A 121,896-nucleotide genomic window follows, 5' to 3' on the forward strand; every position below is an offset into this window, starting at 1 on the left:
AAGTGGAGAGAAGAAAAAAAAAAAATTCTGATGCGTTTTTTGTGTGCAGAAAAGAAGCAGATAAAATAAAGTATAAATAAATTAAAAAATCCAATGTGGACACATACCCTTTTTCTACTTTTTTGGATGTTTTTTTTTTTTTTTTTTTTACACCATTGAAGGCAATGGGGAGGGGGGGGGAATTAAAATGTGCTTTTTTTTGCTACAGCATTTTTCCTACTAGAAGATTCAGAAATTTCTGCAACTATATCTGCAACGTGTGCACATAGCCTAAGCAGCTGGTAGCCACATTAGATGTCAAAAGGACATGCGAGATACATCCAGACAGGGGTATATTTACACATTTTATAAATATACAATATATAAATATATTTATATATTGTAAGTTTTTTAGTTGCTTGAAATATAAACATAGTTAAAGCAGCTTTTTTTTCCCCCTTTGCAATATTTGCACAACCTCTTCTAAACCCCAAGAAAATAAAAAAAAAAAAAAAAAAAAAAAAAAAATGGGACAGGCAGAAAATTCTGCAAAAAATAAATAAATAAATAAAAAAAAAAAATAATAAAATGCAAATGCACCCAAACACTGCTCTCATGGCAAGAATTTAAAGAAGTATTGATTAACACTTCCATGTTTATCTCCTATCTGGACGTAAAATACAGAACAAGGGGTAAAGTGGCGTGTTTAATAATTAAAGCTCCGTAACGGGCACCTCTGGCACGGATGGGAAAGTGGCTCCGGATGGGAGAAACACAAGACGACAGCGACAAGTCATTCCAAGATCAAGTTCATTTCTCAGAAGCCCTGCGCTGGCGGCAGACATCTCCCCGCAGTTGTCACCTGCTGATCACATGTGCGGGGGACACAATCCTCATCTTAATGTCTCAAAGTCATCCAAAGTGCAATTTATCATCAAGAGTCTTATAGAAAGAAAATAAATAAATAAATAAAATAACCCACATGAAAGCCTCCTGCTCTGCATTGGAGCCGGGTATAAGCCTTGCAGGATAAAGGATTTCCTCTGTGACGCCTCATGAGCAGATTAATGCGTCAGTCATCTCTGCTGCGCGGTGGATCCTAAATCAGAGAAATCAGCCATAAAACACAACATATTTCAGCTCCCAGGCTCCATCACATGAGATTATGTAATGTCTGCAATCCCTGCCCCCAATGTTCCAACGTAAGGAGGGCAGAGGCTTCTATGAATCCGCATGAAATGCATTTAGGCAGCAGAATGTATAGAAGGCAAGAGCATGCTAAAGAAAAAGACAAAGACAAAAAAAAAAAAAATAAAGAATCCTACACAAATAAAGCAAGGTGCAGCGTCCCCGGTATAAGTGACCACGGACGGCCTGGGAGGCTTCATCCCCGCACAATAGCCGTCTGTTCCGACATCACGTAGGATGGGCACAAGTTTCCCATACCACGGCTGCCAAGTCTACCCACACAGTGAGCGGCGGCCATGTAACACGCATCATCTTCACACCCAACAGGCACTGGAGCCTCAGGTATAAGGCAGCAATAAACCCAATAATGCTGACACTATGGAACAAAAGACCACAGACAGACACCTGCCTACCAGTATCTCTCTGGAGTATGGGATGAAACCAACACAAACACCAGGGAAACACACACACACACACACACACACACACACACACACACAGTGGGATTCGAGCCCAGCGCTGCAAAAGCAACACAGCAATCCACCGAGCCGCCGGACAGGGCCAACCACCGAGCCGCCGGACAGGGCCAACCACCGAGCCGCCGGACAGGGCCAACCACCGAGCCGCCGGACAGGGCCAACCACCGAGCCGCCGGACAGGGCCAACCACCGAGCCGCCGGACAGGGCCAACCACCGAGCCGCCGGACAGGGCCAACCACCGAGCCGCCGGACATTTGGGTACTCAAGTCACACTGTCCGAGGGTCTGATCTACTTGTTACAAATTCCGAGCATGGTAGTGCTCGCTCATAACTAGTTATGATTACAGAGCACCCAAGCATGGTAGTGCCTGCTCATCACTAGTTACAAGTACCGAGCACCTGAGCAAGGTAGTGCCCGCTCATCACTAGTTACGAGTACTGAGCACCCGAGCATTTTTTTTTTCCTTTCCATGACACATTGTATTTTAGATTAATGGTAAATTTAGGTTATTTTTTGCGTTTGTGAAAATATCAGAAGTTTGAACACTTTCAAACTTTCAATTTGTATATCCATAAAGCAGTTAGCAGCGCTCTATAAAACATTTCCCAAACGTTTACTTTACATCTGCCTCATTTTATGGTTGTTGAGAATCAGATGTTAGAAGGGTTAAAAGTTTAGCAGCAATTTCATTTTTTTCAACAAAACCTGTTTCTTGAGGGGCTTCTATACTGGTCTCTTTCCAAAACTCATACCATTTTAAAAACCGCACCCCTCAAATACTTCAAAACTGCGGTCAGGAAAAAAAAAAAAAAAAAAAAAAAAGTTTAACCCATTAGGTGCTATACAAAAAAGTGTAAATGCAAAGTGGAATGGAAAAAAAAAATAAAATAAAAAAAGAATTTTTACTCTTAAAAACTTTGCTTTAGCCCCAATTTTTTTTTTTTTTTTACTTTCACATGGAATAGCAGGACAAAATTAACCCCAAGGTTTGTTACCCACTTTCTTTAGAGCACAGATAACCCACGTGGTCAGAAACCTCCGTTTGGACACAGGGTCGGGCTCAGAACGGAAGGAGCAATAATTTGAGTTTTGACTTATTCCTTCCAAAGAAAATACTAAGGACCAGGGGGCACTCACTGCGAGTGGAAGAAAAGTGATTCCGGCAGCTAAATAGGAAAGGGTTCTTTACAGTTAGAGCAGTCAGACTGTGGAATGCCGACCACAAGAGGTAGTAATGGCAGATACTAGAACAGCTTTCAAAAAAGGGCTGGATGATTTCCTCAGTACACACATTGTTTGTTATAAATGACTTAATGCCAAAATATAGAATTGGTGGAGGAAGGTTGAACTGGATGGACCGAGGTCTTTCAACCTATGTAACTATGAAACACAAATTTGGCTGAAATAGATGAACCATGTTACATTTGAAGGGCCCCTAAGGTACCTAAAAAGCAGAAAGCCCCCACAAGTGACCCCCATTTTGGAAACTAGACACCAAGTTATTTATTTAGGGATGGGTTGAGCATTTTAAACCCATAGATGCTTCACAGAACTTTTTAAAATGTTAATGTGAAAATTATTACTACTTTTTTTTTCTGCTAAAATGTTATTTTAGCCCCAAATTAGTAATTCTGACGATAGATAATTGGAGAAAACGGACCCAATAGTTTGTTACACAATTTCTCGCTAACACATGGATACCCCATATTTGGTCAAAAACTAATGTTTGGGCACACGGCAGGGCTCAAAGTGACCAGCCCCATACAATTTTTAGAAAAAAAAAATTTGGATAATGAGTTGCATTTGCAGAGCCCCCGAGTTGTCAAAAATGCAGAAATACTCACGTGAAGTGACCCCATTTGGCAAACGGAACCCTATAAATGAATTCATCTATTCGTGTGGTGAGCATTGTAACCCACAAACTAAAACCAAAACAAAAAAGTAACTTTAGCCTCAAAATTTTAATCCACACAAAAAAAAAGGTAACAGAAGCAAGTGGACAGGACAATTTGTTATGCAATTTTTACCGAAAATGGCAGTACCTCTTATGTGGATGAACACTACTACTTGCGCACACGGGGAGGGTCAGATGGGAAGGAGCGCGACTAGACATTTAGAACACAGATTCTGTTTGAATTGACTATGGCCTCCATTAGCAGAGCCCCACAGGTGCTAGATCAGCAGAAACCCCCACAAATGACCCCAAAATAGAAAAGTCACTGCATAGGGAATTCATCTAGGGGTGTAGTGAGTATTTTGAACCCACAGAATTCTATAACATTGGGGCGTGGAAATATAACATTTTCAGTGATACCGGTTTTGTGTGATTCGAGCCTTAGTCCAATTTTTGGGAGGTAGAACGAGCAGCAGTACAAGTGTAGAATAGTTCATCATGCGGTGTTAATGATAGGACAGATCTTTTGCTACTTTTAGACACTAAAAATATTCTGAGAGTTGCAACTTAATTTTTTTTTTTTCGGAATGAGCCATATTAGGGCTTGTTAAATGCGGGAAGGTTTGGCGTTTTCGTTTCTACCATTTTTTTTATTCTATTCACTTTTAATGTCTATCAGTATAGTGAAAAAACAAATTTATGGCTTTTTTTTCTTTATAGTTTTATAAACAGTGTCGGTCTGGATGCAGCAATACCAATGTCTACTTTTCTTTATTTTTATTTTAAACACAAAAAAAGTTTATTGGCGAAACTGGTTTTCACCCCCCCCCATATTTATTTCCACTGTAGGAAATTAATAATAATTTTATTCATTTATATAGCGCTATTAATTCCTCAGCGCTATACATACATCGGCAACACTGTCCCCATTGGGGCTCACAATCTAGATTCCCCATCTGTATGTCTTTGGAGTGTGGGAGGAAACCGGAGAACCTGGAGGAAACCCACGCAAACACGGGGAGAACATACAAACTCCTTGCAGATATTGTCCTTGGTGGGATTTGAAACTGCAGTGCTAACCACTGAGCCACCGTGCTGCCCATGAATATTTTTTGTATTGATCGGTGATCTCCTGCATTGTGTACTCATGTACAGCAGTGCAGGACAAATGTCAATGGCTTAGGGGTACTTCTCACATAGCGAGATCGCTGCTGAGTCACGGTTTTTGTGACGCACCAGTGACCTCATTAGCGATCTCGCTGTGTGTGACACTGAGCAGCGATCGGCCCCTGCTGTGAGATCGCTGCTCGTTACACACAGTGCTGGTTCATTTTTTGGACGTTGCTCTCCCGCTGTGATGCACACATCGCTGTGTTTGACAGCGAGAGAGCCAGGAGCAGGGAGCTGGCTTCTGGCAGCCTGCGGTAAGCTGTAACCAAGGTAAATATCGGGTAACCAAGCGAAGCCCTTTGCTTGGTTACCCGATATTTACCTTGGTTACTAGCGTACGCCACTCACGCTGCCAGTGCCAGCTCCCTGCTCACGTAGCCAGAGTACACATCGGGTAAATAAGCAAAGCGGTTTACTTATTAACCCGATGTGTACGCTGGCTAGGAGTGCAGGGAGCCAGCGCTAAGCGGTGTGCGCTGGTAACCAAGGTAAATATCGGGTAACCAAGCACTTGGTAACCCGATATTTACCTTAGTTACCAAGCGCAGCATCGCTTCCACGCATCGCTGCTGGCTGGGGGCTGGTCACTGGTGAGATCTGCCTGTGTGACAGCTCACCAGCGACCATGTAGCGACGCTCCAGCGATCCTGACCAGGTCAGATCGCTGGTGGGATCGCTGGAGCGTTGCTAAAGTGTGACGGTACCTTTACTAACTGTGCATGTTAGACCTACTATGAGCAGAGTCTAAGGCCCTGTGCCCAAGCTGCGTATTTTGCGCAGATTTTCAGACATCTGCAGCAAAATCCGCATGTCCCTTGTGAAGCCAGCAAAGTCTGAGAATTCAGAAGTGCTGGGCCCACGTTGAGTATTTTTCCCTTGCGTATTTGGTGCAGATTTATTTCTGCACCAAATGTGCAACGGAAAAATAAGCAACGTGGGCCCAGCACTTTTGAATTCTCAAAGACTTTGCTGGCTTCACAATGGACATGCAGAATTTGCTGCAGATTTCTGAAAATATGCATCAAAACTACACAGCGTGGGCACTGGGCCCAACAGGGGTCATCAGAGGACCTCAGGGTACCATGGCAACGATCAGTTCATGCAATTTTGATAGGGTGCGGAGGGGTGTAATCCTACCACAGGGGGTCTTTTAACCCCCATTTAACCTCTTAGATAGCACACAGTGGCATTTAGGGGGTTAACCATCCTCCATCAGCATCTAAGAGGAAAAAATACTGTGCCCAGAACGACAGGAAGCCAGATTGTGGCCAGGTACCCTAAAGATACTGTCAAAAACTAACATCGATGGCTTATTTTTAGCAGAGCTCGTCAATGTCTGATCGGTGGGGGTGCGCTATGGCCAAAACGACTCGATTGGGGATCCCCTAACCACCCCATTTTAAATATAATAAGGGACGAATGAGTAATACTCAGCAGCTATTCCACTGATTGACTTTGCAGCTCTGCAAGTGAGTAGTTTTGGCTGCTGCCAGTATGGGGAACACATAGCGCACCCCCACTGATGAAATATTGATGACCTCTCCTTAAAATTAAAAAAAAAAAAAAAAAAAAAAATTGTGCTGTGAATTTAAAGGGGTTTTCCAGGACTTTACTAGTGCTGGCATACATACATACACATAGATTTAAATCTATCTGTATAAAACCCCCTTTAAAGCCACAGCACAATTAGGCATCCTGCAGACACCCCCCCTCCCCCCCTCCCTTTCCAGTGCTGCTCAGTATTTTGCTTGTCCACCTCCAGGATGCCTAAATGATTGGCAGGTATTGCGCACAAATCCAATAGAGGTAGAAAAAGGACTAGCACCTCCATAGCAATGCACAAAATATCTGCAGCTTACTGCACGCCATGCTTGGGGAGATCTATGGACATTGCAGGACAGACCTCAGGATACAAAATAATGCGCTCCAATCAGGTCTCAAATGTCACCATGCCCTTAGCATTTGTAAATCTTTCCATTTTTCCTATGACTTTACCCTAATTTGTTTCCCCTCTATAAATCACTTGTAAGGCCACATCTGGAATATGGGAACCAGTTTTGGGCTCCACATTCTAAAAAGGACATTCAGAAGTTAGAGTCAGTTCAAAGGTGGCAACTAGACTATTACAAGGAATGGAGGCCGCCCATATGAGGAGTAATGGAGGCCGCCCGTATGAGGAGTAATGGAGGCCGCCCGTATGAGGAGTAATGGAGGCCGCCCGTATGAGGAGTAATGGAGGCCGCCCGTATGAGGAGTAATGGAGGCCGCCCGTATGAGGAGTAATGGAGGCCGCCCGTATGAGGAGTAATGGAGGCCGCCCGTATGAGGAGTAATGGAGGCCGCCCGTATGAGGAGTAATGGAGGCCGCCCGTATGAGGAGTAATGGAGGCCGCCCGTATGAGGAGTAATGGAGGCCGCCCGTATGATGAGTAATGGAGGCCGCCCGTATGATGAGTAATGGAGGCCGCCCGTATGAGGAGTAATGGAGGCCGCCCATATGATGAGAGGTTGAAAAAGTTAGATATGTTTAGCTTAGAAAAAAGACGTCTCAGAGGAGATCTCATTTATATGTATAAATACATGTGTGGTCAATATAAAAGGACTGGCACATGACTTATTTCTTCCAAAGACAATACTAAGGACCAGGGGGCATACACTGCGAGTGGAAGAAAAGCGATTCCGACAGCTAAATAGGAAAGGGTTCTTTACAGTTAGAGCAGTCAGACTGTGGAATGCCGACCACAAGAGGTAGTAATGGCAGATACTAGAACAGCTTTTATATCAGGGCTGGATGATTTCCTCACTACACAACATTGTTGGTTATAAGTGACTTAGGGACAAAATGTAGAATTGGTGGAGGAAAGGGGAACTAGATGCACGTAGGTCTTTTTTCAACCTAAGTAACTATGTAAATACTGAGCATGGTACTGCCCTGTAGCGTGGCCCAGAGTGTGCGCTCCGACACTAGCCTAAACGTGGCCCGGTGTGTGCGCTCCGACACTAGCCTAAACGTGGCCCGGTGTGTGCGCGCCGACACTAGCCTAAACGTGGCCCGGTGTGTGCGCGCCGACACTAGCCTAAACGTGGCCCGGTGTGTGCGCTCCGACACTAGCCTAAACGTGGCCCGGTGTGTGCGCTCCGACACTAGCCTAAACGTGGCCCGGTGTGTGCGCTCCGACACTAGCCTAAACGTGGCCCGGTGTGTGCGCGCCGACACTAGCCTAAACGTGGCCCGGTGTGTGCGCGCCGACACTAGCCTAAACGTGGCCCGGTGTGTGCGCGCCGACACTAGCCTAAACGTGGCCCGGTGTGTGCGCGCCGACACTAGCCAATTACACACAGCCCCTTGTTTATTTACAAATATACAGATTACGCCCAAACCTGGAAAGAAAACACACAGCCGTTTGGCAGCAGCAGATCCAGCGGAGCGCACTTCCTCCCAGAACACAAGAATGTGGCCAGGACTGAAGGACGTCCAGGGAGGAATCTGCGATCACGCTGCAATGTAGAAGCAGCAGAAGACATTCCACAGACAGCAATAGAAGTGTGAAGGGCCGGCCATTACCATGTTACAGGGCAGTGCCAATCCACACCACACCAGGGGAGACAGAAATGGGCTCACTCATTAACCCTTACTGGAGATGTCATCCAACACGCCTGACCTTTGCAGCCAAGAATAGTCATGTAAACAGCAACTCTACTGAATGGAGGCACCGAGCGCAGTGGATGATCCCTGAGCGAGGAACAACATGCACCCTCCCATTTTACATATGTGCATTATGTCCATTATCAGCTCTGTGCTTCAGGTGCTCAGTAACAGCCATCTTTCCCCACAGCGTCACACTGCAGGCGTTGTGTACCGCCATAGGGTGCTCCTGTGAGGTTTAGGATATGAACACAGAATCAGTGGGACAATCCACTGGTTTAGTAAAGTAAAGCATGGGCATCTCTACGGGAAGGTGGGGTGGCGAATGGCAGTGGGTTTCCACTGTCTACAATGTGTAGGTGGGGGTGTAAAAGGTCCCAACTCTCCAACAGACATCGTCCGGGAAAGAAGGACTGGGCATACTGAAGTGAGATGCCTGATCATTTAGTTTTCATAGAAAAGGAGCCTCCTCCTGAGGATCCACGTGTAATAAGAGAGATGACGACTCAACATTGAGCCAACACCTATCCAATGTGAGCCGCCATCGCCATTCCCCTTTACATCCCCATATACATACATGCAAATAGAAAGGGGAATAAGCAGATTCCAGACACCTCTCCTGTGAAAACCAAGGATAGGGCATGCTACAAATCAAACATGTCCGATCCTTCTCTCCATTGATACATACACACACTACTTGTTTTTGCTCCCTTGCGAAATGCAAGGATCTAAGACTTTTCCTAAGTGCACAAATGGCCTCTCTCAAATATGGTTCACAAATTGTCAAAATCTCTATTAGTCAGCGCTTCTCCTTTGCAGAGATAATCCACGCTCCTCACAGGTGCAGCATATCAAGATGCCGATTAAGCTGCTTTCATACATCCGGGTTTTCCTGTGCGGCACAATCCGGCGCTTTGCAGAAAAACCGAAACAGTTTTTTATTGCCACCGGTTGCTTTTTTTTTTTGCATAGACTTTCATTAGTGCCGGATTGTGCCGCATGGGCTTGCGTTCGGTCCGTTTTTTTGCGGGATGCGGCAGATTTAGCCGATGCGGCGGCCGGATGGAAAGTTGCCTGGCACGTTTTTTGTTTGGCAAAAAAAAAAATGCATCGCGCCGCATCCGGCAGATGCGGCGTGATTTGCAATGCATGCCTATGGACGCCGCACCAATGCGTTTTTTTCCACTGCGCATGCTCCGTATCGTGCCGCAAGCGGCAAAAAACGGACGTGCCGAATGGCAAAAATGTATGCAAAGTTTTGTCGCCGCATCAGTTGCATAGGTTTTAGAGCCGGATTGGCCGGCTCTGCTAAAACCGGAGGTGTGAAAGCAGCTTTAGACAGCATGATTATTGCACAGGTGCGCCTTAGGCTGGCCACAATAAAAGTGACACTCTAAAATGTGCAGTTTTACAGTATTGGGGAGGATCAGAATACCAGTCAGTATGTGGTGTGACCGCCATTTGCCTCCCATCTCCTTGGCACAGAGTTGATGATGTTGTTGATTGTGGCCTGTGTAATGTTGGTCCTCTCCTCTTCAATGGCTGAGAAGTTGCTGGATATTGGCAGGAACCTGTAACGCTGTCGTATACTCCGATCCAGAGCCCCAAACATGTGCAATGGGTGACATGTCCGGTGAGTACGCTGCCATGCAAGAACTGGGATGTTTCCAGCTTACAGGAATTGTAACACGAGGCCGTGCCTTATGCTGCAACATGAGGAAATGGTGGTGGATGAACGGCACAACAATGGCCTCAGGATCTCCTCACTATATCTATTGAAAATGGCATGAGTAAAAAGCACCCGTATTAGTTGTGCATAACGTGCGTCTGCTCATACCATAACCCCATCGCCACCACAGGTCACCTGATTCACAATGTTAACACACGACACCATACAATCAGCCTGCGGTCTGCACTGCACAGGGAAGCCCGGGATTCAACTCCCCATCGTGCCAGACACCATCAAACGTGAGCCAAAGCCCACTCAAGTTGGTTACGAGGATGAACTGGAGTCAGATGGGGACCCCCAATGAGGATGACGAGCAGCAGATGACCTTCCCCGAGTCGGTTTCTGACAGATTACGAATCACTTCTTTGGTTTTGCAGTGATTGTTGCTGCCGCTGTCCGGGTGGCCGGTCTCAGACAATCTTGGAGGTGAAGATGCTGGATGTGGAGGTCCTGGGCTGGTGCGGTCACACGCGGTCTGTGGTTGTGCGGCCGGTATCAGACAATCTTGGAGGTGAAGATGCTGGATGTGGAGGTCCTGGGCTGGTGCGGTCACACGCAATCTGTGGTTGTGCGGCCGGTATCAGACAATCTTGGAGGTGAAGATGCTGGATGTGGAGGTCCTGGGCTGGTGCGGTCACACGCAATCTGTGGTTGTGCGGCCGGTATCAGACAATCTTGGAGGTGAAGATGCTGGATGTGGAGGTCCTGGGCTGGTGTGGTTACACACGGTCTGTGGTTGTGCGGCCGGTATCAGTCTTGGAGGTGAAGATGCTGAATGTGGAGGTCCTGGGCTGGTGTGGTTACACACGGTCTGTGGTTGTGCGGCCGGTATCAGTCTTGGAGGTGAAGATGCTGAATGTGGAGGTCCTGGGCTGGTGTGGTTACACACGGTCTGTGGTTGTGCGGCCGGTATCAGACAATCTTGGAGGTGAAGATGCTGAATGTGGAGGTCCTGGGCTGGTGTGGTTACACACGGTCTGTGGTTGTGTGGCCGGTATCAGACAGTCTTGGAGGTGAAGATGCTGGATGTGGAGGTCCTGGGCTGGTGTGGTTAAACACGGTCTGTGGTTGTGAGGCCGGTATCAGTCTTGGAGGTGAAGATGCTGGATGTGGAGGTCCTGGGCTGGTGTGGTTAAACACGGTCTGTGGTTGTGAGGCCGGTATCAGTCTTGGAGGTGAAGATGCTGGATGTGGAGGTCCTGGGCTGGTGTGGTTACACACGGTCTGGGGTTGTGAGGCCGGTATCAGTCTTGGAGGTGAAGATGCTGGATGTGGAGGTCCTGGGCTGGTGTGGTTACACACGGTCTGTGGTTGAGGCCAGTTGGATGTTTTGCCAAATTCTCTGAAACGCCTTTCAAGACGACTTATGATAGAGAAATGAATATTCAATTCACAGTCAACAGCTCCGGTGGCCATTCCTGCAGTCAGCATGACAACTATACACTGCCTCAAAACGTGTGACATCGGTGGCATTGTGCGGTGATAAAACTGCACAGTTTTAGGCCTCCTTCACACATCCGTGTCTCTGGTATATGTGACGTCCATTTTCACACGTACTGGAGACACTGAAACACATGGACCTGTTGAAATCAATGGGCCTGCACACACGTGTATGTATTCACATGGACCGTGCGTCCGTGTGCAGCATGTGTGTGTCCGTGTGCTCCCCACAGCGACATGTCAGTTTTTCTCCAGCAGCACGGGCATCACACGGACCCCGCACAGATGTGCTCCCTGTGACACATACCGGAGAAAACCACGTTTCTGTGAAATAAAATGAATTTCTATACTCTCCTTCTCCAGCCCTGCTGTCTCTGCCGCTGCTGTCACTTGCTGCCGACCCCCGCTCATTGCATATTCACTGCACCAAGGACCGGAAGCAGCAGCAGCAAGTTAGCAGGGCCGGGAACCACAGAGCGGAATACATCAGCACCACGGACAGGTGAACAGAAAGTTCCTGTTCTCTGTGTATTATCACGGATAGCACACGGAGAACACTCGTGCCAAAATCACAGCACACGTAGGGCAATACACACCTTTTACACGTGTGTGGTTTTTCACAGACGAGTGAAAGCCTTAGGCCAGTGTCACGCTTGCGAGTGCCCCTGTATCTCACGCGAGTCTCACGGTGCATCACCCGTCACGGCCACACACTCCTCACAGGAGCGTCTCAGCTGCATAGAGATAGATGCATGCAACCGACCCGCCCACTCCTGTGAGGAGAGTGTGTGGCCGTGATAGGAGATGCAGCGCGAGATACAGAGGCACTCGCAAGTGGGACACTGGCCTTAGCGTGTCCTTTTATTGTGGCCAGGCTAAGGCACACCTGTGCAATAATCATGCTGTCTAATCAGCATTTTATGCCACACCTGTGAGCTGGATAAATTATTGGCACAAAGGAGAAGTGCTCACTAACACAGAATTAGACAAATGTGTGAACAATATTTGAGAGAAAAAGGCCTTGTGTCCATAGAAAAAGCCTTAGCTCTTAGAGTTCAGCTCTAAATGGGAGCAAAAACATAAGTGCTGCGGTTCTATATTTCTTCAGTGTACATTAGAGGGACGAGTCTTCTCCCCAGAAGTCCTCCACTTCCCTCCAACTCCCCCGACCTCGTGGGGAGCAGGTGACCAATTATACAGAAACCTTTGCACTTCTATAAGATGATATTTATGCCACGTCCTGGAATTTGACCTTTTATCTTCACAGGCTAGTAGTTAACAAGAGCCATTTCCATTTACTATCAGAGTATATTACACTTCTTTTTACTACATCTGTAAGTCTTTATAGTATTGATGGTAGCCATAGTAACACAGTAGCACAACTAGCTCAGCAATTAAAGGGCATTTATCATCTCAAATGTTTATGACAAATCCACAATAGGATAATCCATGCACGAAAGATGTACGTGGGCAGCAGCGGTGGAACCTGCACCTACGTAGAGACTGGAACCCGTCCACGATCAGAGGTAGAGAGGGGCTGGTCATCCGCGGCTCTGTATGCCATGTGCCCACAAGACAACGTACCCGCGGATTTTGCAGCGGAAAACCTGCGGATTTATCTGGATTTTCCAGATAAATCCGCAGGTTTGCATAAGTACAGACACTCCTCATGTTATCCTATGGGACATGGGGAGTGCTGTGTCCATGGTGCGGTATGTGCAGCTGCGGAACATGCTGCGGATGTCCCACAGGCGCATGTAACTGCATGTCAATTATTCCTGCGGAAATATCTGCCGAATTCCCGCTCCTCCACTATGGGGATACAGGACGGGAATTCCGCAGGTATTTCCGCTCTTGTCCCGCAGGTTTACCGCAACAAAGATGCTCGGAACCTGCAGCAATGGATAGCTACGGATTCCGGGCAGCAGCTGCGGGAAACCTGTGGAAATATCCATGGGTACATTGTCCCGTGGGCACATAGCCTTAGGGCTCTTTCAGATATGAGTGCACAGACCAGAGTGCACAGACCAGAGTGCACAGACCAGAGTGCACAGCCACGGATCTCCCAATCGTATATTTCTAAGGTTATCACATTCGGCACAGGGGACCCCCCCCACCCCCCGGCCAGTCTGAGCATAGACCGTACTACAACAGACTGGCCAGGGATCTCCTGACCAGAGCTGGACAGCCTCAAACATATGGAGAGCAGCAGAAAGTCCGTGCACAGACCATAATGTAACAGACTGGCCACGGATTCTGGTCTGGGCAAGAACGTCTCAAAGAGCCCTGTAATTTTTGGAACCATATACTTCAATTAGTGAACATACAACTTTGCACTGAGTTTTTTTTCCAATGGTGAAGCCAGATGCGGCCACAGTCCGGATCCGCGTGTTTTTGGATTTTTTTTTGAGCTTCAGATGGAAGCTATGATGAAGTCATAATCAGAAGTGGAGACGCAGTGTGAAGCGATCCCGACTCTGTGAGGACATGTAGAGACATCACGACGCTGTAGGTTTCCTGATACAGCCAGGTGTCTGTACCTGCGGCTCTCCGGAGAGAAGAACAAGCGGCTTACACAACGACATTACCTTCTGTAGCATGGATGTCACCGATGTTTCCAAGAAGTCACTTTAAAAAACAAAGAATCCCAGGAGGCATGAAGTGTCACGCCAAGAGTCATATACACAAGCATTGCTGATGACACCTACTATGATATATTCAGACAGGCATCAGCCGCCACATCCCCGCATTGTAATGTGTCACCTCCAATAACGTGTGCTCCAGGATGAGATCACGGCACACTGTAAATATCCGACTGCAGCAACGGTTGAGTCACAAGACAGTCCCCGTACAATCACAACACAGACGCCGCAGCAAAGAAAGTGGGCGACCAGAAACTTCCGCAGCACCGCAGCCCGGGGATAACAGTAATCACAGACCTCGGCGGTTTACTGGCCACTATCAACTGTCATAACAGAGGTCACACAATATGCGGCTAATTCTCTTATACAATGGTCAGGCTGCAGAAAACACTGTCGACAGCGAGCCCATCCCCCCCATGTACGAGAACTGTCAACACGGGACAGCCGAGCACCAGCTCCTATGTCACAGCAGCGTGCTCACCGGTTTACATTTCATTCCTCTGTATTTAACAATATAAAAGTTTTATTTTTAAATAGGAGTCACTAATCCACAGATCTGTGCCAGGAGGAACGTCTGCTTTACCCTCCCCCCCACCTGTATTTTCAGGTTATACATTTCTCCTTGGTTGGATCATACACAGATGATGGACGAGCGCTCGGCTCCTGCTTCTTGCTCTTATTTACTCCACGCATAAGAACCTCGCTCGTCAGCAAACCCGAGTCATTAAAGTAACACCCTCATAAAGGGGCGCACAGGCGGCCACGAGCGTCACGTGTACGGTAATAAACAGCCGACCGGGGGACCGGAGCGGCACGATGAACACTCATCGACATGGTTACAGATTCTAGATCCTGTTATAGTAAAATTATAGAGAAGCACATCTGCACCCCCTCCATTCCTGGGGTCTGATATCGGGCCCCGCTCTGGGGAAAGCTCAGGTATTTATACGATAGTTCAAAAAGCCAAAAAGTTACATTAAAGACGTTTGAACCCTCCCATTTCATCAGGATCAGCCGACAATCTGAGGAGTATGGGGCCCCCCTGGATTACACCAGGGAAGGGGGAGGCTGGAATCCCATCCTCATCTGTTCAGCGCAGAAATAAATCTTACCTCCAATAGCTCTCTCTTCCGAGAGAAGCGCTGGACCTGGGGAGGGTGAGGAAAGCACAGTTTGTTTTTAAACAACAAAGTGCAGTCACGATAGGGGGTTTTCCAAAATCATAAACCCAAAACATTTTTGTAATGTAAAATGATGGAACTATCGGATTCTGCAGTCTACAAAATAACTGCTTATCTCATGAAACCGCCACTACTTCAGCGCTGTCACTCTGGGCTCCAACCCAAACAAACAAACATACATACATACATACTCGCCCTGGATATATAGCGCGGTCTCTATATCTCTGACACAAAGCCCCCCCCCCAACGCTTATCTGAACCATCATGTAATCCCCTCACACCACTATACAGCGCCTGGCATCCGACTGAAAGGGACTCTAGGAAACACAAAAGGAGGGGCCATTACCTGTCACTCAATAGTTCTAAGCCAATCAGCATCACCATGTCACTATCCTCCATTCCCATTGGCTGTGGCTCTTCGCTTATGTCCTTTTCAGTTGGAGGCCTGGAGTTGATGGGCCCCAGATTAACCCTTTTGTAGCCCACCTTGTTTAAAGCAGCAGTACCAGGTATAAGGCTGCGCGTCTGGGGGAGGAGGGGTAATGGCAGCTATAGTTGGGGGGTCACCACATCACAGACAGGGCTGAATACAATCCTCCCAGGACGGGAGAGGACAAGTCAAGGACTTCTATCTGCCACCATTGTGATGACTGCTGTAGGGGGTGATGATCTGTCATACTCTGGCCATATTGCCTCACAGCTGCCAGGAGGAGCTACCTGACCACAGGTGCTAAACACAAGAGCTCACGCTCTAATTCCTGACATGCGCAGTGCGTCTGTGGCCTTTACAGCCGCCGCTGGAGGACACAGGACAGAGACGATTCCGTGAGCAGTAAAGTGCGGGCAGCAGATTGAGCGGACACAGATAGGGGCTCACCTGGCTTTATCCTGTTGCCGGCTTCCCTCCCCCGTTCATCTCCCCCGGGACCGGACTCCCCCTCGTTTCCGCTTGTCCGGTCCCCCCAGCTCTGTCCCGCTCCGGAGTTCTCCAGCTCGACTCGGTCCGGTTCTTTTCTTCCTGTAATGGCGGCTCCGGAGACCGAAGAAGCAAAATAAAGCAGACGGGAACTGCGTGACGTCACCCTGCACCCGGGGCCGGCGAGCCATGGGATTGGGTGAGCAGCGCGCTGCGGGCAGCCAATAGGAAGCCGCGTCTTAAGCGGCTGAAAGGTGACGTCATGACAGCGGCATTAGAGCAAAATAATAACAATAACAACAATTAGATGTGCGGCGGCGGGGAGGAGCCGGCGGGAGCGAGGAGGAGCCGGCGGGAGCGAGGAGGAGCCGGCAGGGAGCGGGGAGGAGCCGGCCGGGAGCGAGGAGGAGCCGGCCGGGAGCGAGGAGGAGCCGGCCGGGAGCGAGGAGGAGCCGGCCGGGAGCGAGGAGGAGCCGGCCGGGAGCGAGGAGGAGCCGGCAGGGAGCGAGGAGGAGCCGGCCGGGAGCGAGGAGGAGCCGGCAGGGAGCGGGGAGGAGCCGGCCGGGAGCGAGGAGGAGCCGGCCGGGAGCGAGGAGGAGCCGGCCGGGAGCGAGGAGGAGCCGGCCGGGAGCGAGGAGGAGCCGGCCGGGAGCGAGGAGGAGCCGGCAGGGAGCGAGGAGGAGCCGGCCGGGAGCGAGGAGGAGCCGGCAGGGAGCGGGGAGGAGCCGGCCGGGAGCGAGGAGGAGCCGGCCGGGAGCGAGGAGGAGCCGGCAGGGAGCGGAGAGGAGCCGGCCGGGAGCGAGGAGGAGCCGGCCGGGAGCGAGGAGGAGCCGGCAGGGAGCGGAGAGGAGCCGGCCGGGAGCGAGGAGGAGCCGGCCGGGAGCGAGGAGGAGCCGGCAGGGAGCGGAGAGGAGCCGGCCGGGAGCGAGGAGGAGCCGGCCGGGAGCGAGGAGGAGCCGGCAGGGAGGAGCCGGCCGGGAGCGAGGAGGAGCCGGCCGGGAGCGAGGAGGAGCCGGCAGGGAGGAGCCGGCGGGGAGCGAGGAGGAGCCGGCCGGGAGCGAGGAGGAGCCGGCCGGGAGCGAGGAGGAGCCGGCAGGGAGGAGCCGGCGGGGAGCGAGGAGGAGCCGGCAGGGAGCGGGTAGGAGCCGGCCGGGAGCGAGAAGGAGCCGGCAGGGAGCGGGGAGGAGCCGGCCGGGAGCGGGGAGGAGCCATACAGGGAGCTAGGAGGAACCGGCAGGGAGCGGGGAGGAGCAGGGAGTGAGGAGGAGCCGGCAGGGAACAACGAGGAGCCATGCAGGGAGCGAGGAGGAGCCATGCAGGGAGCTAGGAGGAGCCATGCAGGGAGCAGGGGGGAGCGGGGTGGAGTCGGCAGGGAGTGAGGAGGAGCCGGCAGTGAGCGGGGAGGAGCCGGCCGGGAGAAGAGAGGAGGCGGCCAGGAGAAGGGAGGAGCCGGCGGGGAGCGAGGAGGAGCCGGCAGGGAGGAGCCGGCCGGGAGAAGAGAGGAGGCGGCCGGGAGAAGGGAGGAGCCAGCGGGGAGCGAGGAGGAGCCGGCAGGGAGCGAGGTGGAGCCGGCAGGGAGCGAGGTGGAGCCGGCAGGGAGCGAGGTGGAGCCGTCAGGGAGCGGGGAGGAGCCGGCTGGGAGAAAGGAGGAGGAGTCGGCAGGGAGTGAGGAGGAGCCGTCAGGGAGCAGGGAGGAGCCGGCCGGGAGAAGAGAGGAGGCAGCCGGGAGAAGGGAGGAGCCGGCGGGGAGTGAGGAGGAGCCGGCAGGGAGCGAGGTGGAGCCGGCAGGGAGCGAGGTGGAGCCGGCTGGGAGAAAGGAGGAGGAGTCGGCAGGGAGCTGGGAGGAGCTGGCCGGGAGCTAGGAGGAGCCGGCCCGGAGAAGAGAGGAGCCGGTCGGGAGAAGGGAGGAGCCGGCGGGGAGGAGCCGGCAGGGAGAAGAGAGGAGACGGCCGGGAAAATGAAGGAGTAGGCCAGGAGCGGGGAGGAGCCTTCAGGGAGCTAGGAGGAGCCAGCAGGGAGCGAGGAGGAGAAGGGAGGAGCCGGCAGGGAGGAGCCGACCGGGAAAAGGTGCAGGTAGGGAGCGGGGAGGAGCAGGGAGCAAGGAGGAGCAGGCAGGGAGCGGTTAGGAGCAGACAGGGAGTGAGGGGGAGCTGGACGGGAGTGGGGAGCTGGGAAGAGACAGCGAGGAGGAGTCAGCCAGGAGCTGGGAGGAGGCGTCTTGGAGTGGGGAGGAGACGTCTTGGAGGCAACGGCCGGGGTGCTGGGAAGAGCGGGCCGGGAGTGGGGAGGAGCCGGCCTAGAGCACAGAGAGTCGGCCTGGAGTGAGGAGGAGAGGGGAGGAGCAGGCAGAGTGGAGAGGAGCCTACTGGAGCGGGGAGGAGACGGCGGGGAGGAGATGGCAGGAGACTGGAAAGAGACAACGGGGAGGAGCCAACCAGGAGCTGAGAGGAGACGCCTGGGAGTGGTGAGGGGATGCTTGGGAGTGGGAAGGAGAGGGCCAGTATCGGGATGGAGGACAGGAGACTACAGGGAGCGGGGAAGAGCAGGCGGGGAGAAGCCAGCCTGTAGCAAGGAAAAGACGGCCAAGAGTGGGAAGGAGCCGGCCGGGAGCTGGGAAGAGACAGCCCAGAGTAGGGAGAAGACAGCCGGGAGTGGGGAGTAGCCAGCCCGGGAGCCAGGAGGAGCCAGTAGGCAGCGGGGAAGATCAAGCAAGGAGCAGGGCTGGAGTGGGGAGGAGATGGCCGGGACTGGAGAGGAGCCAGTCTGGAGTAGGGAGAAGCCGGCTGGGAGCGGGAAAGAGACAGCGGGAAGGAGCTGGCAGGAGACACCTGGGAGTGGGGGGAGGCGACAGCCACGGTCGGGGAGAAGACTACAGGGAGCAGGGAAGAGCTGGCCGGAAGTAGGGAGGAGCAGACAGGAAGTTGGGAGGAGCCGGCCTGGAGCAAGGACAAGCCGGCCAGGAGCGCGGGAAGAGACTGCTGGGAGTAGGGAGGAGGCAGCCGGGCGTGGGGAGAAGGCAGCTGGGCATGGGGAGGAGCCGGCCTGGGAGGGGGGAAGAGTCGTCCAGGAACAGAACTGGAGCGGGACGGAGGTAGCTGGAAAGAAACGGCAGGGAGCAGGAAGGAGCCGGCCTGGAGCTGTGAAGAGACGGCCGGGAGCAGGGAAGAGACGGTGGGGAGGAGACGGCCAGGAGCTACACTTGGGTGCTCGGATGGGAGAAACTCGAGCACCCAACTGTAATGTATCACCTGGCCTTTCTTAACGATGATGGGGAACAAACCATAACCCTAACAGGATAGTTAAGGTCTGAAGCCTTGGTCAAAGTTATCTGAGCACACAAATCTCCAAGCGTGCCCAAACTTTTGCATCTGCCCATTTTACATGTTGTAAATTTTAAAATGCAAAAATGTGAAAATATGGAAGTGGGAGTTGATAGTTCCAGATATACAAGAGGAGGATTGGGAGGAAATTCTGGAGTCGCCAACTAAGGTCTCACCCTCAATTAATAATAGAATGATACAACTTTATATTGTAAATCAGGAATATTTAACCCCTTTGAAACAGTTTAGAATGGGTCCTAGGGCAACACTGAATTGTTTGCGGTGTCAAGGAGAGGACGTTGACTTCACATGATCTGGGGGTGCCCAAAGCTTGCTTCCTTTTGGAGACAGGTCATCTCAGTCCTATCCTCCTTAGCCCTTTTCCCTATACCCCTTGACCCACTTCTCTGTTTGGAGTCATAGCTGAAGGGACGTGGTTACATCACCACAAGATTTTTTTTTATGTGAATCCCTGTTCATAGCCAGAATAACCAGCGCTACGGTGGATGGGCAGTTTTCCCCCTACGGTGTGAGTGTGGCTAGAGTTAGTGAACACAATGCTTCCCTATGAGTGGACTGTGTACCAGAATAGAGGATGCCCTCAAAAGTTCACCAAAGGTATGGGAAATGTGGAACTCCTCCCCCTTAACATTGACTAATTTGGTGTAGAGGTCCTTGTGTCCCCTAACTGAGCTAAGCGTGGGAATGATCATGGATCAAGGTCGACTTAGAAGACTTGGGCTGGTGTAGGGTGCTACACCAGCCCAAGTCTTCTAGGCTTGTCCTTGCTCCAGGCCGGCTCCTCCCAACTTCCTGTCTGCTCCTCCCTACTTCCGGCCAGCTCTTCCCTGCTCCCTGTAGTCTTCTCCCCGACCGTGGCTGTCGCCTCCCCCCACTCCCAGGTATCTCCTGCCAGCTCCTTCCCGCTGTCTCTTTCCCGCTCCCGGCCGGCTTCTCCCTACTCCAGACTGGCTCCTCTCCAGTCCCGGCCATCTCCTCCCCACTCCAGCCCTGCTCCTTGCTTGATCTTCTTGTGTCCCCTAACTGAGCTAAGCGTGGGAATGATCATGGATCAAGGTCGACTTAGAAGACTTGGGCTGGTGTAGCACCCCTGAATACATCATGGTTCTACAGGGAACTGCATCCTGTTCCCTCAGGATGCAGGACCCACCCCCCATGGTTCCAAGTTCCCATAAACCGGTGTCACCTCCATCAGCACCACAAATCCCAATCAACACATCACATCATGACCTGTCAGACACACCAGTGGGTTGGTCCAGCTGGAAAAGGCCCACCCACATAGGGGTCAAGCAGACTGGTGGGAGGGAAGTGAAGGAGTCGAGTAAGAGCCCTCAAAGAGTGAGGAGCTGGGGAGTGTTAGCTTCCGGGGAACTAGAACGACCGTGGTTGGGTCTCAGACAGTAGTACGGGAGCTGAGGAGTCGGGGACCGGTGGCCGTGACTTTGGAAAAGTGTGCGACAGTCAGTCTAGGAGGACTGTCGGCACCCAAAAGCCCAAAAGAACTGGCCAGTACCGAGCACGACAGGGTACAGGACCCTAGATCAGGAGCCGATTCAACATCCTGGAAATTAACCTGCAGAGGAAGGGGACCTTCAGGGACCTTCCCAGAGAGCTCAGAGACTGAGGACATCAGCACACCGCGGGGGACAGGGTTTTCCAGAGAAAGCAACCCATTAAAGTCCCAAGTGCCAGCCATTGGGAGCAAATCTTCACCTAAACACTGAAGAGTATGACCTTATAGTTTCAGGTTAGAGGGACCCACACAGACACGAAACTGTGCATGAAGGCAGGCTCTGGATTACTATGTGACACTGGTGGGACCGGATACTTAGACGGGCTTCCCACAGCGGCAGCGGCACACAGAGAATTTGGTTTACTTGCAGCGTGTGTGTCTCCTTTATAATCCTCATCCAGCACCATGACTACCCACAGTGAGTACCATGGTCCCCTGCACCCTGCACTCCCAAATAACCAACACCCCTGAGCCCGGGGCCATCCCTACCTGTGGAGGGACCAACATCAGGCTGCTTAACTCCATCTGTCCCGGTACTCCTTACAGCAGCGGCAGTACTCCCATTACCACAACCCACAGGTGGCGTCACGAACTTATCCCCTGTAAATACCCCCTTTCACGAATTAGAGTGTCCGCCAAGCCAGGTCCGGGCCCCTCGAGCCACCACGATCCCGGATCCGAGCAGCCTGACTAACACCGGGGCGGTACACTGGCACTCGTCGGTAGAACTGTTTAATAGAGTTGAGCACGGTTCGTGGTTCTCCAGTTCGCGGTTCGAGTGATTTTGGGGGCTGTTCTAGATCGAACTAGAACTCGAGCTTTTTGCTAAAGCTCGATAGTTCTAGGTACGTTAGAGAACGGTTCTAGCAGCAAAAAGCCAAGCTAATTCCTAGCTGGCTTTCCGCTGTAATAGTGTAAGTCACTCTGACTCACACTATTATGAAATTTCAGCGTATAGTGTGCGGGAACAGCGCATTCAGATCACTGCTGCTGGGATAATGGCGATCGCCATTTTTTTTTTTTTCCTTGTCTTCCTTCCCTAAGCGCGCGCGTGTAGTGGGGCGGGCCAACATGTCAGCCAATCCCAGACACACACACAGCTAAGTGGACTTTTAGCCAGAGAAGCAACGGCATGTGTGATAGGATGTCCATGTCACATGTCCCTGCATTATAAAAACGGGGATCTGCCCGTCAGGACGCCATTATCTGCCTTCTGCGTCTGGGTGTCAGTCACCGCTGGCGTAGCTCCTGTCTCCGATACTGCTGTGTACGCTCTACACACAGCGCTATATAGAATAGGGATAGAAGTTTCTTTCAGCCCTTGTAAGGGCTAATAACAGCAGGCTCAGAGCCATAGGTGACAGTCAGGTCCGTGGAAACAGATTTCAACAGCTACAGATAACAGCGTCTGTGTAGCTAAGCTCAGGGACTTCCTCGCTGCATTTCCCCATTAAGAGGGATAGAAAGTGAGGCTTCCTTTCCTCTACACTGACCCACAACCCTGCCACTGTACCCTCCTGCCCATTGCACACTCAAACTCATTTTTACTAAGCCATTATACTAGGAAACACTGAGGAAACTTAGTGGCATCCTAAAAGTAGCTGTTGTACTCCATTTGTGCCCCACTGGTGCCAAGCTATTTGCGGCACCTCTGCATTGCACACTCAAACTCATTTTTACTAAGTCATTATACTAGCAAACACTGAGGAAACTTAGTGGCATTCTAAAAGTGGCTGTTGGACTTCATTATTGTCCCACTGGTGCAAAGATATTTGCAGCACCACTGCATTGCACACTAAAACTCATTGTTACTAAGCCATTCTAATAGCAAACTATGCTGCCAGTTTAAGGGCCGTAGTTGCATTGTCAGGGATAGTTATTGTTGTTTATTCTGCTGTTAATAAAGATAGACCACCGCTGCAATCTACACCACCTCTCAATTTTTACCACATTTTAAGTGCACAATCTTGTCGCAATCAAAATAAGTGGCAAAATGACAGATGCTGGTGGAAAGGGGAAGAGGCGTGTTGGAAAAGGGAAAAAAGGGTTTGTCCGTGGGGAAGGTGGCAAAGCTCCATTAACATCTGCTGAAGATAGACAATCTTCCAGCAAAAGTAAGATGTCTACTACTTACCGTGGACAATCCGATGTGCTCCCTTTTTTACGGACACGAACAACTGGAACAAAGGTAGATGATGGCCAAAAAAAGAAAATGCTTGAATGGATCTCAAGTGGTCCAACAAGTGCCCTCTCCACCACCTCAACTACCGCATCCAAAAAACACCAGTCCTCTGAGTTGTCATCCCAATCACACTTGCTTTCTCCCAGCTCTGAAGTCTACATCCGCCCTGCACAGTATGGTGGAACTGAGATGGCTAAGTCTGCAGAGCTGTTCAGTCACACTATAGCCTAGGAATCAGAGGTCTGCTACCAAGCTACAGTGAGTACAGACCAGGAAATGGTCTGCAGTGATGCCCAGAACCTTTGTGACTCTGATTCAGGCCGTGAGGACCAAGTTTCTGAGCATAATGTTGACCCTTATTCACAAACTGAAACACCTGTTGTAATAGACAATGAGGAACATACTGATGACGATGAGACGCAGATACCAGATTGGGATGACAACTTAAATATTCGGTCAGGGCAAGAAGAGGCTCAGTCTGAGAGTGAGGGTAGTGCAAACACAACAATTGATGAGGAAGTTCTAGATCCCACCTACTGTCAACCCACAGTCAGGCACTCGAGGAGGTCAACAGAGACGGTGGAGGAGGATGCAACTGACAACGAAGTTACCTTGCGCCTTCCTGGACAGAGTCGGAGTACTGGTAGCACGTCTACAACTGCATCCTCAGCCACCACTCTGCCTCTGAGCACTAGTCGGGGGGGCTCAGCAGGTCGCATGCCCTCTAAGCCTTGCCTAGCCTGGTCCTTTTTTGACATAGCAAAAGATCGCCCAAATCATGTGATCTGTAAAATTTGTCGTGATTCTGTTAGTAGAGGGCAAAACCTCAGCAGTTTGACAACTTCTTCCATGAATCGTCACATGAATAAATATCATATGTCCCAGTAGGAAGCTCACCATGCTGCAATGCGGCCTAGCGGAGCGAACCATCCACCGCCTGCCCCTTCCAGTGCATCCGCGCGCTCTTCATCTTCTAGGACTGTGGGGACAGCTGTCACACCTGGTTTTCCACGCACAACTTCCACCACTGTAACCGCAACAGGCAGTTTGCTTGGTAGGTCGTCAGTTGGTTTGGAAGGGGAAACAAGTGCGTGTGTAGAGCTCTCTCAGACATCGATAGCACCAACGTTGGATGAAGGCAACATCATGTCTACGCCTGCACTTTCCTCACAAACCTGCATTTTTCCAGGGACACCCTACTCAACACAGTCTACACACAGCAGCCAGATCTCTGTCCCTCAGATGTGGACAAATAAAAGGCCATTTCCTGCGACCCATGACAAAGCTAAGAGGTTCACTTTATCCCTGTGTAAGCTCTTGGCTACCGAAATGCTGCCTTTCCGCCTGGTGGACACACAGGATTTTAGAGACCTTATGTCTGTCGCTGTGCCCCAGTACCAGATGCCCAGTCGCCACTACTTCTCTAAGAAAGGTGTGCCCGCGCTACACCAGCATGTCGCACACAACATCACCGCTTCCTTGAGAAACTCTGTGTGTGAACGGGTGCATTTCACCACCGATACTTGGACCAGTAAGCATGGACAGGGACATTACATGTCGCTGACTGGGCACTGGGTAACTATGGTGATAGATGGTGAAGGGTCTGCTGCACAAGTCTTGCCGTCCCCACGACTTGTGTGTCAATCCTCTGTCTGTCCAAGTTCCGCCACTGCTTCTGCCTCCTCCACCTCGTCTGGATCCTCCACCTCCGCCCCAAGCCTGCCTGGTCAGGCCACCAGCGTTCTAACTGCGCAGAAGGAATCACGCACCCCTCATTACTATGCTGGCAGCAGAGCGCAACGGCATCAGGCGGTCTTTAGCTTGAAATGTCTTGGAAATAAGAGTCACACAGCGGCTGAGTTGTGGGCAGCTCTGGAGACTGAGTTTGGTAAATGGTTGTCTCCACTCAACCTGCAGCATGGTAAGGCCGTGTGCGACAATGCTGCAAACCTGGGTGCGGCCCTTCGCCTGGGCAAGGTGACACACGTGCCTTGTATGGCTCACGTGTTGAACCTTGTTGTCCAGCAATTTTTAACACACTATCCCGGCCTAGATGGCCTTCTGACCAGGGCACGAAAACTGTCTGCTCACTTCCGCCGTTCAACCACCGCTGCTGAGCGACTTGCATCACTTCAGAAGTCTTTCGGCCTGCCGGTTCATCGCCTGAAATGCGATGTGCCGACATGCTGGAATTCGACTCTTCACATGTTACAGCGACTGTGGCAGCACCGTCGAGCCCTGGTGCAATACGTCATGACGTATAGCCTGGGCCAACGAGATGCAGAGGTGGGGCAGATCACCCTGATGGAGTGGTCTCAGATCAAGGGCCTATGCACCCTTCTGCACAGTTTCGACATGGCGACGAATATGTTTAGCGCTGACAATGCCATTATCAGCATGACAATTCCAGTCATTTACATGCTGGAGCACACGCTAAACACTATTCGGAGTCAGGGAGTGGGACAACAGGAAGGGGAGGAACTACAGGAGGATTCATATGCGCAAGACACAACAACATCACCAAGGTCCAGACGTTCATCATCACCAACGCGGCAGGCATGGGTCCATGGGGGACAGGGATCAACAAGGGCGCATGGTAGCAGGCGAAATGTTGAGGAAGGTGCAGGAGAACATGAAGAAATGGAGGACGAACTGTCCATGGACATGGAAGACTCAGCGGATGAGGGAGACCTTGGTCAAATTTCTGTTGAAAGGGGTTGGGGGGAGATGTCAGAGGAAGAAAGAACGGTTAGCACCTCTATGCCACAAACACAGCGTGGACTTGGTCCGCATGGCTGCGCAAGACACATGAGTGCCTTCTTGCTGCACTACCTCCAACATGACCCTCGTATTGTCAAAATTAGAAGTGATGATGACTACTGGCTTGCCACACTATTAGATCCCCGGTACAAGTCCAAATTTTGTGACATAATTCCAGCCATAGAAAGGGACGCACGTATGCAGGAGTATCAGCAGAAGCTGTTACTCGAACTTAGCTCGGCTTTTCCACCAAACAACCGTGCAGGTGCAGGGAGTGATTCTCCCAGTTGTAACTTGCCAAACATGGCACGGTCTCGTCATCTTCAACAGTCTACCCGTACCAGTAGCACCGTATCTGGTGCTGGTAACAGCAATTTTATGGAATCTTTTCATAATTTTTTTAGACCATCCTTTGCAAGGCCACCAGAGACAACAAGTCTGACACATAGTCAACGGCTGGAGAGGATGATACAGGAGTATCTCCAAATGAACATCGATGCCATGACTTTGCAAATGGAGCCTTGCTCATTTTGGGCTTCAAATCTTGAAAAATGGCCAGAGCTCTCCACTTACGCCTTGGAGATTTTGTCGTGTCCAGCTGCCAGCGTTGTCTCTGAACGTGTCTTCAGTGCTGCTGGGTGTGTGCTGACAGATAAGCGATATAATATAAATGAGGAGCGCACCACAATGGAGAAGTATCCCCAGCAGGGGTGCTACAAGTGCAACACAAGAACAATGTAGAACAGAGAGAAAGACGTTGCACATAATTGAGCACAACCCAATATCAGAAAATAGCAAAACCTTTATTGAACAAAAATTAAAAACAATTAAAAAACAAGGCTGCACAACCAGTGACCAGAAATATTCAGTAACCCCATATTGTTATAGTACATGATTATTTAGATACAGCCAACACTTACACTTACAATAACGAGGTCCCCTGCACAAATAAATATATATATATACAGGAAAAAAAACACAATAGTCATTTCTATAAGAGTAGCAAAAGCAAGGGAGACACTCACCAGTAGAAATGCCTTATCCTGACCACTATATAAGATATATACAGGCACTCTAAAATGCAATCCTAGAAATATAGGATACATATACAGTAGCATGCAAGCCAGCACTATTAGCACTTGTAAGGCTGGGAAGGCCAGATGTAAAAGCAAGGACCCTGGCAAGAGGTAGCACCTGAGGGGGAGCCGTGGTCCAGGGGCTCAACATGGATGGATGGCAAGGCAAGGCCAGGACGTGTACTCCATGCCGAAGGCAGGGGGCCTGTGGGGAAAAGGAGGCTGTAATGGTGGGTACAGGGGCGGTCACAGGGTGTGCAGCTGACAGATAAGCGCACACGTCTGTCCAGTGACAATGTGGACAGACTAACGTTCATCAAAATGAACAAGTCATGGATCCACAAGGCATTTACTACCCCTGTGTCATCCTGGGGAGAGTAAATGCTTGTGGATTTGGAATGTGCTTGATGCAAATCAAAACATCCTGTTTGCAACTAGGGTACAAGTGCTGCCACTGAAGGGGTGGGTGTGTGTGGGGCCCAATTTTTGGAAAAAAGGGAGACTCCGCTTGGAGTAACCCTTGCTTGCTGTGTTTTTAAAAGAAGCCAAGATGAACAGAGCTGGAATCAGGAAAGAGTTTGCTACCTACCCCGGTGTCATGCTGGGGACGGTTAAGGATGGCGTATTTTTGAATGTGCTTGATGCAAATCTAGCTGTGAAGTGTACAACTAGGGCACAACTGCTGCCACTGAAGGGGTGTCTGTGTGGCCCAATTTTTGGAAAAAAGGGAGACTCCGCTTGGAGTAACCCTTGCTTGCTGTGTTTTTAAAAATGATCCAAGATGAACAATTCATGATTCAGCAAAGACTTTGCTACCTACCCCGGTGTAATCCTGGGGACGGTTAAGAATGGCGTATTTTTGAATGTGCTTGATGCAAATCTACCTGTGAAGTGTACAACTGCTGCCACTGAAGGGGTGGGTGTATGCGTGGCCCAATTTTTGGAAAAAAAGGGAGACTCCGCTTGGAGTAACCTTGCGGTGTTTTACATGATTTTAGAAGGGTGTGCCATGCCTATATCTGAGTCTCATCCTCTTTTCCTTGTAACGCTGTTTTGTTTTCGCATGAGAATTTGTTCTTGTCACTTTCCCATGTGTTTGTGTTGTGTTGTGAGTTGTTTGTCACCTTTTGTACACCTTTGAGGGTGTTTTCTAGGTGTTTTTATGTGTTTGTGATTGCCTCCCATTGTTTCCTATGCGGTTCGAGTGGTTCGCCGAACTCGAACGAGACCTCCGTTCGGTGAACCAAGCTCGAGCCGAACCGCGACCGTTTCGCTCATCTCTACTGTTTAATCACCATTTATTGTTTTTGTTCTTGTGACTACTGTATACCACAGGTATACCACTGCTGTATACCACTACTGTACCACTGTATACCATTACTGTATACCCCAGCTAAACGGTTATTGTCTCATTGTGTGTCATCCTAGAAGCCCCGAGATGACCAGTTAATTAAAATATGACATTGTGCATGTTTAATGGGCTTACCCGATCGGTTTATTTAACACTAGAACTACTGGACTCGTGACACCTATATAGAAATACATGGTGCAAAGTAGTCAAAATGACTACCTCAGTAGTTCTAGTGTTAAAGCTTATGTACACGCATAGCATATGTTTTCGTGTTGTATCTGTAAACTTCCTTGCTGTTTTAATAAACAATTTAAAAAAAAAAAAGTGAAAATATATATTTTTTTTGCCTAAAATATAAAGGAAATGTGTCATCTTTAACTTTATGCCTTTTAGAGATCAGTTATTCTTCAACTTGCTTAACTGTAACAGTAATTTTGACCAGGGGAGCCCAAACGTTTACATGCCACTGTACTAGATGGAGCAGTAGTGCATGTGATTGACCTTCACTCCATTGTGTATGAGATGGTTCCGCTGTTTCTGACTATCTCCAACAGTAGAACATACAATGAATGGAGCAGAAGTTGAGGACACGTGACTGCTCCACTGAAGGTAGTAGAGCCCTGTTTTTGGGTTCATTGGATGTCCCAGTGGTTGGACCCCCAGGGATCACTAAACTATCCTCCATCTGTAATTTATGGTCTTTAATTCGGATCTCCCTGGGTGAGTACTTTATCTGGTCCATTATTGCGCTACATCCGGCACCATTGTTCTCTTTGTAGTCTACGAATTACAAACTCATGACAATATGTTAAAAAATACTCTAGTTACCCACATCTATAAGGAGGCCTTCACTGCTAGCTCCTTAAATCAATACATAGAGGCATTCACAGGTCTGCAAAAAAAATTTTTTCGAGAGCTGTTTTGGTTATTCCACGTAATCTTTATGTTTTTGAGTGCGCTGAATCCGAAAATGACCTCAGTTTTGTCATAGGACATCACGTTTTCTGACAATTTAAGTAACTATGTTAAATAAGACAATATCTCAAAATAAATGAAAATAGACTCAAAATTAATTTTATATTACAAATGTTTCATGAAAATCCTTTTTTTAACTGCAATGAGCTCACTAACACACACTAAAATCGATTCTTCTTCCCTGTGAGGCTTCTCTTGGTACATTTAGGCTTGTGAGTAGCATCTGTAATGTCTCTCTGAAGCGTCCAACAGTAGTCTGCCATCATTGTAATGCTCGATCTTCCCTGGTATCTTCTTGTAGTCTCCCATCATTGTAATGCTCGAACTTCCCTGGTATCTTCTTTTATTCTGCCATCATTGTAATGCTCCATCTTCCCTGGTATCTTCTTGTAGTCTGCCATCATTGTAATGCTCGAACTTCCCTGGTATCTTCTTTTATTCTGCCATCATTGTAATGCTCCATCTTCCCTGGTATCTTCTTGTAGTCTCCCATCATTGTAATGCTCCATCTTCCCTGGTATCTTCTTGTATTCTGCCATCATTGTAATGCTCCATCTTCCCTGGTATCTTCTTGTAGTCTGCCATCATTGTAATGCTCCATCTTCCCTGGTATCTTCTTGTAGTCTCCCATCATTGTAATGCTCCATCTTCCCTGGTATCTTCTTGTAGTCTGCCATCATTGTAATGCTCCATCTTCCCTGGTATCTTCTTGTAGTCTGCCATCATTGTAATGCTCCATCTTCCCTGGTATCTTCTTGTAGTCTGCCATCATTGTAATGCTCCATCTTCCCTGGTATCTTCTTGTAGTCTCCCATCATTGTAATGCTCCATCTTCCCTGGTATCTTCTTGTAGTCTCCCATCATTGTAATGCTTCATCTTTCCTGGTATCTTCTTGTAGTCTCCCATCATTATAATGTTCCTTCTTCCCTGGTATCTTCTTGTAGTCTCCCATCATTGTAATGCTCCATCTTCCCTGGTATCTTCTTGTAGTCTGCCATCATTGTAATGCTCCATCTTCCCTGGTATCTTCTTGTAGTCTCCCATCATTGTAATGCTCCATCTTCCCTGGTATCTTCTTGTAGTCTGCCATCATTGTAATGCTCCATCTTCCCTGGTATCTTCTTGTAGTCTGCCATCATTGTAATGCTTCATCTTCCCTGGTATCTTCTTGTAGTCTGCCATCATTGTAATGCTCGATCTTCCCTGGTATCTTCTTGTAGTCTGCCATCATTGTAATGCTCCATCTTCCCTGGTATCTTCTTGTAGTCTCCCATCATTGTAATGCTCCATCGTCCCTGGTATCTTCTTGTAGTCTCCCATCATTGTAATGCTCCATCTTCCCCGGTATCTTCTTGTAGTCTGCCATCATTGTAATGCTCGATCTTCCCTGGTATCTTCTTGTAGTCTGCCATCATTGTAATGCTCCATCTTCCCTGGTATCTTCTTGTAGTCTGCCATCATTGTAATGCTCCATCTTCCCTGGTATCTTCTTGTAGTCTGCCATCATTGTAATGCTCCATCTTCCCTGGTATCTTCTTGTAGTCTGCCATCATTGTAATGCTCCATCTTCCCCGGTATCTTCTTGTAGTCTGCCATCATTGTAATGCTCCATCTTCCCCGGTATCTTCTTGTAGTCTGCCATCATTGTAATGCTCCATCTTCCCCGGTATCTTCTTGTAGTCTGCCATCATTGTAATGCTCCATCTTCCCCGGTATCTTCTTGTAGTCTGCCATCATTGTAATGCTCCATCTTCCCTGGTATCTTCTTGTAGTCTCTCATCATTATAATGTTCCTTCTTCCCTGGTATCTTCTTGTAGTCTCATCATTATAATGCTCCATCTTCCCTGGTATCTTCTTGTAGTCTGCCATCATTGTAATGCTCCATCTTCCCTGGTATCTTCTTGTAGTCTCCCATCATTGTAATGCTCCATCTTCCCCGGTATCTTCTTGTAGTCTCTCATCATTATAATGTTCCTTCTTCCCTGGTATCTTCTTGTAGTCTCCCATCATTGTAATGCTCCATCTTCCCTGGTATCTTCTTGTAGTCTCTCATCATTATAATGTTCCTTCTTCCCTGGTATCTTCTTGTAGTCTGCCATCATTGTAATGCTTCATCTTCCCTGGTATCTTCTTGTAGTCTGCCATCATTGTAATGCTCCATCTTCCCTGGTATCTTCTTGTAGTCTCTCATCATTGTAATGCTCCATCTTCCCTGGTATCTTCTTGTAGTCTCCCATCATTGTAATGCTCCATCTTCCCCGGTATCTTCTTGTAGTCTCTCATCATTGTAATGCTCCATCTTCCCTGGTATCTTCTTGTAGTCTCTCATCATTATAATGTTCCTTCTTCCCTGGTATCTTCTTGTAGTCTCATCATTATAATGCTCCATCTTCCCTGGTATCTTCTTGTAGTCTGCCATCATTGTAATGCTCCATCTTCCCTGGTATCTTCTTGTAGTCTCTCATCATTATAATGTTCCTTCTTCCCTGGTATCTTCTTGTAGTCTCATCATTATAATGCTCCATCTTCCCTCGTATCTTCTTGTAGTCTGCCATCATTGTAATGCTCCATCTTCCCTGGTATCTTCTTGTAGTCTGCCATCATTGTAATGCTCCATCTTCCCTGGTATCTTCTTGTAGTCTGCCATCATTGTAATGCTCCATCTTCCCTGGTATCTTCTTGTAGTCTGCCATCATTGTAATGCTCCATCTTCCCCGGTATCTTCTTGTAGTCTGCCATCATTGTAATGCTCCATCTTCCCCGGTATCTTCTTGTAGTCTGCCATCATTGTAATGCTCCATCTTCCCCGGTATCTTCTTGTAGTCTGCCATCATTGTAATGCTCCATCTTCCCCGGTATCTTCTTGTAGTCTGCCATCATTGTAATGCTCCATCTTCCCTGGTATCTTCTTGTAGTCTCTCATCATTATAATGTTCCTTCTTCCCTGGTATCTTCTTGTAGTCTCATCATTATAATGCTCCATCTTCCCTGGTATCTTCTTGTAGTCTGCCATCATTGTAATGCTCCATCTTCCCTGGTATCTTCTTGTAGTCTCTCATCATTATAATGTTCCTTCTTCCCTGGTATCTTCTTGTAGTCTCATCATTATAATGCTCCATCTTCCCTCGTATCTTCTTGTAGTCTGCCATCATTGTAATGCTCCATCTTCCCTGGTATCTTCTTGTAGTCTCCCATCATTGTAATGCTCCATCTTCCCCGGTATCTTCTTGTAGTCTCTCATCATTATAATGTTCCTTCTTCCCTGGTATCTTCTTGTAGTCTCCCATCATTGTAATGCTCCATCTTCCCTGGTATCTTCTTGTAGTCTCTCATCATTATAATGTTCCTTCTTCCCTGGTATCTTCTTGTAGTCTGCCATCATTGTAATGCTTCATCTTCCCTGGTATCTTCTTGTAGTCTGCCATCATTGTAATGCTCCATCTTCCCTGGTATCTTCTTGTAGTCTCTCATCATTGTAATGCTCCATCTTCCCTGGTATCTTCTTGTAGTCTCCCATCATTGTAATGCTCCATCTTCCCCGGTATCTTCTTGTAGTCTCTCATCATTGTAATGCTTCATCTTCCCTGGTATCTTCTTGTAGTCTCTCATCATTGTAATGCTCCATCTTCCCTGGTATCTTCTTGTAGTCTCTCATCATTGTAATGCTTCATCTTCCCTGGTATCTTCTTGTAGTCTGCCATCATTGTAATGCTCCATCTTCCCTGGTATCTTCTTGTAGTCTCCCATCATTGTAATGCTTCATCTTCCCTGGTATCTTCTTGTAGTCTGCCATCATTGTAATGTTCCATCTTCCCTGGTGTCTTCTTGTAGTCTCCCATCATTGTAATGCTTCATCTTCCCTGGTATCTTCTTGTAGTCTCCCATCATTGTAATGCTCCATCTTCCCTGGTATCTTCTTGTAGTCTGCCATCATTGTAATGTTCCATCTTCCCTGGTGTCTTCTTGTAGTCTCCCATCATTGTAATGCTTCATCTTCCCCGGTATCTTCTTGTAGTCTCTCATCATTGTAATGCTTCATCTTCCCTGGTATCTTCTTGTAGTCTCTCATCATTGTAATGCTCCATCTTCCCTGGTATCTTCTTGTAGTCTCTCATCATTGTAATGCTTCATCTTCCCTGGTATCTTCTTGTAGTCTCCCATCATTGTAATGCTCCATCTTCCCTGGTATCTTCTTGTAGTCTCCCATCATTGTAATGCTTCATCTTCCCTGGTATCTTCTTGTAGTCTGCCATCATTGTAATGCTCCATCTTCCCTGGTATCTTCTTGTAGTCTGCCATCATTGTAATGCTCCATCTTCCCTGGTATCTTCTTGTAGTCTGCCATCATTGTAATGCTTCATCTTCCCTGGTATCTTCTTGTAGTCTCCCATCATTGTAATGCTCCATCTTCCCTGGTATCTTCTTGTAGTCTCTCATCATTGTAATGCTTCATCTTCCCTGGTATCTTCTTGTAGTCTGCCATCATTGTAATGCTCCATCTTCCCTGGTGTCTTCTTTCCATCTCTTTAATGTCCTGGTGGAATCGTTCACCTTGCTTTTTACTCACAGCTACCAAATTTTCAGGAAAGTTGTTAAGGTGGGAATGGAGTAAATGCACTTTCAAACTCATCAGGCAACCTAAAGCTTGAAATGCTTTCAGCATTTGTCCGACGATTTGTTTGTAGTCAGGGTCTTTGTTATTGCCTAAAAATTTCTCTACGACCTCTTTAAATGTAAAACACCCTTCTTTTTGATGATGCATCATGGTATTGATAAACTCTTGATCAGTTATAGGCCTTCTAATGTCTCGTCCGACGAACACACCTTTCTTCAATTTTGCCTCCGAGAGGCCTGGAAACTTGGCGACCAAGTATTTGAAGCATTCTCCATCTTTTGGAAGTGATTTTACGAATTGCTTCATCAATCCCAATTTGAGGGGAGAGGTGGTAGAACTTTATGGGGAGGAACCGAAGTTTCTCAGAGGACATTTTCTTCACCAACTGTGAGCACCCTCGGCTGCCAATTCTTCTTGGTCCAGTGATTTTGTCGGTCTCGACTGTCCCATAGACACAGAAAACAAGGGTATTTGGTATACCCAGCTTGTTGCCCGAGCAGCATGCACAAGACTTTCAAATCCCCGCACACTTGCCAACCGTGGTCTTCATATTTAAGTTTACTAAGAACCAATTCTAAGTTCTCGTAGGTTTCCTTGAGGTGTATGGAATGACCTACAGGGATCGAAGCATAAAAACCGCCATTGTGGAGTAAACTGCTTTGAGATTTCTTTTTGAAGAATCTATAAAAAGACACCATTGCGCTGAATCATATTGGATTTTGAATTGACCCATCAAACCTTCGACATCGATGCAATAAACCAACTTATCTTCCTGGGCAAAGTAAGGAACAAACTCGTCTTCACGATGTCTGAACCATGAAAAAGACACTCCCGGCAAAAATAAAGAAAAAAAAGAAAACATTATGAAAAATTTACTAAATTTGAAGAGAATTTTGCATTTTGTGGCAAATCCTGACGTCCAGGATTTTTTTTCAATATTTTTTTCATTTTCAGCACACCAAAATACATAGAAATTAGATGAAAATAATCAAACAGCTTTTTAGTCGCAGACCTATGATCGGAGGACAGATCGGCAGGAGCATCTTATTGCTGGAGATGGCCTGGAGATACTTTGTGTTGTGTACATTGGCAGATTTGTAACGTCTGGAATTTGCCCATGACAAAAAAAAAAAAAATCAATTACTACTCAAACTTCACAGCTTACGAAACAGTGAATAGTTTTGCGTGACCTTTACATATTTCCCAAGAAAATATTTCTGGGCTAAGAACAATGAACGCTTTGACTGAAGACTGAATGGTCTTTGGAGCTTATCCATTCGCAATTGAAAGTGCCGCCATTATAATATTGGAAAACATTTATACAGAGAACCTACTATGTCAACTAGCAATCGTGAGGATCTCCGGATCCTTGGGATCTCGTTTATGAGATAAAGAGTTACTGCGCAATGATCTTAGATACTGTGGCCCTTATATAAACCAGATAGAGGTCGTGATCCACAATGGTTCTGTCACTGGGAAAAAATCATGACTTATCAAGACTGGTGTTTTCCACAACAGTCTTTGCCAGCAGCGTGCATGAGTAGGATAAGCCAAATTCAGTGAGAGGTGTGCAACAATTAAACAATTTGGCGCATATTTCAGCTGCTTTGTGCCAGTATAAGAAATGTACCGCAATCCGGATGAATCAGAAAAGCTGTACATGTCCCTTTTCATATCTCTGCCCACTTTTCAAAAAGTTGGTGGAGCTGGCATAAAAACTATACATGTCGCGGGCGGGGAGGGGACGCTGCGCTCACCCACTGCTCGGGTCCGGCTGTTGCTGCTGCTGCTCGGTCGGTGGGCCGGATGCCAGGGACTCGAGCGGCGCTCCTCACCCGTGAGTGAAAAGGGGTGGTTTGGTTTAGGGATATTGTCGGGTGACGCCACCCACGGTTGTGGTGAGGTTGTGACACCACCGCTGCTCTGGACTGGGATCCCGGGAGCGATGACAGGGAGCAGCTTGGATGTTGTTTCTCCCCTCCGTGGGTAGGGGGGTTGGTTGTCTCGGGGCCCAGTGAGGGAGGGATGGCAGACGGGTTACGGGGCCTGGTGAGGTGCGGGGGCAGTGCTGTGGCGCACGGCACGGTGGTACTCACTCAGCCAATGACGAATGCAAAGTCTCCGGTAAAACAAACGGCTGGATGGACGGGTCCCACAGACGGCCGCGGTAGCTCTCCCGGTAGGTTGGTGGTGACTGCCTTTCCCTGCACATGTGTTGTGTTCACGGTTCCAATGGCTTCCAACTGGTAACCCGCTCCCCAGCTTGGATGGATGCTGAGGGAGCCCCTTTTGCCCGCAGGCTCTGGCCCTGGGAACTGTAGCCTTGGTGCGGACTGTATTTCCCTTCACGGTTTGAGCTGTTGCCTTCAATCAGGTCTTGACTGCTGGGAAACCCAGGAGGTTCCCTTCGCTAACGGATTTGACCGGTTTTACGGCGACTCCTAGCCTGGTCGGGGTCCGTAAGCCCTGCCGAATGGTGCTGGCTTCTCTTTGCTCCCCGATCCGGTACCGTCGGGCCACCGCCCGTCCCCGGTCCTTACGGTTCACTCCAATCAGCCTCTCCTGCAGACGGTCACCACCGTCTGCCAACCTTGCTGTATGTGCCCGGGCCACGCACCCGGACACGGTCAGTCTCCTCTACTGCCACTTCACTCCTCACTTCAACTCCTCTCAAAACTCATCTCCACTCCTCTCTCTTTCCTTTTCCCGCCTCCAGGACTGTGAACTCCTCAGTGGGCGGGGCCAACCGCCTGGCCCACCCCCTGGTGTGGACATCAGCCCCTGGAGGGAAACAACAAGGATTTGTGTTTGACTTCGGTGTGCCTAGCCGGGGTGTGGGGTGTGTTGTTGCAGTACCTGTGACGTCCTGGCTTGTCCAGGGCGCCACATATACACACACAGTTGAAGCCAGAAGTTTAGAGTCACTATCTAAAAAGACACATCTGAATGTTTTTCTCACTATCTAGCATGAAATCAGAATAAACCTTTCCCTTTTAGGTTAATTAGGAGCCGATATTATTGAGAGAGAGAGTGATGTTTTAAGACATTTTATTACTTTCTGCAGTCAAAAGTCTCCATACACTAAAGCCTGCTTTACACGGGACGACCGTTCGTGCGATTTCACGATCGATTGTACCCGCCCCCGTCGTTTTTGCGTCACGGGCAAATCGCTGCCTGTGGCGCACAAACTCGTTTAACCGCCGTCACACGCACTTACCATCTGGACGACCTCACTGTAGGTGACGAACGTCCACTTCCTGAAGGGGGAGGGACGTTTGGCTTCACAGCGACGTCACACAGCCACTGGCTAATAGAAGCGGAGGGGCGGAGATGAGCGGGACATAAACATCCCGCCCACCTCCTTCCTTTCGCATAGCTGGCGGGTGCCACAGGACGGAGGTAAGCTGCTGTTCATCGTTCCCGGGGTTTCACACGGAGCGGCGTATGCTACCCCAGGAACGATGAGCAACCGGCGCCATTTTAATTAAACGAGATTATGAAACCGAGTGACGTGTACACGACTCACGATTTGTGAGCGATACTGCGTCGCTCGGAGGTGTCACACAGCCCGACGTCGCAAGCGATGCCGGATGTGCGTCACAGAAACCGTGACCCCGACGATCTATCGCACGATGGATCGTCTCGTGTAAAGTACCCTTAAGAGTACTGTGCCTTTAAACAATGTGCGACAGCCCATATGATGTCATGTCTTTGGAAACTTTTGATAAGTTTATTGGCAACATCTGAGTTAATTACTGACACACCTGTGGATGTATTTTAATACACACCTGAATCACACTGCTTCTTTGTGTAGCATGATGGGAAAGTCAAAAGAAATCAGCCAAGATCTCAGGAAGAGAATTGTGAACTTGCATAAGTCTAGTTCATGCTTGGGTGTAATTTTCAGATACCTGAAGGTACTTCGTTCATCATCTGTACAAACAATTATACGCAAGTACAAACTGGATAGAAATGTCCAGCCATCATACCACTCAGCATGTAGATGTGTTCTCCCTTCCTGCGCTTAATGTACTTTGGTCACACGTGCATATCAACCCAAGAAAAAAGGCTTAAAGCTGGTGTCACACTAAACGACAGCGACAACGACGTCGCTGTTACGTCACCATTTTCGGTGACGTAACAGCGACCTTGTAAGTCGCTGTTATGATCGCTGCTTAGCTGTCAAACACAGCAGAAGCAGCGATCATAAGGTTGCTGTGCTACATGTTCAGAGAGCAGGGAGCCGCGCTTAGCGCTGGCTCCTTGCTCTCCTGCAGCACACATCGGGTTAATTAACCCGATGTGTGCTGCAGCTACATGTCACAGTGCAGAGAGCAGGGAGCCGCGCGCACTGCTTAGCGCTGGCTCCTTGCTCTCCTTGCTACAGTATGCATCAGGTTAATTACCCGATGCATACTGCAGCCACATGTCACAGTGCAGGAGCCGGCGCTGGCAGCAAGAGCGGAGGCTGGTAACCAGCGTAAACATCGGGTAACCAGGGAAAGGTCTTCCCTTGGTTACCCGATGTTTACAGCTTACCGCAGCTGCCAGTGCCGGCTCCTGATCGCTTCATTTCGTCGCTCTCTCGCTGTCACACACAGCGATGTGTGTGTCACAGCGGGAGAGTGACGACCAAAAAATGAAGCTGGACATTCAGCAACGACCGGCGACCTCACAGCAGGGGCCAGGTCGTTGCTGGATGTCACACACAGCGACAGCGACGGGACGTCGCTGCAACGTCACAGAAAATGGTGACGTAGCAGCGACGTCGTTGTCGTCGTCGTTATGTGTGACACCAGCTTAAGACCTTGTGAAGATGCTGGCGGAAGCTGATAAGATTGTGTCATTATCCCCAGTAAATTAGTACTGTATTAAGATGGGGCGAAAGGCCACTCTGCCAGGAAAAGCCATTACTCCAAAAGAAACATAAAAAAGCCAGATTAATGTCTGCAAATGCACACAGGAACAAAGACCTTAATATTTTGAGACGTGATCTGATGAAACTAAAAACTAAAATGTTTGGCCAAAATGATTATTGTTATGTTTGGAGGAAAAAGGGAGAAGCTTTAAAGCCGAAGAACACCATCCCAACTGTGAAACACAGGGTGGCAGCATCATGTTGTGGGGATGTTTTGCTGCAGATGAGACTGGTGCACGTCACAAAATAGATGGCATCATGAGGAAAGAAGATTATGTGGCAATACTGAAGCAACAACTCAAGACATCAGGCCATGAACTTAAAGCTTGGGCAGAAATGAGTCTTCCAAATGGACAATGACCCAAAGCAAACTGCCAAACTTTACAAAGTGGCTTAAGGATAACAAAAACAATGTTTTGGAGTGGCCATCACAAAACCCTGATCTCAATCTTATTGAAAATTAATAAGCAAAGCTGAAAAGGTTGGTGCAAGCTAGACGACCTACAAACATGGCTCAGTTACACCAGTTCTGTCAGGAGGAATGGGCCCAAACTCCACCAACTATTGTGAAAAGCTTGTGGAAGGAGATGCAAACCGGTTCACCCAAGTCATACAGTTTAAGGGCAACGCTACCACATACTAATGAAATGTATGTAAACGTTTGACTTTGCAGACATTGAAAACTGAATCTGAAACCATCTGAAAACATTTTCTCTCTCATTATTCTGGCATTTGGCAAATCTAAATTATTTTGGTTCCTAATTCACTTAAAACGGGAAAGGTTTATTCTGACTTCATGTCAGATAGTGAGAAAAACCTGCAGATGTGTCTTTAGATTATGTACATAATCTGGTTTCAACTGTGTGTGTATATATATTATATATATACATACACACTAGTGTTCGAAAGTTTGGGGTCACCAGGACACTCTGGTCTTTACCATGAAAAATCATACTTTTATTTATCAAATGAGTTGTGCAATGAATAGAAAATATCGTCCAGACAGCGACGAGGCTAGAAATAATGATTTTTTTTACTTGAAATAATAATTTACTCCTTCACACTTTGCTTTCGTCAGAAAATGCTCCCTCTGCAGCAATTCCAGCTTTGCAGCCCTTTGGCATTCTAGCTATTATTTTGCGGAGGTAATCTGGAGATGTTTCACTCCATGCTTCCCCCCTCCCACAAGTTGGATTGGCTTGATGGGCACTTTTTGGTACCATACGGTCAAGCTGCTCCCACAACAGATCAGTAGGGTTGAGATCTGGTGACTGGGCTGGCCACTCCATTACAGATAGATACCAGCTGCCGGCTTCTTCCCTAAATAGTTCATGCATAATTTGGAGGTGTGCTTTTGGTCATTGTCCTGTTGTAGGATGAAATTGGCTCCAATCAAGCGCCGTCCACAGGGTATAGCATGGCGTTGCAAAATGGAGTGATAGCTTTCCTTATTCAAAATCCCCTTTACCTTGTACAAATCTCCCACTTTACCAGCACCAAAGCAACCCCAGACCATCATATTACCCCCACCATGCTTAACAGATGGCGTCAGGCACTCTTCCAGCATCTTTTCAGTTGTTCTGCGTTTCACAAATGTTCTTCTGTGTGATCCAAACACCTCAAACTTCAATTAGTCTGTCCATAACACTTTTTTCCAATCTTCCTCTGTCTAATGTCTGTGTTCTTTTGCCCATATTAATCTTTTCCTTTTATTAGCCAGTCTCAGATATGGCTTTTTCTTTGCCACTCTGCCCTGAAGGCCAGCATCCCGGAGTCGCCTCTTCACCGTAGACATTGACACTGGCGTTTTGTGGGTACTATTTAATGAAGCTGCCAGTTGAGGACCTGTGAGGTGTCGATTTCTCAAACTAGAGACTCTAATGTACTTGTCTTGTTGCTCAGTTGTGCAGCGCGGCCTCCCACTTCTCTTTCTACTCTAGTTAGAGCCTGTTTGTGCTCTCCTCTGAAGGGAGTAGTACACACCGTTGTAGGAAATCTTCAGTTTCTTAGCAATTTCTCGCATGGAATATCCTTCATTTCTAAGAACAAGAATAGACTGTCGAGTTTCACATGAAAGTTCTTTTTATGGCCTTTTTGAGAGTTTAATGGAACCAAGAAATGTAATGCTCCAGATTCTCAACTAGCTCAAAGGAAGGTCAGTTTTACAGCTTCTATAATCAGCAAAACTGTTTTCAGCTGTGCTAACATACTTGCACAGGGGTTTAAGGGATTTCTAAACATCCATTAGCCTTCTAACACAGCAGACAATGGACCAGTAGAACACTGGAGTGGTGGTTGTTGGAAATGGGCCTCTATACACCTATGTAGATATTGCATTCAAAACCAGACGTTTGCAGCTAGAATAGTCATGTACCACATTAACAATGAATAGAGAGGACTTCTGTTTAATTTAATGTTAGCTTCATTGAAAAAAAATGTGCTTTTCTTTCAAAAAATAAGGAAATATCTAAGTGACCCTAAACTTTTGAACTGTAGTATATTATGTGTGTGTATATATATATATATATATATATATATATATATATATATATATATACACATACACACACATACATACACACACACACACACATACACACATACATACATACATATATATACACATACATACATACATATACACACACACACACACACACACACACACACACACACACACACACACACACAGTGACATGCAAACATTTGGACACCTCTGGTCAAAATTACTGTTTTGTGAATAGTTAAGCATGTTGAACATGAAATGATCTCTTAAAGACAAAGTTAAAAGGTGAAACATTTCCTTTGTGCTTTTTATATTTTCATCTTTTACATTTGAAAAATTATAAAAAGTAAAATGTACCAATGCAATAGTTTGGGCACCCTTGGAGATTCCTGTGCTCAGATAGCTTTGACCAATGTTTCAGACCTTATTTAGCCGCTTGGGGTTATGGTTTCTTCACCATCATCATTAGGAAAGGCCAGGTGATTAAAATTTCATAGCTTTATAAAAACTCCGTCTCCTCTAACCATGTGCCAAAGAAAACGGCAGGCATGGGTTCTTCTAAGCAGCTGCCTAGCACTCTGAAAATGAAAATAGTGGAGGCCCACCAAGTAAGAGAAGGCTATAAGAAGATAGCAAAGCAGTTTCAAGTTGTCCTTTCCTCAGTTCGAAATGTAATGGCAATTATCAGGAACAGTGGAGGTCAAGATAAAGTCGGAGACAAAGCAAAATTTCTGTAAGAGGATTTCTATAGAGACAAATCAGATCCCCTGTGTTACTGCAAAAGACCTTCTGGAAGATTTAGCAGACTCTGGAGTTGTGGTACATTGTTTTACTGTTCAGAGACACCTGCAAAAATATGGCCTTCATGGAAGAACAGAAGAAAACCTCTCCTGCATCCTCACCATAAAATTCAGCGTCAATGGTATGCAAAAGAATATCTAAACAAGCCTGATGCATTTTGGAAAGAAGTCCTGTGGACCGATAAGGTTAAAATAGAAGTTTTTGGCCACAATGATCAACGGGGTGCTACTAAATACTAATCATTTGGGATGCTTAAACTTTTTCATCGGCCCATTTTCCTTTCGTTAATTTTAAAATGTAAAACATGAACATGGTCCAACGTTCACCTAAGAATCATAACTGAAGTTCCAGAGGCTTCAATGGTCTTGACCATAAGAAGAGAATTACCAGGGAGGGCAATCTTGGAAAACAATATGAAAGGTAAAAACATCATCCAAGCAATATAGGGAGGGACAACCTAAAAAAAAAAACAATGGCAAACAAATTTGTATAACTTCCATTGCAAGCCAAACGTTTGTAAGATGCCAGCCTTCATGGATGAACCCAACAGTATTATCCCCAAGAAATAATCCGTAACGCACCGAGTTTTACGATAGGCTGTTCAAGGGTACAGAGTCTGAGTTTATATGTTCAAGGTGTTCAAAAGATCCTGTGCAAAGTGGCAATCTCAAAAGGCTTGCAAAGAGGTTTCCTTGCATGGAGGGGCACATTGGGCAGTACCAGGTTTGCACTGGTTGTTGACATGTATAAAGGATAGTTCAGGCCTCCCTGATTGGCCATTCTTGATGAGTCCCTTTGCTTGTAGGTGAACCTGGCAGAAGACACATTAGTTCATCTCCAGTGGAAATCCTTGAATAGACTCCATCAAGTCATTGGCTCTGATCAGCTTGTGGATCGTCTTGGGTTCCATCAGGCAGTTACAAGTCCCTCCAGTTGGATTTCCCTCACTAGTGTCCCACTTATTCTTGCAAAGCTGAGACCTTTAACACTAGAAGTGCCAGAGAGGGGTCATTTGACATTTCTACCATTGAAACCCTATGGAGCTCAAAATTCCTGGGACTTCTAGTGTTAATGTGCATTCTTGTAGTAATTAGCGTAGAGATGCTTAAAAGTCAGGCATTGCTCACAAAGAAAAAAATATGTAATTAGAGCTCTTGCAACAAGAAAGCTAGCTGTCTAGTGGTGCCTATTGGAGGCATCTAACCTATAAGTCAATATCAAGTCTTTAATGGCCCTTGTTGCATGACTTAGGATTTTTCTCGTAAGACATCTATTCACCGATAACTGATTTGGGCTCGTCAGTGAAGTTTATGGCACTGGTTGGTCATGCAAACTCTCCAAAGAGTCATCTCTCCACGCCAGTGGATCTCTGTAGAACCTTGGAGACCAAGATGGCCAACGTCTACATTGTATTAGTGCTATAGTGCTAGTAATGGGTATTACCTGGATGTCTGCACCCAGCAGTGTAAGCGATAGATGGTCTGGTATTTATCTGTTGTAAAGGAGTATAATGGGAAAAACTTCAAGGAGAACAAATTAGGCTCTCTATATTATTACTTTCATATCTATTCAGTCCCGATTATTGATCAACCTGCCTCAATAAATGAGATAATTATACCCCTGAAAGACATAAGACTAAGAAGCTGGTTTGCTACAATATCTATAGCAGTAGAATATCAATGCAGACGGTCTTGGTCTAGGATTTATCAGGATCAGGCAGACAAGTCACATTACTATGGTGTCCTCACTAGGAAACCGCAACATTATAGACTGACCAGGACACAAAGACGATTAGTCAGTTCTGGAATGAGAGAACATACGGTTCGGTGTCTCGGTGTTTGCTCCACCAAAAGATTTGGACCGAGTAATTCAAGCTCAGGACAAAGTCTTATGTTGGCTAATACAGTGGAACCTCGCTAAACGAGTAACCCACTTAACGAGAATTTCGCTTAACAAGCAAAGCTTTCTGTAAATTTGTAACTCAATTTCCGAGAAAGCTTTGCTGTACGAGCAAAACCCTCACCGCACACACTTCCGGTTCCGTACATCCACCGCGCTCTGACCCGCACTTGCAGTCCACACAAACACACACATGTACGCACAAAACACACACAAACACACACGCACGCACACACACACATACAGTATTATGCCCACCTTACCTTCAGTTCCACCACCGGTCTCATGGTTCTTGTAGTTCCCGGGTACATCGCGACGTCCTCGCAGCGAACTACAAGACCCAGGAGGCCTGCGATGGAACGGAAGGTAAGGAGAGCATATAATATAACATGTGTACCTTCCGTTTCATCGCTGGCCTCCTTGGTCCTGTAGTTCGCCGCTCCGCTACACTCCAGGCTGTACATCAGCATCCATAGCGACAAAGCAGGAACTTCCTGTCACCGCTACTCAAAGGCAGCGCGCTGGCCAATCAGAGGCAAGCGGCTCTGCCTTTGACGTCAGCGCTCTGGCCGTGGAAGTTCCTCCCTCATCGTTATGGTAACCCGATACACAGCCCGGCCCCGTACCAGAGAACAGCTAGTCCTAGGAGACCGGCGAGGGAATGGATGGTAAGGTGAGCATATATTATGTGCGTGTGCGTGCGTGCGTGCGTTTGTGAATGTGTGGAATGACAGAATAGGGGACCAGGATGGGACATTTAACAAGTTGTGGAAGGAATTGTCTGCATTGCTATGGGAAATCTTGCTTTGCTGAATTAGTAACTTGGTTAACAAGCACAGTCCCAGAACGGATTGTTCTCGTTAAGCAAGGTTCCACTGTAGAAGCAAAGCAGTGAAACTCGATCTGTTTAATCGCTGATCCGAAAGTTCCACGCTTTGGGATGTCGACATTCGAGAACACTTTTTAGCTGTCACGCTAGGTACAGGGAAGTAACAAGCGAACAGCGAAAGGGAAGGGAACTGTAGAAGCGCAGTTGCGCGAAACGGTCCGTTTTCTGACCAAATCTGCACTTGTCTGCACTTTGTCCCCCCCCCACTCCTGCCTTGGCCTCCATTGAGGTGCATTTTGATATGTTGCAATTTAAGATGATGTTATTTACTGGACGTGAGTGCAGTGTATTTCCTTCTGTGCGAAAGGGAAGGGAAACCCTGTGTCTAGGGAAGGGGGAGATGGTGACCCCCTGAGCAAACCTACCGCTGGTCCCTGGGGTCCCTCACCATCCTAGATAGGTTCCACACCTATGCGTCGAGCCGGAAACCTGACCTTAGGTATCTCTAGTTCTGGAACCTAAAACGGAAACAAGTGGGATGAGCTCTTCGTCAAGCCCACTAAACACTAACGAAGACACGAGGAGGACACACGGGGAAAATGCATGGACTACTTATCCACAGATGACTCAGGTAGACGTTCAGGAAAGTTTCAGCAACGATTCCACAGATGAGTACAAGCCACCTGCTTGCAACCAGAGCTGGAATGAACTGAATAATATCACCAGCACAAGTTCAGGTAAGAATGTGGAGTATTTAAGCACCAAGGGAATACTGATGATTAGCAGCTGGGTGGAAGGTGAGCGCCTTCTGGGTCCAAAAGGGGAAGAGATGAAAATCCAGCAGGAAAGCTACCTATACCAATGAATGCTGACTGCAGGAACAATGGAAAGTCAGGGAGCATTTTGCACAGCCAAGCGCTGTGACCTTCTATTGCCAGAAACTCCATGACTGTCTATCACCCGTGACACAGCCGTGACATCAGCATTCTCTGGTAAGATTACCCTGCAAGCTTTAAATAAGGCAAAGACTACACTAGTTAAACGTCATGAAGATTGTGATCTGCTGCCTATAATAACCACAACGCAGGTCTCATTTTATTTTTCTCCAAAAAACTTCACCGGATGTAACCTGTCTACAATACGGCTATTTTTTTTCTTCATCTCTCTCTCAAATTTTTTTCTTCAAAAGTTGTCCAGTTTCCATTGTCACCCTTTGGTTACAGAATAAGGTAGCGATCCCCAACCTGTGGATCAGGACTTTCTGCGAGTGTGGAGACCCGCCGCCGGTCCCTGCATTGCGGACAACAAAGCGGAGTGCTAAATATGCTCGGCTATAAAAACCCAATGTAGGGGCTAAAGCTGTCTTTTCGTGAACTGAAAGTTGCCGTAACACCCAAGCATAGATCATCTTTACCCAGTTTCTTTTAACCCCTTCACCCCCAGCCGATTTTCCGTTTTTTTTTTTTTTTTTTTACTTTCTTTCTTCCGAGAGCCGTAACGTTTTTATTATTCCGTCAATCTTGCCATATGAGGGCTTGTTTTTTGCGGGACGAGTTGTACTTTTAAATGAAACCATAAGTTTTACCATAAAGTGTACTGGAAAACGACAAAAAAAAATTCGAAGTGCAGAAAAAGTGCGATTGCATAACCGTTTTTAAGATATTTTATTCACCGTGTTCACTATATGGTAAAACTGATGTGTCGTTTTGATTCCGCAGGTCGGTGCGAGTTTATAGACACCAAACATGTATAGGATTACTTTTAATTAAAGGGGTTAAAAAAAAAAAAATTAGAAGTTTAAAAGAAAGTGGCCATTTTTCTCAGTGACTGCTTATTTTTTACGTATGAAGTTGACATTTTTAACGGTACCATTTTTGTGCCGATGCTACATTTTGATCGCCTGTTATTGCATTTTGCACTAAATTTGTGGCGACCAAAAAACGTAATTTTGGCATTTGGATTTTTTTTTTTTTTGCTGCTACTTTATTTACCGATCAGATTAATTTTATATTTTGATAGATCGGGCATGGCTAAAAGCGGTGATACCAAATGTGTATATTTTTTTAATTTTTTTAACCCTTTCATTTTCAATGGGGCAAAAGAGGGGTGATTTGAACTTTTTTTTTTTAATTTTGTAAAACTTTTTTTACTTTTTTTTTTTTTTTAATTTTACTAGTCCCCCCTAGGGGTCATTAAGGATTAGCAGTCTGATCATGCATTTATTTCTGTTGATCACAGCTGTGATCACCAGAAACACTAACCTCTTGTCACTGGCAGCAGTCGGCTGGGTTAAACAGGAAGTGAGTCATGGGAGCTATAGGAGTCATCACATGACCCTGTGCTACCATGACAACCTCAGTGATCACGTCACTGCGACGCCGATGGAGCTGGGTAACTGAAGATTTACCGCGGCAGGGATTTAAATGGCTCTGTCACACTTTGACACCGCCATTTAAGGGGTTAACAGTCACGTGTGGAACGCGGATCCACTCGTGCCTGCAAGGCACACACATCAGGTGTGCAAATTAGCTGACATGTGTGCGGATCCCCGCTGGCTGCCGACAGTAGCTGGCGGGGATTACACTGACTGCTTAGGACATAATTTTACTGCCTGCCTGTAATTTAAGGGTTTAAAATAAACATTTTTGTGCTCTTGGGGAGTAGCCATATGAATCTTGGCTGAAAAATGCACCCAAGTATTTTACAATCGCACAATATATTGTTCTTATACCTGGCACATGTTTATGTGAGGGAGACCAATGATTCACATGACTTTAAAAGGATGATGCATGAGAATAAAGATCCTTAACAATTCAGTTTGGTATTTTGGAACAAAATGTGGTGACGAGAAACATTTCCCATTACGAGACTGTTACAGTCCTAGAATACCAAACACACATCACATAATGCAAAATGCAATCCACTGGATATAATAAAAATGCAGATAGAGGGGACCTGCATCTACCAAGAACTTTATTTTCGAGGCCTAGACCATATGGATGTGTCAAATGTCGGAGATGGGTTCCTCAACCAATTATATGACTCATCCTTTCCTCTTTCTTCTGCATGTGCTCTCGAAGGCAATTGGCCACTGTCAGACATGAGGAACAAACGATGGGGTACAGTGGTAAAAAAATATTTAGTCAGCCACCAATTGTGCAAGTTCTCCCACTTAAAAAGACGAGAGAGGCCTGTGATTGACATCATAGGTGACCACAACTAAGACAAAATGAGAAAACAAATCCAGAAAATCACCGCATTTGATTTGGCAAGATATTTTTTTGCAGATTATGGTGGAAAATAAGTATTTAGTCATCTAAAAACATGCAAAATTTCTGGCTCTCACTTTCCTGTAACTTCTTCTATAAGAGGCTCCTCTGTCCTCCACTCATTACCTGTAGTAATGGCACCTGTTTGAACTTGTTATCAGTATTAAAGACACCTGTCCACAACCTCAAACAGTCACACTCCAAACTCCACTATGGTGAAGACCAAAGAGCTGTCGAAGGACACCAGAAACAAAATTGTAGCCCTGCACCAGGCTGAGAAAACTAAATCTGCAATAGGCAAGCAGCTTGGTGTGATTAAATCAACTGTAGGAGCAATAATAAAGAAATGGAAGACATACTGTATAAAACCACTGATAATTTCCCTCGATCTGGAACGCCACGCAAGATCTCACCCTGTGGGGTCAAAATGATCACAAAAATGGGGAGCAAAAATCCCAGAACCACATGGGGGGGACCTAGTGAATAACCTGCATAGAGCTGGGACCATCGTAAACAAGGCAACCATCAGTATCACACTACACCGCCAGGGACTCAGATCCTGCAGTGCCAGACGTGTCGCCCTGCGTAATCCAGTACATGTCCGGACCCATCTGAAGTTTTCTAGAGAGCATTTGGATTATCCAGAAGAGTATTGGGAGAATGTCATATGGTCTGATGAAACCAAAGTAGAACTGTTTGGTAGAAACACAACTCGAGTTTGGAGGAGACAGAATGCCGAGTTGCATCCAAAGAACACCATACCTACTGTGAAGCATGGGGGTGGCAACATCATGCTTTGGAGCAGTTTCTCTGCATTGAGACCAGGACAACAGATCCGTGTAGATGAAATAATGAATGGGAGCATGTTTCGTGACATTTTGAGTGCAAACCTCCTTCCATCAGCAAGGGCATTGAAGTTGAAACATGGCTGGGTCTTTCAGCATGATAATGATCCCAAACCCACCAGGGCAATGAAGAAGTGACTACGTAAGAAGCATATGAAGGTCCTGGAGTGGCCTAGTCAGTCTCCAGATCTCAACCCCATAGAAAACCTTTGGAGGGAGTTGAACATCCGTGTTGCCCAGCAACAAGCCCAAAACATCACTGCTCTAGAGGAGATCTGCATGGAGGAAAGGGCCAACATACCACCAACAGTGTGTGCAACCTTGTGAAGACTTACAGAAAACGTTTGACCTCTGTCATTGCCAACAAAGGATATATAACAAAATATTGAGATGAACTTTTGTTATTGACCAAATACTTATTTTCACCATAATTTTCAAAAAATAAAAAAAAAACTCTTGAAAATCATACCTGGTGATTTTCTGGATTTGTTTTCTCATTTTGTCTCGCATAGTTGTGGTCACCTGATGTCAATTACAGGTAAATCTCATCTTTTTAAGTGGGAGAACTTGCACAATTGGTGGCTGACTAAATACTTTTTTTCCCCACTGTATGTGAAAGGGAACCTGACAGCTCATTAATGCTGTCTGAATCACAGGCAGAATCAAGCTGGCTCTGTTTTCCTAGCAAGTTTTAGTCTGAAACAATGCAAAAAACCCAAAACTGTCTTTTAAAAGCTGGCCAGGGACTATACGTCTGTGATGGCTTTTCGGAGGCATCTCCCAGCCCCACTCCACTAGACTGACTGTTGATCTTGGTTGTCTCACGGAGCAAATACAATAATCATCCAAATCCTAGGATTCCCAGCTTGCTTTTAAAAGTATCTTTTCTCTGAAAAATTTCTGAGTGAAATTTCTGAGTGAAACACATAAGGCTGAAGTAATGGGGCCAGTGTTGAATTCATGCTGCCCGTGGTTCGGACATGAATCAGCCGTCAAGCTCCCTTTAAAATCCAGCTGTCCCAATCCTGCTATCAACCTGTTACTTGCTGGCAGGAAAGAACACCTTACACATTAGACAGTAAGCTGATCCAGCCATAACTCGGGTTCAGCGAAATTCCTCATGTGTATGGACACCTTAAAGGGAACCTGTCACCAGGTTTTTTTCCCATATAAACTGCGACCACCAGTAAGTCCTTATATACTGTATATAAGTGCCAAAGCCTATCTATATAACATAAAAAAAAGACCTTTTATTATACTCACCTGCGGGGCGGTCGGGTCCGATAGGCGTTGCTGAACTTGGTCCGGCGACTCCTCTCTTCTTGCTTTGTGTGGATGACCTGTCCTATGTCATCCCCACCGTGCTCCCCATTGTGCTCCTGCGCAGGCGCACTTCTCTCTGCCCTGCTGAGGGCAGAAACAAAATATTGTAGTAGTCTATATGTATATATGTTATGTAGTCATTTTTTATTGTTTAACTTTTCTGTATGTAAATCCCATTTCCTTTAGGCGGTTTCTTACAGTTCGGTCACAGACATTGACTCCAGTTTCCTCCCATTCGTTCCTCATTTGTTTACTTGTGCTTTTCCTGTTTTGGAGACATGCGCAGGTGTTCTTTGATAGTACTTTGCTCTGCCCCCACCAGAAGTGCACATGCGCAGGAGCGCAATGGGGGAAACTGTGTAGATGAAATAGAATGTGTCATCCACATAGAGCTAGGAAGGAGGACGATGATTGCCAGAAGAGAGGAGGTGCCGGATCAAGATCAGTGGTGCCCAAAGCTCTTTTTTTTAGGTTATACACAGCGGCCTGGGCTGTTATATACAATATTCTAGAATGCTGTATACAGCGGCTCACTGGTGGTGGTCGTAACGTATATGGGAAAAATCTGGTGACAGGTTCCCTTTAATGTCGCAATCACAAACTGTCGATTTTTCAGAAAATAAAAAAAAGAGAATTTTGTTTACTTGCCGTAAATTCTTTTTCTTATAGTTCCGTATTGGGAGACCCAGACCTTGGGTGTTTAGCTTCTGCCTCCGGAGGACACACAAAGTACTACACCTAAAAGTGTAGCTCCTCCCTCTGAGCTTATACACCCCCTGGTGAGCCAGTCCCAGCCAGTTTAGTGCAAAAGCTGAAGGAGAATAGCCACCCACAAGTAGAACAGAGCAAAAGCCGGAACAACCGGAGACTCTGTCCACGACAACAGCCGGTGATAACACGCGGAACAAGGAAATTGCCAACAGGCAACAGGGAGGGTGCTGGGTCTCCCAAGACGGAACTATAAGAAAAAGAATTTACGATAAGTAAACAAAATTCTCTTTTTCTTTATCGTTCCTTTGGGAGACCCAGACCTTGGGACGTTCCAAAGCAGTCTTTGGGTGGGAATAAACAGAAAAACTAAGAAGTAGGCAGAACCTAACTTCACAAATGGGCGACAGCCGCCTGAAGGATGCGTCTGCCCAAGCTCGCATCTGCCGAAGCATGAGCATGCACTTGGTAGTGCTTCAAGAAGGTATGCAGGCTAGTCCAAGTGGCAGCCTGACAGACTTGTTGAGCCGTAGCCTGGTGCCTAAAAGCCCAAGAGGCACCGACAGCTCTGGTCGAGTGTGCTTTGATCCCCGGCGGGGGAGGCACCTGAGCACTCTGGTAGGCGTCCGAAATGGTCGACCTAATCCAACGGGCTAAGGTCGGCTTAGAAGCAGGGAGGCCTTTGCGCCGACCTGTGGTTAGCACAAAAAGAGAGGTGCACCGCCTAAGCGCAGCGGTGCGAGACAGATAGATCCGGAGAGCACGCACCAGATCTAGAGTATGCATCGCTTTTTCAAAACGATGAACATGGGCCGGACAGAAGGAAGGTAAGGTAATGTCCTGGTTAAGGTGGAAGAGAGAGACCACCTTAGGAAGAAAGTCCGGAGTCGGACGGAGAACCACCTTGTCTTGATGAAAAACTAAAAAAGGTGACTCCGAGGAGAGCGCAGCCAAATCAGAGACTCTCCTGAGAGAAGTTATGGCAACCAGAAAAGCCACTTTCTGTGAAAGCCAATACAAAGAAACATCCCTAAGAGGCTCGAAGGGGGGCTTCTACAAGACCGTGAGAACCAAGTTAAGGTCCCAGGGATCCAAGGGCCGCCGGTAAGGCGGAATGATGTGAGACGCGCCTTGCATGAAGGTGCGGACCTGAGACAGCCGAGCGAGACGCCGCTGGAACAAAACTGACAGAGCTGAAACTTGTCCCTTGAGAGAGTTGAGGGAGAGTCCTAGCTGCAGACCGGACTGTAGAAAAGACAGAAGGGTCGGCAAGGAGAATGGCCAAGGAGGATGGCCGTTAGAGCGACACCAGGACAGGAAAATTTTCCAAGTCCTGTGATAGATCTTAGCGGAGGAAGACTTGCGGGCCCGAGTCATAGTGGAGATGACTTCAGGAGGAATACCAGAAGCCGTCAAAATCCAGGACTCAAGAGCCACGCCGTCAATTTGAGAGCCGCAGAATTCGGGCGGAAAAACGGACCTTGCGAGAGTAGGTCTGGACGATCCGGGAGATGCCACGGCATCTCTACGGACAGTTGGAGCAGGTCCGGATACCAAGCTCGCCTGGGCCAGTCCGGTGCAATGAGGATGACTCGACGGCCCTCCATTCTGATCTTGCGCAGGATTCTGGGCAAAAGAGCTAGAGGGGAAAACACGTAGGACAGACGAAACTGGGACCAGTCCTGAACCAGAGCGTCCGCGCCGAAGGCCTGAGGATCGTGGGAGCGAGCCACGTAAACAGGAACCTTGTTGTTGTGACGGGATGCCATTAGGTCCACGTCCGGAGTGCCCCATTTGCGGCAGATCGACTGAAAACACTGCCGGGTACAGGGACCACTCGCCACCGTCCACGCCTTGACAGCTGAGATAATCTGCCTCACAGTTGTCCACGCCTGGGATGTGGACTGCGGATATGGTGGACCTGGAGTCCTCCGCCCATTGAAGAATGCGTTGTACCTCCATCATTGCCAGGCGGCTGCGTGTCCCGCCTTGATGATTGATGTAGGCAACCACTGTCTCGTTGCCTGACTGGACTCGAATGTGCCTGCCCGCCAGCAGATGGTGAAATGCTAGGAGAGCTAGAAGCACGGCTCTGGTTTCCAGCACATTGATTGAAAGGGCTGACTCGGACGGAGTCCAAGTGCCATGCGCTCTGTGGTGGAGACATACCGCTCCCCAGCCGGATAGACTGGCATCCGTGGTGAGAATCACCCAGGACGGGGCCAGGAAGGAGCGCCCTTGGGACAGGGAGAGGGGCCGAAGCCACCACTGAAGGGAGCTCCTGGTCCGTGGCGACAGAGCCACTAACTTGTGTAAGGAGGAAGGCCGCTTGTCCCAACAGCGGAGAATGTCCAGCTGCAGGGGGCGCAGATGGAACTGGGCAAAGGGAACAGCCTCCATGGACGCCACCATTTGACCCAGTACCTGCATCAGACGCCTGAGAGTATAACGGCGGGGCCTCAGGAGAGAGCGCACCGCCAGCTGGAGTGACAGCTGTTTGTTTAAGGGCAACTTCACGAGTGCCGACAAAGTCTCGAACTGCATCCCTAGGTACGTGAGACTCTGGGTCGGAGTCAGAGTGGACTTGGGAAGATTGACAAGCCACCCGAATTGGGCTAGAGTGGCGAGAGTGAGCGAGACACTCCGCTGACAGTCTGCGCTGGATGGAGCCTTGACTAGAAGGTCGCCCAGGTAAGGTAGCACTGCCAACCCCTGGAGGTGCAGAACCGCAATCACTGCTGCCATGACCTTGGTGAATACCCGAGGGGCCGTGGCTAACCCTAAGGGGAGAGCCACGAATTGGAAATGATCTTCTCCTATTGCAAAACGTAGCCAACGCTGGTGTGAAACTGCAATTGGCACATGTAGATAGGCATCTCTGATGTCGATGGACGCCAGGAAATCCCCTTGGGTCATTGAGGCAATGACTGATCGCAGAGACTCCATGCGAAAGTGCCGCACCCGAACATGCTTGTTGAGAAGCTTGAGATCCAGGATGGGCCGGAAGGTACCGTCCTTTTTGGGAACTAGGAAGAGGTTTGAGTAGAAACCTCTGAACCGTTACCGGGCGGGAACTGGTACAATTACTCCGTTGGCCTGCAAGGCTGCCACGGCCTGTGAGAAGGCTGCGGCCTTGGAGCAGGGGGGAGTTGAGAGAAAAAATCTGTTTGGCGGGCTGGAAGAGAATTCTATCCTGTAGCCGTGGGAGATATCTCTCACCCACTGATCGGAGACGTGTTGAAACCAAGCGTCGCCAAAGTGGGAGAGCCTGCCACCGACTAAGGACGTTGCCGGAGCGGGCAGAGAGTCACGAGGAGGCTGCCTTAGTGGCAGCACCTCCTGCGGTCTTCTGTGGACGCGCTTTTGGGCGCCAGTTGGATTTATGGTCCTTAGCTGAGTTAGCGGACGAGGCGGAGGGCTTAGAGGACGACCAGTTGGAGGAACGAAAGGAGCGAAACCTCGACTGATTCCTACCCTGGGCAGGTTTCCTGGTTTTGGTTTGTGGCATGGAAGTACTCTTCCCGCCAGTAGCTTCTTTAATAATTTCATCCAGCTGTTCACCGAACAGCCGGGACCCAGCAAAAGGGAGCCCAGCAAGGTACTTCTTAGAAGAAGCATCTGCCTTCCACTCTCGAAGCCACAAGATCCTGCGGATAACGAGGGAATTAGCCGAAGCCACCGCAGTGCGGTGAGAAGCCTCTAGCATGGCAGACATGGCATAAGATGAAAAAGCTGAAGCTTGAGAAGTTAAGGCAACCATTTCGGGCATAGATTCCCTGGTGAGGGAATGCATCTCCTCTAGAGAAGCAGAGATGGCTTTGAGAGCCCACACTGCTGCAAAAGTTGGGGAAAACGCGGCCCCCACCGCTTCATACACGGATTTGGCCAGAAGGTCAATCTGACGGTCAGTGGAATCCTTAAGGGAGGTGCCATCAGCCACCGACACAACGGTCCGGGCTGAGAGTCTAGACACCGGCGGGTCTACCTTTGGGGAATGAGCCCACTCCTTGACCACCTCAGGTGGAAAGGGAAAACAGTCATCAGAACCACGCTTTGGGAAGCGTTTGTCAGGACAGGCCCTGGGTTTGGTCACAGCGGTCTGAAAACTGGAGTGGTTGAAGAACACACTCTTTACTCTCTTAGGCGAGGTAAACTGGTGCTTTTCTGCCAGAGAGGGTTGCTCCTCTGATACTGGCGGAGTGAGATCCAGTACAGAATTAATGGAAGCAATCAAGCCACTAAGATCTGAGTCACCCTCGGAAAGATCAATGGGGTACATGGAGTTAGCCTCCGAGCCCCCTGTAAAGGCATCCTCCTCATCCTGCGAGTCAGCTCTTGAATCAGAGCCGTGGGATGAGGAGGGAGAGGAAACCCTGCGCCTCCTCTTAGGAGGACGGGGTCTGGGTCATGATGATGAATCCTCTGTGAGCTCCGGTGGACGGAGGTCAGATGATAGAGATCCTGAGGGACCCTTAGCAGTAGAGGCACCCTGTGAAGGGGGCTGATGCATATTCATCAAAGTCCTGGACAGAAGTCCCATGGACTCAGCAAAAGACTGGGAGATAGACCTAGAAAAGGATTCTACCCAGGCCGGGGGTTCAGCCACAGGTGCAGGAGCAGCCTGAGAGACCACTGGGGGTGAGACTCCAGGCTGTGGCACCGCCAAGTTAGAGCAGACATCACAATGTGGATAGGTGCTCTGTTCAGGCAGCAGGAGCTTACATGCAGCGCATACAGTATAAAGCTTTGAAGCCTTGCTCCTCGTGTGAGACATGCTGCTGGTCCACAACCAGAGACCGGTTGTGACTTACCAGACCGCTGGAAGCGGTGTTGTGTGCCCTCCAGATCCCGAAGCCCGGACCCCCAATGCACAGCACCTCAGCAGGGATGCAGAGTGCAGGCCAGCGCAGTGAACCCTGTCTGAGAAAATGGCCGCCGGAGCAAAGAGAGGGGACGGGACTTGGGGGCGTTCCTGTAGGAAAGCGGGATCTGGAGGGCCATAGAGACCTGCAGGGGAGGAGACATGCACAGCAGTGGGGAGTGTCCCTCCCCTGTGCAGGACGGCCGCCGGGAGGAGCCATGCCTGTCCCTCTGCATGAGTGACATGCGAGGGCAGTGAACAGAAACTAGGCCTCCGGCAAAGCCGGGGCCTAAATTTGAGCGGCGAGGCCGACGCGCAGGCACCATCGGCGCGGTTCTCGGGCGAAAGCTAGAGAACCCACCGGAAATGCCAAAATAAATACAGTAAGCACACTCTCCCCATACAATAAAGCACAGGGACCCCCAACATATAAACGTCTCAGGTACTTAGCTGCTGAGACGCAGGGCCAGGTCCCTGGGGATGAGTGCTCCGGTCCAGCAGGGTCCTAAAGGGCTGCGGATGGAGACCGGTCTCCTGCCAGGCATGGAGACCGCGCTGGCTCCCACTTCAAGCCAGAGCCCAGGAGGGATGGTGAAGGAGCACGGCATGTAAGGCTCCAGCCTTGGAAATCAACCTTACAACACCACCGACACAGTGGGGTGAGAAGGGACATGCCGTGGGTCCAGACGTGGACCCGCACTTCTTCAATCTCATTCCAAAAAAAAAAGGAAAAAAATCATATGAGAATGCATGTGTGGATGTATGCCTCCTGAACACAAAGCGATAAACTGGCTAGGACTGGCTACCAGGGGGTGTATAAGCTCAGGGGGAGGAGCTACACTTTTAGGTGTAGTACTTTGTGTGTCCTCCGGAGGCAGAAGCTAAACACCCATGGTCTGGGTCTCCCAAAGGAACGATAAAGAAAGTAAAGTTGGGAAGGCCGTATAGCCTGTCCTTTAGACTGGGGTCACACGAGGGTATATATGAAAAGCGATACCATTTTACTCACCAGCTCTTAACATTTTGCAGAATCATTTACAGTTTGTTACATTACAGAACTGTAATGTATCAGTAAATATCAGACACCACACTGATGGTATATATGCTACACCTGGCAAAAATTATGGACTCCCCTGGCTCTGAGGATGTTCATTCAGTTTACTTTTGTTTAAAAAAAAAAAAAAGCCGATCACAGACATGGCACAAACCTAACGTCATTTCAAATGGCAACTTTCTGGCTTTAACCCCTTCAGCCCCAGAGCGTTTTCCGTTTTTGCTCTCCTTCAGAGAGCCGTAACTTTTTTATTTTTCTGTCAATCTTGCCATATGAGGGCTTGTTTTTTTGCGGGACGAGTTGTAATTTTAAATGAAACCATAAGTTTTACCATATGGTGTACTGGATAATAGGGATAATAGGAAAAAATTCCAAGTGTGGAAAAACTGCAAAAAAAGTGTGATGGCACAATAGTTTTTGGGATATTTTATTCACCGTGTTCACTATATGGTAAAACTGATGTGTCGTAGTGATGCCTGAGGTCGGGGCGAGTTTGTAGACACCAAACATGTATAGGTTTACTTGTATCTAAGGGGTTAAAAAAAATTCACAAGTTTGTCCAATAAAAGTGGCGTACGTTTTGCACCATTTCTCGAAACCCGTAGCAATCTCATTTTTCGGGATCTATGGTTCACTGATGGCTTATTTTTTGCATCTCGACCTGACATTTGTAATGGTACAATTTTTGCGCAGATGCTACGTTTTGATCACCTGTTATTGCATTTTGCGCAAAACTTGTGGCAACCAAAAAATGTAAATTTTGGCGTTTGGATTTTTTTTGCCGCTACGCCATTTACTGATCAGATTAATTGATTTTATATTTTGATAGATCGGGCTTTTGTGAACGCGGCGATACCAAATGTGTATTTTTTTTTAACCCTTTAATTTTCAATGGGGCGAAAGGGGGGGTGATTTGAACTTTTAGGTTTCTTTTTTCATTTTTTAAAACTTTTTTTTTATTTTACTAGTTCCCCTAGGGGGCTATAGCGATCAGCAATCCAATCGCTCTGCCCTATCTGTGGACCTCAGCTACAGAGCTAAGATCTGCCTGCAGCTATGGTGCTTTACTCTCCGTGCTGGCACTATGCCGGCACTGAGAGAAAGTGACTCATGTTAGCTACAGGCATCATCACATGACCCTGTGCTACCATGGCAACCACCGAAAGTCACGTGATCACGCACGTGACTTCCGGTGGGGGCAGCGGTACGTAAAAGTAATGGCCGCGCGCATATACATCTCGCTGCCAGACTTTGGCAGCGAGATGTAAGGGGTTAAAGGTTGCGAGTGGAAGCGATTCCACTCGTAACATGCAGGCACACGTCAGCTGTTGAAAACAGCTGACATGTGTGCGGATCGCTGCATCCTGCCCACGGCAGGGAGCGGGGCTTAACCTCACACGATCCATGACGGATAGATCAGTCATTGGTCGTGAAGGGGTTAAGAAACACTAAAAAAAAAAAAATCATGAAAACAATGTGCTAGCCAGTAACTGGTATTTTTCAAGACCAAACAGGGGGAAAAAATTATGGAATCATGAAAAACAAACAAAAGAACACTCCAATACATCACTAGTATTTTGTTGCTCCACCTCTGGCTTTTATAACAAGTTGCAGTCTCTGAGGCATGGACTTAATGAGTGACAAACAGTATCTTCATCAATCTGGCTACAACGTTCTCTGATTGCTGTTGCCAGATCAGCTTTGCAGGTTGGAGCCTTTGTTATGGACCATTTTCTTCAACTTCCACCAAAGATTTTCAATTGGATTGAGATCTGGACTATTTGCAGGTAACCAGCAGATCTTATCTGATGCAGGTGTTAGTTTTGGCAATGAAAATTTACAGAGTGATTCCATTATTTTTCCCCGTTTGATCTTGAAAAGTAACCGTTCCTGGCTAACCCATTACATTTTCATGATTTTTTTTAGTGTTTCTTAAAGCCAGAAAGTCGCCATATGAAATGACTTTAGTTTTGTGCCATGTCTGTGATCTGTTTTTTTTTTGTTTTTTTTTTTTAAAACAAAAGTAAAAAACTGAATGATCATCCTCAGAGCCAGGTGATGCCATAATTTTTGCCGGGGGTTGTATATGGCATCCAGTTTTTTTTTCTCATGCTGTACTAATTTTGGAGCTAAATCATACCAAGCTGCAATTTTTTTTTCCCTTTTTCTCATGCCGAATACAGCGGAGAAAAAAAAACAAAACATGAAGATCTTCACTGCTTCATTGCATAACATTGGTCTGAGTGCAATCCCTTTTTTATCAGATTACACTCGTCTGATGTATACGCACATGTGAGAGAGCCCTTTCACCTCTAGTCTTAGCATTCAATCATATACAGTGTGTCCACCCATATCCCGTCCACCGCCATTACCTTGAGAACGGCGGCAGCTATAGGCATAGAAGTGGTGTCTAGGTATAGTAAAGTATCCATGCGCTACGCAATGAAACCACCTATATCGCCACCTGGTGGAAAACAACGGAGTTAGCATTTTTATCTTGAAAACGGAACGAGAGAGAGAAAAAAAGTGAATTACAAAGTTGTAGGGCATCATCAATTCAATACGAATCGACACCTTGCATACAGAAACGCTATGGTTAGAACGTGTAAAACTCACAAGGCTGCGGACGTGAAGCGATACCTCATGGAGACCTTCCTACAAGTCATTGGGTATAGGGGCTGTGTGGAGTGGCCTCCACACTCACCTGACCCCATTGGACTTCTTTCTGTGAGGTCACATCAAACACCAGGTGTATGCGACCCCTCTACCAACATTGCAGGACCTACGACGACGTATCACAGATGCTTGTGCAAACGTGTCACCTACCATATTGCACAACGTGCAGCAAGATACAGTATGCTGTCCAGAGTCCAGATGTGCATTGCAGCTGACGGTGGTCACTTTGAGCATCAAAGTTAAATGAGCGCCATATGCCTGACCAGCATTCAATGTTTTGGGGGTTTCATATCATAGGATTTGTGTATGCAAGGTGTCGATTCGTATTGAATTGATGATGCCCTACAATTTCGTAATTCACTTTTTTTTCTATCTTGTTCCGTTTTCGAGATAAAAATGCTAACTCCGTTGTTTTAAACCAGGTGGCGCTATAGGTGGTTTGATTGCGTAGCGCATGGCTACTTTACTATACCTAGACACCACTTCTATGCCTATAGCTGCTGCCGTTCTCAAGTGAATGGCGGTGGACACACTGTATAGACATTTGATTGAGATCATTCCTTATTCTTCACTGTAGGATGTTTGCTATCCGCATCATCCACCTGAGGTCAGGTATTCTTGTTTTGGCAGATGATGCTCGAAAGCTTGAGCTTCATAAGAATCTAGAACGAAGACCACGGAACCCCAAATCAGCCATGTCTCCAAAGAAACCAAATATTGATCACACACATAATCCGGGGACCAGGGTTCGATAAACTAAAGCACGTTTATTATGTTTGATTTGTACCAGTCTTAAGGCTGAAATATGTGCACCATTCTGAGTATGAGACGAGCTCTCCGTTACCATTTTCCTGGCAGAGGTTTTAATCGGCAGTAAACGTGACTTCCCGACGCCAGCGTTTTAAGGCCAGCGTCAAGTCGGATTATATCCTGGACGACGTACTCGGCAGCGACCCCCCCCTCCCCCGACGTGTGCACTTCTGTAAAAAGTAACGTCCAAGCGAGCGAAGGATCAGGCACCTCAGTCCGATTAATTGCTGGGGAATATGTAACCTACTTAGTAAATTAATTTAAAAAGTGCAGCTAATTATAAAATTTCCAGAACCGGTCACATTGCAGCAGTTAAAGGGAAACAGAGTCCATCATTTCATATGACGGGAAAAAAAAAAAAATAATAAAGGCAAATTATTTGCAACAGGCAAGAACCATATCTTCGATAACCTTCAGAAGTTGGGCGCAGGGTCGTCGAAGCTTGGGCTCTGATCCAGATTATTCCCCCCCATCACCAGCAACTTCACCACTCACCTCGTTGTATGGATACTTTGGTTACTCATATGTTAAGGTTTTGATCACGAGCCTCACGTGATCTGAGGGACAACCTGGGGTCTTATTCTGCATCCCCCGCCCATTATCATTGTTCGTATAGTAGTAAAATCCTCAAATTATCCAATATTGTGCATTTCGGTGAAAATAATTTTTCAAAAAAGGTGCAAGAATTGATCATTATGTTGTAGAATTGCAAGGGGGGTTATGAGAAAGTGATAACACGTGGATATGGTGAAAGGGCATTGAAAGGGGGTATACGCCACCCCCGGCTATGTCGCCTGCAAGTTTGGGAACTGAGAGATGTTAGTTAATTTACCGTAGACTTCAGGCAAAAACAAAAACAAAAAAAAAAAGTGGGGGTGTGAGCTGTTCAGTGTCCCGCCTCCCTTATTACCTAAAAAATCCCTTTATATCTACACAACACTCCCCCGTTGAGGTTGACAGTACTGGCTCAAAATATACATGAGACATATAACAAGCAGCTCGGTGTACTCTTCAGCTCCGCACACACGGACCGGTGATTGAGAAACCAGCGAGTACAGGAAGCTGATGGGAGTGTCAGGGCCACACGCGGGCAGCCGACAGGCTCCCATTACAAGGCTGGCAGCGCCAACTGTCTACATTCCGTGTTTCCATGCCAGAATCAGACCTTGTACTGGTCTCGGGCATCGCGGTGTTGTCACTGTTGTGCCAGTTCTCCGTCTGGCTGTGTGCTAGCGTGGTAAGGCTGCTCCTCGATCATCTCGCTGTCAGGAGATTCTGACCGCTGCGCTGATTTCCTGTAGTCGCTCGGCGATTCGTCTGCATCTTCATTCGGCGCCGTCTTGGAGGCTAATTTGCCAAGATCTTTTACCTCTTTGGGAGCATGACAGGAGGAGCCCACGGCCTGCGGCCTGGGCATGTCGGGTGCGCTATCTATTCCTTCATCCGTGTTTATGCCTTCCGAGTACGAAGGAGGAAGGAGTTCTTGCGGTCTAGACGAGGCATCTAAACAGTCCGCAAACGTTACCATGCTCTCTGCAGGCACTTGTGTCTGGATCACCATGGACTGACGCAGATCTGGGGGGTGGAAGAAAGTTTGGATAGGTCAGAGACAAAAGAAGAACAAGAACAGTTGTAACGCTCACATGAAGGCAGAGCTGCAGGCGTGAGACAGCCTCGCACATTGCGTGGTGGACTATCTAAAAGGGATTCTCCACTACAATGATCTAGATGGGTCATCGATAGGAGCTGATCTGCAGTACCTGGGAGCGGCCACTAAACCGTAACGGAGCACTGGTGTTCTGCGCCATACTAAGTTTACATCCAACGAGACAGTAGCAGTTGATATATGGGGGTACCACTTGTTACCCCCATATATAGGACGGCAAGGTGGCTCAGTGGTTAGCACCGCAGCCTTGCAGCGTTGGGGTCCTGGGTTCTAGTCCCACTAAGGACAACATCTGCAAGGAGTTTGTATGTTCTCCCCGTGTGTGTGGGTTTCCTCCGGTTTCTTCCCAAACTCCAAAAACATACTGATAGGGAATTTAGATTGTGAGCCCCAATGGGGACAGTGTTGCCAATGTATGTAAAGTGCTATGGAATTAATAGTGCTATATAAATGAATAAATATTATTATTATTATCATTATTAGACTCTCACTGATTTGATATTTATGACCTAACCCAATATAAAAGTAGAGGAAACCCTAGAAGGATAGGTCATCAATATTAAAAGGGAACCTGTGAGATCCTTTATGCACCCAGAATCAAAAGTCGTTCTGGGTGCATATTGCTAATCCCTGCCTAACTGTCCCTGTATACACGAGCATACATAAAGAGATCTATAGAAAAAGTATTTCTAATGATCCTTTATGATATGCTAATGAGGCCAGCGACTAGTCGCCCCTGAGGGCATACAAACATGCTAATGAATGCGCAGTGTCATAGGCATGGTAGCTCTCACCTCTGCTGCCACCGCTGGTTTTTGGCTCAGTGCGCAAGATCAGAAGTCCCAGCACTTCCGGTCATGTGCACTATGCCAGTTTGAAGCTGATATGCATACAGCCGGCTTCATGATACGCATAACCGGAAGTCCAGGGACTTACGCTCATGCACACTGAGCCAAAAACCAGTGTTGGCCGAGGTGGCAGCAGAGGTGAGCGCGACCATGCCTCTGACGCTGCGCATCATTAGCATGTTAGCACGCCCACAGGGGTGTGCTTGCATGCTAAGGGAGCCAACTAGCCAAGGGAAGTAAAACCCTTGCGACTAGTCACTGGCCTCATTAGCAGATCATAAAGGATCTTTAGAAATACTTTTTCTATAGATCTCTTTATCTATGCTACTAGATATAGGGACAGTTACGTAAGGATTAGAAATATACACCCAGAACTGCTCGTAGTCCTGGGTGCATATTGCACCTGACAGGTTACCTTAAAAGTGGTGAAAAACCCCTCTAACCCAGCTTGACAGGAAAGGACACGTTGGGGACTTACATGCTCTTTGCTGTTGAAATGTCAGCAGCAGAATATCAGTTCCGTTGGTCTAAACGGGTTAGATCAAGAGGAAGAATATGGTGTCCTAGAAGTCCCAATGACTACATGAGACTTTCTGCCTCAATTCTGCCCCTAAATTTCTGCTAAGTATCTACCCATCTGGATTTTCTCTATTTGACCTCTATAAATCAGTCACATTAGGAGCAGGCCAATATGTTAATAGTTTATACAAGAATAGAATAGAATATATAATATACTGTATAATTTAATGTATAATAGAATGTATAATAGTATAATACTGTATAATATAATGTATAATAGAATGTATCACGCTGTATATGCTGCTCAATTTGAGAACAGTATAACGTAGGGTCAGAAACCCCAATTGTAACGTCATGCCACGGGTTACTTGCTGTAGTTTTGATTAAACACAGTTTCATCTGCTCATCCTCAGTGATGACATTATGCTCTATAGTCCTCCATATTCATAAGCTCCGGCTTTACCCTCCAGCACTAATTGCAAGCTTTCTGCCTATGCACTGTGTAGGTCCAGCACTAATTGCAAGCTTTCTACCTATGCACTGTGTAGGTAGAGAACTGTCAATCAATGGTAGGGGTTATCATAAAAAAATATTGTAAAAAAAACTACTTCAAGTAAAAAAGATATAATGTAAACCTACAGGTGACTGCTGCAGCTATACCGTATCCGTCCCACAAGAACACAGACTTACTCTCTTTGCGCTGCTTTTCTGCCTTCCTCTTGCAGATCTGGGCTCGGAGATCATTTACTTCTGTCTGGCGAGCTTCTACAACCCGCTCGCTCTTTTCTACCTCTTCGCAGATCGCCTGCAACAAGAGACCACGGGCCGAGTGTTACAGGTGACCGGCCTCTCGTCACTGTCATTGTACAGGATGATAACTCCTTACCTGAACCTTCTCTTGTAACGCATTATAAACCTGATAAATTAATCGGATGTCCTTCATTACACCATCTTTATCAAAAAAATTGGTACTAAAATGAGAAAAAAAATACATGCTATAAAATGTTCCTTGCTGTACAGGAGCATATACTGTATCGTGTTCAGTCTGAACGGCCATCATTGAGCAGGTCGGTAAAGAACTTAACCAAAATCATTATCCCCCTACCCATATGGGAGCCCAAGTGATTTCGAAAAGGGGGACAACCCCAACCAGAAGGAAGCAGAGGAGCGCATGCTCCACCTACACTTCATTCATTGTTTACGGGCTGCCAAGAATAACAGAGCGCCGTACTCGGGGCTTTCTCCGGCAATCCCATAGACAATGAATGGAGTGGAGGTTGAGCATACGCACCTCTGTTACACTGAAGATGCAGCACCAGAACCCCAATTTAGGATTACTGGGGAGCCCAGCAGTTGTCCCCCAGTGCACAGAAAGGTACCTATTAGAGTTGACCGAATACCTAATTATTCGTACCCGCTATACTCGGAACGAGTGCTGTCTCATACTCACGTATTCATTCCGAATAGTGTATGCAATGCAAGACAATGGGGAAAAACTCACAAGGTAATGAGTAACCCAAATTCTGCACTATTCACTACTCGCATGAATAGTACGGCATTCGGGTTACTCATTACTTTGCGAGCTTTCCCCCCCATTGACTTGTATTGCACACGCTGTTCAGAATGAATACGTGAGTATTAGACAGTATCGTTATGAGTACAGTGGTACCTTGCTTAACGAGAACAATCCGTTCTGGGAGTGTGCTTGTTAATCAAGGTACTCATTAAGCAGAGCAAGATTGCCCATAGGAAATCATTGCAATGCTGACGATCCGTTCCACAACTTCTAAAATGTCCCATCCTGGTCCCCTATTCTATCATTCCACACACACACAAACACACACACAAACACGCACAAGCAGACGCAAACACGCACAAGCAGACACAAACACGCACAAGCAGACACAAACACGCACAAGCAGACACAAACACGCACAAGCAGACACAAACACGCACAAGCAGACACAAACACACACAAGCAGACACAAACACACACAAGCAGACACAAACACACACAAGCAGACACAAACACACACAAGCAGACACAAACACACACAAGCAGACACAAACACACACAAGCAGACACAAACACACACAAGCAGACACACACAAGCAGACGCAGACACAAACACGCACAAGCAGACACAAACACGCACAAGCAGACACAAACACGCACAAGCAGACACAAACACGCACAAGCAGACACAAACACGCACAAGCAGACACAAACACGCACAAGCAGACACAAACACGCACAAGCAGACACAAACACGCACAAGCAGACACAAACACGCACAAGCAGACACAAACACGCACAAGCAGACACAAACACGCACAAGCAGACACAAACACGCACAAGCAGACACAAACACGCACAAGCAGACACAAAACACACAAGCAGACACAAACACACAAGCAGACACAAACACACAAGCAGACACAAACACACACAAACACACACAAGCAGACAAACACGCACAAGCAGACACAAACACACAAGCAGACACAAACACACACAAGCAGACACAAACACACACAAGCAGACGCAGACACAAACACGCACAAGCAGACACAAACACGCACAAGCAGACAAACACGCACAAGCAGACACAAACACACACAAGCAGACACAAACACACACAAGCAGACACAAACACACACAAGCAGACACACACACACAAGCAGACACAAACACACACAAGCAGACACAAACACACACAAGCAGAAACACACACAAGCAGAAACACACACAAGCAGAAACACACACAAGCAGAAACACGCACAAGCAGACACAAACACGCACAAGCAGACACAAACACGCACAAGCAGACACAAACACGCACAAGCAGACACAAACACGCACAAGCAGACACAAACACGCACAAGCAGACACAAACACGCACAAGCAGACACAAACACGCACAAGCAGACACAAACACGCACAAGCAGACACAAACACGCACAAGCAGACACAAACACGCACAAGCAGACACAAACACGCACAAGCAGACACAAACACGCACAAGCAGACACAAACACGCACAAGCAGACACAAACACGCACAAGCAGACACAAACACGCACAAGCAGACACAAACACGCACAAGCAGACACAAACACGCACAAGCAGACACAAACACGCACAAGCAGACACAAACACGCACAAGCAGACACAAACACACAAGCAGACACAAACACGCACAAGCAGAAACACACACAAGCAGACACAAACACACACAAGCAGAAACACACACAAGCAGACACAAACACAAACACACACACAAACACACACAAACACACACACAAACACACACAAACACACACACAAACACACACACAAACACACACACAAACACACACACAAACACACACACAAACACACACACACAAACACACACACACAAACACACACACAAACACACACACAAACACACACATGCACATATTATATGCTCACCTTACCTTCCGTTGCATCGCCGGTCTCCTGGGACTTGCTGTTCTCTGGTACGGGGCCGGGCTGTGTAACGCGTTACCATAACGACGAGGCAGGAAGTTCCCGGCCAGAGCGCTGACGTCAAAGGCAGAGCCGCTTGCCTGATTGGCCAGCGCTCTGCCTTTCATTAGCTATGACAGGAAGTTCCTCCCTCGTCGCTATGGCTGCAGATACACAGCGTGGACTGGAGCGGAGCGGCGCACTACAGCACCCAGGAGGCCGGCGATGAAACGAAAGGTAAACATATTATGTTATATTATATGCTCACCTTACCTTCCGTTCCATCGCAGGCCTCCTGGGTCTTGTAGTTCGCCGCGAGGACGTCGCGATGTACCCGGGAACTACAAGAACCATGAGACCGGCGGTGGAACGGAAGGTAAGGTGAGCATAATACTGTATGTGCGTGCGTGTGTGTTTGTGCGTACATGTGTGTGTTTGTGTGGACTGCAAGTGCGGGTCAGAGTGTGGTGGATGTACGGACCCGGAAGTGTGTGCGGTGAGAATTTCGCTCGTACAGCAAAGCTTTCTCGTAAAGCAGGTTCCAAATTTACAGAAAGCTTTGCTTGTTAAGTGAAATTCTCGTTAAGAGGGTTACTCATTATGCGAGGTACCACTGTATAGTACGAATAGTTAAAGGGAACCGGTCACCAGATTTGGGACCTATCAGCTGCGGCCACCACCACTGGGCTCTTATATAAAGGATTCTAAACATACTATATATAAGATCCCAGGCCGCTGTGTACAACATAAAAGAAGGGAATTTTGTTTACTTACCGTAAATTCCTTTTCTTCTAGCTCTAATTGGGAGACCCAGACAATTGGGGTGTATAGGCTATGCCTCCGGAGGCCGCACAAAGTATTACACTAAAAAGTGTTAAGCCCCTCCCCTTCTGCCTATACACCCCCCGTGCTCCCACGGGCTCCTCAGTTTTGGTGCAAAAGCAAGAAGGAGGAAAAAAAAAAATTATAAACTGGTTTAAAGTAACTTCAATCCGAAGGAATATCGGAGAACTGAAACCATTCAACATGAACAACATGTGTACACAAAAAAACAGGGGCGGGTGCTGGGTCTCCCAATTAGAGCTAGAAGAAAAGGAATTTACGGTAAGTAAACAAAATTCCCTTCTTTGTCGCTCTATTGGGAGACCCAGACAATTGGGACGTCCAAAAGCAGTCCCTGGGTGGGTAAAATAATACCTCGTAAGAGCCGTAAAACGGCCTCTTCCTACAGGTGGGCAACCGCCGCCTGAAGGACTCGTCTACCTAGGCTGGCATCCGCCGAAGCATAGGTATGCACCTGATAGTGCTTCGTGAAAGTGTGCAGGCTCGACCAGGTAGCCGCCTGACACACCTGCTGAGCCGTAGCCTGGTGCCTCAAAGCCCAGGATGCGCCCACGGCTCTGGTAGAATGGGCCTTCAGCCCTGAGGGAACCGGAAGCCCAGCCGAACGGTAAGCTTCGATAATTGGCTCCTTGATCCACCGAGCCAGGGTTGATTTGGAAGCCTGTGACCCTTTACGCTGGCCAGCGACAAGGACAAAGAGTGCATCCGAGCGGCGCAGGGGCGCCGTACGAGAAATGTAGAGTCTGAGTGCTCAAACCAGATCTAACAAGTGCAAATCCTTTTCACATTGGTGAACTGGATGAGGATAAAAAGAAGGTAAGGAGATATCCTGATTGAGATGAAAGGGGGATACCACCTTAGGGAGAAATTCCGGAACCGGACGCAGAACCACCTTGTCCTGGTGAAACACCAGGAAGGGAGCTTTGCATGACAGCGCTGCTAGCTCAGACACTCTGCGAAGTGAAGTGACTGCTACTAGAAAAACCACTTTCTGCGAAAGGCGTGAGAGAGAAATATCCCTCATTGGCTCGAATGGTGGTTTCTGAAGAACCATCAGCACCCTGTTCAGATCCCAGGGTTCTAACGGCCGCTTGTAAGGAGGGACGATGTGACAAACCCCCTGCAGGAACGTGCGTACCTGTGGAAGTCTGGCTAGGCGCTTCTGGAAAAACACAGAGAGCGCTGAGACTTGTCCCTTAAGGGAGCCGAGCGACAAACCCTTTTCCAGTCCAGATTGAAGGAAGGACAGAAAAGTGGGCAAGGCAAAAGGCCAGGGAGAAATACCCTGAGCAGAGCACCATGACAGGAAAATTTTCCACGTCCTGTGGTAGATCTTGGCGGACGTTGGTTTCCTAGCCTGTCTCATAGTGGCAATGACATCTTGAGATAATCCTGAAGACGCTAGGATCCAGGACTCAATGGCCACACAGTCAGGTTGAGGGCCGCAGAATTCAGATGGAAAAACGGCCCTTGAGATAGCAAGTCTGGTCGGTCTGGTAGTGCCCACGGTTGGCCGACCGTGAGATGCCACAGATCCGGGTACCACGACCGCCTCGGCCAGTCTGGAGCGACGAGGATGACGCGGCGGCAGTCGGCCCTGATCTTGCGTAACACTCTGGGCAACAGAGCCAGCGGAGGAAACACATAAGGGAGCTGAAACTGCGACCAATCCTGAACTAAGGCGTCTGCCGCCAGAGCTCTGGGATCTTGAGACCGTGCCATGAACGCCGGTACCTTGTTGTTGTGCCGGGACGCCATGAGGTCGACGTCCGGCACCCCCCAGCGGCAACAGATCTCCTGAAATACGTCCGGGTGAAGGGACCATTCCCCTGCATCCATGCCCTGGCGACTGAGATAATCTGCTTCCCAGTTTTCCACGCCTGGAATGTGAACTGCGGAGATGGTGGAGGCCGTGGCTTCCACCCACAGCAGAATCCGCCGGACTTCCTGGAAGGCTTGCCGACTGCGTGTGCCGCCTTGGTGGTTGATGTATGCCACCGCTGTGGAATTGTCTGACTGAATTCTGATCTGCTTGCCTTCCAGCCACTGCTGGAACGCTTTCAGGGCAAGATACACTGCCCGTATTTCCAGAACATTGATCTGAAGCGAGGACTCTTGCTGGGTCCACGTACCCTGAGCCCTGTGGTGGAGAAAAACCGCTCCCCACCCTGACAGACTCGCGTCCGTCGTGACCACCTCCCAGGATGGGGGTAGGAAGGATTTCCCTTTCGATAATGAAGTGGGAAGAAGCCACCACCGAAGGGAAGCTTTGGTCGCCTGCGAGAGGGAAACGTTCCTGTCGAGGGACGTCGGCTTCCTGTCCCATTTGCGTAGGATGTCCCATTGAAGAGGACGCAGGTGAAACTGCGCGAAAGGAACTGCCTCCATTGCTGCCACCATCTTCCCCAGGAAGTGCATGAGGCGCCTCAAGGTGTGTGACCGACCTTGAAGGAGAGATTGTACCCCTGTCTGTAGTGACCGCTGCTTGATCAGCGGAAGCTTCACTATCGCTGAGAGGGTATGAAACTCCATGCCAAGGTATGTCAGCGATTGGGCCGGTGTCAGATTTGACTTTGGAAAATTGATGATCCACCCGAAACTCTGGAGAGTCTCCAGGGTAGCGTCGAGGCTGTGTTGGCATGCCTCTAGAGAGGGTGCCTTGATCAACAGATCGTCCAAGTACGGGATCACCGAGTGACCCTGAGAGTGGAGGACCGCTACTACAGTAGCCATAACCTTGGTGAAAACCCGTGGGGCTGTTGCCAGGCCGAACGGCAGTGCCACGAACTGCAGGTGTTCGTTCCCTATGGCGAAGCGCAAGAAGCGCTGGTGCTCTGGAGCAATCGGTACGTGGAGATAAGCATCTTTGATATCGATCGATGCAAGGAAATCTCCTTGGGACATTGAGGCGATGACGGAGCGGAGGGATTCCATCCGGAACCGCCTGGTCTTTACGTGTTTGTTGAGAAGTTTCAGGTCCAGGACAGGTCGGAAAGACCCGTCCTTCTTTGGGACCACAAACAAGTTGGAGTAAAAACCGTGGCCCTGTTGCTGAAGAGGAACAGGGACCACCACTCCTTCTGCCTTCAGAATGCCCAGCGCCTGCAGAAGAGCCTCGGCTCGCTCGGGAGGCGGGGATGACCTGAAGAATCGAGTCGGGGGACGAGAGGTGAACTCTATCTTGTAACCGTGAGACAGAATGTCTCTCACCCAACGGTCTTTTACCCGTGGCAGCCAGGTGTCGCAAAAGCGGGAGAGCCTGCCACCGACCGAGGATGCGGAGTGAGGATGCCGAAAGTCATGAGGAAGCCGCTTTGGTAGCGGCAAATCCGGTGGTCTGTTTAGGACGTGACTTAGACCGCCATGCATCAGAGTTCCTTTGATCTTTGAGGCCTTTTGGACGAGGAGAATTGGGACCTGCCCGCGCCCCGAAAGGACCGAAACCTCGACTGCCCCTTCCTCTGTTGGGGTATGTTCGGTTTGGGCTGGGGTAAGGATGTATCCTTTCCCTTGGATTGTTTGATGATTTCATCCAAACGCTCGCCAAACAATCGTTCGCCAGAAATTGGCAAACTGGTTAAGCGCTTTTTGGAAACAGAATCTGTCTTCCATTCCCGTAGCCACAAGGCCCTGCGGAGTACCACCGAATTGGCGGCTGCAACCGCCGTACGGCTCGCAGAGTCCAGGATAGCATTAATAGCGTAAGACGCAAATGCCGACGTCTGAGTGGTTATAGACGCCACCTGTGGCGCGGACGTGCATGTGGCTGCGTCAATTTGCGCTTGACCTGCTGAGATAGCTTGTAGCGCCCATACGGCTGCGAATGCTGGGGCAAAAGAAGCGCCGATAGCTTCATAGATGGATTTCAACCAGAGCTCCATCTGCCTGTCAGTGGCATCTTTGAGTGAAGCTCCATCTTCCACTGCAAGTATGGATCTAGCTGCCAGTCTGGAGATTGGAGGATCCACTTTGGGACACTGAGTCCAACCCTTGACCACGTCAGGGGGAAAGGGATAATGTGCATCCTTAAGGCGCTTAGAAAAACGCTTATCTGGACAAGCATGGTGATTCTGGACTGCCTCTCTGAAATCAGAGTGGTCCAGAAACATACTCGGTGTACGCTTGGGAAACCTGAAACGGAATTTCTCCTGCTGGGAAGCCGACTCCTCCGCCGGAGGAGCTGAGGGAGAAATATCCAACATACGATTGATGGACGCAATAAGGTCGTTCACTATGGCGTCCCCGTCCGGAGTATCAAGATTGAGAGCGGCCTCAGGATCAGAATCCTGATCAGCTACTTCTGCGTCATCAACCAGCGATTCCCCTCGCTGAGACCCTGAACAATATGATGATGTCGAGGGAAAATCTAAGCGAGCTCGCTTAGTCGGTCTGGGGCTGGGGTCTGTGTCAGAACCCTCAGCTTGGGATCCATGAGATACCCCGGGAGGACATTGTTGGTCCAGCTGAGGTGGGCCAGGGAACAAAGAATCAACAGAGTCCCTGTGCTGACATACCGGTCTGGACTGCAAGGCTTCCAGTATCTTAGCCATAGTCTCAGAGAGTTTTGCAAACTCCGTCCCTGTCACCTGAACAGTGTTAGCAGGTGGCTCCCCCTGGGCCCCCCTAGCAGAGGCCCTGGCTGAGTAAGTGCCACAGGGGCCGAACAGTGCCTACAATGAGGGTCAGTGGAACCTGCCGGTAGCGGGGTCGTACATGCGGCGCAGGCAACATAATAAGCCTGTGTTTTGGCACCCCTGCCTTTCATGGGCGCCATGCTATTATCTTCTCTGAGCAACACAATAGGGTATATAGCCAGAAATCAACTGTGCACTATACGGTGTAAAATAAACATATAATGTTACACTACTGCACAATGGGGCTAGCACCACAGGTGCTGCTTACCACCCGCTTAAAGCGGTTGTGCGGTCACCAGAGTCCCTGCCTGGGTCTCCCAGATTTTGTCCCCCTCTGCAGCGTCCGAGGAGCTGACAGGAATGGCTGCCGGCGTCCTGAGGAGAGGAGGGAGCCGTGGGCGTGACCCAGAAAGAGCGGGAACTGGTGCCTGCACTGTGCACAGTGAGGGGAGTGGAGTATGCAAAGCATGCTCCAGCCCTCAGTGCTGCTCGTTCTGTGCAGCGTCCCGCCCTTCCCCTGCCTGTCAGGGCTGTGGGCGGGAGGAAAGGAAACTAGGCCGCAAAAAGCCGGGGACTCTAGTAATAAACGCGTCCGCCGTAAAAGCGCGGCCGGCGTGGGAGTCCCCGGCGCACTACAAGTCCCAACCGCGCCGCAGTGTTTCCATGGCAGCGGCGGTCAGTGCGGCAGTCCCTATACATAAACACACTCAGGAACGCTGAGTGTGTAATGGCACATATTAACCCGGTCAGCGCCGCGGTCCCCGGTGCACTAGCACACCCAGCAAAGCTGGAGTGTTGCTGTGCGTGGTCCCCACGGGGACACAGAGTACCTCCAAGTAGCAGGGCCATGTCCCTGAACGATACCCGGCTCCTATCCAGCAGGCTGCACAGGAGTTGTGGATGAAGCACGGTCTCCTGTGCCTGGAAACCGATAGGATCCCACTTCCACCAGAGCCCTGAGGGGGATGGGGAAGGAAAACAGCATGTGGGCTCCAGCCTCCGTACCCGCAATGGATACCTCAACCTTAACAACACCGCCGACAAGAGTGGGGTGAGAAGGGAGCATGCTGGGGGCCCTATATGGGCCCACTTTTCTTCCATCCGACATGGTCAGCAGCTGCTGCTGACCAATCTGTGGAGCTGTGCGTGCGTGTCTGACCTCCTTCGCACAAAGCAAAAAACTGAGGAGCCCGTGGGAGCACGGGGGGTGTATAGGCAGAAGGGGAGGGGCTTAACACTTTTTAGTGTAATACTTTGTGCGGCCTCCGGAGGCATAGCCTATACACCCCAATTGTCTGGGTCTCCCAATAGAGCGACAAAGAAAACACTTTATAATACTCACCTAAACGGTCGCTGTGGTGGAGTTGGCTCAGATGGGCGTCTCTGTTCTCCGGTGCCTCCTCTTTCGGCCATCTTTGTCCTCCTCCTTCTGAAGCCGGCGTGCATGACGCATCTACGTCATACACACTCGCCGGCATTGAGGTCCTGCGCAGGCGCACTTTGATCAGGGCAGATCAAATTATTGTAAAGCGCCTGCGAAGGACCGGGGATTATTTATGACGTAGGACGCGTCATGCACCCCGGCTTCAGAAGGAGGAAGAAGATGGCCGAAAGAGGAGACGCCGGCACCGGAGATGCCCATATGACCCAACTCCACCGCAGCGACCGTTCAGATGAGTATTATAAAGTGATTTTTACGTTCTATACAGCGGCCTTGGCTCTTATATACATCATGTAAGAATGAATATAATGTATATAAGAGCCCGGTGGTGGTGGCCACAGCTTATACGCCCCAAATCTGGTGACAGATTCCCTATAAGTACTTGCTCAACTCTATTACCTATCCTATGGATAAAAGGGTCTCACAACCACAGTTTTTACCTGTCACCATTGTTACATTCATTGGGCCACTAGGTGGCACCGTTATAACAAATTCTGCAGTTACGAGCAACAGGAGCTAGGTGGCAGCAGCCGTATTATGTCACATGTATAAAGGAAGCTCTCCCCAGCAATCTGGACACTTACCCATGTTCCTTGATCACTTTGGCATAATTCTGTGAGGTGTTTGGCACTGAAGTCACTTTATATTCCTGCTGACTGGTTGTGCCCAGGTTTGGAATTGTTAAGGAGACTCTCTGATTATACCTAATGGGATACAAAAGGAAAAAATAAAATAATTAGTGCATCAGCGCAGAGGCAGCACTAAAGGCCACTTTACACGCTGCGATATCGGTACCGATATCGCTAGCGTGGGTACCCGCCCCCATCGGTTGTGCGACACGGGCAAATCGCTGCCCGTGCCGCACAACATCGCCCAGAGCCGTCACACTACTTACCTGCCTAGCGTGGTCGCTGTGACCGGCGAACCGCCTCCATTCTAAGGGGGCGGTCCGTGCGGCGTCACTAGGCGGCTGCCCAATAGAAGCGGAGGGGCGGAGATGAGTGGGACGTAACATCCCGCCCACCTCCTTCCTTCCTCATTGCGGGCGGGAGTCAGGTAAGGAGAGGTTCCTCGTTCCAGCGGTGTCACACGGAGCGATGTGTGCTGCCGCAGGAGTGACGAACTACATCGTACACGCAGCAGCAATATTTGAGAATGGACCCCCATGTCACCGATGAGCGATTTTGACCGTTTTTGTGACGATTCAAAAATCGCTCATAGGTGTCACACGCAAAGACATTGCTAAAGTGACCGGATGTGCATCACCAATTCCGTGACCCCAACGAGATCGCTTTAGCGATGTAGTAGCGTGTAAAGCGGCCTTAAGGCTAGCATGACAGGTAGATGATTTTCTGATAATTTTTACATAGCAAAGCCTGCATGTGTTATGTGCAGATTTAGCTGTGAATTTGCAGATCTTCAATGAATTCCACATAAAAAAAAAAAAATGATGAGAAGATATTAAATCCGCACAAGTCAATTGTCAATTACATTTGCTAGAATATCATCTACTTAGCCAGTGCTGCGTGTATGCAAACCCAAACCTGCTTTACTGCCAAGTACATATTATTATTATTATTATTATTCCCAGTATGCACAGAATGTACCAATACAACTAATTTGTAAATCTGCTCTGAATTGCAGCAGAATCATGCTGTTTACATGCCGCCTACAGTGATTGGAAGTAGCATTTAAGGGGTTAACATCAGCGATCAGAGCTAGTTCCAGTCGCTGCTGTTAAAAGGAAATGTTGTCTATGTAACTCATCTGACATTGCATTGTGTGGACCCGGCTCAGCTCCTGAGATGCAGTTCCCTGCATTGTCAGGTGGCTAGGAGTGTGATTTTGCAGAGAAAACGTAAAGGGAATATGTCACCAGGTTTTTGTTCCCCCATCTGACAGCAGCATAATCTAGACACAGAGACCCTGATTCCAGTGATGTGTCACTTACTGAGCTGTTTGCTGTCATTTTGATAAAATCAATGTTTTCTCTGCTGCAGATCAAGCAGTTATACAGAGCTCATGAATATGCTGGACTACCTGCAGCACGCCAAGTAGTCCTGTAATGATAATCTACTGCTGATAATACACTAAGCAGCCCAGTAAGTGACACATAGCTGGAATCTGCCTCTACGTTATGCTGCTCTCAGATTAGGTGGCAAAAACCTTGTGACAGATTCCATTCAACTAGTATTACAAATGATAAATAAACCTTAAAGGGAACCAAACATCAGGATTTTCGTGTATAAGGTGCAGCCAGTGCAGTGCTGGCACTATCATGCACAGTGTGTACATACCATCAGGGGGCAGCTCGGGTGTTTAGTCAGTGAAATACAACTTTATAAAGTTTGAAATTTCGTGCAGTTTTTGATTGACGTGTGCACCTCTGCAGATAATGTCCGGGCGGGTTATGCAGGAGTTCCCCGCCCCCCCACCAGCCTGTTCCTCCCTCTCTCCTGATGTCCGGGCGGGTTATGCACGTGTTCCCCGCCCCCCCCGCGCCGCCTGTTCCTCCCTCCCTCCCTCCCTCTGGCTGTATGTAAATATCTAATCTTCAGAAACATGGCGCCGGAGTGGGCCTCTGCGCATAGCGCTTATCTCCGGCGCCATGTTTCTGAAGCCCCCGCATTACACAACTTGGTGTCTGAGAGGGCGGCGCCACAGCGATGTCACACCGGCTGGTGTGTTGGCCCGGTGTCCTGGGGCGGCACGATACAGGAGCAGCAGGTAATCGTGTCCTCCGGTCAGCTGTTCTGTCCTGTGCTAATCACGCGCGCTCCCGCGGTCACAACGGGCTGTGAAGAAACGAGGGCACATGCGCCGCCCTCTCAGACACCAAGTTGTGTAATGCGGGGGCTTCAGAAACATGGCGCCGGAAATAAGCGCTATGCGCAGAGGCCCACTCCGGCGCCATGTTTCTGAAGATTAGATATTTACATACAGCCAGAGGGAGGGAGGGAGGAACAGGCGGCGCGGGGGGGCGGGGAACACGTGCATATCCCGCCCGGACATCAGGAGAGAGGGAGGAACAGGCTGGTGGGGGGGCGGGGAACTCCTGCATAACCCGCCCGGACATTAACAGAGAGGTGCAGACGTCAATCAAAAAGTGTACGAAATTTCAAACTTTATAAAGTTGTATTTCACTGACTAATCACCCGAGCTGCCCCCTGATGGTATGTACACACTGTGCATGATAGTGCCAGTACTGCACTGGCTGCAGCTTATACACGAAAATCCTGATGATTGGTTCCCTTTAATTGTTCCATTTCAATTAGATTTCTCACTTGTCTGCAGTTTTCTATAAATTTGAGCTGTACTCGACTTCCCGGGGTCCTCCGGCGAGTCTCCGCCACAGTAACCAGTCAGTGAGTTCAACCGCTTCATCCCCAGAGTAACTGAGCTCACTGATTGGCCCCTGTGCAATGAAGATGGCTCTGTCAGACAATGCCATACATCTGGAACAGCAGCACAGACTTGCCGGTGGACCTGGGGAGAAGGTGATTATGTCATGGGTTTTTTTTTTTTTAAAGAAAACTACAGCCAGGGAAAGAGATTTAAAGGGAACCTGTCAGATGCAATATGCACACAGCACCACGAGCAGTTCTGGGTGTATATTGCTAATCCCTGCCTAACTGTCCCTGTATCTAGTAGCATAGATAAAGGGATCTTTAGAAAAAGCATTTCTAAAGATCCTTTATCATATGCTAACGGGCGCAGGGACTAGTCGCAAGGGTGTTAGTTCCCTTGGCTAGTCGGCCCCCTTAGCATGTAAGCACGCCCCTGTGGGCGTCTGACCCACCTGCGATTAGGCCTGAAGAGCACGTATTCCAAGGCATGAGTGGAAGTGTTGGCAGTAGAAATGAAGCTGACGAGCAGGAAGACGAGGTCGGGGACACCAAGGAGGCGAGTCAGCTGCTTGTGCAAAATCTGTTCTCTATACGACATCTGCTGTTGGGTGTTTCTCCGAAACTTGTACCAACCAATCACGTTCTGCCAATTACAAGGATGGATAACAGGTATTTTGGTCAAGAGATACATAATACAGTAGAACCTCGGTTTGTGAGTATTTCGCTATACAATCAAAGCTTTCTGTCAATTTGTAACTCAGTTTACGAGCAATGCTTTGCTGTACGAGCAAATACTCACCGCACGCACTTCTGGTTCTGTACTTTCACTGCGCTCTGATGACCCGCTCTAGCAGTCCGTACACACACACACACACACTATGCTTACCTTACCTTCCGTTCCATCGCCGGCCTCCTGGTTCTTGCAGTTCACCGGTACAGGATGTTTATCAGGTAACCATCGCGACGATGGAGGAACTTCCACTGTCAGCCGCTTCTCAAAGGCAGCGCGCTGACCAATCAGAGGGAAGCGGCTCCTGCCTTTGACGTCAGCGCTCTGGCAGCGGAAGTTCCTCCATCGTCGCAATGCTTACCCGATAACACAGCCTGTACCGGCGAACTACAAGAACCGGGAGGCTGGCAATGGAACGGACGGTAAGGCGCGCGCGTCTGTGCGTTAGTGTGCGCGCGCGTCTGTGCGTTAGTGTGCGCGCGCGTCTGTGCGTTAGTGCGCGCGCGTGCGTGTGTGATGGCACAATAAAGGACCAGGATGGGACATTGCACAAGTTGTGGTACGAATTGTCTGAGCTTGCATTATTTCCTATGGGAAATTTTGCTTTGCTAGACGAGTAACTTGGTTTACAAGCACACTCCCAGAACGGATTGTTCTCGTAAGCCAAGGTTCCACTGTGTAATCAATCAGACCCCGGTAAACAATGATACGACGCGTGAAATATAACGTAAGCGTTAGAAAAATACTTCTGTGGAGCTAAAATTCAGATCATGCGTTGCAATGCCACACATATACATAATCTCAGCGTGACACTCCGCAAAATTCAATGTTGACTGCTCCACATGGACACAAACGTTACTGTATGAAATGACTCCTACTTTCCGCCTGTCCTTGAGGATCCGATCAAGGCTTTCTTCATTGACGGTGCCCGTGTAATCGTAAAAGCTGTGAGAAGAACAGAAGATATTAAGAAAAAGTTTATAGGTGGCGCTAGAGAGCTTTCCCCCTACAGTTGATATACTTTTCCTACTTGTTCCCAGTGACCACTGCCTGTAGGACTCATGACAACAGATGGATCCCTGGAAGGAAAACCAGTATCCCCCACAACTAAACAAAAGAGATGCTTAAGGAATGGGCAGACGTGCAGGTGAACCGAACGTCCATGGGTTTGCTCATCTCTACTATTGAAGTCAATGGGCGTTATGGAAACAGCTGACCAAGCAGCGTTGTAATTGAGGATACAGGTACGATGGGAAAACCCTTAAAAAGTGGCAGCAGATTTGGCAAATATTGGGTCAATCAGGTGACTTTGTGTGACTTATAGAGTGGAGCAATTGACCCCACAGCCTCACCAAAACCGCTAACAGGATTCATTGTACTCTCACATCCCCGCCACCTGCAGGTGCCGCGAGACAGAAGGAAAGTGCTCTAGTGCAGCAGAAGCCGCAGAACATAGAGAAGCCAAGAAATATCATCTGTCATGTACCCCCTCTTCCATGCCAAAAGCCCAGCAAATCTCAATAATGGGGGACACCTACCTGAAGAGTTTTGTACATGGTTCATGTCTGTGGATCTCTGAAAAGAAAAATATCAGCTAAAATCTAGTTTACAAAAAGCGATAAGGAAAAACACAATGGGAGAGAAAAATGCAGCGGCCGAGGAGGAGGAAAAGGGCCGGGCGGGGAGCAGGCGGCCGAGGAGAAAGAGGGACGGGGAGCAGGCGGCCGAGGAGAAAGAGGGACGGGGAGCAGGCGGCCGAGGAGAAAGAGGGACGGGGAGCAGGCGGCCGAGGAGAAAGAGGGACGGGGAGAAGAGGGACGGGGAGCAGGCGGCCGAGGAGAAGAGGGACGGGGAGCAGGCCGAGGAGAAGAGGGACGGGGAGCAGGCCAGGGACATGAACGATGGGGAGCAGGTTGAGGAAAAGGATGAGGAACAGGCTGACAGAAGCACGAGGAACAGAATGGGGTGGAAGACGGGGCCAGGACAGGGAGTAGGCTAAGGAAAAGGACGGGGAGCAGGACTCACCTATGACTTGTAATAGTTCTGTGTTACTGATCTGAGAGTCGCTGATTGAGAACGACTCTTCCTGTCTCACTTCCCCCAACAAAAATCCTTCCTGCAGAAAAATTAAAATTCAATATATATGTGTGTGTATATATAGCATAACGTATCACATTATAACTAATGAGGAAGGTAAAGTGGTCAGTGAGGTCAGGTCCTGATGAGGTGCAAGTTTAGCACTGCACCCTTCCCCAAAAGTTTTCCCTTACACAGCGGTGCCCCAACTATCAGACCGTGATGAGGCCGGCTGCAGCTGCTTATACAGTATGTGACAAAAAGCTTACAACGGAGCGCAAGTCAAGCCCAGCAGGGAAGCCCTCATTCTTAGGATCAATTTAAAATGTAATATCACGGACAAATACAAAAGTGCAGAAAATTCAGAGATACAAAAAAAAAAAAAGAAAAAGAAATACACAGCTGTGCGACATTCACTGCGGCACTGGATCCAAAAATGAATGAAAAACATGATTGTGTAAAATATTAGAGAAGCTTCATGTGGCTGCACCCGGTGACTGGTCTCATAGCTCTACACCATGAAGATGCAGCAGAACGTGTCATCTATGAAGTGACCGTACAGGATACACAGGTTTATATATTTACACAGACGGCACTCCCCACACCCTGCTATAAAGACAGCACCGCCTGTAATAATCAGATATCATCAGTGACACAATGCATCATAAATCAGAGGCTCAATGCATGAGGGAAAAACCAACCATTTCCTAAATATGAACAGAAGACCAGCACAAAGGGTTAACACCGCCGGCCACAGCCTGAGCGATCGCTGCTGAGAGCAATGGTAAAGTTGACATGGTCAATCTTCAGGTAACACTAAATGAAGGAATGGCTTTCATCACCCATTTACAGTGACTAGAAAATTACAAACTGAGGGTTTAACTCCTGGCATTTTCATAAAGGAGTGGAAGAACTTGCTGTTTTGCCTGTCCCAAGAGGAGGTTTAATTTCAGATGGCATTGCTGCTTCAATGAAACGGAGAGAGACACTGCTATTAGAAAATATAATTCTTCTGGCAGCTGTGTATGTGGACTCAAGTCACCGTATATTGCCAGATGATCAAAAGCTTACTAAAGGAAAAGAAGTTCTAACAGGTAGCAGTTAGGATGAGCGGCTACAGGACTGCCAAGAGCAAGAGGACTTGGTTCCTGCCAGTAATACTGTATCTTCAGCCTCATCAGATGAGTTGTCATCCAGTGCTACTGCTGCCGTCTCTTCAGGCTCATCAGGTGAGGAGTTGTCATCCAGTGCTACTGTTGCCGTATCTTCAGTCTCACCAGATGAGGAGTTGTCATCCAGTGTTAGGCTAGGTTCGCACACTGCGTCTTTTTGACGCTGCGTTTTTGGCCGCTAAAAACGCACAAAAACGCACCTGCGTCGAAAAAACGCATCAAAAAACACATGCGTTTTTGCCGCGATTTGGTGCCTTTTTGGCTGCGTTTTGCTGCGTTTTTGATCTCTGCGTTTTGCTGTGTTTTTCCAATGCATTGCATGGGGGGAAAACGCAGAAAAACGCAGGAAAGAACTGACATGTCCATTTTTTTTTTTAACTCAAAAACGCAGGTAAAAAAAAAACAGATGTGTGCGGACAGCAAAAATGAAAACTCAGACTTTGCTGGGGAAGCAAAGTCCTGCAGTTTTGAGGCCAAGAACGCACCCGAAAAACGCGCAAAAACGCCAGGAAAAACGCACTGTGCGCACATAGCCTTACTGCTCCCGTATCTTCAACCTCATCAGATGAGAAGAAGGGAATTTTGTTTACTTACCGTAAATTCCTTTTCTTCTAGCTCCTATTGGGAGACCCAGACAATTGGGTGTATAGCTTCTGCCTCCGGAGGCCACACAAAGTATTACACTTTAAAAAGTGTAACCCCTCCCCTCTGCTATACACCCTCCCGTGCATCACGGGCTCATCAGTTTTGGTGCCAAAGCAGGAAGGAGGAAACTTATAAATTGGTCTAAGGTAAATTCAATCCGAAGGATGTTCGGAGAACTGAAAACCATGAACCAAAAGAACAATTCAACATGAACAACATGTGTACACAAAAGAATAACAGCCCGAAGGGAACAGGGGCGGGTGCTGGGTCTCCCAATAGGAGCTAGAAGAAAAGGAATTTACGGTAAGTAAACAAAATTCCCTTCTTCTTTGTCGCTCCATTGGGAGACCCAGACAATTGGGATGTCCAAAAGCAATCCCTGGGTGGGTAAAAGAATACCTCGATAAAAAGAGCCGAAAAACGGCCCCCTCTTACAGGTGGGCAACTGCCGCCTGAAGGAGTCGCCTACCTAGGCTGGCATCTGCCGAATCATCGGCATGCACCTGATAGTGTTTCGTGAGAGTGTGCAGACTCGACCAGGTAGCCGCCTGACACACCTGCCGAGCCGTAGCCTGGTGTCGCAATGCCCAGGACACCGACGGCTCTGGTAGAATGGGCCTTCAGCCCTGCAGGAATCGGAAGCCTAAAAGAATGGTAGGCTTCAAGAATCGGTTCCTTGATCCACCGAGCCAAGGTTGACTTGAAAACCTGAAATCCCTTACTCTGGCCCGCGATAAGGACAAGAGCGCATCAGACCGGCGCAGGGGCGCCGTGCGAGAAATGTAGAGCCGGAGTGCTCTCACCAGATCTAATAAATGCAAATCCTTTTCACATTGGTGAACTGGATGCGGACCCAAAGAGGGTAAGACGATATCCTGATTGAGATGAAACGGGGATACCTTAGGGAGAAAGTCCGGGACCGGACGTAGAACCACCCTATCCTGGTGAAACACCAGGAAGGGGGCTTTGCATGACAGCGCTGCTAGCTGAGACACTCTTCTGAGTGATGTGACTGCCACCAGGAAGGCCACCCTTTGCGAAAGGCGAGATAGAGAGATCCCGCATCGGCTCGAAAAGTGGCTTCTGAAGAGTCGTCAGCACCCTGTTAAGATCCGAGGGTGTTAACGGACGCTTGTAAGGTGGGACCGGAAAGCGCCGATACTTGTCCCTTGAGAGAGCCGAGAGACAAGCCCTTGTCCATTCCGGATTGAAGGAAAGAAAGAAAAGTGGGCAAGGCAAACGGCCAGGGAGTAAAACCCTGATCAGAGCACCAGGATAAGAAGATCCTCCAAGTCCTGTGATAGATCTTGGCGGACGTTGGTTTCCTGGCCTGTCTCATGGTGGCAATGACCTCTGGAGATATCACTGATGACGCTAGGAGCCAGGACTCAATGGCCACACAGTCAGGTTTAGAGCCGCAGAATTCCGAAGGAAATATGGCCCTTGAGGCAGCAAGTCTGGTCGGTCTGGGAGTGCCCACGGTTGACCCACCGTGAGGTGCCACAGATCCGGGTACCACGATCACCTCGGCCAGTCTGGAGCGACGAGGATGGCGCGGCGACAGTCTGACCTGATCTTGCGTAACACTCTGGGCAGTATTGCCAGAGGAGGAAAAACATAAGGCAGTCGAAACTGCGACCAGTCGTGAACTAGCGCGTCTGCCGCCAGAGCTCTGTGATCCTTGGACAGAGCCATGAATGCCGGGACATTGTTGTTGTGCCGAGACGCCATTAGATCGACGTCCGGCGTTCCCCAGCGGCAACAGATCTCTAGAACACGTCCGGGTGAAGAGACCATTCCCCTGCGTCCATGCCCTGGCGACTGAGAAAATCTGCTTCCCAGTTTTCTACGCCCGGGACGTGAACTGCGGAGATGGTGGAGGCTGTGGCTTCCGCCCACAGCCGAATCCGCCGAACTGCTCGGAAGGCTTGACGACTGCGCGTGTGCCGCCCTGGTGGTTGATGTACGCAACCGCCGTGGCGTTGTCCGACTGAATTCGGATCTGCCTGCCCTCCAGCCACCGCTGGAACACCTTTAGGGCTAGATCCACTGCTCTTATCTCCAGAACATTGATCTGAAGGGAGGACTCTGTCGGAGTCCAGGTTCCCTGAGCCGAGAGGTGGAGGAAGACCGCTCCCCACCCTGACAGACTCGCGTCCGTCGTGACCACAGCCTCAGCTGGGGGCCGGAAGGATTTTTCCTTCGACCAGGAAGTGGAAAGAAGACACCACTGAAGAGAGGTTTTGCTGCAAGGGAAAGAGAGACGTTCTTGTCTAGGGACGTCGACCTCCTGTCCCATTTGCGGTGTCCGATAGAATCGGACGCAGACGAAACTGCGCAAGGGAACTGCCTCCCTTGCTGCCACCATCATCCTTAGAAAGTGCATGAGGCGCCTCAAGGGGTGACTGGGCCCGAAGGAGAGATTGCACCCCTGTCTGTAGTGAACGCTGACTATGCAGCGGAAGCTTCACTATCGCTGAGAGAGTATGAAACTCCATCCCAAGGCAAGTCAGTGAATGGGTCGGTGTCAGTTTTGACCTTGGAAATTTGATGATCCACCCGAACCCCTGGAGAGTCTCCAGAGCAATGGTCAGGTTGTGTTGACATGCCACCCAGGAGGGTGTCTTGACTAGATCGTCTAGGTAAGTGATCACCGAGTGGCCCTGAGAGTGTAGGACCGCCACCACTGCTGCCATGACCTTGGTGAAGACCCGTGGGGCTGTCGCCAGGCCGAATGGCAGTGCCACGAACTGAAGTGTTCGTCCCCGATGGCGAAACGCAGAAAGCGTTGAAGCTCGGGTGCGATCGGCACATGGAGAGAAGCATCCTTGATGTCAATTGATGCTAGGAAGTCTCCTTGTGACATCGAGGCTTCAGAGTGTTCACCGCCTGAAAAAGTGCATCGGCTCGCTCGGGGGGCGGAGATGTTTTGAAGAAACGAGTCGGAGGACGAGAGCAGAGCTCTATCCTGTGACCGTGAGACAGAATGTCTCTCACCCATCGGTCTTGGACATGTGGCCACCAGGCGTCGCAAAAGCGGGAGAGCCTGCCACCGACCGAGGACGCGGTCTTGGTGAGGCCGAAGTCATGAGGAAGCCGCCTTGTGACTTAGACCGCCATGCAGAAGAGTTCCTCTAGCCCTCCTCTGACCTGTTGGACGTGGAGGAACGGAACTTTGCTGAGGACCGAAATGACCGAAACCTGTGGACTGGGGCAAGGACGAGACCTTTCCCTTGGACTGTCTAGGAACTTCATCCAATTGCTCGCCAAACAAACGGTCGCCAGAAAATGGCAAACCGGTTAAGAACTTCTTGGAAGCAGAGCCTGCCTTCCATTCACGTAGCCACATGGCCCTGCAGACTGCCACCGAATTGGTGGATGCTACCGCTGTACGGCTCGCAGAGCCCAGGAACGGCGTTCATGGCGTAGAACGAAAAAACCTACGCCTGAGAAGTGAAGGACACAACCTGCGGGGCAGAGGTATGTGCAACCGCAATAATCTCAGCCAGAGAAGCTGAGATAGCTTGGAGTGCCCTCACGGCTGCGAAGGCTGGAGCAAAAGATGCGACTATGGCTTCATAGATGGATTTCATCATAAGCTTTATTTGCCTGTCAGTGGCATTCGTGAGAGATGGACATCTGCCACTAATACTACGGATCTAGCCGCCAGCATAGCGACTGGAGAATCCACCCTGTGACACTGAGCCCAACCCTTAACAACGTCAGGGGGGAAAAGGGTAACGCGTGTCAATAAGGCGCTTAGTAAGCGTTTGTCCGGAAAGTTCTGTGCTTCTGGACGGCCCCTCTGGAGTTAGAGTGATCGAAACACGCACTCCTGATGAAGTCGGGGAAGGTTCCCAGCGGGCCCGCTTAGCCTATCAGAGGCCGCGGTCCGTGACGGAGTTCTCACCATGGGATCTGGGTGTTACCCCAGGAGCCCCTTGTTGTACCGACCCAGAGGGACCCGGGAGCGATGAACTCACAGCTCCCTGGCCCTGTGTTATCGGTCTGGACTGCAAGGCTTCCAGTATCTTAGCAGCCCCCCTGTCCATAGACTGAGTCCTGGAATGTGAAAGCTACTCAGAGATTTGCTGATTCCAACATGCAAACTCTGTCCCTGTCATCTGTGCAGTGGAAACCGGCGGTACCACCTGGCCGAGGGTCCCACCAGTGCCGGAGGCTGCGGCTGAGTGAGTGCCCCCGGGGCCAAGCATTGTACACAATGAGGGTATGTGGACCCTGCCTGTAATATAGCCGCACAAGAGGTACAGGTTGTAAAATAAGCCAGTGCCTTGGCACCCTTACTCTTTAAGAGCAGACAACAGCATGTCGTCCGCAGAGTAATCAGTGAGGGTATACAGCCACAAGCAAATAATGCTGCCGAACAGTGAGATCATATACCATATAAATAAACATATATATATATACACTGTGGCACCAAGGGGGGTCAGCACCTGAAAACTGGCGCCCCACAGTGCTCAGTGAGGGGGAAGGAGGATACCAACGTATGCTCCAGCCCTCCCTGCCGACGTCCAGTCGGCCGTCCCGTCGTTACCCCTGACTGGCAGGCCCGAGAACGGGTATATGGTACTAGGCCGCAAGAGCCGGGGACTAAATTTAAAAACGCGGCCGACAAACATGGCGCGGTCGGCGCGGTAGTCCCAGTCTCACAAACCACTCAGCAACCGCTGCGGCATTTGTAACACAGATGCTGCATGCACCGTCCCTCAGGGGACACAGAGTACCTTATGATGCAGGGCTCTGTCCCTGATGATGTCCAGTCTCCTGTCCGTCAGAATCCCCCAGGGGCTGCGGATGGAGCCCGGTCCCAGTGCATGGCGACCGGTTAGGATCCCCCTCTCCCAGAGCAGTGGAGCAGATTCTGAGACCCTCCACCGGCAGAATTATAACAATGGCTGCCGGCGTTCCGAGGGGAGGAGAGAGCCGTGGGCGGAACCGCAAAAGTGCGGGAACCTGGTGGCCCATAGTGATCAGTGAGGGGGGCGGAGGACAGCGAAGTGTGCTCCAGCCCTCACTGTCGGCATCATACCGACTGTCCCGCCTTTCTCCCTGACTGGCAGGCTCAGGGGCGGGAGTTTAACCCACTAGGCCGCAAAAGCCGGGGACTAAAGTAAAAAACCGCGGCCGACAAACAGGCACGGTCGGCGCGGTAGTCTCAGACAAAAAATCCACACCGCAGTCGCAGCTGCGTCTGAGGCCAAGGTGCTTCATGCACCGTCCCAACGGGGACACAGAGTACCTGTAGATGCAGGGCCATGTCCCTGACGATACTCCGTCTCCTGTCCGGCAGTTTCCCCCAGGGGCTGCGGAGGGAGCCCGGTCCCAGTGGCTGGATGACCGGTTAGGATCCCACTTCCCCAGAGCCCCTAAGGGATGGGGAAGGAAAACGGCATGTGGCTCCTGCCTGTGTACCCGCAATGGGTACCTCAACCTTAACAACACCGCCAACTCAGTGGGGTGAGAAGGGAGCATGCCGGGGGCCCTGTTAGGGGCCCTCTTTTCTTCCATCCGATATAATCAGCAGCTGCTGCTGACTAAAATGTGGAGCATTGTGTGCATGTGTGCCTCCTTCAACACAAAGCATAAAAACTGATGAGCCCGTGATGCACGGGAGGGTGTATAGCAGAGGGGAGGGGTTACACTTTTTAAAGTGTAATACTTTGTGTGGCCTCCGGAGGCAGAAGCTATACACCCAATTGTCTGGGTCTCCCAATGGAGTGACAAAGAAAGTTTAATTTTGAAAAGTTTTTGGATGACATGAAGCTACAAAGTGCTGCCACAGGGAAAAAGATTCCACTCCCACAGCAAACAGATTGCTCAGATTTCAGCAAAATTTTTCACTTGCTCTCAAAAAGTAGAAGAGATCAACTGTTCATCAAAACTGACTGTGCATGAGGCAATTCCTTTACACCCTGAAATTGTTAGATGTTGCCCATGTGGTCACCGCTTTGCCACCAACCCAAGTTACTGTTCTCCAGCCTTAACACAATTAGGTCAGATTTGAGCTCCTCTATGAAGGAGGATCTGATGGAGGTGATTCTATTTCTCAGAACAAATTCATAGGATGCACAAATGTTATTCCCACATTTTTGTTGAAAATTCCCCCCCCCCACTTACTGCACAGTGCATTGTATATTTACAAGTTATTACAGTTTTTTGTGTTCTAAACTTGTATCCAATAAATATATTTTATGTTCTAAACATGTCATTATTGTATCATAAGAAGGAATAATAGCCGGATGTTACCATTTTACTACATTTATCAGAAACAGGAGTCCTGTATGAGGGAGTCAGAGGTTTGGCTTACCGACTCCACAGCCCTGGATGTCCCACACACTCGTCCTCGGGGACGTCACACACACACACACACACACACACACACACACACACACACGTCCGTCCTTGGGGATGTCCCACACACACGCCCGTCACACACACACGTCCATCCTTGGGGATGTCACACACACACACACACACGTCCGTCCTTGGGGATGTCACACACACACACACACACACGCCCGTCCTTGGGGACGTCACACACACACACACACACACACACACACACACACACACACGTCCGTCCTTGGGGACGTCACACACACACACACACGTCCATCCTTGGGGACGTCACACACACACGTCCGTCCTTGGGGATGTCACACACACACGCCCGTCCTTGGGGACGTCTCACACACACACACACACACACACACACACACACACACACACACACACACGTCCGTCCTTGGGGACGTCACACACACACACACGTCCATCCTTGGGGACGTCACACACACACACACACGTCCATCCTTGGGGACGTCACACACACACGTCCGTCCTTGGGGACGTCACACACACGTCCGTCCTTGGGGACGTCACACACACGTCCGTCCTTGGGGACGTCACACACACGTCCGTCCTTGGGGACGTCACACACACGTCCGTCCTTGGGGACGTCACACACACGTCCGTCCTTGGGGACGTCACACACACGTCCGTCCTTGGGGACGTCACACACACACACGTCCGTCCTTGGGGACGTCACACACACACACGTCCGTCCTTGGGGACGTCACACACACACACGTCCGTCCTTGGGGACGTCACACACACACACATGTCCGTCCTTGGGGACGTCACACACACACACACACACGTCCGTCCTTGGGGACGTGACACACACACACACACACGTCCGTCCTTGGGGACGTGACACACACACACACACACACACACACGTCCGTCCTTGGGGACGTCACACACACACACACACACACGTCCGTCCTTGGGGACGTCACACACACACACACACGTCCGTCCTTGGGGACGTCACACACACACACACACACACACACGTCCGTCCTTGGGGACGTCACACACACACACACACACGTCCGTCCTTGGGGACGTCACACACACACACACGTCCGTCCTTGGGGACGTCACACACACACACACACGTCCGTCCTTGGGGACGTCACACACACACACACACACGTCTGTCCTTGGGGGATGTCACACACACACACGTCCGTCCTTGGGGACGTCACACACACACACGTCCGTCCTTGGGGACGTCACACACACGTCCGTCCTTGGGGACGTCACACACACACACACACACGTCCGTCCTTGGGGACGTCACACACACACACACACACGTCCGTCCTTGGGGACGTCACACACACACACACGTCCGTCCTTGGGGACGTCACACACACACACACACACGTCTGTCCTTGGGGGATGTCACACACACACACGTCCGTCCTTGGGGACGTCACACACACACACACGTCCGTCCTTGGGGACGTCACACACACGTCCGTCCTTGGGGACGTCACACACACACACACACACACACACGTCCGTCCTTGGGGACGTCTCACACACACGTCTGACACACACACACACACACACGTCCGTCCTTGGGGACGTCACACACACACACGTCCGTCCTTGGGGACGTCACACACACGTCTGACACACACACGTCTGACACACACACACACACACGTCTGACACACACACACACGTCTGACACACACACACACGTCTGACACACGTCCGTCCTTGGGGACGTCACACACACACACACACACGTCTGTCCTTGGGGGATGTCACACACACACACGTCCGTCCTTGGGGACGTCACACACACACACACGTCCGTCCTTGGGGACGTCACACACACACACGTCCGTCCTTGGGGACGTCACACACACGTCCGTCCTTGGGGACGTCACACACACGTCCGTCCTTGGGGACGTCACACACACACACACACACACACACACACACACACGTCCGTCCTTGGGGACGTCTCACACACACGTCTGACACACACACACACACACACGTCCGTCCTTGGGGACGTCACACACACGTCTGACACACACACACACACGTCTGACACACACACACACGTCTGACACACACACACACACGTCCGTCCTTGGGGACGTCACACACACACACACACACACACACACACACACACACACACACACACACACACGTCACGGAGGACATAGATGAATGCGCCCCCTACCCGTGTCCCTCATCTACCCTCCTGGCAGAGGACACTGCAGTCAGAGATGGCTCCGCCTGCCCGGACATCACCCCACTGTTATGTCTGGAGAACATGACAGCCCCGACTTCCCGGCACCGGGGCCGCCCTGCTCACTGTCCTCCCCCCGAGCAGTCACTTCCTCCCGGGCCCCAGCTCTGCGCTCCTACGTCGCCCCCTCCCCACCTCCGGCCGCGGTGCTCGGCCCCGGAGCTCCCGCCACTCACGTGATCAGAGCTGCTGTTAGCGCTGTGATAACACAAGGAACTGAACGTATAACCCGAAATGGAAGCCGCCATGATGGTGAACCCGCTCCCTCCCACAACGCAGCGCGCCGCCGCCCTGACATGACGTCACACGCACGACACTCCGGGGAATTGTGGGAGATGTAGTCTGCGGCGTTATGTGACTGCTGCTAATCCTGACCTCACCCCCTGCTGTGCTGAGACTTGTGGTTCTACTGTGTGGAGAGAGACACAAACTGCTGCAGAGGATATGAGCTCAGTTTAGGATCCATTCCTCTTGGTTTTCATAGTCCATGGACCATTCTTCCTGGCCATTGATTCTATTTTCAGGGAACGCGTTGTTTTGAATATCATCATTCATTATCCTGTAAAATGTGATGAAAAAAATCCCAAGTGGGACAGAAATAATAACTTTTTTAAAATTATTTTTTATGATTATTTTTTTTATATTTTCATTATTTTTTTCATTTTATATATATATATATATATATATATATATATATATATATATATATATATATAATGAAAAAAATAAAGGGAAAGAGACAGACAAAGAGACAGACACAGGGAAAGAGACAGAGGGAAAGAGACAGAGAGGGAAAGAGACAGATGGGGAAAGTGACAGAGATAGATAGACAGTCAGGGAAAGAGATTGAGACAGACGGAGAAAGAGTCAGAGACAGACAGGGAAAGAGACAGACAGACAAAGAGAGAGAGAGACAGAGAGATATATACAGAGGGGGAGACAGACATTATAATTACATTTCTATTTGTTTTGTGGTTTTTGTGTGCAGAATACATCTTTGTTAATACATTCTATTTTGTCAACAGCAGTTATTCACCCGGGAGAAGCCGGGTAGTACAGCTAGTATATACAGTATATATATATATATATATATATATATATATATATTTATTTTTTTTTTTTATTTATTTTTTTTTTTTTTTGCAGCACTAGCTTTGCAGTACACTTGACCCAGGAGCTTTGTTTCGAGGGTTGGTTCAGTAATGATGCTATGAATTTTTTCCCCCATTTTTTAATACATTTTTGTCACTTTTTCACTTGCGGAGACACTGATCATGTGACCAAGGAGTCAGCAGTTGAGGTTCATTTCATCTTATTAAATGGTTAAAATTGCAAAGTGATTATACAAACAAGCAACGTTGGAATTACTTATTAACAGGGTCGGCCATCGCTCAGGACATTTTTTTTTTTACTTAAATGCCTTTATTTGTGGCTAAAAGTCACTTTTGCCACTCAGTGTCATTAAATATTTTGCAATTTTCCTTTTCCAGGCTCTGTTTCCCGGAACACTTACCTTTAATGTGCTCTGTGGTCATAAATCAGCTGAGAGGTCTCATTGGACCATTAGAATGAGCTCACTGACGGATTCTCAGTTAACTCCAAAGTCTTAGTAGAACATGAAAAAAGGCAACGTTTCTGGATGTTTTAATATATAGGTAGTAACTGAAAAAATTAAAGGGGTCACCCAGCTGTTTCCATAATGTGCTGGTCCCTTGTTGGTCTTTGTTATTCATACTCCAGCAATGACTGGTTGACATGAACATATAGGAAAAAAAAAATAATACATGGTTGACATGCACATGTGAGCACTGCAGACAATAAATCTTTAAAAATCTTTATTTTTATATAGCGCTAACATATTCCGCAGCGCTTCACATACATCAGGAACGCTGTCCCCATTGGGGCTCACAATCTAAATTCCCTATTTGTATGTCTTTGAAGTGTGGGAGGAAGCCCACACAAACACAGTGAGAACATACAAACTCCTTGCAGATGTTGTCCTTGGTGGGATCCGAACCCAGGACCCCAGCACTGCAAGACTGCAGTGCTAACCACTGAGCCACTGTGTCGACAATCAATGTCACCCGAGTGGTGTAGACATATTCTTGCAATTATATGTCAGTGTCACTACTTTGCCCTCATGTACACCCCCTTGGTGCAGTTATACTGAGATACTCGGGGCTGGATTCCTGGAATCAGTCTCCTTCCCCCTCTGGCAGCTGACAACATAGTCTTACATCTCCCAACAGGATGAGTCTTCTTAATTATTGAGCCATGTGCTCCAGAAACTACGCACAGAATATACCTATGCAGCGCTACGGGGAGAATGACGAAGGGCCGCTTCACACATCCGGCATTTCGCCGGATTACCGGATCCGGCACACTCCAGTACAGTATTAATACTGTACAATGGCATCGCGGCAAGCCCCGGTCACATGCTCCGGTTGCATGACAGCATGTGACCGGAGCTTGCCACAATGCCATTATACTGTATTACATTGTACTGGAGTGCGCCGGATCCGGTAATCAGGCGAAATGCCGGATGTGTGAAACGACCGTAAGCATGTGCGACCACCAGTACTCAGCCCATAAGGTGCATGTGCACAATGCTATACACTGAACACCAGGTGGCGCCACTTACTATGTTAGTAAATGTGATCATTTTTCTCTGGATTGATTTTTTTTTTATCAGTGTGTGCATGGTAAATATATATTTTCACCAGTAGTGCAATCAACGTAAATTCAATGATGAGGCCGACCCTGTAGAATAAAGTATAAATTATTTATTTTCCATTGTTGCAGAAAGGTTAATTGTCCAAACAATTCGACTGAGCTCCGGCGAATCGTAGATATGAATGTTCCACGTCTTTACAGTCATTAACCACAGACGCCGGACTAAACTCAACTTCGCTGTAAGTTTCCGCCATAGTAGTAGCGTCAGTGTCCCATACATGTAATGATCAGTCCATGATTTTTTAGGATCAGGACTTCTTCCTGAAGACAAGAGCTGTGACGCTGTGACCCGAGTGTCCCCCAAAACTGAAGGCCGGAGTGGGAAGTTCATCCGTCAATTCAAACTCTGCAAAAAAATAATAATAATAAAAAAAAAATACAATATATACGGTATATATTTATTCACTTATATAGCGCTATTGATTCCGCAGCGCTTTACATACATTGGCAATACTCTCCCCATTGGGGCTCACAATCTAAATTCCCTATCTGTATGTCTTTGGAGTGTGTGAGGAAACCTGAGAACTTGGAGGAAACCCTCCTTACAGATGTTGTCCTTGGTGAGATTTGAAACCAGGACCCCAGCGCTGCAAGACTGCAGTGCTAACCACTGAGCCACCATACAGTGCTAACCACTGAGCCACCGTACTGTCCTGCAAGAAAATCAATGATAAAGTACACGAGACCAAACCCTCAGCTGTAATGTGGTCACGGTGACATCATTCCGCAATGTCTGCAGCCTTGTGCGCTCATGACTCGGATATTTCCATCTATCTAATCAATGACCGCAGTATGGACGGCACCTACGGGGGCAGACTAGTTCTCCTACAATTCATTTATTCTCCACTAATGTTGCTTTATTTTTACAAAACTGGAATCTGATTGATAATTGACAACAGAAAAAAATAAATCAGCCTTTGGGTAGTGCAGAAGAAGGGAATTTTGTTTACTTACCGTAAATTCCTTTTCTTCTAGCTCCAATTGGGAGACCCAGACAATTGGGTGTATAGCTTCTGCCTCCGGAGGCCACACAAAGTATTACACTTAAAAGTGTAAAGCCCCTCCCCTTCTGCCTATACACCCCCCCGTGCATCACGGGCTCCTCAGTTTTGGTGCAAAAGCAGGAAGGAGGAAACTTATAAATTGGTCTAAAGTAAATTCAATCCGAAGGAAGTTCGGAAAACTGAAAACCATTCAACATGAACAACATGTGTACACAAAGAACAACAGCCCGAAGGGAACAGGGGCGGGTGCTGGGTCTCCCAATTGGAGCTAGAAGAAAAGGAATTTACGGTAAGTAAACAAAATTCCCTTCTTCTTTGTCGCTCCATTGGGAGACCCAGACAATTGGGACGTCCAAAAGCAGTCCCTGGGTGGGTAAAATAATACCTCGTAATAGAACCGTAAAACGGCCCCTTCCTACAGGTGGGCAACCGCCGCCTGAAGGACTCGCCTACCTAGGCTGGCATCTGCCGAAGCATAGGTATGCACCTGATAGTGTTTCGTGAAAGTGTGCAGGCTCGACCAGGTAGCCGCCTGACACACCTGCTGAGCCGTAGCCTGGTGCCGCAAAGCCCAGGACGCACCCACGGCTCTGGTAGAATGGGCCCTCAGCCCTGAGGGAACCGGAAGCCCAGAAGAACGGTAGGCTTCGAGAATTGGTTCCTTGATCCACCGAGCCAGGGTTGATTTGGAAGCTTGTGACCCTTTACGCTGGCCAGCGACAAGGACAAAGAGTGCATCCGAGCGGCGCAGAGGCGCCGTACGAGAAATGAAGAGTCTGAGTGCTCTCACCAGATCTAACAAGTGCAAATCCTTTTCACATTGGTGAACTGGATGAGGACAAAAAGGTAAGGAGATATCCTGATTGAGATGAAAGGGGGATACCACCTTAGGGAGAAATTCCGGAACCGGACGCAGAACTACCTTGTCCTGGTGAAACACCAGGAAAGGAGCTTTGCATGACAGCGCTGCTTGCTCAGACACTCTCCGAAGAGATGTGACTGCTACTAGGAAGACCACTTTCTGCGAAAGGCGTGAAAGAGAAATATCCTTCATTGGCTCGAAAGGTGGTTTCTGAAGAGCCATCAGCACCCTGTTCAGATCCCAGGGTTCTAACGGACGCTTGTAAGGAGGGACTATGTGACAAACCCCCTGCAGGAACGTGCGTACCTGTGGAAGTCTGGCAAGGCGCTTCTGAAAAAACACAGAGAGCGCAGAGACTTGTCCCTTAAGGGAGCCGAGCGACAAACCCTTTTCCAATCCAGATTGAAGGAAGGAAAGAAAAGTGGGTAAGGCAAATGGCCAGGGAGAAAAACCCTGATCAGAGCACCAGGATAAGAATATCCTCCACGTCCTGTGGTAGATCTTGGCGGACGTTGGTTTCCTGGCCTGTCTCATAGTGGCAATGACCTCTTGAGATAACCCTGAAGACGCTAGGATCCAGGACTCAATGGCCACACAGTCAGGTTCAGGGCCGCAGAATTCAGATGGAAAAACGGCCCTTGAGACAGCAAGTCTGGTCGGTCTGGTAGTGCCCACGATTGGCCCACCGTGAGATGCCACAGATCCGGGTACCACGACCTCCTCGGCCAGTCTGGGGCGACGAGGATGGCGCGGCGGCAGTCGGACCTGATCTTGCGTAACACTCTGGGCAACAGTGCCAGAGGAGGAAACACATAAGGCAGTTGAAACTGCGACCAATCCTGAACTAATGCGTCTGCCGCCAGAGCTCTGTGATCTTGAGACCGTGCCATGAATGCCGGGACCTTGTTGTTGTGCCTGGACGCCATTAGGTCGACGTCCGGCATCCCCCAGCGGCAACAGATCTCTTGAAACACGTCCGGGTGAAGGGACCATTCCCCTGCGTCCATGCCCTGGCGACTGAGAAAGTCTGCTTCCCAGTTTTCTACGCCCGGGATGTGAACTGCGGATATGGTGGAGGCTGTGGCTTCCACCCACAGCAGAATCCGCCGGACTTCCTGGAAGGCTTGCCGACTGCGTGTTCCGCCTTGGTGGTTGATGTATGCCACCGCGGTGGAGTTGTCCGACTGAATTCGGATCTGCTTGCCTTCCAGCCACGGCTGGAACGCCTTTAGGGCAAGATACACTGCCCTTATCTCCAGAACATTGATCTGAAGGGAGGACTCTGTCTGAGTCCAGGTACCCTGAGCCCTGTGGTGGAGAAAGACCGCTCCCCACCCTGACAGACTCGCGTCCGTCGTGACCACCGCCCAGGATGGGGGTAGGAAGGATTTCCCCTTCGACAATGAAGTGGGAAGAAGCCACCACCGAAGAGAGGCTTTGGCTGCCTGAGAGAGGGAGACGTTACTGTCGAGGGACGTCGACTTCCTGTCCCATTTGCGGAGAATGTCCCATTGAAGTGGACGCAGATGAAACTGCGCAAAAGGAACTGCCTCCATTGCTGCCACCATCTTCCCTAGGAAGTGCATGAGGCGTCTCAAGGGGTGTGACTGGCCTTGAAGGAGAGATTGCACCCCTGTCTGTAGTGAACGCTGTTTGTCCAGCGGAAGCTTCACTATCGCTGAGAGAGTATGAAACTCCATGCCGAGATATGTCAGCGATTGGGCCGGTGTCAGATTTGACTTCGGGAAATTGATGATCCACCCGAATCTCTGGAGAGTCTCCAGAGCAATGTTCAGGCTGTGTTGGCATGCCTCTCGAGAGGGTGCCTTGACAAGCAGATCGTCTAAGTAAGGGATCACCGAGTGTCCCTGAGAGTGTAGGACTGCTACCACTGTTGCCATGACCTTGGTGAAGACCCGTGGGGCTGTCGCCAGGCCAAAAGGCAGTGCCACGAACTGAAGGTGTTCGTCCCCTATGGCGAAACGCAGGAAGCGCTGATGCTCTGGTGCAATCGGTACGTGGAGATAAGCATCTTTGATGTCGATTGATGCTAGGAAATCTCCTTGGGACATTGAGGCGATGACGGAGCGGAGCGATTCCATCCGGAACCGCCTGGTTTTTCCGTGTTTGTTGAGCAGTTTGAGGTCCAGAACAGGACGGAAAGATCCGTCCTTTTTTGGCACCACAAACAAGTTGGAGTAAAAACCGTGACCCTGTTGCTGAAGAGGAACAGGGATCACCACTCCTTCTGCCTTCAGAGTGCAAACCGCCTGAAGAAGAGCATCGGCTCGCTCGGGGGGCGGAGAAGTTCTGAAGAATCGAGTCAGGGGACGAGAGCTGAACTCTATCCTGTAACCGTGAGACAGAATGTCTCTCACCCAACGGTCTTGTACCTGTGGCAGCCAGGCGTCGCAAAAGCGGGAGAGCCTGCCACCGACCGAGGATGCGGTGTGAAGAGGCCGAAAGTCATGAGGAGGCCGCTTTGGGAGCGGTTCCTCCGGCGGTCTTTTTAGGACGTGACTTAGACCGCCATGAATCGGAGTTCGTCTGACCCTTCTGTGGCCTGTTGGACGAGGAGGATGGAGACCTGCCCGCGGGCCGAAAGGACCGAAACCTCGATTGTACCTTCCGTTGTTGAGGTCTGTTTGGTTTGGACTGGGGTAAGGATGAGTCCTTTCCCTTGGATTGTTTAATGATTTCATCCAATCGCTCACCAAACAGGCAGTCGCCAGAAAATGGCAAACCGGTTAAGAACTTTTTGGAAGCAGAGTCTGCCTTCCATTCACGTAGCCACATGGCCCTGCGGACTGCCACCGAATTGGCGGATGCTACCGCCGTACGGCTCGCAGAGTCCAGGACAGCATTAATGGCGTAGGACGCAAACGCCGACGCCTGAGAGGTTAAGGACACCACTTGCGGAGCAGAGGCACGTGTGACTGCATTAATCTGCGAGTGACAAGCTGAGATAGCTTGGAGTGCCCATACGGCTGCGAATGCCGGAGCAAAAGACGCGCCGATAGCTTCATAGATGGATTTCAACCAGAGCTCCATCTGTCTGTCAGTGGCATCTTTGAGTGAAGCCCCATCTTCCACTGCAACTATGGATCTAGCCGCCAGTCTGGAGATTGGAGGATCCACCTTGGGACACTGAGCCCAGCCCTTGACAATGTCAGGGGGGGAAGGGATAACGTGTGTCCTTAAGGCGCTTAGAAAAGCGCTTATCTGGACAAGCTCGGTGTTTCTGGACTGCCTCTCTGAAGTCGGAGTGATCCAGAAACGTACTCATTGTACGCTTGGGAAACCTAAAACGGAATTTCTCCTGCTGAGAAGCTGACTCCTCAATTGGAGGAGCTGGGGGAGAAAGATCCAACACCTGATTGATGGACGCTATAAGGTCATTCACTATGGCGTCTCCTTCAGGTGTATCTAGGTTGAGAGCGGCCTCAGGATCAGAATCCTGATCTGCCACCTCCGCTTCATCCTCTAGAGAGTCCTCCTGCTGAGACCCTGAGCAGTGTGATGAAGTCGAGGGATTCTCCCAGCGAGCCCGCTTAGGCGGTCTGGGACTGCGGTCCGTGTCAGAGACCTCACCTTGGGACCTATGAGTCACCCCAGGAGCACCTTGCTGCTCCAACTGAGGGGGGCCTGGGGTCAATGATTCAACAGTGCCCGGGGCCTGTGTTACAGGTCTGGACTGCAAAGCTTCTAGTATCTTAGCAGACCATTTATCCATACTCTCAGAGAGTTTGTCAGCGAATACTGCAAACTCCGTCCCTGTCACCTTGACAGTGGTAGCAGGTGGTTCCACTTGGGCCACCAGTGGCAGAGGCTCCGGCTGAGTAAGTGCCACAGGGGCCGAGCATTGCACACAATGAGGGTAGGTGGAACCTGCCGGTAACATAGCCGCACATGAGGTACAGGTTGCAAAGTAAGCCTGTGCTTTGGCACCCTTGCTTTTTGCGGACGGCATGTTGTCTCCTCTGAGTACAATCCGGGAGGGTATATAGCCAAAAACCAACAGTGCGACCGTACAGAGTAAATGTATAGCATATAAGCATATATATATACACTTCGGCACCCAGGGGGTCCAGCACCTAGAAACAGGTGCGGCTTACCGACCGCTCAAAGCGGTTGTGTGACCACCAGATTCCCTGCCTGGGCCTCCCAGAGCCGTGTTGTCTCTCCTCTCCAGCTTCAGAAGTGCTGACAGGAATGGCTGCCGGCGTTCTGTGAGGAGGAGGGGGCCGTGGGCGTGCCCTAGAAAGTGCGGGAATCTGGTGCCCCACGGTGCTCAGTGAGGGGGGAGGAGGATACAAAGTATGCTCCTGCGCTCAGCGCTGACGTCCAGTGCAGCGTCCCGCCCTTCCCCTGACTGGCAGGCCCGGGGGCGGGAGTATGCGGTACTAGGCCGCAGAAGCCGGGGACTAAAGTTATAAGCGCGGCCGGCAAACAAGCGCGGCCAGCGCGGTAGTCCCGGCGCACTAACACACCCAGCAGTGCTGCAGCGTGTATGACACAAGCGCTCCATGCGCCGTCCCCAAGGGGACACAGAGTACCTCACAGTAGCAGGGCCTTGTCCCTGACGATACCCGGCTCCTGTCCAGCAGATTCCCCAGGGGCTGCGGAGGGAGCACGGTCCCAGTGCCTGGAGACCGATTAGGATCCCACTTCACCCAGAGCCCTGAAAGGGATGGGGAAGGAAAACAGCATGTGGCTCCTGCCTATGTACCCGCAATGGGTACCTCAACCTTAACAGCACCGCCGACCAGAGTGGGGTGAGAAGGGAGCATGCCGGGGGCCCTGTTATGGGCCCTCTTTTCTTCCATCCGATATAGTCAGCAGCTGCTGCTGACTACATTGTGGAGCTATGCGTGCATGTGTGCCTCCTTCGCACAAAGCATAAAAACTGAGGAGCCCGTGATGCACGGGGGGGTGTATAGGCAGAAGGGGAGGGGCTTTACACTTTTAAGTGTAATACTTTGTGTGGCCTCCGGAGGCAGAAGCTATACACCCAATTGTCTGGGTCTCCCAATGGAGCGACAAAGAAATGCAAAATGGCACAGAATATCAATATGTAACATGTAGAAGACTGCTCCCTAGTGCCCCCCTACAGGATCACACCACTACTGCCGGGTGTACAATCCCCTCTTGCAGACGTCGCTGCTCCAAGATTCCCAATACTGGAATATTCTAAGGAATATACCCCTTAAAGAACTCTGTAAATTTTCTTTTTTGGGCTTCCATTCCAACCCCCCTGCTTCCAGAAGCCATCACTTTTGCATTTTCTGTCTACATACCGATAAGAGGTCTTGTTTTTTGTGGGAGAAATTGGATTTTTACTAAAGTGCTGAGATAAAAAGGAGAAAAAGCTCAAATTTCCAAGCCAGGTGAAATTGTGCAAAACAAAAAAAAAAAACAACAAAAAACGCGAATCCGCCATTGTTTTTTTTGTGGGGTTTTACAGCATTGCCTGGTCCGGCAGCACAAGTCTTCAGATCAGTACCAGGACAGCAATGACCAACTTTTATTTTATTTTTTTTTTTTATTATTATTATTATTTTTTATTATTTTAATGGCTTAAAAAAATTCTAAACTTTTTCCAAATCTTTTTCTTCTTCTCCAATTGACTTATGTGAGGGCTTATTTTTTATTGGGGTACATATGAAATTTTGATCAATTTGCATTTCTGGGTGGAGATGTGGCAACAAATAAACAGCAAATCCGGCTTTTCGCATTTATCATTATGGCGTTTACCATACGGGTTTTGATAGATCTGACTTTTTTGATAGGACAACATCGAATACTTTATTTTTTCTTATTTTTTTAATATGTTATTTTTTGGATGGAGAAAAAACTTTTTTTTTTTTATATATTTTTATTTTTGTTGTCCCTTGATTTAATTCCCACTATGAGCCAAGAACCTTGTACCACATAATGTAATAATTCAGTAATGTAACTGTGACGCCCCTGACCTTATCAGGGTGTGAAAGGGACCTGCACCACTGTCTCTCATGGTGCAGAACTCATCCTCCATGGTTAATGGGACCCTAACTATTGGTATTGTTCCCATCAGCACTCAAATCCTAGGCACACCTCACACCACACCCTGTCAGGCACACCAGTGGGAGGTCTAGCTGGAACAAGGCCACCCGCCTAGGGGTCAGGCAGACTGGTGGGAGGGACATAGTCAGTCAAGTAGTAGCTCCCGAAGAGTGAGGAGCTGAGGGAGTTGTAGCTCCCTGGGAGACTTTGGTTGGGTCTCAGATGGTGGTCTGGGACTGGGTTGGAGACCCGATCGCATGATATTGGAGAAGGGTGCCCAGACTTATGTGGGCGTCACACGAGACGAACTATCGCGCGATGCATCGTCGGGGTCACGGTTTTCGTGACGCACATCCGGCATCACTTGTAACGTCGTTTCGTGTGACACCTCCGAGCGACGCAGAATCGCTCACAAATTGTTAGTCATGTACTCGTTGCTTATTTTTAAAAAATTGTTTATTTTTAATGGCGCCGGTTGTTCATCGTACCCGGGGCAGCACACATCACTCCGTGTGACACCCCGGGAATGATGAACACAGCTTACCTGCGTCCCGCGGCTCCCGCCGGCTATGCGGAGGGAAGGAGGTGGGCGGGATGTTTACGTCCCGCTCATCTCCGCCCCTTCACTTCTATTGGCCGACCGCTGTGTGACGTCACTGTGACGGCGAACGTCCCTCCCCCTTCAGGAAGTGGATGTTCGCCGCCCACAGCGAGGTCGCTCAGCAGGTAAGTACGTGTGACGGGGGTTCGCTCATGTGATCACACGATAGATCGTACCATGTGATGCCCGAATAAGTTTTGGAGAAGTCGGCACCAGAAAATCCAGTAACCGGACCGGTACCGAGCACGGCAGGGTACAGGACCCTAGATCAGGGAGTAGCTTCACGCAACCTGGTAATTCACCTGTGGAGGATAGTCTCTTTATGAACTTTCCCCAAGAGCTCAGAGATCGAAGGCATCAACACAACGAGGGGGATAGAGCTTATCAGCTTATGCGGCCTACAGAAATCCCAAGCGTCAGCCATCGAGAGCACAGCTCCACTATTTAAATATAGGGAGCGGGACCCCGACAGCTTCAGGCCGAGAGGTCACTCAGAAACATCTATCTACATGTGCATGGAGGCAGGCTCTAGTCCACCAGACAATACCGGTGGGAACGGACTCCCGTACGAGCTCCCCAGAGTGGCAGCGGCACCCAGAGACTTGGTTTACTTCTGTGTCAGAGTCTGCTTAATGGTCGCACCAACATCTTCACAGCCTGAGTGAGTACACTGCTCTCCCTGAGCCCTGCCTGCCCACACAGCCCGCACCATGCCATCCTCTCACCTATCCTCTAGAGTCCCGGGGTCTCCCCAACCCGTGGAGGGAACATCATCAGGCTGCCCCGCTCCATCTTCCTCGGGTACTCCCTTCGGCAGCGGCGGTACTCCCCTTACTGCGAACCATGGGTGGCGTCACAAACTCCCCCTAGTAAATATCCCTCTCTTTTACAAGCCCCCAGATCCGGAGACCATCGAGCCACAGCAACTCTGGATCCGAGCAGTTCGACTGCTGCAGGGGCGGTACATAACATATAGTGAATATCACATATGTATGACGCTGTGGTTTGGGTTCAAATCATAGGAGGTTGTGGTTGTGGCCTATGTGGTTGTGGTTCACAGGGTACCAAGCCTCCCATGGTCTTGTTGGGGGGGCTAGGAGGTGATGGAGGATGAACAGACACCCACCAGGATCGCTCCTGTTAGATATGGTCAGTGACACGTCTTTGGTTAATTAGCGGTGATGGGAGATGGCTCTGATCATGGATGTCAGGCGTTGGCACCTGCGGCATTGTTGGACTCTGGTCCTGATCCCGCTCCATGTGATTAAGCATGAAGAGGTTAATAGTCTTTTCTTTAGAATATTGTCAGTTATCCAGTATCAGACATCTCCGAGTAGCATCAAAGAGATTAAGATTTTTTTTATAGAGCCTGGGAAATCAGTGGTTGATTGATCTAGAAGATCTACAGAAATCCAGACTGAAGACACTGAAGGAAAAGAAGTGACTACATAGCCCCTAATGCCTGGTACTTACCATCTCCAAACTGTTGGAGCAGTTCATCCTTGGTCCAGTTGCAAGAAGTGATGATGAAACGACCATTCGGTTTTAATATTCTACATAATGACTGTATATACTGTCTGCGTTTTTCTTCCGATCCGCTGGGATCCAGACTCACTGCATCGAAGGTGCCCTTATCCAAGCCAATGTCATACTGCTCCGGAGGACTGAAGGAACCCAGGAAATCTGCCACCTAAAACCAGACACCAGGTAATACCTCAGGAACAGCCAACAATGGAACTGGAGGCTCCCGAAAGTCAAAACCTTAAGGTGTAGATCATTTATACATCAATTAGGTGGGGGTTACCTGCTCAAGACCCCTCCATTTGCCAGAATGGACTCAAAGTGTCCTTGTATTACAAGGGCCACCTTTTGTCTGAATCGCCGCTATGTAACACTTGATTTCCCTGCAGCGGCCGCTGTCATCTATATACCAGGCTTTTACCGGGGATATCAGGAGTACCATGAATGTGACTGGATCTCATGACAAAATGTTTAAGGTTGAGTTCACGTGTCCTGTAGTCATCCGTCATCACAAATCCATTTGTAAAATAGTTGTGCAAACACACCTTTTTTGTCCGTTGTTATTTAGAACAGATGTCGGCCGGATCCATTTTTATCCTGTGGAGTCAATGGACAATGGATCTGTCAACAGATTGCTATTTATCGTCCATTTGTAACGGATCCGTTACAAATGCAAGAACAACGGATGGCTAAAGAGAAATGCGTATCGGATCCGTTGTCCGTAGTCTCCAATGTTTAAAGAACGGATCTGGCAGAAATCAGTTTCCCAACGGATCCGTTCTAACGGATGACTACAGCACATGCAAACATTTCCTAAATAGATGATCTGGTTGACAGCTCACATTTCCAAATACTTTAGGGCATTCTGATTTCTGGATATAGATCTGCTACACTGGGCATCCACAATTTAGAGGCAATTTGTGGCAGAAAATAAGCCAAGTAATAGGTGGGGTAAACTGGACATTTATCAAACAGTATGGACCATTTTCATACATTTTGGGAGTTTAAAGGGAGCCTGTCAGCAGATTTCTGTTCCCCAAAGTGATGTAACGTATGTTAGTTCAGTGTAATGCAGAATAAATCCAACTTTGTTTTAGCAATTCTTGATTCTGTTTATGTGCAGATGGCTTGGCCCTGCCCTTCCAGTTCTCCGGCCTCTCTCACCATTTCCCTGCCCTTCCAGTTCTCCGGCCTCTCTCACCATTTCCCTGCCCTTCCAGTTCTCCGGCCTCTCTCACCATTTCCCTGCCCTTCCAGTTCTCCGGCCTCTCTCACCATTTCCCTGCCCTTCCAGTTCTCCGGCCTCTCTCACCATTTCCCTGCCCTTCCAGTTCTCCGGCCTCTCTCACCATTTCCCTGCCCTTCCAGTTCTCCGGCCTCTCTCACCATGTCCCTGCCCTTCCAGTTCTCCGGCCTCTCTCACCATTTCCCTGCCCTTCCAGTTCTCCGGCCTCTCTCACCATTTCCCTGCCCTTCCAGTTCTCCGGCCTCTCTCACCATTTCCCTGCCCTTCCAGTTCTCCGGCCTCTCTCACCATATCCCTGCCTTTCCAGTTCTCCGGCCTCTCTCACCATTTCCCTGCCCTTCCAGTTCTCCGGCCTCTCTCACCATTTCCCTGCCCTTCCAGTTCTCCGGCCTCTCTCACCATTTCCCTGCCCTTCCAGTTCTCCGGCCTCTCTCACCATTTCCCTGTCCTTCCAGTTCTCCGGCCTCTCTCACCATTTCCCTGCCCTTCCAGTTCTCCGGCCTCTCTCACCATTTCCCTACCCTTCCAGTTCTCCGGCCTCTCTCACCATTTCCCTGCCCTTCCAGTTCTCCGGCCTCTCTCACCATTTCCCTGCCCTTCCAGTTCTCCGGCCTCTCTCACCATTTCCCTGCCCTTCCAGTTCTCCGGCCTCTCTCACCATTTCCCTGCCCTTCCAGTTCTCCGGCCTCTCTTACCATTTCCCTGCCCTTCCAGTTCTCCGGCCTCTCTCACCATATCCCTGCCCTTCCAGTTCTCCGGCCTTTCTCACCATTTCCCTGCCCTTCCAGTTCTCCGGCCTCTCTCACCATTTCCCTGCCCTTCCAGTTCTCCGGCCTCTCTCACCATATCCCTGCCCTTCCAGTTCTCCGGCCTCTCTCACCATTTCCCTGCCCTTCCAGTTCTCCGGCCTCTCTCACCATATCCCTGCCCTTCCAGTTCTCCGGCCTCTCTCACCATATCCCTGCCCTTCCAGTTCTCCGGCCTCTCTCACCATTTCCCTGCCCTTCCTGTTCTCCAGCCTCTCTCACCATTTCCCTGCCCTTCCAGTTCTCCGGCCTCTCTCACCATTTCCCTGCCCTTCCAGTTCTCCGGCCTCTCTCACCATTTCTCTGCCCTTCCAGTTCTCTGGCTTCTCTCACCATATCCCTGCCCGCTTTTGGCCTCCTCTTTTTGAATCGAAACAGATCAATGTTTATACCCCGATGCAATGAACTTTTTATTATAAATCAAATTAAGAGAAGATTGTTTTTAATCGGCGCAACCAGCTTTTCCTTTATTCTGGATACTCTTCTCTGATGTTGAGCAGGCGCAGTCATTCCCGCGGGCGGCGCATGCGCAGATTGATAGTCCAGCTCTGGCAACATCATCTGGAGCTTAATGCGCGTGTCGGTGTGACATCTCTGGCGAGAAAGTGACCTGTCAGCCAGTGACAGGAGGCAGCGGGGAAAGGGAGCAATGATCCAAGCCCCCTTCACTAGTGCCTCATGGATTATATCAGTTTGGGGTTCAAAAACCTGCGGACAAGTTCCCTTTACGACCGTCCAGTCTAAGTTTGCACGGTTTATAAATCTGACCGTATTAATATATATTCCCCCATTGTTTGCACACTGCATAATGCTTTGTTTCCCCTCTAATGGTGCCTCAGCTAACAAAACACTTGCAGCCAAGTTTCCCCCAAAGACTAAAAAAAGTTGTGTGCAAAAAATTTATGAGCTATGCTCAGGATAAGCGATAACTTATCGACCGGTGGGTTTACAACCACTGGGACCCACACAGATTGTCAGAACCGGGAATTTTTATCCCGGTTCTACTGGAGATGCAGTGCTCGACCTCCGCTCTATTTGTGCCTTAGGTGACCACTGTACTTGGCTTTTTCTAGCAACGCCATAAAAAATGAAGGCAGTGGTGATTGGGCATCCGACCTGCTACTCCATTCTATAAGAGGGATAAAAATTGCCTGTTCTGCCGATAGGTACAGTCCCCTGCATCGGACCCCTGCAGATTAGTAAATTCCCTTAAGGCTGGAGTTTAACTTACGAGTGACCCGTGCGTGGATCGAGTCATATCATCCGGCACGGCCTGACACTCTCCGGGCAGTCTGCATGTATTTCTATGCAGCTGCACGCTTTGTCTGGAGAGCGTGCGACCGCGCCAAGTGATACAAATTAATCCTTGCACGAGTCACTTGTAAGGCCTGTTTCACACGTCAGTGATTCTGGGACGTTTGTGCTTTTTTTTTCTACGTACCAGAATCACTGACATACGCAGACCCATTATAATCAATGGATCTGCTCACACATCAGTGATTTTTCACTGCACGTGTCTCTGTGCGGCGTACACGCGTGTCTGTGATTGCCGCACGGAGACGTCTGTTTTTTTCTGGCATCACTGATGCCCCACGGACCACACTATGATGTGATCCATGAAACACACACCAGAAAAACACAGACATTTAAAATAAAAATCATTTTTACTCACCCGGCTCCAGCGGCGCTCTGTGCAGCCTGTGCTGCCTGCTGCTTCTGAGCCGGCTCATTACTGTCGCGCATATTCATGAATGCATGACACAGCCGACCCGGAAGCAGCTGCAGCGAGGGTCAGCGCCGGCCGGATGCTGCACCGCGGGAGCGTTCAGCACCAAGGAGAGCGGGAGCGGGCACAGGTGAGTTGATCTCTATGTGCAATCACGGAGAACGGAGCCCGGATTGAACATAGACAACCCACGTGTGCCGTGAATCACGGCACACGGAGGGACATGGGCGTGTTTTACACATCAGTGAAGAACGTCTGTGTTTTTCACTGACGTGAAACAGACCTAAGTCTGACTCCGGCTTAATGCTTAATATTGGATTAACAGTGGTTCTTTTTTGGGGGGTAACTTGTAACCTGCCAATTTTTGTGGGACTCTAGTGACCAAACTGGATTGTAAAAGGTGCCAGCTCGGGTTCAGCCGGAGGAGCAATAATCAGTAATGCTGCATGAGTGAAGCTGCTCTGGGAACGGAGCTCTGCAGACACTGCAGCTTCACTACAGCCCCTCCAGAGCCTTTCACACTGTGATATTACAACGTCGCTGGATAGTGGGACTGAAGACATGACAATCTGAAGCAACTACAGGCGATATGGGAGCAAGGTCCCGGCTCGAGCCCGGAGCAGCTACACACTATATGAAGATTTCTAGCAAATGTGTGCGTTTCATTCTCTGATCCGGCTCATGCGCTTTCAAGAGCAACGGGACATTGTCATTTTTGGCCAAGGTGATAGATCACTTCTTGAGTCTCTCACCTGCAGATTTACACTTTGAGAAGCTCCTTCCTTTTCACATATGTTTCTTGCGAGCGCTATAGCATCTGAACAGTAGTCAATACCCGTGAGGTTGCTGTAGCCCGACTTTGCCTGTAGAACAATGATAATTATACAGAAAATGTCTGATCAGTGCAGAGATATTACGCAACAGGTACTGCAACGCACCAACTCCACCAGCAGCATGCCATTCCCTGTGCCAATGTCCACCATCGAGGTTGTCAGCGGTATCTTCTGTGCATTCATCCATCGCACAACCCGGGTCATACTACCTTCTCCAAACCTGTTACACAAAAGGCAGATTTAACATTTGCATACCCTGTATATACTGCATTTACCATACTCTACTCATCTCTGTACTATACATTACATACCCCTATCAAGAGTGATGTTAAAGGGAATGTCAGCAGTTTATTTGTTATGGAATCTGAGAGCAGCATGACGTAGGGGTTGAAACCCTGATTTCAGTGATGTGTCACTTACTGGGTTGCTTGGTGCAGTTTTAATAGAATCTCTGTTTTCCCTGCTGTGAATATGTAGCAGAGCTAGGAATGCTGAGCTGTGTATAACCCCGGCCCTGTCCAGTATTGTCATCTAGTAGCACAGGCTATGGAGGAAATCCCACGGTTCTGTTGCAGATAGCGAGGATACTTTCCGAGTTCACCAGTGCAGAGAAGCAGTGGGAAGTTGTGCAGCAGCTCTGCCGGTCATGGCTTAATGTGGCGGGTCTAGAGAAGCTGAAGGGGCCGGGGGATGTCCAGGAGCAGACGGATGGTAACAGTGGTTCTATGCAGAGCACCACCATGCTGGGGGGATAAATGGTGCACAGCATGGGAGAAAGAAGTGTACACAATCCATCTCATGGGATGTGTGTAAAGGTGGTGTCACACACAGCGACAACGACGTCGCTGCTACGTCACCATTTTCTGTGACGTTGCAGCGACGTCCCGTCGCTGTCGCTGTGTGTGACATCCAGCAACGAGCTGGCCCCTGCTGTGAGGTCGCCGCTCGTTGCTGAATGTCCAGCTTCATTTTTTGGTCGTCGCTCTCCCGCTGTGACGCACAGATCGCTGTGACAGCGAGAGAGCGACGAAATGAAGCGAGCAGGGAGCAGGAGCTGGCATCTGGCAGCTGCGGTAAGCTGTAACCAAGGTAAACATCGGGTAACCAAGGTGGTTACCCGATATTTACCTTCGTTACCAGCCTCCGCAGCTCTCACGCTGCCAGTGCCGGCTCCTGCTCCCTGCACACGCTAAGTTAAGCGGTGTGAGCTGGTAACTAAGGTAAACATCGGGTAACCATACCCGATGTTTACCTTAGTTACCAGTGTCCGCAGCTTCCAGACGCCGGCTCCGTGCAAGCGCAGCGTCGCTTGCACGTCGCTGCTGGCTGGGGGCTGGTCACTGGTCGCTGGTGAGATCTGCCTGTTTGACAGCTCACCAGCGACCATGTAGCGATGCAGCAGCGATCCTGACCAGGTCAGATCGCTGGTCGGATCGCTGCTGCATCGCTAAAGTGTGAAGGTACCCTAAATTATCCACGCTCCTCACAGACCCTCCCAGTACTCCGGACTCAGATTTTAACACTGATTATTAGGTACTTAAAGCAGCACTACAGCGGGGTGGGGGTTGGTGGTGTTGCAGCGCTGAAATGGCACTGAAGTCTAAACCCCCTCCCCCGTCATACATTCATCATCTGGGGCCTTCACCTGTTTTTCAGCATCACTGTGGTCCGGCGGCACCATCTTGGGACAGTAACTTCAGACTGGCCAGAAGACAGCAGTTACATCTCAATCTTCCAATACAAGTCTTATGAGAACCAGAACACGGCTCTCATAGATTTGTACTGAGGTGTGACCTCAGGTACGCTCCGGTAGGTCACAAATCACAGGCGACCGACTGGCGGTAAAAGATGAAGGGGAGTATAATACCAGGAGCAGGGGACTTACATTTAAAGCAAAAAAAAAACCAAAAAAAAACAAAACACTGTAGTGGTCCTTTAAAGGACTAAATGTCAATATAAAAGCCTAGAAAGCCCCTTTAATACCCCTATACGTGTCTGCACAGTCCCTCACCGTCTCTTCTGTCCAACACTGACAATATAACTGAGCAGTTTCTTTAGTTACATCCATACCTGGGAAAGCTAGGTGACAAATATGGCCGTCCAATTGCTGCCCCTGGCTCCTCAGTGGCAGATTAGTCTAGCTATGGGAAGTGGAGACTATATTTAGGAGTCTGGGGTACGTTATTACTCTAAGGGGTGAATATATTTAGTGTTCAAGGATTATTCCCAAGATAGTAGGTTATATTTGATCCACACGACAGGGGGGACTTACTGATCGCTGGAGGTCCGAACTATCCAACCCAATTCTATAGTATATTAAAGGGGTTGTCCAAGGAAAACAAGTGACCAAGTCTCAGGATTGAGTGGTGGGAGCCTGCCTTCTGGGGCCTGCACAGATCAGCAGTACGGGGAGCGTCATCCCTCTATGAAGCTGCTCAGCTTTGTCTGGCAGGCTGACAGTGGCAGCCCTACGTGGTATGCATGGGGCGGCGGTGGAGCATGAGCACTGCTGCGCTATTGTATTGTGGATATAGTACCGCACTCTGCTCATCGGTGCCGGTCACAGCGGTCTGATCCTAATGATCAGCAGGTTATTACCTATCCTGTAGATATGTGATAACTTATTTTCACTGGACAACCCCTCTAAAGGTGACTCCATTTTTACCACTGATAAAGTGTCACTGTTTACGCACTCCCCAAACAGGACCACAGTGCTTTCTCTCACAGACTGTTGTGTGTGCAGTGTTATATAGAATGAGGACTAGCTCAAGGACTGTTCCATAATGATGACACTCACCAGATTTCCCCTTCATCGCCGTCCTCCTCGAAGGTCTTCAGTTCTCGGCTGTACACAGCATCCCAACTAGAGAGGAGAGAAGAAAGTGCTGAGTTTCCAGGAGCACACTGTCTGTGTCAGGGAGTCTCTGGGAGCACACTGAGCGCACACTGTCTGTGTCAGGACCCCTTAGGTCATCACTTTGCGTCACGTAAAGAGTTCTCTGCAAAACATGAAACTACAAGGATGCCCCGACAGCTATACGGTATGCTGGGAGTTGCGCTGTCCCTGCAGACATGCTGTGGGTTGTGGGGTCTCTGCAGACATGCTGGGGGTTGTGGGGTCTCTGCAGATGTGCTGTGGGTTGTGGGGTCTCTGCAGACGTGCTGGGAGTTGCGCTGTCCCTGCAGACATGCTGTGGGTTGTGGGGTCTCTGCAGACATGCTGGGGGTTGTGGGGTCTCTGCAGATGTGCTGGGAGTTGCGCTGTCCCTGCAGACATGCTGTGGGTTGTGGGGTCTCTGCAGACATGCTGGGGGTTGTGGGGTCTCTCCAGACGTGCTGGGGGTTGTGGGATCTCTGCAGACGTGCTGGGGGTTGTGGGATCTCTGCAGACGTGCTGGGGGTTGTGGGATCTCTGCAGACGTGCTGGGGGTTGTGGTGCCTCTGCAGACGTGCTGGGGGTTGTGGGATCGCTGCAGATGTGCTGGGAGTTGCGCTGTCCCTGCAGACGTGCTGGGGGTTGTGGGATCTCTGCAGATGTGCTGGGAGTTGCGCTGTCCCTGCAGACGTGCTGGGGGTTGTGGGATCTCTGCAGACATGCTGGGGATTGTGGTGCATCTGCAGATGTGCTGGGGCTTGTGGGGTCTCTGCAGACATGCTGGGGGTTGTGGTGCCTCTGCAGACGTGCTGGGGGTTGTGATGCCTCTGCAGACGTGCTGGGGATTGTGGTGCATCTGCAGATGTGCTGGGGCTTGTGGGGTCTCTGCAGATGTGCTGGGGGTTGTGGTGCCTCTGCAGACGTGCTGGGGGTTGTGATGCCTCTGCAGACGTGCTGGGGGTTGTTGGGCCTCCGCAGACGTGCTGGGGGTTGTGGTGCCTCTGCAGACGTGCTGGGGGTTGTGGGGTCTCTGCAGACGTGCTGGGGGTTGTGGTGCCTCTGCAGACGTGCTGGGGGTTGTGGGGTCTCTGCAGACGTGCTGGGGGTTGTGGGGTCTCTGCAGACGTGCTGGGGGTTGTGGGGTCTCTGCAGACGTGCTGGGGGTGGTGGGGTCTCTGCAGACGTGCTGGGGGTTGTGGTGCCTCTGCAGACGTGCTGGGGGTTGTGGTGCCTCTGCAGACGTGCTGGGGGTTGTGGTGCCTCTGCAGACGTGCTGGGGGTTGTGGGGTCTCTGCAGACGTGCTGGGGGTTGTGGTGCCTCTGCAGACGTGCTGGGGGTTGTGGTGCCTCTGCAGACGTGCTGGGGGTTGTGGTGCCTCTGCAGACGTGCTGGGGGTTGTGGGGTCTCTGCAGACGTGCTGGGGGTTGTGGGGTCTCTGCAGACGTGCTGGGGGTTGTGGTGCCTCTGCAGACGTGCTGGGGGTTGTGGTGCCTCTGCAGACGTGCTGGGGGTTGTGGGGTCTCTGCAGACGTGCTGGGGGTTGTGGTGCCTCTGCAGACGTGCTGGGGGTTGTGGTGCCTCTGCAGACGTGCTGGGGGTTGTGGTGCCTCTGCAGACGTGCTGGGGGTTGTGGGGTCTCTGCAGACGTGCTGGGGGTTGTGGTGCCTCTGCAGACGTGCTGGGGGTTGTGGTGCCTCTGCAGACGTGCTGGGGGTTGTGATGCCTCTGCAGACGTGCTGGGGGTTGTGGTGCCTCTGCAGACGTGCTGGGGGTTGTGGTGCCTCTGTAGACGTGCTGGGGGTTGTGGGGTCTCTGCAGACATGCTGGGGGTTGTGGGGTCTCTGCAGACGTGCTGGGGCTTGTGGGGCCTCTGCAGACGTGCTGGGGGTTGTGGTGCCTCTGCAGACGTGCTGGGGGTTGTGGGGTCTCTGCAGACGTGCTGGGGGTTGTGGGGTCTCTGCAGACGTGCTGGGGGTTGTGGTGCCTCTGCAGACGTGCTGGGGGTTGTGGTGCCTCTGCAGACGTGCTGGGGGTTGTGGTGCCTCTGCAGACGTGCTGGGGGTTGTGGAATCTCTGCAGACATGCTGGGGGTTGTGGGGTCTCTGCAGACATGCTGGGGGTTGTGGTGCCTCTGTAGACGTGCTGGGGGTTGTGGGGTCTCTGCAGACATGCTGGGGGTTGTGGGGTCTCTGCAGACATGCTGGGGGGTTGTGGTGCCTCTGTAGACGTGCTGGGGGTTGTGGGGTCTCTGCAGACGTGCTGGGGGTTGTGGGGTCTCTGCAGACGTGCTGGGGGTTGTGGGGTCTTTGCAGACGTGCTGGTGGTTAAGGGGTCTCTGCAGACGTGCTGGTGGTTAAGGGGTCTCTGCAGACATGCTGGGGGTTGCAGTGTCTCTGCAGACATGCTGGGGGTTGTGGGGTCTCTGCAGACGTGCTGGGGGGTTGTGGGGTCTCTGCAGACGTGCTGGGGGTTGTGGTGCCTCTGCAGACGTGCTGGGGGTTGTGATGCCTCTGCAGACGTGCTGGGGGTTGTTGGGCCTCCGCAGACGTGCTGGGGGTTGTGGTGCCTCTGCAGACGTGCTGGGGGTTGTGGGGTCTCTGCAGACGTGCTGGGGGTTGTGGTGCCTCTGCAGACGTGCTGGGGGTTGTGGGGTCTCTGCAGACGTGCTGGGGGTTGTGGGGTCTCTGCAGACGTGCTGGGGGTTGTGGGGTCTCTGCAGACGTGCTGGGGGTGGTGGGGTCTCTGCAGACGTGCTGGGGGTTGTGGTGCCTCTGCAGACGTGCTGGGGGTTGTGGTGCCTCTGCAGACGTGCTGGGGGTTGTGGTGCCTCTGCAGACGTGCTGGGGGTTGTGGGGTCTCTGCAGACGTGCTGGGGGTTGTGGTGCCTCTGCAGACGTGCTGGGGGTTGTGGTGCCTCTGCAGACGTGCTGGGGGTTGTGGTGCCTCTGCAGACGTGCTGGGGGTTGTGGGGTCTCTGCAGATGTGCTGGGGGTTGTGGGGTCTCTGCAGACGTGCTGGGGGTTGTGGTGCCTCTGCAGACGTGCTGGGGGTTGTGGTGCCTCTGCAGACGTGCTGGGGGTTGTGGGGTCTCTGCAGACGTGCTGGGGGTTGTGGTGCCTCTGCAGACGTGCTGGGGGTTGTGGTGCCTCTGCAGACGTGCTGGGGGTTGTGGTGCCTCTGCAGACGTGCTGGGGGTTGTGGGGTCTCTGCAGACGTGCTGGGGGTTGTGGTGCCTCTGCAGACGTGCTGGGGGTTGTGGTGCCTCTGCAGACGTGCTGGGGGTTGTGATGCCTCTGCAGACGTGCTGGGGGTTGTGGTGCCTCTGCAGACGTGCTGGGGGTTGTGGTGCCTCTGTAGACGTGCTGGGGGTTGTGGGGTCTCTGCAGACATGCTGGGGGTTGTGGGGTCTCTGCAGACGTGCTGGGGCTTGTGGGGCCTCTGCAGACGTGCTGGGGGTTGTGGTGCCTCTGCAGACGTGCTGGGGGTTGTGGGGTCTCTGCAGACGTGCTGGGGGTTGTGGGGTCTCTGCAGACGTGCTGGGGGTTGTGGTGCCTCTGCAGACGTGCTGGGGGTTGTGGTGCCTCTGCAGACGTGCTGGGGGTTGTGGTGCCTCTGCAGACGTGCTGGGGGTTGTGGAATCTCTGCAGACATGCTGGGGGTTGTGGGGTCTCTGCAGACGTGCTGGGGGTTGTGGTGCCTCTGTAGACGTGCTGGGGGTTGTGGGGTCTCTGCAGACATGCTGGGGGTTGTGGGGTCTCTGCAGACATGCTGGGGGGTTGTGGTGCCTCTGTAGACGTGCTGGGGGTTGTGGGGTCTCTGCAGACGTGCTGGGGGTTGTGGGGTCTCTGCAGACGTGCTGGGGGTTGTGGGGTCTTTGCAGACGTGCTGGTGGTTAAGGGGTCTCTGCAGACGTGCTGGTGGTTAAGGGGTCTCTGCAGACATGCTGGGGGTTGCAGTGTCTCTGCAGACATGCTGGGGGTTGTGGGGTCTCTGCAGACGTGCTGGGGGTTGTGGGGTCTCTGCAGACATGCTGGGGGTTGTGGGGTCTCTGCAGACATGCTGGGGGTTGTGGGGTCTCTACAGACTTTCTGCACTGATGTATGCTATAACTAATAGAATGCCTCCGTTATCCCCCGTGTGCTGCCTGGAGGTATCAGTATGGCGCCCCCCTGTGGCGCTGCTGCACTTACTGCTCTTTCGTTCCCAGAACTGAAGGGGAGAAATCCTCACTCATCTGTGCGATGTGGAACAGGTCCGGGACATGCTGCGGTGACGTCATCACTACGTGACCAGTCACATGTGGGGGAGGAGTCAAGTGCTCAGTTCTGGAGCTGCTGCCTGTGTTTGTCTCATCTGCATGTAGCAGAGCTCTGTGCTTGACTGACCTGCACGTAGCAGAGTTGTTTGTCTGACCCTCATGTAGCAGAGCTGTGCTGCCTGACCTGCATGTAGCAGAGTTGTTTGTCTGACCCTCATGTAGCAGAGCTGTGCTGCCTGACCTGCATGTAGCAGAGTTGTTTGTCTGACCCTCATGTAGCAGAGCTGTGCTGCCTGACCTGCATGTAGCAGAGTTGTTTGTCTGACCCTCATGTAGCAGAGCTGTGCTGCCTGACCTGCATGTAGCAGTTATGTTTGTCTGACCCTCATGTAGCAGAGCTGTGCTTATCTGACATGCATATAATAGAGCTATGCTGACTGACCTGCATGTAGCAGAGCTGTGCTCGACTGACCTGTATGTAGCAAAGTTATATTTGTCTGACCCTCATGTAGTAGAGCCGTGCTTGTCTGCTATGCATGTAATAGACCTGTGCTGCCTGACCTGCATGTAACAGAGCTGTGTTTGTCTGACCCTCATGTAACAGAGCTGTCTTTGGCGGCAGAGCTGTGTTTTAATCACTTACTACTGCAGCCAATTTTAATTTCTGCGCTTCCATTCTTTTCCTTTCTTCCAACAGGCACAGATGTTTTTATTTTTACAAGTTGTTCAGAATATCACCATTCACTTTATAATACAACGTAACGAAAAATAATCATACTGCGGTGACTTCAACTCCATCCTTTTTCTTTTTTTTGGCTTTTCATTTTTACAGCGTGCCGTGATAATAAAATGACCCACAACGTGAGGCTCCAGGGTGGTGCGGTTATGGCGATACTAAACACTTGAAAGATTTTTATATTATATATATATATATATATATATATATATATATATATATATATATATATATATATATATAATATAAAAATTGCTTGAAAAAAAAAAAAAATCAGAACTTAAGAAAAAAAAAAAAAATTGTTTTGTGTGAACATCTCCTGAGATCCATTATTTTTTTTTCCATTGCTGGACCTGTGTGACAGCTTGTTTTATTTTTCACCTGACGTGCCGTTTTTGTTCTTGATATACTTTTGGGATCCAATCTTTTGATCGCTTATTATTGCAGCAATTTGAAAATTCTTTTTAGTTTTTTTTTTCTTTTATGTCATTTTGATTAAATAATTGTATATTTTGATAGATGTGACTTTTTGCAGACACGGTGATATGACATTACATATATTTATTTACATATTTATTTTCTTTATTTTTGTATTGGGATAAGAAAGTGATTAAAACTTATGGGATTTGTTTTCATATTTTTAACTTTTTTTTTTATTCCACAAAGAGATTTGATCTTGTGATCAGTTGTGCTATACACTGCTGGATTTCAGCACTGCAGTATATAGAAAGGCCGTGTTTGAGCAATGCTTTTTATTAATGAGCTTACAAAAATGCAAGAAAAATGCATAATTTTTGGAAAGTGATGACAATCAAGGGAACCTGTGATGTTCCTTAAAAAAAAAAAAATTAACCTGCAGATATGGGGTTTATCTGCAGGTTAAAAAGCGTTTTTAACTGAACCCAGCGCCTACTACAGCTGGACGTGCAGTCAAGGACACACCTCCAGCTGAAATGCATTGCGGCACAAAAGTTGGGTGCCTGCACTGCAATACACGCTGCCAGCTAAATAGAGGCCTGCAGCTGACATCAGACACCGCCATAGCAGGCACACTGATGTCAGACTGCCGAACTCTGCGCCTGATACAGAGGCTGATGTTTGTTAGGGTGCACTCACACGAATGTATGACTCGCACGATAGGATCGCATCACCCGGCACGGGAGCACACACTCTCGTGCCAGGAGCGGGTCAGCTGCATGTATTTCTATGCAGCTGAGACTCTCCTGTCCGAAGTGTGTGCTCCCGTGCCGGGTGATGCGATCCGATTACCATGCTAGACATATGTTCGTATGAGTGCACCCTTAGGGTAAGGACACAGGAGAGTAAAACGGTCAAAGTAGAATGCAATAAAAAAATGAATTCCACCATGGCCCATGTTACTCTATGGGGCTGTTCCTATCTGTGATTATTTTCTCAGCCCTAATCAGACCGCGAAAACAATCGCAGCATGCTGCGGGTGGAATTCGATCCGTTTTCACTCACCCAAACATATCTATGGGTGCAAGTGAAACATCGGACTGCAGTCGGATGACACCGGAGTGCAGTGCGATAATTGCATCCGCTGACAGTTGAGGAGATAGGGAGATTAATCCCTCCCTCTCCTCCGCAGCTGTGATCTGATCACAGGATCGGATCACAGTGGCATGACACTCGCTACACAGTAGGAGCCAAGAGTCGCATCCGATGCCATACACTCGTGGTTCCAGCATTAAGGCCGCTTTACACGCAACGACTTTGCTAACGAGATGTCGCTGGGGTCACGAAATTTGTGACGCACATCCGGCCTCGTTAGCAACGTTGTTGTGTGTGACACCTACGAGCGACTGCTAACGATCAAAAATACTCACCACATCATTTATCGGTGTTCATTTTCAAAATGTCGTTGATTTTCTGGGACGTAGGTTGTTCGTCGTTCCTGAGGCAGCACACATCGCTACGTGTGACACCCGGGAACGACGAACAACAGCTTACCTGCGTTCTCTGGTAACTAGGTGGGAGTGTCGTTCATGCGGCTGCTCGCCGCCCCTCCGCTTCTATTGATGGCCCTCTGTGTGACGTTGCTGTGACGCCGCATGAACCACCCCCTTAGAAAAGAGGTTGTTCACCGGCCACAGCGACGTCGTTAGGAAGGTAACTATGTGTGACACGCACTACCGATTTCTTCATCGTTCCTCATGGGAGACCCAGACCATGGGTGTATAGCTTCTGCCTCCGGAGGACACACAAAGTACTACACTAAAAAGTGTAGCTCCTCCCTCCGAGCATATACACTCCTTGGATAACCAAATATAGCCAGTTCAATGCTTTCTGTTCAGGAGGTCACACATCTACACATGCATTCTCTTTTGATTTTTCATTTTTGATTTTAAAGAATTGGAAGAAAAGCGGGTCCAAGCTGGACTCCCGGCATGTCCCTTCTCACCCCACTGTGTCGGCGGTGCTCTTAAGGTTGATTTTACAAGGCTGGAGCCTTACATGCCGTGCTCCTTCACCATCCCTCGGGCTCTGGCTTGAAGTGGGAGCCATCACGGTTCTCACTGCTTTGCAGGGGACCGGTCTCCATCCGCAGCCCTTTCAGGACCCTACCGGACGGAGCGCTCATCTCTCAGGGACCTGGCCCTGCGTCTCATAAGCTAAGTATTGAGACGTTATTGAGGGGTCCCTGGTACATTTATTGTGGGGAGAGTGTGTTATTTACTTTGCTGTAATTTCCGGCCGGTTCTCTGTTTTTTTTCCTGAGAACCGCGCCGAGGGTGCCTGCTTGTCGGCCGCATGGAAAAATTTAGGCCCCGATTCGGCTGCGGACTACTTTCGGTTTCACTGCCCCTGCATGTCAGTCATGCAGGGGAACAGTGCGGCGCCGCCCACCGGCCGTTCAGCACAGGGGAGGACACTCCTCTCTGAGGAGATGTTTCCCTCCCCTGTATTTCTCCTTGGCCCTCCGGTTCCCGCTCTTGGACTAAACCCCGCCCCCCCCCTCTCTCCGGCGCCATTTTATCAGCGTTCTCACACTGATCGGCGCTGGCTGCTGCAGCTCTGCAATCTGTCTGGGGGTCCGAGCTGTGGAATCCGGAGGGCACACAAAACGGTCTGGTAAGCCACAACCTCTGGTTGTGGACTTTTTTATACACTCTCTGGGGGTCATTCTGAAGGAGTGTGTTCTTTACTGCAGAGCCTCCACCTCAGCAGCATGTCTGTCACTAGGAGCAAGTCTGCAAAGCTATACTCTATATGCACTGCATGTAAGCTCATACTGCCTGAACCGAGCACATATCCACACTGTGATGCCTGCTCTAACATGGTGGTGCCTCAGCCTGGAGTCTCCCCAGGGGTCCCTCCGGCTGCTCCTGCCCCGGTGGCTGAACCCCCGGCTTGGGTAGCATCGTTTTCTAATGCTATCTCCCAGTCCTTTGCCGACTCCATGGGACAGCTGTCCCGGACTCTGCTGACCATGCATCAGCCCCCTTCTCAGGGCGCCTCTGCTGCTCCGACTCGCTCTGCAGAGCTCATAGAGGATTTTTCATCTGTTCCCAGACCCCGTCCTCCTAAACGGAGACGCAGGGACTCTTCTCCTTCCTCGTCCCACGGCTCTGATTCACGAGCTGAATCGCAGGGCGAGGAGGATGCCTTTACTGTGGGATCAGACGCTACCTCTATGTACCCCATTGATCTAACCGAAGGTGATGCAGATGTTAGTGATTTGATTGCGTCCATTAATTCTGTACTGGACCTCAATCCCCCAGTGTCAGAGGAACAAGCCTCTCTGGTAGAAAAACACCAGTTTACCTCACCTAAGAGAGCAAGGAGTATGTTTTTTAACCACTCCAGTTTTCAGGCCACTGTGACCAAACCCAGGGCCTGTCCTGACAAACGCTTTCCAAAGCGTGGTTCTGATGACCGTTTTCCCTTTCCACTAGAGGTGGTCAAGGAGTGGGCTCATTCACCAAAGGTAGATCCTCCGGTGTCTAGAATTTCAGCCCGGACAGTCGTATCTGTGGCGGATGGCACCTCACTTAAGGATCCCACTGACCGCCAGGTTAACCTTCTGGCCAAATCTGTTTATGAAGCGGCAGGGGCCTCGTTCTCCCCTTCCTTTGCAGCAGTGTGGGCTCTTAAGGCCGTCTCTGCTTCTCTGGCGGAGATGCATTCCCTCACCAGGGACTCTATGCCCGAAATGGTTGCCTTAACTTCCCAAGCTTCGGCTTTTTCATCTTATGCCATGTCTGCCATTCTGGAGGCTTCTCACCGCACGGCGGTGGCTTCCGCTAATTCCCTCGCGATCCGCAGGATCTTGTGGCTTCGAGAGTGGAAAGCAGATGCTTCTTCCAAGAAGTATCTTGCTGGGCTCCCTTTTGCTGGGTCCCGGCTGTTCGGTGAACAACTGGATGAAATTATTAAGGAGGCTACTGGCGGGAAGAGTACTTCCTTGCCACAAACTAAAACCAGGAAACCTGTCCAGGGCAGGAACCAGTCGAGGTTTTGTTCCTTTCGTTCCTCTAACTGGTCATCCTCTAGGCCCTCAGCCTCGTCCACTAACTCAGCCAAGGATCGGAAACCCAGCTGGCGCACGAAGCCGCGTCCACAGAAGAACGGAGCCGCTGCCACTAAGGCAGCCTCCTCTTGACTATCTGGCCGCGCCAGCAACGTCCTTGGTCGGTGGCAGACTCTCCCACTTTGGCGACGTGTGGTTTCAACACGTCTCCGATCAGTGGGGGCGGGATATCATCTCCCACGGCTACAGGATAGAATTCTCTTCCAGCCCGCCAAACAGATTTTTTCTGTCCACTCCCCCCTGCTCCAAGGCCGCCGCCTTCTCTCAGGCCGTGGCATCCTTGCAGGCCAACGGAGTAATTGTACCGGTTCCCGCCCGGGAATGGTTCAGAGGTTTCTACTCAAATCTCTTCCTAGTCCCCAAGAAGGACGGTTCCTTCCGGCCCATCCTGGATCTCAAGCTTCTCAACAAGCATGTTCAGGTGCGGCACTTTCGCATGGAATCTCTGCGATCAGTCATTACCTCAATGACCCAAGGAGATTTTCTTGCATCCATCGACATCAGAGATGCCTATTTGCATGTGCCAATTGCAGTTTCACACCAGCGTTGGCTACGTTTTGCAATCGGAGAGGAACATTTCCAATTCGTGGCTCTCCCCTTCGGGTTAGCCACGGCCCCTCGAGTATTCACCAAGGTCATGGCAGCAGTGGTTGCGGTTCTGCACCTCCAGGGGTTGGCAGTGATTCCTTACCTGGACGACCTTCTAGTCAAGGCTTCATCCAGTGCAGACTGTCAGCGGAGTGTCTCGCTCACTCTCGCCACGCTTGTTCAATTCGGGTGACTTGTCAATCTTCCCAAGTCCACTCTGACCCCGACCCAGAAACTTACGTACCTAGGGATGCAATCGAGACTCTGCCGGCACTTGTGAAGCTGCCCTTAGTCAAACAGCAGTCCCTTCATCTGGCGGTGCGCTCTCTGTTGAGGCCCCGCCGTCATTCCATCAGGCACCTCATGCAGGTGCTGGGTCAGATGGTGGCATCAATGGAAGCGGTTCCCTTTGCCCAGTTCCATCTGCGTCCTCTGTAGCTGGACATTCTCCGCTGTTGGGACAAGCGGACCTCTTCCTTGCACAGGCTAGTGGCTCTGTCGCCACAGACCAGGAGCTCTCTTCAGTGGTGGCTTCGGCCCCTCTCTCTATCCCAGGGACGCTCCTTTCTGATTCCGTCCTGGGTGATTTTCACCACGGATGCCAGTCTATCCGGCTGGGGAGCAGTGTTTCTCCACCACCGAGCACAGGGCACTTGGACTCCGTCCGAATCAGCCCTCTCGATCAATGTGCTGGAAATCAGAGCGGTGCTCCTAGCTCTCGTAGCCTTTCACCACCTGTTGGCGGGCAAGCACATTCGAGTCCATTCAGACAACGCGACAGCAGTTGCCTACATCAATCACCAGGGCGGGACTCACAGCCGCCTAGCAATGTTGGAGGTTCAACGTATCCTTCAGTGGACGGAGGACTCCAAGTC

The 121,896-nt window shown here is 49.5% G+C and overlaps 3 protein-coding genes across 6 annotated transcripts in view; all 3 read right to left on the reverse strand.

The window, feature by feature from the left end:
- ZRANB1 (zinc finger RANBP2-type containing 1) overlaps positions 1-16,544 on the reverse strand; it is an 88,684-nt gene extending 72,140 nt beyond the window's left edge. Inside the window, exon 1 of one of the 4 annotated variants that reach the window (XM_075348505.1) lies at positions 16,228-16,544. The gene's annotated coding sequence lies outside the window, so the exon portion shown is untranslated. Of the gene's footprint in view, positions 1-713; positions 840-961; positions 1,070-16,227 lie in introns of those variants that run through there. The other 3 variants (XM_075348501.1, XM_075348502.1, XM_075348503.1) reach the window with 3 other exon arrangements.
- Positions 16,545-60,517: 43,973 nt separating this feature from the next.
- Positions 60,518-90,926, reverse strand: ABRAXAS2 (abraxas 2, BRISC complex subunit). Its single transcript, XM_075348506.1, has 9 exons — positions 90,814-90,926; positions 80,126-80,216; positions 79,639-79,675; positions 78,979-79,045; positions 77,823-78,013; positions 74,608-74,727; positions 64,500-64,584; positions 64,304-64,418; positions 60,518-62,155 (listed from the first exon to the last, which is right to left on the reverse strand). The coding sequence occupies exons 1-9, from the start codon at positions 90,883-90,885 to the stop codon at positions 61,776-61,778; spliced, it is 1,158 nt and encodes a 385-aa protein (XP_075204621.1). The 5' UTR covers positions 90,886-90,926; the 3' UTR covers positions 60,518-61,775.
- A 2,479-nt stretch (positions 90,927-93,405) lies between these two features.
- Positions 93,406-115,174, reverse strand: EEF1AKMT2 (EEF1A lysine methyltransferase 2). Its single transcript, XM_075348507.1, has 6 exons — positions 115,078-115,174; positions 110,809-110,874; positions 108,117-108,231; positions 107,931-108,041; positions 103,353-103,569; positions 93,406-93,716 (listed from the first exon to the last, which is right to left on the reverse strand). The coding sequence occupies exons 1-6, from the start codon at positions 115,164-115,166 to the stop codon at positions 93,619-93,621; spliced, it is 696 nt and encodes a 231-aa protein (XP_075204622.1). The 5' UTR covers positions 115,167-115,174; the 3' UTR covers positions 93,406-93,618.
- Between the last annotated feature and the right edge of the window lie 6,722 nt (positions 115,175-121,896).

Source organism: Anomaloglossus baeobatrachus, chromosome 5 (assembly GCF_048569485.1).
Source record: "Anomaloglossus baeobatrachus isolate aAnoBae1 chromosome 5, aAnoBae1.hap1, whole genome shotgun sequence".
NCBI lineage: Eukaryota > Metazoa > Chordata > Amphibia > Anura > Aromobatidae > Anomaloglossus > Anomaloglossus baeobatrachus.

Coding starts and splice junctions, on each gene's coding strand:
- ABRAXAS2 (XM_075348506.1), bottom strand. CDS start 90,885: ATGGCGGCTTCCATTTCGGGTTATACGTTCAGTTCCTTGTGTTATCAC. Junction 79,046..79,638: donor CCATGTACAAAACTCTTCAG/GTAGGTGTCCCC, acceptor TTCTTCTCACAG/CTTTTACGATTACACGGGCA. Junction 62,156..64,303: donor AGAAAAGCAGCGCAAAGAGA/GTAAGTCTGTGT, acceptor TCCACCCCCCAG/ATCTGCGTCAGTCCATGGTG.
- EEF1AKMT2 (XM_075348507.1), bottom strand. CDS start 115,166: ATGACGTCACCGCAGCATGTCCCGGACCTGTTCCACATCGCACAGATG. Junction 108,232..110,808: donor GGCGATGAAGGGGAAATCTG/GTGAGTGTCATC, acceptor TTTGTGTAACAG/GTTTGGAGAAGGTAGTATGA. Junction 93,717..103,352: donor GCTCCAACAGTTTGGAGATG/GTAAGTACCAGG, acceptor ATTTTTTTGCAG/AGTTTGAATTGACGGATGAA.